Source organism: Chlamydotis macqueenii, chromosome 1 (genome assembly GCF_036417535.1).
Source record: "Chlamydotis macqueenii isolate bChlMac1 chromosome 1, bChlMac1.mat, whole genome shotgun sequence".
Classification (NCBI taxonomy): domain Eukaryota; kingdom Metazoa; phylum Chordata; class Aves; order Otidiformes; family Otididae; genus Chlamydotis; species Chlamydotis macqueenii.
The window spans coordinates 214395712-214535157 of NC_141556.1; the positions used below are offsets into that span (position 1 = coordinate 214395712).

General features: G+C 51.4%; 5 protein-coding genes across 13 annotated transcripts; 3 read left to right on the forward strand and 2 right to left on the reverse strand.

The window, feature by feature from the left end:
• Nucleotides 1–1016: 1016 nt before the first annotated feature.
• Nucleotides 1017–46062, reverse strand: POLD3 (DNA polymerase delta 3, accessory subunit). 5 transcript variants are annotated; one of them, XM_086739796.1, is made up of 12 exons: nucleotides 45977–46062; nucleotides 27831–27886; nucleotides 25915–26017; nucleotides 23398–23437; nucleotides 21662–21794; nucleotides 18698–18962; nucleotides 17310–17382; nucleotides 15358–15520; nucleotides 13560–13672; nucleotides 7921–8018; nucleotides 7190–7271; nucleotides 1017–2925 (listed from the first exon to the last, which is right to left on the reverse strand). In XM_086739796.1, exons 3-12 carry the CDS (start codon nucleotides 26014–26016, stop codon nucleotides 2720–2722), a joined length of 1275 nt encoding a protein of 424 aa, XP_086595922.1. In that variant the 5' UTR covers nucleotide 26017; nucleotides 27831–27886; nucleotides 45977–46062; the 3' UTR covers nucleotides 1017–2719. The 5 variants fall into 5 exon arrangements, with proteins under 5 accessions (XP_086595922.1, XP_086595921.1, XP_086595920.1 ...); XM_086739795.1 differs by lacking the exon at nucleotides 45977–46062 and adding an exon at nucleotides 29513–29668 and having other exon boundaries at nucleotides 7921–8015; XM_086739794.1 differs by lacking the exon at nucleotides 45977–46062 and adding an exon at nucleotides 29513–29668.
• Nucleotides 45680–48384, forward strand: LIPT2 (lipoyl(octanoyl) transferase 2). The gene is made up of 2 exons (XM_086739800.1): nucleotides 45680–46169; nucleotides 47713–48384. Exons 1-2 carry the CDS (start codon nucleotides 45689–45691, stop codon nucleotides 47943–47945), a joined length of 714 nt encoding a protein of 237 aa, XP_086595926.1. The 5' UTR covers nucleotides 45680–45688; the 3' UTR covers nucleotides 47946–48384.
• KCNE3 (potassium voltage-gated channel subfamily E regulatory subunit 3) lies at nucleotides 47953–51013 on the forward strand. Of its 4 annotated transcripts, none has more exons than XM_086739803.1 (2): nucleotides 47953–48085; nucleotides 50182–51013. In XM_086739803.1, the coding sequence occupies exon 2, from the start codon at nucleotides 50195–50197 to the stop codon at nucleotides 50504–50506; it is 312 nt and encodes a 103-aa protein (XP_086595929.1). In that variant the 5' UTR covers nucleotides 47953–48085; nucleotides 50182–50194; the 3' UTR covers nucleotides 50507–51013. The 4 variants fall into 4 exon arrangements, with proteins under 4 accessions (XP_086595929.1, XP_086595928.1, XP_086595930.1 ...); XM_086739802.1 differs by lacking the exon at nucleotides 47953–48085 and adding an exon at nucleotides 48381–48504; XM_086739804.1 differs by lacking the exon at nucleotides 47953–48085 and adding an exon at nucleotides 48512–49005 and having other exon boundaries at nucleotides 50192–51013.
• Nucleotides 51014–62477: 11464 nt separating this feature from the next.
• PGM2L1 (phosphoglucomutase 2 like 1) lies at nucleotides 62478–99740 on the forward strand. 2 transcript variants are annotated; one of them, XR_015257534.1, is made up of 16 exons: nucleotides 62478–62538; nucleotides 62638–62823; nucleotides 77312–77479; nucleotides 82432–82538; nucleotides 85171–85255; nucleotides 86236–86319; nucleotides 87737–87930; nucleotides 88555–88744; nucleotides 88994–89088; nucleotides 89866–90046; nucleotides 91259–91352; nucleotides 91525–91654; nucleotides 92507–92696; nucleotides 93232–93365; nucleotides 95405–95596; nucleotides 97426–99740. XR_015257534.1 is itself a non-coding variant. In XM_086739805.1 (15 exons), the coding sequence occupies exons 2-15, from the start codon at nucleotides 62713–62715 to the stop codon at nucleotides 95505–95507; spliced, it is 1866 nt and encodes a 621-aa protein (XP_086595931.1). In that variant the 5' UTR covers nucleotides 62478–62538; nucleotides 62638–62712; the 3' UTR covers nucleotides 95508–99740. The 2 variants fall into 2 exon arrangements, 1 of the variants encoding a protein (XP_086595931.1); XM_086739805.1 differs by having other exon boundaries at nucleotides 95405–99740.
• Nucleotides 99741–106535: 6795 nt separating this feature from the next.
• Nucleotides 106536–108542, reverse strand: TPBGL (trophoblast glycoprotein like). The gene has a single exon (XM_086743248.1). The coding sequence runs from the start codon at nucleotides 108540–108542 to the stop codon at nucleotides 107466–107468; it is 1077 nt and encodes a 358-aa protein (XP_086599374.1). The 3' UTR covers nucleotides 106536–107465.
• Between the last annotated feature and the right edge of the window lie 30904 nt (nucleotides 108543–139446).

Below are 139446 nucleotides of genomic sequence, written 5' to 3' on the forward strand. Positions count from 1 at the left end.
TCCCAGTTGCTGGTTCAGAGGAACCTCAGCCAACAGAAGCCCTCTGCGTGAGTTTTGCCCCAGAGCATCTGACGCTGCAACTCCTTCAGCTTCTTTCCCCACCTGGAAAATGAGGATGAAGCTTTCTCCGTCTGAAAAAAAGGCTTTCAGGGAGCCTGAGCAAAGAAACGCTACAAAATGTGCTATTTAGTGGGACATTAAATGAACAAACAACCTCTCCCACCGCCTCGTTGGAGGCATCGCTCTTCTGAGGGAATAAAGGGAGACGCAGGGGGAAGAGGAGAGGAAATCCTTAAAGATTTCTCTATCTCCAGGACGAGGTTTTGGACCCCGAGCACAAAATCCGAGTGCTGAGCCGACCGCGAGGCTCCTGGCTCGGAGCTGCCGCCGCCTCCCGGCCGTTTCGCCCCCCACCAGCCAGCGGGTGCCAAACGGGCGACATCTGCGCCCCGGCAGCAAGAGGGAACCTTCTCCTCACCCAGCAGCTCGGGCACCCAGCCCCGCTCCTCGCTCCCACACAGCGCCTGGGGACACTCCAGCCTCGCCAAGGGGCATCCAGGGACCCGAGGCCCCCCTGGGGCTGGCAGCCCATGAAGAGCAGGAGGAGGGGGAGTATTAGATCATGATTTTTGGAAGTCTGAAGTTCGCCTATGTCCTGCTTCTTCAGACATTAAGTCATTTTCCTGAGGAAGTCGCCTATGACGTTGATCTGGTTACAGAGGGAGCCGGGGTGGAGCAGCGGGCTCCGGTTAGACCACGGCGAGAGGTGAGGTGCAAGAGCGCTGGGACACCGCGTCCTGTCAACATCTGCCACAGAAACGAGCCTCAAGGGGTCCATTCACCACAGATCCCGATCGTTTGAGATGTTCTGACTCACATTTCAGATGCTCTAAGCCCTGGTTTCGATGGAAGAACTCTCTACCCACTTCACCAGGGATATTCTTCCACGCAGCCAAATGCCACAGCAGCCACTGGAGATCGGGATGGAGCATGTCATTTAATGAACAGCGAGGACACAAGAAAAAAAAATCTCTCTTTAGTGGCTTTTGTCACTTAACATTACTTTGCAAAATACACCCCAAATTCTACCAAGAAAAACAGAAACTTTACAGCAGTATTTCTTTCCGGAACAGTTAAATTTTCTCCATAAAAGTCAGAACAAGGTTGTTCACTCTTTCCCCGCGGACCTCTGCTGCCCACGGCACCTGAACGCACCACGAGAGCACGAAACCTTTCTCGGCTTGTGCAGCAGCTCTGCTTTTGGGTGCCTGTGAGCACCGGGCCAGTTCTGCCTTCCCTCGTCTTCCCATTATTTTCCCTCTAAGTCTCCAATTCAGAAAGTCCAGAATTGAAGTTTTTAAGGCTTAGGAGGAGGGTGCGGAGCTGAGGTCACCCCTGAAAACCCCCGACAGCAGCGATGCGTGCCGCTGAACTCGCCCACCTTGTGTCCTAACGCAGGCTCGGGTGCAAATCCAGAGAGGCCGCTGGTTTTAAGCGGACCCTCTCGCATCGGCTGACATCAGTTGCCCACCTGGAAGCCCGCACCCAGCCAAGCTTCAGAAACGCTCAGCGCCCGTCCTCTGGGAAAACCCGGCCTTTGCTATATCCACCTATCCAATTTAGCAGCAGAAAAGCAGAAGGCACCCAAAACGACGACTCGTTTCTGTTTAACGGGACTGCAGTGCTTTATTGGTCTCCAGTCACCGGTTCCCGAGGACCACTCGCTGTGACACGCCTCCTGCGGCGGGCAGAGGACGAGATGTCCTAGAAAACCACTCTCCCGTCGACTGCTTTACGCCTGTGAAAGAAAACTTGAGGCAAACCAAAACCTCCGAAGCCGAGAAGCAGCACGCTGTTCCTCACAGACGAGAACAGGTACGCGACTGGTGTTAGCGGAAACGGCCTCTCATCGCCCTTCCCTTCAACTCGGCGACTTCCAAGGTTAAAGAGACCACTGCTTTCCCAGTGACGGCAAAGCCTCCCCCCATTACACCCAGCCAGTTGCGTGGGAAGCCTCAAAGATGTTTCTGCAAAGACAACGGCACCAGCAGCGGCCCCACCCGAGCAACTTACAGAGGATGTGTCGAAGGAGGAAAAGAGTAAGAGAATTTTATATGCACCGCTTTATCCAAAACAGATTAAGAAAGGCAGAGTAAAAACCATTTACCAGTCTTACGGGGAAAGTTAAGTTCATTTCATTCAGTCGAAGCTGAAGCAGGCGTTCAGTATTTGTGTTTATGCCTGAAGACCTGCTACGTTACAGCTTCTAACCAAGGTGAACGTTTAGATCGATCTACAGAGCTGGGGGTGTAAAAAGAAGGGAAGAAAAAAAAAAAAAATAGGATACCACAACTCGACCGCCAGTTTAGTCCATCTACCACTCATGGAACAGGCCTTCAGCCCTGAACAGGTCAAAGGCCGTGTTAAAAAAATAAAATTTCACGTGAACAGATTAACAGTCTTTGAAGGTTCCTCTAGATTTTGCTTCTAGCTGGCAATTCCCACACTGCTTAGCAAAGACGACTGAAATTATTGCAGTAACAAATAAAACTTTTCTCCGATACAAAATCTAGTCCAGAGGGCTTACTTACACAGTAAGCAAGATATCTTACGTAACTGAAGATGGCACCTTGTTCTCCTCCAACGCAGCAGCTTGCAGAAAGTCACCAAACAGAGCAACGTTCCCAAGCTGCCAAGAGGACCGGGAGAAAGACCCAGTTCACTTCTTCTGGAAGAAGCCCATGATAGAGACCTGTTTGTTGGCTCTGCTGGCAGCAGCTGCCCCTTTCTTCAGGCTCTTCTTTTCCTCCTTTGGTTCCTTCTTCATGGGCAGCGCAGGAGGTTTGTGTACAGCTGGCGGCTTGGACTTGGCAAAGTCATCCTCGCTATCTGTGCAGGATTCACTCTCGTAAACCTTCTCAGTCACTGGTTAAAAGAAAAGAAGAAGAGACCATGACGGGTAAGCCTGTGTATCAAAGAGAAGAGACCTCCCCAGCGCAGCCTTCCCACCACATTTCTGGAAGTGAGCATTTTGGGTTCAAGGAGGACATGTCAGATGCAGGAATTAAGTCCGTTGCTCGAGGTTACGCAGTGGACCCAGATGACTGGACTGGCTTTCCATCCACGGCATCAAACTGCCTCCCTCTCCCTTAAGTGTAAGGCGGCAGGTTAGTGACTCAGGAGCTTTAATGTCGCCCAGCTCTTTCAAAACAGCTTGGTGACACCATACACACGCCTTGAACAGCCCAAGGCTCTCCACTGGGAAGGGCCCTGGAGAGGACAGTTCCCTCTCCAAATCTACGCAAGCATTGTCCTCTTCTAGAAACAAGGGTCAGCTGCGTTGAAGATCTCCACAGCTAAAGCAGTTCTCTGCCTGGGACAAGCCCGCAGCCCTCAGCTCAACCTGCCCAGGCTGACAAGCAGTTACCAGGAAGCGATGAACCTGAACGAGATCGGGATCTGTAGTTTCTCATTAGATGATGGAATATCAATTTTCATAGAATCGTAGAGTGGTTTGGGTGGGAAGGGACCTTGAAAGGCCACCCAGCCCAACCCCCTGCCAGGAGCAGGGACATCTCCAACCACATCAGGTTGCTCAGAGCCCCGGCCAACCTGGCCTGGAATGTTTCCAGGGATGGGGCATCCACCACCTCTCTGGGCACCCTGGGACACTGCTCCACCACCCTCAGTGTAAAACATTTCTTCCTCATGTCCAATCTGAATCCACCTCCATCTATTTTAAAACCATGACCCCCCGTCCTGTCCCAGCAGGCCCTGCTGAAGAGTCTCTCCCCACCTTTCCTGCAGCCCCCTTTGGGCACTGGGAGCCGCTCTCAGCTCTCCCCGGAGCCTCCTCTGCTCCAGGCTGAACAGCCCCAGCTCTCTCAGCCTGGCCTCACAGCAGAGCTGCTCCAGCCCTCTCAGCATCTGCGTGGCCTCCTCTGGACCCTCTCCAGCAGCTCCACGTCCTTCTGCTGTTGGGGGCTCCAGAGCTGGATGGTTGAAAACCACCATTCTGACTTGCCCTGATTTCCACAGGGGCCAAAGCAACCAGATTGTCCTGAAATCCAGACAAAACAATCCCGAGGCAGATCCAGCCTTCCCTCACCAGCACTGCAGACATCAGATGGCCAGGGGAAAAGAAAAGGAAAAAAAAAAAAAAAAAAAGAAGGAAATGTATCGCACCTTGGAGATGAGAGAAGGAGCACAAAACCTTGGGGACAGCTTTTTTCTATACAGGTGGGCAAGCAGGGCAAATATAAAGAAATCTCTTAAAAAAAAAAAAATAAAGCCAAACTCACAAGTGAAATCAAGGCCTGTGACTGAATGGGATTGGCAGCTCACTGCTGTCAGCCTCCGGTGATGGAAAGCTAAGGGATAGAAACCAACGCTCACGGAAATTAAACTGGAGTCAGCTCCGCTGCTGAAAGCCATCGTTAGATCCTGGTAAATGTTGTTGTATCAGCTTTCCCAGCAGTGCTCTGGTATTCTTCTAGTAAGCCATTTTTCTTTAGCAACTGTGTTCTTTCAAACAGATGTCCTAACTTCCCTTCTTCTGGGAAATGGGCTTTCACTTGTATTAATGCATCAAATTAAATAAGGTTCTCTACGTAAGCGGAGACCGGGAAGAGGAACGGTCTGAAATGCTGCGCCGCAGAGCTAGCAGATGCGCAAGCAGGGACCGTAAAGCCAAGCTAACCTCTGCTCACAGGGAACTGGCTTTTCAGGGAGCAGCTTTACCAGACCTCCGGCTCTTCCGGAGCTTTACAGAGTTATCGCTTTGTCATCCCTCTCGGTTATTGTCGGTAACTCCCAAAACGTGCACTTAATCCCCTCCGATTGCAAGATACCACAGCTTAGATCAGCTTTCTTTTACTGAGATCTCAGCTGAACTGTAAAACTCTGTGTTTGCAGAGCTACGGGCGCATAGCTAGTTACTGACGCTCGGCTTGCAGCCAGGCTCACTAAATCACCGTAACTCAAATTATGCGAGCTTCTAACTTAAACCGGTGCTGTAAAAGGAATTTATCTACAACGTGCATGCGTATATTCCAATCTACACGTCCACGTGCATCCTTTCAAGCTTTAGAAAGTGCAAGGTAGAAACGTTTAAACCCCAGTAACTCCCCTCTGCTACAGACGAAGGGCAGGCTCTCGATTAAGTCCCAGCTGATGCACGGTAACTCGTGCTTCACTCCGCGGATCCTTTAATTGCTCCATTTCCCTCAGGGCTAATCCCTAAAGTAGTTCTGCTTTTTGACACCAATTCCTTGCTATTGCAGCTATTGTGAAAGCAATCATTTAAAATCATGGAGAAATATAAAGTAGAGTCTAATCCTAACGTTAGGATTTGATGTCTCTGTAATCTAGTCCTTGTTTAAAAAAAAAAAACCCAAACCAAAACAGCAGGGAGAAGGGAAAAAAGCCCCTGTATTTCGAAAAATAACAAATCACTTACATTAGCCTAAGAGAGCCGCAAGTTATTTAGCCTTCGAATGACCAGGCCTGTGCAGGGCAAGCGTGGGGAAGGGAGAGGAGGAGAGAAACTGGACAACCACCGCCCAGCAAGTTCTGCGCAGCAGACCGGCAGGGTTTTAGTACGGAAAGCAGCATCTCCTCCCTCCCCAGGTCCTCGGGATCCCAGCTCCATCCCTCCCTCCTTCCTAGAGGATCTGTCTCCCAACGGCACAAGAGGGGCTTGCATTTATTTTCCTTTTCGTGAAATGGTGGTGGATACGAACTGCAAAACCAAAGGTTTGGATTTCACAAGAGACTATTAAGCCCCTAGGGAGTGAAGACAAGAGAAACAATGTTTGGAAAAGACTGAACAGAAAGGGAAGAGCGCTCTGCTGGAAGCTGAACCCGGAACAGTCATTACTGCGGGCTCTGGATGCAGACCTTGTTCAACTCAACTCCCCAGCTAATGCTTTTTTTTTTTTTTCCTCCTCTCTTTTCCATTTTCCTTCCAAGTGTTTTAATGGTTCTATCTGGGATGGGAGAGCAAAACACCCCATAACGCAGCTAGCCAAAGCAGTCAAGAATTTTGTGCCAGTCCAATCCTTTGACAAAAATCCAGTATTTGCGACTTCAGTTACTAGCGTAGCCAGTTGCTGAGTGCTAGCTTTAAATTTCGTTCAAGGAGACACACAAAGCTCTCAGGAAACACAAGATACAACCGCACAGACAGGAGCAAACAGACACCAGCTGACTCACGTCCAGGCAGCTCCGAAGCGGGGCCAAGCAAGCCCGTACCTATCTACGCTCACGTGCGACGAGAAACCGTCGCAAAGTCAACGGATCTTCTCCTAGAACTGCCTGAGCTCCCTTGACATCTTCTCAGATCCACCACGCTGGGGTATGTTAAGCATCCCACGCAATTGGGCTGACAACAGCGCTACAAAAGACATTCCAGCCTCCTAAATTTTTCAAAACTTAAAAAAAAAAAAAAAAAAAAAAAAAAAAAAAAAAAGAAGAAGAGAAAAGCATTCTGAAGTCCTGCAGCTCTACTGCAACGTCAGGACACAGAGGAGGAAAAAAAGCACAGTGGCGTTACGCGGCTTTCTCCAGGGGTCATGGGAGGAAGCAGCGTCCAGCCAGGCTGGAATTCAAAGCCCCTGACTCTTGGTACTTCTGCAGGGACTCTTTTCCCTCCTGAAACCAGAGCCATCCTTGTCAGAAACCCTCTCAAGCATTTAATCCCCAACTTATCCCTTGATTATTTGGGATATTTAAAGTTTAAATTAACACAGAATCAAGCTCTGCTGCACAGCTCTGGATTTAACCTCAAAATAAAAAAGAAAACCAAACCTAATAAACAACCAAGCAACTCATCTCAGCCAGAATTTATCCCAAAACCTAGACCTCTCTCTGCATCATCTTTAGAAGCCTGTGTCTTTGGAGAAGAGAGCGAACGAAGGCGATGCTCATGCTAGCAGGCGGGAAGGGAAACTGAAATAAAATCTGTGAGTAATCAAAAAGGAATAAGGACGCAGCGGCAGCTCCAGGACCCCCTACGCAGGCCTTCCCCGAAAGGGCAGCTACCTCCACCTGGGAGCATGAGGTTGAAGCAGAACAAAGTGATTTTTGTGAACCTCTTCCTGAGCCTGAAACAGGCTGGCCTGTAAAAACCTTCAACACATCTTCAATAAAGTTATCGTTCCACCGAGGCGTAGGAGAGAGCTGGTCTTACCCATGCAGCCTTCTTCCTCGTCAATAAACATTTTGGATTTCAGCACACGCTTCCGTTTCCTCTTCCTCCCTCCGGCTGAAACCTGAAGGACAGCGCAGTACTGTGAGAAATCAAGAGTTAAGGCCGCGTGCACGTACACAGGTCACGAAGGCATTGGCCCCAGGAGTGAAATCAAGTCTCTAATGAGGCTGAGCATGATTCGATAACTAATTATGTCCCTTCCCAGGATATCCTAGTCTCATTTTCGCTAATGCTTGTGTGAGAAGGTCACAGTGGGGTTGTCCCATCACATCTCCAGAGAACGAGGAAATAACAAGGTGTGCAAGACACCAGAACTCCTGCTGTGACAAACAGCTGCGCTTTCAGTAAAACCACACGTTTTCTCAGCTCAGAGGTTAACTTCTTGCCAATCATCGTCCCCCTCCTTTACGCAGCAGCTTCCCTGCGATACAAGCTTGGATACCAAGAGTCTCTGGTTTTGTTTCTGGCCCTGCCCCGACTCCCGAGGCCAAGATTCAGAGGGGAGAGCATTCAAATACGAGGCACAATATCAGGAGAAAAGCTAGAGTTTAAATAATAGTCTAAAAATTGAATGAACTAGTGAACGTAATGGATTCTTTCAAGCAGGATGACACAATGGACTCGACAGGCAAACAGGATCTACCCCCCTAGCTGGGCAATCCCCACTGAGTTGGATAAAACCAGAAGTTAATCACTCTAATATGCTTTACCTCTGCGGATGCAGGCTCCAGTTCAGCTTTCAGAGCAGGTACGGGAGGTGGAGACCGGGGTTTCTCTTCCTCGGGTGCGGGAGATGGTGGGACATCTGCTAAGAAGATGAACATCTTGGTAGTACACGGCTCTAACGTCCCCTTGCAGCTCCGATCATTTAATTCGACTCTGAGCAATTGCTCGTAACCTGTACTTAGACCAAGGTTTACAAGCTCTCGCTCGGATTTGTTTAACTGAAGTCCGGACAAATTGTTTGACGCGGCTGGCCTCCAGCCAGACTGCTCATCCCACGCTAAGGTGCTACGCGCTGCGGTTCCCAAAGGAAGGAGAGTGGGATTAGGATGGGAGAAGCGCTTTTGGGATCTTTGGGAAGGCAAAATCAGTTCTGCCAACGAAACTTTAAAAATAGGCGCAGAAACTGGCATCCTTGAGCCATATATTTCACTTGCTCATTAAAAAGAGACTGTAATTTGCTCAGAAATTTAAAGAGTCAGGGTTCAAGACAACATATTCCCAAATTGCTGAACGATCTCAGTTTTTTTTACCTCTCCCCCACTGGTAAAACAATCATTGCTTAACAGGCAGCGCTACACATCCCAAAAAATCCATGCTATTAGCTTGCAGCTATCTTAATCCAAGAATTAAGTGCAATACACTGTTATCCATCCTAATCTTAAGGGACACCCCAACCTTTCATTCGAAAGCCAAACAAAAACCCAAACCACCCCAAAAATCTCATCTGTCATCACCTATGCTCTCCTCCAGGTGCAAGGATGGAGAGAGCGGAATCCTTTCAATGCCAAAATTGACTGAAATGGTCAAGGCCACCTTCACCAGTTTGTAGAGAGCAAAACCAGCTCTGGAGCCTCCACCAGTGTCAAACTTGGCCTTAGTGAGACTAGCAGGGCTTACAGACGTGAGAGAAAGCCAGGGTCACTCTTCTGCGGGGCTGGCAGCGGGACAGAGCCGTGACGGCGAAGAAAAACCAGCGCAGGGCAAGAGGGGAAGGAGCAGCACCTTGCACCGCGCAGCGGGCACCGGGACTAATTTCAACGGCTTTAAGGAATCCTCTCCAAATCCAAGCGAGAAACGCTGCCGCGCAAGTCCTCAAACGCGGGGAGAGCTAGGAACGTGGGGGGAGAAACTCCTCATCTGACCTATTGCTTAATAACGACAACGATGCCGCTGGACGGGAGGACAGAGCGCCTGCTTGGCTTCTCCTCCCGGCTCCGCTGGCCGCAGCGCCGTGTTCATCCTGTCATTGTAACACGAATTCTGGATCTGTAGCTGTCCCAACCGATTAGGTCAGTGTGAAGAGTTATGACTGTGCCAGGCACGCGGCCAACTGACCTTCAGAGGTTAAGAAGGGCTCAAGTGAAACAGTGGTTGGCTGCCAAGGCGAAATAATAAATTACATTCTTCAAACAAGGACTCAGCTGCCTAACTACTGCAGTGAGCGAGGCACAGAAATGCAAACAGAGCGGGATAACATGACGCGGTACTTCACCTTGCTCCGCAGAGCCGGCTCTGGCGGCTGTGCAGAGATAAAAACCAAACAAGGGATCTGCTCTGAGGTGCTAACGGCCGGGCCGGCGAACGAGGAGCTGCGGGGAACTCAAAATTCTCAATATTTATCCTAGGCTCACAGCAACCGCAGGCTGAAGCTGAACTGCACAGCACCGAATCGGCTTCGCACACCGCCCAGGCTCACCGCATCAATTTGAAAATGTTTTGTTTTGTTTTTTAAGAGAGTGCAGGCTAAGAGAGGGCTGAAAACCAGCCTGGTGAAAAATTGCCACCTCGAGCACGGCAGAGCAGAGGCTGCTGAAGGTATTTTTGGCATGTCAGCTCCACTGTTCTTGCCTGGGGGAAATGAGGGCTCTTTTTCAGCCTCCTTTAAACAAGTCCCCCAGCTTCTGGCAGGCAGAAGGCACCTTCTCCCCACGTCAGAGCGTTTCAGACCATCAAGCCGCGTCTCTATTACTTTATTATCCTCCTCCAGCCAACGCAGCCCTCCGACATGTGATAACTCCTGAGTCAACCTCTAGCTGCTGCCCACAGTTTACTCAACAGCAACAGCTGCATGAAATGGATACAAGTTGGGCAATTGGATGTACCAAAGATGTAAATCCTGGCTTTGTTCAGTTTGCTCTGACCCTGCCTGGAAAAAAACCAAAACAAAACTGTGAGAAGCTTCAGTGCTTCTGCTGTGGCTCTCTGAAACCGATAGAGTTTGCAGGTTACAGTGCCACTGAAATCACCCTCCGAAGTGGCTGTAAAACACTTGTCAACACCGCGAAACGCCGCCTGTGTTGGTATAGCTGAAGCTGCCAAAACCTCCTGTCCTCCACGGACGCGCTCGTGTAGTTTATTCTGGCACTGGAAGCAAAACAACCTGCAATGACTAAGGCACCCTCGTACCAATATAACTTTTTACTGAAAAAAAAAAAAATCATTTAAATGGAGAGGATTGTGCCTTATGCCCTCTCTGTATTTCCAACTTGGTACAATGTGCTGACACTCATGTAAGAAGAGCTTATTTTGGGCTAATTTGAGTACATTAAGAGCAGACTAATAGAGAAGAACGCCCTGACACGAGAGGCCACGCAGGGCTTCGCATCAGTCGTACAGACCCGCTTTCAAAACCACAAAACGTGGCTGAGCCTGCCCGCAGAAGGGCAGTGGTTTCACCAGCAGCCACCCAGGTGGAGCCCTGTCTGAACGCCGTTCAGTCGCAGCCACGGCCGCGGACAAGCGGCCGCTTGTATCCACGGCCGCGCCCGCAGGAAGGGTCCGCACCCCCCGCCCGAGGCCGAGCCCCCTCGAGCCGCGGGGAGCAGCCCGCGCGAGCACCCCCTCGTTTGCGTCGAGCGGAGGTCAGCGGCGCGTTAGCCTTTGATACCTGCTCTGGTGGGGCAGCTTTCCCACTTTGCACGTTTAAAACTCACCCCTCGATCACCTGCGGGTGAATTACGCTGGTGTTGGATGAAGCCTGCCCTGTCTGGCGGCGATTTCCAAACGCTGTGCAGCACATGGTGCCTTCCTCCCTGCTCCCACAGGGATGCAGCGTGGAACAATGTCGCTCCGGGCCCCACTTCGCTGATGCCGCCAATTAAAAATTCTGGAGAAACCCATTTCCAACCTTGCCAAGGATAAACGCTCTCAAAGTCCAGCTGCTATTCAATTTTTTCTTTTAAATTATTTGTTTTATCCAACTTACATTCCTATACTTGAATACCGAATGTAGCATTACCAGTTTGGATTCAGCATGAATATTGCAAAGAATTCAAATCTATTTCCCTTCATCCAGTTGAATTTAGCGGAGCAAGCAGCAGAACCAAACCGCTGAACGCAGACTCCTCACAGAATTCATCAGGGTGGTTTAGATAGCCATTAGCTTAGAAGGAAGGAAGAGAAGCTCTCTGGATTCTCATCTTCCCCTTCTGAAAGTGGCGATAGTGCTAAGCTAACCCCAGTAATACACAAATTTGTACACACAAGCTCCAATTTGCCTAAGTTTACAACACAAAGCCGATTCCTGACATAACGGAAAGAACAGAGAGGACTCTGATGCAGGAGGAGCAACAGCAGTGACAAGAAAATTCTCCAAACAGAAAGGCAAACTTCCTGCGTACATCTCCAGTGGGTCAAACTGGCGTAAACCAAAACCAACCCTCCCCACAGCCAAGTGGGTAGGCGGCCTTATTTGTATTGTTTTTAGTGCCCAAAACTACCGAGAACGAGGTCAGCAAGATAACTGAGCCTCCAACCTGACCAGACCTATGGTTTCTGATTGCTAATCCAGTTAATTGACACGTAAGAGCACAATAAAACAAGGGAGGACAACTCAACAGACCTACTGCACGCACTGAGGCGGGAGTGCACGGGCAGGCTCCGGAGCACGCGCTGGAATAAACGAAAACACAAGGTGTTCGGTAAGAGAGCAGAGTTCTAATATCCAAAACCAGGGTGTGCAGCAGGCCAAGCCTGCAGTACTCTCTGTGGAAAGTTCTGCTCAAGTTACGACAGACTTGTGGCACTGCTCTTAGTTTTAGGACACAAAACCAGTTCTAACAGAAGCAGATGAGGAAAGGGGGCTGCGGTCGCCTCAGCCTGCTGCGTGCTCAGGGCGCTGTCGCGAGCACAGGAGGCTGGGGGTCCCCAATTCAGGGCAGCACAAGGAAGACCGACCCAACAAACCTCCACGCTTCAAAGCGCAGCCTCCCCGCGTAGCCCCACCGCGCGCCTGAAACACGGGGCTCGTTTCTGCCTCCTCTCGTTAGCAGAGCGCGGACGAGCCGAGAGATTCCAGCCCAGCGAGAAGCGGCGCTTCAAGTGGCTAAACTGCCTGATTTCAATCTTCTGCGGAGCTAAATAACGCAGCTTGTCCGGAGGCTGAGCGATGAGTACATGGAAAGACCAGATAATAGCTTACAAACATTGAAAGAAATAAATACCAAGAGCGCGGGCCTATTTTTTTTTTTTTTAACGGCCAAACAAGGAGCTGTACACAGGGAATGGGATGAAATTAAGGCTGATCATGAAGAACAGCTTCCTGAGAGATTTATCATCCCGTGGCACAGTCTGAGTAGAAGTGATGGATGCCTGATGACAGAGATCGCTTGAAATTATGCTGGGCAAAAGAGAAACCATGAAAATAGGCCTGAGGTGGCACGGCGACTGCTAAGATACCCAAAAGCATTCGCCTCTCTAACTTGTATTACAGATTCTCTTCTTTCCATGGGTGTTTCTCATGTGCTAGCCACACTAAACAAGCAAACAGCTCCAGTCCTCCTGCTGGAGTCCACCTCCTCGCCAGTACAACGTATTTGCTGTTTCACCTTTTTTACTGGAGCTGTACACCCAGCTGGTGGTTTCAATTATTTGCCCATAACGATCCCCGAATTCTTTTCCCTATCAGCTTGTTGGATGACTGCTCCATTTCGCACATAATCCCTAGCTCAATCCCAATTTATTTTCCAGTTATCTATATTGAACGGCATTTGTCACCTCAATTATCCAAATTCTTTGGAATCTGTTCCTCATTAGAAGCCCAAATCTTGCGACGCTCTGGGCACCGCACTCCTATCGAAGCCAACAGCCACCGAGGAGACGCAGAGTCGCATCGGATATGGCTCAACTGTTTTGCCTCCAGTTTCTCTATTATCTTTTTTTTTTTTTTTTGGAAGTCTTGCTTCCAATGCTGTCTCCCAAATCACTTCTATAAACAGACAGAGTAAAGATACCAAAAATGACCTTGGGAGGGGGGGAGGTCACTTTGCGAGTGTTTACTCACCAAATAAACTGGTTACGACCAGTCTTACAGTTCTGGAAGGCACGCTATCTTTCACAAGAGATTTGAGAACCTCCTTCCCGCACGTCAGCGTGACTGGCAGCACACTTGGTGAGGAGACAGCCAGATCTGAGCTAAGCTAAAACAAAGACTGAATGACTGAGGCATCTCAACTGTATGCCCAAGTGCTTGCAGCCCAAGATAAACAGAGAGCTCAAGCTACAGCCGTTTGCACGGTCTTTAGTCCTCTGAACTATTCCCTCAATCATTGACCAACAGCCTTGGAGAGCAACGTCGTCAAAATCAGGCCCCTGACCCACATGCCTGGCTGTTTGCACATCTTACCTTCCTCGTCACTGCTGTCAGATTGAAGTTGTTTGATTCGCTTCCTCTTTTTCTTCATATTTTCAGAATCTCTTTCTTCCTCGTTATCTGACTTGTCCACCCTCTTCATTTTACTGCCACAAAAAGAAAAGAGGAAACAAATGAGTATGTGTTATCCCTTGTGTGGGCATGAAAGTGTCACACGTGTTTAGACAAGCATGTTCCCGATGGAAGCATCAGGAACAGCCTGGAGAAGAGGAGGCTCCGGGGAGAGCTGAGAGCGGCTCCCAGTGCCCAAAGGGGGCTGCAGGAAAGGTGGGGAGAGACTCTTCAGCAGGGCCTGCTGGGACAGGACGAGGGGTGATGGTTTCAAAATAGAGGGAGGCAGATTCAGATTGGATATTAGGAAAAAATTTTTTACCCTGAGGGTGGTGGAGCAGTGTCCCAGGGTGCCCAGAGAGGCGGTGGATGCCCCATCCCTGGAAACATTCCAGGCCAGGTTGGCCGGGGCTCTGAGCAACCTGATGTGGTCGGAGATGTCCCTGCTCCTGGCAGGGGGGTTGGACTGGGTGGGCTTGGAAGGTCCCTTCCCACCCAAACCATTCCATGATTCTCTAAGTACTGCTAGCAAGGAAATCAAACACCTCCGTACCTCTTAGAAACACGAGCATCACGTACGCTGAACTATACTCACCTATACAACCAGGCATAGGTGCAGGAGCATTTTCAAGCCTCTCATCCTTACCCATGTCCCGTTCTCCAAAACGGAGAGGATTTCTTTAGCCCCTCTGCAGTTCAACAGCTTGCCCAGGCCCTCACCTAGCTTGGCCACTGCCACCTGGCACCAGCGCGTTTCTGATCTGGTCTCTATAGCCAGGCTCCCACACACTCACGTCCCCAACAGCATCGCTCAGAAGCTCCTTTGACAGGCTGCTTGCCACTGACTGACTATGAGGTAGTGTCTCAGAATCCTGGAGCCATTTTTAAAGACTACTGGAAAAATAAAATAGCTTCTTTCTTTTTAATGTTGGCGAGACGCGTCAGACTAACAAGCCTGGAGGCTAAAGGCCCACGTCTCCTCAGAGCTGGTACAGCCCAAGTGGCCTTCCCAACACCACACTGCCAACACGCAGCTTCCAGGCCCTTGGCTTTTTGAACAAGAGCATCAACAAGAAGACCAGTTAGCACTAACTGTGATGGTGGGCTGGGCAGTGCGCTTACCTATTTAGTCAGAAACAGATTGAGACCACCAATTAATTACTCATAGGCCACCAGACTGTAATGATTTTTTGTCTCTGTCAGTTTGGGTTGGATTAAACACAAAGAGCTGAACTTAAAACTTACTTGGAGCCTCAGCCCAAAGTAAACCAGTGGCATTGAAAGCAGCAGCACATTAGCTACGGCAATCAACAAGCAGAACTTTGTGTGCTGGAAGCTGTGTACATATAACCTCGGGAATATACTACCTTCCCTGCAGTACAGGTGCTCCTGCCAGCCCCCACAGATCGCCTGCGGGGTCTACGCTACGTCTGCTCACAGCGTGAGGTTGTCTCGTGGAAAGCCACCCCCTCTCACTGAAGGCTACCTGGACCGCGTCCCTTCCCGTTTGCCACGGCTCAAATGGCCCCGAGGCACCTACAGCACTAAATGGGAAAGAGATATTGGGAAAGAATTCTAAGAGAGATAGTTTTAGCCAGGTTTAATGCAATTTAGTAGCTGGAAACAGGAGGTTAGCCAGCATTGTACGACCAGCCAGCTCCACGCAGGCCATCAACAAGCGGGTTAAGTGATCACAGGGACCCCGAGTGGCGTGGCCCACCTTTTTTTGTCCTTTTGTTGACTTCTAGCAGTCTCTGTTTTCTTCCCAGCTTTCTCTACTATAGTATTAGAGGATGACTCTGGTTCTGCTACAGGAACTGCAGGCTTCACTACTTCTGTCTCCTCCTTCGGTTGCTCAGGCACAGAGTTGGCTTTGAGTTTATCTGTGAATAAACCATTGAAAAGGAATAAACACTGAGCATTCAGCATGAACGACAACTTAAAAAGGGGTCAACTAAACAAAACACTGCGCACCAAGAATACAGAAAACACTACAGACTACAGTCACCAGGGCCACAGGCACCGCAGAAGGGTTGGGAGCCTCTCTTCCAGACAGGTCCCTTGGCGTCACGCCACGTTCGTCTTTAAATTAGAGGGATCAACTGACTATAGAATTTTAATAATGCACAAAAGAGTCCAGAAACAAAAGAATCAGGACTGATGAAGACCAATGAGCTGCGCACAGCCTCCATCCTGCGTAGCGTTAGAGCTCGTGATTAGTATTTTCACTAATCTAGCAGCTTCTTGTCCCACTCCAACCCCAATGCGATCAAGAACCAGCCTCTTCTGGCTACACAGCACCACATACAAGGAGAATTCTGCTTCAAATGTCTTAATCTTCCTGGCGATGGTGAAACCTTTGAAGCCAGGAGAGATGTACAACATGTAGGGAATAAATCTCACTCCTGGCATCACCCTCTCTCTCCTACACACATAATCATTTCCAGTTCTGCTCGGTTTGCTCCTTCCCTGCGGCCACCTCACAAGTTTCCTTGAAGAGCTCCCCGAGAGAGCTCAGCAGAGAAGAGAACCTCAGGAAACTGAGGAAACCCATCCACAAAGCTTTCTCCATCACCACTGGGCTATCTTTACCACACAATTTCAATGTCGTGGGTTTTCAGCCCATGAACTTTGGTCTAGGGCTCTTCCCAGATCTCGAGAATTTACTGGAGCTAATTGCTTAATAGGCTTGTGAGGCTGCGGCTGAAAGCACACTCGGCTCCTCAGTCTCACAAAAACAGGAACTCGGAGACGCCCGACAGGACTGTGCCTTGTGTGCTCAGTGCTGGAACCCTACCCTGCAAACTCTGACAGATCTCTGTTAGAAAGTGAATTTTGCCGTTTACTCTCTCCCAGTACCTCTATTTTGAATCCTCTCGTCCTCGTTATTATAAGGGCATCTTTGAAGAAAGTCCTACAGTCCTTTTCCAACGTCTATTTAAAAGCTTCGGCGTATTTTCTTTAGACTTGGATAATTCCGGGCAGAAGGGACCTCCAGAGGCCACCTACTCCAAACCCCGACTCAAAGGGGAAGGGCACTCCTCGTTTGCAGCCTCCAATGATTAGCTCTTCAGTTTGCAGTAAAGAAATTAACCCTAACTACAGACTCCTCAGCGATTCGTGATGAAAAGCAAGCATCATTAACGCGCCCTGCGTAACAGGTTTTGGCAAACCTTTTCCCAAGAGCTAATCTTCCAGCCAGAAGGACTCACTTTAAATCAGATTTCTTCTGCACTAAAAATCCTTCCTGGGTTAGTCTGCACAAATATGTCATTTTCATTGATCTCCATCCAGCAAGCTTTTTGTCTGAACAATTCCACTTACAACTTTTAATTTTTGCCTGAAGAGCTGCGTACAAAACACATTAACCCCTCTGAGTCCAAAGGAGCAGGAGAATAATACGGAAAACTGTAAGAGGGGATTATAAAGAAAATCCAGCAAGTTTGGTGGGGTGGGAAGGAAGAGTTCTGCTCCTTTTTGTTTATGCCTCCCATCACAGCTGTATAACAAGACACACAATATCACTCTTTTTTTTTTTTTAAATTGCTACTTAGCTAAAAAAAAAAATAAAAGAAGAGAGAGATATTTCCAATTCCCTCAGGATTTTTTTTTTTTAGCTGGTCCCTGACCACAATGCTTTCTGAAAACAGATGTGTGTTATAAAACACTTACTCATGGCAGCTTTTCCAAAGAAGTTGCTTATGATGTTGCTCTTCGCTGGTGGTTTGCTGCTCGCTGCAGACACCTGGAAGCAAACAGAGGAGTAACCACAGGAATTATTCAGGCAATGCAGCCCTCAGAACGCACAGCACTGCTTCTGCACAAGCCAAATAAATCGGTTTAATTTGTTGAGTAGTCGGTATCTTAGATTTCAATCTCTTTTTAGGAGAATTTGAAGACAGTAGGTATTACATGGATGGAAGGATTGACAGTAAGTTACTTGTGACTCCTTAGCTAGGCCTTCAAATCTAATGCGGGTTACATTCCCATCTGATGGCTGACAGTGTTACTGAAATAAGTGGCTGGGGCTTGGGTCCGTTCCCAGTAAAGAACTGTTCTTTTTGCAAACTATCAGTGCCTCAATTCACAGTAACTGACAGAGGAAAGAACATAGATCGGCCAAACCGGGAAGACTTTATCCAGCTACTCTGGCACGTATGCCGTTCTCCTGAGCTGTTTGCAAAAAATATCACTGCTCTATTCCATTAATATAGCCATCACCAAAGTGAAAAATCACACACACACAAAAAAAAACCCACCAAAGAAATTTTGGCCTCCTAATCCCATTTATTTTCATGCAAAAAAATGGGCAACCACACAATAAAGTTCCCAAAACACTCAGGCACGCATATTTCACTAGTTCTAAATTCACTATAAAAAGGAACCAAAATGCACTCAGCTGTTACAAAAAAGCCAAACCATACGCAGGGAATATGACCATTTTAATGCCCATTTACTGGCCACCTTGCTTTAAGAACAATTACACTAATTAAAATCGAAATGTAATCCTATCCTGGAAAAAGCAGCGGTTGAGAAGATAAACAATTTAGTCTCGCACAGGTCAAGCTCCGAAACCTCCTTCGCAGACCAAGTTTAAACACCTTGATACTTTTAAGACTCGGACTTCTCACATTTCACTTATTGCTCAAAACAAATCCTTTTAAGCACAATGGAGCGAGCGAGATCCTCAACTGGTGTATATATTGGAATAACTGAGGACAACGGAACAATTGTCTCAATAATGCAGCTATGCTGGTTTATACTCGCCGAGATTTGGCTCAAGGAGGAACGTCAAAGCGTCAAAGTTACGGGAAATACGCTTTGGGGGATAAATCAAGAGCGTGGCACGGTGTAGTTTTGCCCAGGATGACTAAACAGTTAAATACCGACAAAGCAGTGACGGAGAATTCCCAGTGGACCGCCAGTTTAACACCAGAAGCAGCGGACAAGGGCGCACTACAGCGGTTAAGGTTATTCAGGTCGAGCAAGAGCGAAGCTAGAAGAGCGGTTCGTTAAATCTATTAACCCAGAGGGCTGCCAAAGGCTCTGAGGTAACTTACACCTGGGGCCTCCTTCGCCTCTGCTTTCGTTTCTTTATTTGCGTCCTGGGGTTTGGAAGCCGCTTTGGCTGCAAACATTCCCATGATCCCTTTGGGCTGCTGCGAGGTCTGTTTAGCGGTCGAGGGACCGTGGCCGTTGACCACAGGTGCGGTGGCAGCGTTTGTGTCACTGGGTGTCTGGGAACCAGCCTGCACAGACATCTGCGCTTGAGACACTTCAGCCGACGTCCTGGGGACCGCAGCGGCACAGTGAATGGCGCTGAACCTGTGTGACGGAGTGAAAAATTTAATTAGCCTTGTAACTTCTTATTTTTCACCTCGGTTTCCTCCCTGGGAGCGCCTTGCTTCTCTAGTCTGGTGTTCTCCTGTTATGGGGGAGAGGAAAGAAAAAAAAAAAAAAAAAATAGCAATTTAATTTGTGCATGGGACAAGAAAGAAAGGCTGGCAGAGAACGGAGAGATGGAGACCTCTACTGAAAAGATCAGCTGAACCTGTCAGGAAGAGCCAGAGCACTCAAACGCTACACAAGCTGCTCAGATTTCGTGGGAGCAAAAAGCCCGTCTCCACACCCAGGGTGGAGACGGAGCGCACCGCATTTTATTCCTAAACGGGTGACGCTCTCTAAAGTTTGCAGCATAAATCGTACGGTTGTCTGATGATCTAAAACATTTACAGCTTTCAGACGCTTTGACAGAGTCCACCGCTGCCGCAACAAGCGGCCACAATCGTACCGGCCAGGTAAGTAAATCACAGCTGAAGCTGAACGGCTTCTGGCTCAGAAGATATCCATGAATTCAGACTTCACTATATAAAGTCATTGCCATGTAATCACTGGTAGAGAGAGACACATCTCAGCTTGGAACAGCCCAACGGGATTGTTTGGGTGGAGGGAGACAGGAGAACTAAATGATGTGCTCGCAGCTCCAATACAATTCCCTGACAGGAATAGCAATACCCCAAAATAACCGAACTCTGCTCCCCACTGTGCAAATCACGGGCGAGGCTTTCCAGATTTCCCACAGAACGCCACAAAAGAGCAGAGCCTCACGCCTTCCAGGCCACTGGATTACACAGCATATTTTTATTTGCATAAGCAATAAACCAGTCCTCTGCCAACTAATTTCTGTGCCTCAGCATTAGCGGCTCACATGCACAATCCACTTCTACTCCGATCAGGAACTGAAATGTCTTAGCAAAACACCCATCTCTACAGCATTTCTAGGCTGCAGCAGCAATCTCTTGACATTCAAACCTTTAAAGGAAGGAAAGAAGACTCTGAAATGAAAAAAAAAAAAAAAAATCCTATTTTCTTTTCTACTTCCAATCTGTTTTCAACACGGTCAGCAATGCTCTCTGGGCGGCCTTCGCTCCTGCTCCACACACACCCGTAAGTGGCACCAACAACCCTCCAGGTGACAAATAATGTTTTATCACATTTATCACACCTGTTTTAGCACATCTGAACCTCACACACTCCAGGCGCTTGGGAAGTTCGCTTGCCTTAACGCCGCTGTGCGACTATAGCTTATGGGCTCGATCCAAAATTCACTAAATGATCGCTGAAAAAAAAGAAATAAGCAACATTTGGACTCTGCTCTCGAGCAAGGAGCTGCTTCTGCTTGGAAAGCTGATGTCAGCAACGTGCATTAAATCCAGTTGCTTGTACTGGTACAACACCTAGCCACCTCCAGCGTCTTCACAGCGTAGCAGGTCCCACGCAGACACAGAGGAGCGTAAGGATCCTCGCCCCAGGACCGAGAGATCGATGGACAGAAGGAAGGATAAGAAGCCAGCAGGTTCTGTTTGCTATAAACACGCAACAGTTAAACCTCTGTCTTTTACAGGTACTGCAGGAATTTTTCCCAAAGTGTAAGAGACAACTCACGTAGTCAACAAGGGAGAGGGAATACGGTCAGCCAGAATTTAGTTCAGCCAGGTCACAAAGGAAGAAGTTGAATTTTTCACAGTTTGCTTGGGAAATTCTGCCCCAAAGCCAGGCAGGAATTTAAACACAGGTCTCAAAGCAATTTTTTTCTGAACTGTCTAAACCTTCAAGGCTGAAAGGCAGAACCCTCTAAGACACAAGTATCACCACATGGTAACTGCAGCCAAACCTACGGCACACGTCTTCACCGAAGCAGGGTTTTCCAGCGCTTACCAGGGTACTGACGCTCACATTTGAAACACACAGCTTCTAGGACAGCATTTTCTCAGCCAATCTCGTCAACATTTTGAAGACAACTACGTTTCTACTTTCAAATTCTATACCCTTTCTATGACACAACGTTCAGGCATCCCCCTTCTAAACCAGATTGGTCATGGCGCTGTACGTCCCGGTTACATCAAGCTGAAGCTGTCGTGGTGGAAACAACACGGAAACGAAAAGCCACAGCTGCCAGGCACCGTTCAGGAGGGGAGACAATGACCCCTGGAGACTGAAGTCCCTCTGAATTCTAGGAGAACCTTGCTCTAGTCCAGCCATGAAGGACACTTGTGCTGCTTGGTCCGTTTTGTACGCTTCCCCTAGACCTTGTAGATGGAGAAAGAGTTCCTGTGAGACATCTGCAGAGAGGTGGATGAAAACACAGCCTCACAAAACAGCAGGCAAAGTCACGCCAGCGCTTTGCTGAGCACGTCACTCCTGTTGTCGTAAGTCTGTTTTCATTTACTGTGTGATGGAGAACTGGATAAAAATGGTCGTGATTAAGTGAGGCCTAGAAATGAGAGAAAGGTTTCTAGCCATCAGAGAAGTCTGACCGTTGGAGTAACGGAGCAAGTGAACCAACAAAAAGCTGGAAATAGCTCGGTTTATGAAACAACCGTACAACGTGCTGCCTGGGAACTGGTCTGGCATGGCTTAGAAGACAGCTTTTTTGAGCTTTCTAAAAATCCAGGCATATCTGGTAACCATCTCATCAGTCTCAAATCACACAGCACAAGAACAACCACCAAGAGGCAACTCACTTGCTGCAGTTGTGCAGGTTTGCTTTGACAATATCGTAGTCCGTGTTGTAGAGCGGGCCGCTGTCCTTTAGCAAGGCTTTCTGAATGCTGTAGACATGCACGCTCGCAATCGTGGCTAGTTTGGACTTCATTGCTGGTTGGGGGGAGAAAAAAAGTCCTCTGTTAGCACAGCCTTTACAGCATCAGGTGGCAACTTTAAGTATCAGGCTCTACCAAGGATAGAAAAGGCTGGCAGACCACTTGACAGCAAGGACCTGAATATAAAAAAAAAAAAAAAAATGTGTAATTGCACCTTCTTCCAGCGCTTACTAATTGACAATTCAAGGTAACAGACTCCACAAGCCTGTCAAATATGTTTTCCACTGTACACTCTTAGTTCTTCACAAATGAATTAAGAGCAATCTCTGTGCTTACTTTCAAAATATCTGGTGTTTGGGATCCAGAATACCTACATGACTCCCTAAAGCTAAGGAAGAAAACAGTCAGTGATAACTTCACCCTGTTGGACTTGCTCTCTGCCATTAAGAAGTCAATCAATTAGTGTCACAGTGTCTTCTCCAGTAGTCTCCTGAAATCAATACTTGGTCTCTTCTATGCTATTTAGACTGCTACTCCCTTGAGACAAGGGCTGGTTTTTAGGAATTTTTGGGTCATTGCTTATATTGTTCTTTCCACACAGTCCTGCTCTGAAACAGAGCTTCTAGGCACTGTAAAAATACACCCAGTAATCATTGCTTGGGGCCAGTCCTAGACTCTGCAGCCCTCCTCCCATCACAAACCTCAGCCTCTTCCAAAAGTAAGTCATACCTTTGGCCTGTCTTCTAATACAAAAAAAACCCATGAACAGCCCTTTCCTCCACAGCAAAACAGAACGTTACGCAGCACACAGTTCAACAAACGTGACAGATGGTAGTTGCACCGCTTGACAGGCTAATATCCTGATAAAGACAGCTTGAGCTAGAAATACACTTCAGATTTCAAAAAAGGAAAACAACACAACGTCTTTCAAGCAAAGTTAGATCATCGGTACGGAGAGTTAACGTCACAAATGCCACAGTAGATTGTCAAACGTCAAAGACGTTATTTGAAAGGGATGAAGAGCCCGCAGTTGTGTTTCAACTGCTACGGATCAGATCTCACGAGGAGGACCAGACCTGGAGGAGATGGTAAGACAACTGACAGCACATGGAGAGCAATTTCAGGAAGCAGTGTTATAGCGGTGGGTTTTTTCACCTTTTACTGTGAAAGCAAATACACCAGACAACACTGAGAACTTGCTTGTGGGACATTTAACTAATGTCCACATCACCGAGGGCAAACAAAGACTGCAATCCCATTTAACCAACAACTAGAGTTATCTGCTTCAGCGTCCTTGGGAGCTGGAGCTCACAGGTGTTCTAAAACTGAGACGTTGCTGTACACTCCTCAGCTAGTGCTGCCTTTAAGGAGGAGCTGTCTGTCAGTGGCAGGGAGGTGGAAAAGAATTGCTGACTGAAATGTTCAGCATTAAAAAAATAAAATAAAAAAAACTCAGACCCAAATCACAAGTCTGAAGTTATACAGCTTTTGGCTCAGATATTCAAAATTCTGAGAAAAAGCTGGTACAACAAGTACACACCTGAACCCAGCAGCCTGACTCGGCATTTACGTGCAGATGGCAAGGTCTGAGCTTTATTCACTTCGCTGTTCTTTCAAAGAAAACCGTTAAAACCACATCATTTTCATCATCTGCTTACCTTCGAGTTGATCCTCTCTCACTACTGCAACCTTGTGGCACTGCAAAAAAAAAAAAAAAAAAAAAGAAAAAGATGGCAACCTTAAGATTTGAAAAGATCTGTTGTACATAAAACTGATATTTTTAGTTATCTACTGAATAAGAAGGTCTAGAGATCGTAGGTGCAGCATTATAGCTGCAAAGAACTCTGCCAACCCCTTTGAACAGCCATGAGGCACTGGTTTTTAAAGCTCTGCCTTCCTGCTGTTCTAACAGACCGCTTTACAGATCCCTACAACCCTGAAGAAATGCTCTGCCCTCCGTTCCTGACACTGGGAGACGAGACACAGATGAGAGGAGAGCTAAACAACTGCGCAGCAGAGTGGAGATTGGATTACTGGATTGCCAGTAAACTCTAACGTAGCGATCCGTGGTATGGACACGGCACCAGAGAAGCAAAACACCATGAAAAATAAAGCATTAATTTAAAATGTTTTTGGAAATGTGCTCTACGGCCAGTCTTCAAGGAGTATACCTGCTCCATGACACTGAACAGGCTGCAGTTAATACAGAGAGTGTCCAAACAGCCAGACGGGACAAACCCCAACCATTAATTTTGTGTTTATCTGATACTAGCCATCAAAAGACTAAGAGGCAAGAAAAAAAAAAAAACCCACAGGCAACCTGAAATGGTAAAGAAAGACTGAGAGTCTCAGTCCGTTAGCGAGGCAGACAAGTTTCAAGTAAAGAGCGTGCAGTAGTTAAGAGGCGATGAGAATTATTTGTGCCAGGTTTCTATTTGCACCTCCCTTCAGAGGAGGCGAATCCGCAGCCCTGGGGCTACACCTACTGACAGCAGGCAGTAGCGCAGGGTCACCGGCCAGCACAGGGCTGCATCTGAAGCACTCGCACCCCTTTCCTACCCAAAATTGACTTCCGCCAGGTAATACCCACCAGGCACTCCAGTGCCTGCTTGTCTTCTGGAAATATCTTCCAGACCTGACCTCCTCTCCTGCCTGCTCTGGCCAGCCCTCAGACACTCGGTTCGAGGAGCTTTAAACTCCTCCTGTGCGGCATTCCCAATCCCGGTGGCGTTTCCTCTCTGCCCCTAACAGCTCACTGCACCTGCAGGTCATCTTTCTTAGCTTCGCGGTATTCAAAAACAAGATATTTGAAAAGAAGGGAAAAAAAAAAAAAGTGACCTTTATATGTTTACCTTGGTAGATCTTGTTTTAAAAATAGACAAGCTGCTACGATAGAGTTTAAAAAAAATTAGTTGTATCCTATGGTTTTATTAGTGAGGGGGGACTATGGTGGCAGCTTCTTACTGGTCCCGACTGGGGCTAAACCACGTCACTATGTCAGAATTCACTTGTTTGTTTTAAATACACTACGGCAAATTTTAAAATAACAGAATGTGTTGGAAACCTCTGGTCAGTTCTAGTGAGCCAAGAGATGCTACCTTGTTGCTTCCCAAAGAAATCAGAGGAAAGTCTGTTAAACTCAGGCTATGAATGCGACACTCCCCGTACAGCTTTAAATAATTATATTCCGTTATACAGAATTAATAGAATAAGTTAATGATTGCCTTCCATTTCAGGCAGGTTTGGAGATGTAAAGAGAACATTCTATGCAAGCGAGCCAGTTTATTATTTAGGAAAATATTAAAAAAGGTTTGTTAAGGGTTTTTTTTCCAATCTATAAATAAAAGCCAGGACACCTTGAGATATAAATTCTAAATGCAGACGGAGGATTGTATTGTAGGAAGTATTTGGGTATCTAAGGCTACTAACAGACACCTAGAGGAGCGTCAAAGGCATTCGGTGTCTGGTTATTGAATTCTTCTGAGAACAAAACGAAATGGGCACTCAATTTGCTCATCTTCTTTCAAAAACCCCTGGGGTACTCCTGAAGCTTTAGGTTACATGCTTGAAAAATGTGACAAGCAGCAACGAGAAAAAATAAATGTTAACTACAAGCAGTGATTCCTTGGCTTACTAAGTCAGCGCATTTAAAATACAAAATACTGTTAATAAATTTATGCTTCTCTTGTGTACCAGGATTTAAAAGTTGCTTTATTTAACAAGACAACTTCAACTGTTTATTTATTATTTATTATTACTCTAACCGGATTCCAGGCTCTCCCCAAACACTTCTCTCCACTCCACAGCAGGTCCTGGGAAATGGATTAGCCGATTTCACAAGGGTCCCTCCAGACTATTTTAGAAAATTTGCTGTCCAATATTAGTGACAGGATTGAGAAGTGACCGGTAACAGGATTTAAGTGAATTAATTAAAAACCCTGCTGCGTTATTCAGCACTGTCTTATCAAACCACGACCAGCTGATCTCCCTCCCCACTGCCTGTATGCTGGGACGGATACAGTGCCTTATTTTCTGCACGTAGAGAGGACCTGGCACATTGTGTCTGCTGCTGGAAAAAGGGAGCAAGCTCAGCTTTTGACCAAAAAATTACAAAACAAGATGGGAGACACACGAACAAAGAGCTCACAGACACCTTTGAGAAATAAAACACTCACAACGTGTCCGTTCTGGATGAGGTTTCCTGCTACTAAGTAGGTGACGTGAAGCTGAGCTCCCAAATTCTCCTTTCGCTTCCTCTCTACATAATCATACAGCATCCTGCACAAAAGAAACCAGTGTTAATCACCTAGAAAGGAAAAAGCCTGTCACCACCCCTTCCGTGAAGCTTACGCAGCAAGAGCAAAGCCAGCCTGACGTGGAAACCTTTCACATAAGCACAGTTATTTTACCCAGGATTAAACTAATCTTACTGGGACACCGTTCTCTGCCACTTCGAAGAATCTCAGTCCAACAACTGTATAACCAAAGGTGACACCAGTACAAGCTCTCAAAGCTCTAACAGTTGGTCGCAGACGGTCTCACATCCTCTGGGCAGCTTGTTCCAAAGCCTCCTCTTGAGAAAGCCGTTTCCCTTGTCACAGCCCGGCATTCTGAGACACCTGGGAGAGGGACCGGCGATTTTTGGTACGCGATCACACCGCCAGGGGTACATACACAATCCCAGTTACAGCCACTGACATGGTGATCAGAAACCAGTGATGAGGAGATTGAGCTGAGCCTCAAGCTTTCAGCTCCTGCTTTTACGACGAGCGCCCCACGTAACCGGGCAGTCGCTACTGCACGCTCCACGGGGATGCTATCTGGTAAAAATATTAGAAGATCGTTATTTCTACAGAGACAGACTGCAATTAGCATGCTGCCACAGCCAACCCGGCTCACTAAAATAATTCACTTGTGTTATCAGGCATTCCTCCAGCTTCGAGGAGAGTTTTAAGCATCGAGATGCCACAGGAGTTCTCCATCTCCAGGGTGCTTTCAAGGGTATGAGAAGGCGCCTCCGTTTCTCCTGGGCCATCATCTTCACGGCAAAAAGTTCTCTGGCTCCTTCTGTTTTACTGCATGACCACAACTGTTCCCAGCAGAGCTCTCCAGCCAGGTCTACACCGTCACTGAAGCACACTCAGATTTACACATCATCTAAACTGTTCACACAACGCAGAGGAAAGAGACCAAACAATCTCTTCATCACATTAAGTGCCCCAGTTGATATTCTGTAGTTTGGACAAGACAGGTGAAGCTGGGCTCACTACACTGCAGCCGAGTACCAGCAAACGCCCCTTTAGGTCCAAGCTACAGCCAGAAACAAGGAGAGAAAATAGTTGTGTTATGGGACTTGACATTCCTACAGAGCCTTCAAATCTTACGCTTAACTTTACCTTGCTGTGTAGCAACAGTCCTGGAATCCTTGAGAGCTCATTCTTTGTTTTATAGGATACATAAGAGGTTACGGCAATTTTTATTCTTCAAAATACACAATTTGGAGAAGCAAAATCGTTCTGACAGCACAGCCGGCTTTGCCATCCTTCAAACATTTACCTGTGCCCGTCAAGCCTGGCAAGCAGGGATTTACAACGCGCCACGCAGCAGGGTGATCAGAGCGGACGTGCCGCACACGCGAGCTGCAGTTACCACCAGTGCTGTTCGGCGTTTCCCTGAGGCCGCTCCCAGCGATACCCACGGATACGGATGGCATCCTGAGCTGGGATACGCAGAGAAGCGTGGCTCTGCTTGCAGGACTGGCGCCAAGCTCAGAAAACACATCTGTGTTTCAGGATGAAAGGAGCTGCATACATTTCTGCAGCGATGTAACGCTAAAACAGCTGCTCTGGGCCAAGCATTCAGAGTTGCGATACGACGCAGCACGAGGTGTCCAGCCGAGCGCTGCTCTCCAAAGCACAACTCCCAAAGTCTCCTAACGTAGGAGGGAGTAAGGAGCTGAGTAACATAACCAACTGTACATGCAGGATTTTAAACTCTTTCCCGATAGATAATTTTAATATATTAACCACAAACAGTAATTAACAAGGCTCTGCCACAAAACAAAACGTTTGTGGGATGCACAAATACCTACTGTTTAGCTTGGTTGACGTGGACTCCCAGGGTATAGCTCAGCCATTTGTACGTTACCTGTACAGGGGGAAAAAAGCAAACAAACAAACAACTTTAGTTAGAACACCTCTCTTGACTTGTTAAACTGCCCTCTTTTGCTCGTTTCGCGGGTAAATCAAACTCTCTAGACCCACTCTCCTCCAAGAAACCCACAGCGAAACCTGTTAGAAGTGAGAACGCGCACCCACCTGTGCTTTAAGGAGGAGACTGAACCCAAGAGCCAAACAAACTGCCCTCACAGGTGTGGTTTTGTGAAATGCCGCTGCATGACTACGAACTCTGCAAAACGCCCGCGCTGCTTAGCTTCACAACGGAGAAAACCATTAAACAGCACAATTTTTAATTGTGAGAAGCTCTTCTTGCTCTCCCAAACAACTACTGAGGATTTATTGCGTTTCTGCCACCCTGGGACACGAGGATCTCTGCCTGCATCACAAGTCCGACCGCACCGTGTGTAAATCCCGGGAGAGCACAGCGCTAAACTCAGCCCTGCCACTGACTTGTTGTATTATTTAAACCAAGCACATCTTTTACACCTGTTTCTCCTTTGCCTTTTTAAACTAACCCTCAGGCTAGCGCCTCTCCTCTTTCAAACACAACAATTAAATTACACTTAATTAGTCCAGCAGTTTACTGAAATAAGCCCTAACGACACAGGCAGCTCACGTTAATACCACCGCTTTGACAGACGCGATGCACCCACTTTACTGTGGCACTTTTTAGGCAAAAATCTTCATTTTGAAAGAAAGACAGCCACACACGCCTATAATTTTTCTGAATTGTCCTTAAAAAAAAAAAAAAAAAAAAAAAAAGCAAGGCTTCAAAAGGCTACAGACAATAAGTGCAAACTTTACTTCTAAGCTAAAATAGGGGACTAGACTGCCCCAACCTTTCCTGGGAAAAAACCAGAGTGTTCTACACTTCTGCTGTTTATAATTGAGCTAAAACACTGCTGTCACTACGCTGTTTGGGGGTTTTGTTTTGTTTGTTGTTGTTGTTTTTGAGGAAAACCTGCTCACCTATTAGGGAGCATAAGGAATGTGGGGGGAGCTGCTTTTCCTGCGATATAAACACTGCCGTTACCAATTGTCTTCAGAGGCATTCAATTAATGTAAAGCCAAAGGAGGGAAAAAAAAAACCAAACAACTTGACAAGAAAGGCGTTTCCTCTGCAGCTCGAGAGGAAGCCCAAAAGACCAGTAAAACCCGAGCAACGCGCCCTGAGGGGCCCGGGCGGCTGCAGCTGCCGAGGCCTCCTTTCTTCCGAGGCTGAGCACCCACGCGTGTCCCGCAGGTGGGTGCGATGCGGGGGAGGGGGGGCACTGCCAACGGAAAGCAGCTGGTTTGAGCTGTTTGAACCGAAATTGGGGGGTGGAGGGGGGCTGCAGCGCCTCAGGCGCTGACACGGGCCCAGGCCCCGGCAGTGCACCCCCCCCCCGTCTCTAGCACCCCCAGCGCCAGGTTTGGGGCCCAGACTGAAGGGGTTCCCCCAAACCTGCAGGCTGACCGCCCCCCTCCAACGGCACCCACGCGTGGTGGTGGTGGTGGCGGGGGACGGGGGGAGGCGCTCCCTCCTGAGGGGGTCCCGCAATGGCGGCGGCCTCCCGCACCCCCCCCGCCCCGCAGCCCCGCCGGCGGGACTCACAATGCGGTTCTGGTCGGTGACGAACTCGTCGATGTTCTCCAGGTAGAGCTCGTCCTCCATGGCGGGGCTGGGCGGACAGGCCCGGGTAGGCCGCGGGCGGGGGCCTTCCCGCGCAGCTCAGGGCCGCGGCCGCCAGCTCGCCGCCATGGTAACCGGCCGACGCGACGGCGGCCCCGCGGGGACAAAATGGATCTGCGCGCGTTAGGCGAGGCTCCGCCGCCGCATGGTCCTTGAGCCCGGCCGGCTCCGGTCAGGCCACGCCCTTCCGCTCTGCCCGCCCCGCCCCGCCGCCTCGGGGCGTCCGGTCACGGAGCCGGGGGACCGCGGTGTCCCCTCATGGCCCCACGCTGTCCCCTCATGGCCCCACGGCCCAACATTGTCCCCTCATATGTCCCCACGTTGTCCCTTCACAGGCCCATGTCCCCATATGGTCCCCTCACACATCCCCATGTCATCTCCTCATGGCCCCATGGCCCCACACCGTCCCCTCACAGACCCGTGACCCCACGCCATCCCCTCACAGACCCTTGTCCCCATATGGTCCCCTCACACATCCCCACGTCATCTCCTCATGGCCCCGTGGCCCCACGCCATCCCCTCACAGGCCCGTGACCCCACGCCATCCCCTCACAGACCCATGTCCCCATATGGTCCCCTCACACATCCCCACGTCATCTCCTCATGGCCCCACGGCCCCACGCCGTCCTCTCACAGACCCGTGACCCCACGCCATCCCCTCACAGACCCATGTCCCCGTATGGTCCCCTCACACATCCCCACGTCATCTCCTCATGGCCCCATGGCCCCACGCCATCCCCTCACAGACCCGTGACCCCACGCCATCCCCTCACAGACCCATGTCCCCGTATGGTCCCCTCACACATCCCCACGTCATCTCCTCATGGCCCCATGGCCCCACGCCATCCCCTCACAGACCCGTGACCCCACGCCATCCCCTCACAGACCCATGTCCCCGTATGGTCCCCTCACACATCCCCATGTCATCTCCTCACGGCCCCACGGCCCCACGCCATCCCCTCACAGACCCGTGACCCCACGCCATCCCCTCACAGACCCATGTCCCCGTATGGTCCCCTCACACATCCCCACGTCATCTCCTCACGGCCCCACGCCGTCCCCTCACAGACCCGTGACCCCACGCCATCCCCTCACAGACCCATGTCCCCGTATGGTCCCCTCACACATCCCCATGTCATCTCCTCATGGCCCCATGGCCCCACGCCATCCCCTCACAGACCCGTGACCCCACGCCATCCCCTCACAGACCCATGTCCCCGTATGGTCCCCTCACACATCCCCATGTCATCTCCTCATGGCCCCATGGCCCCACGCCATCCCCTCACAGACCCGTGACCCCACGCCATCCCCTCACAGACCCATGTCCCCATATGGTCCCCTCACACATCCCCACGTCATCTCCTCATGGCCCCATGGCCCCACGCCATCCCCTCACAGACCCATGACCCCACGCCATCCCCTCACAGACCCATGACCCCACGCCATCCCCTCACTGACCCATGTCCCCATGCCATCACCTCACATGTCCCCATGCCGTCCTCGCACGGCCCCGTGGCCCCACACCGTCCCCTCACACATCCCCGCACTGTCCCCTCACGGACCCGTCTCATCCCCTCACACGTCATCACGCCGTCCCCTCACAGACCCATGTCCCTCACGGCCCCGCGGCCTTCCCGCCATCCCGCTCCTCCTCGCCTCCATCGTCCCGGCCGTCGGCTGCCCCGGCGGCCTGTCCCTGGGCAGGACGCAGAGGAGGGCAAACCACCCACTTGCTGAGAATCGCCAATTTTCCCTTTTTCACATTTTCCTTTTTTTTTCCAGCCCTGCCTGATCCTCACGGGAACGGCGGAGGGGAACCAGGCATTGGAATCCTGCCGCTCCCCCCCCCAAATAAACGCTGTCGTCGTTCAAAGGCAGGGTGAGGGATTATTTAAAACCGTTCTTAATCTCAGTTAAACTGTCCCCATATTTCCACTGGTGACCACTTCCAGCACTTCTCACAGCACCTGATAAATATTACTCCATGCTTCCTTTTTTAAGATGAATAGCAAATGCTGGAACACGACATTCCCAGTCTTTAATTCCCAATCCCATCCCATTTTTAATACAACTCCACAGTCAGCTGAGGACTTCGATGATACATCGATATTGTTTTCTAAATACTTCTCCACGGTGAAATTAATCTAAAATCTGACAAAATCGACGAGGTGGTTTTGAGGGTTGGGTTTTTTTTTTCCCTTACCGTGTGGTTGCTGCTGCTGGGAGAGGGATGTCTGGCATCTCCCACCCTCTCCGGACCTCATCAGCCTGAATCCCTCTGCCTCCTGCGCATTTTTTTGGCTTGTTTTAGCTCAATTAATTGCTTTTTTTTTTTTCCATATACCATCTAGTTAGGTTAGCAAAGTGTTGCCTACAAACTGAGCCTGAGATTTAAATGGTCGGGAACGGTCTACAACATACGAAGCCACGCGGAGTCGATTCCATAGACCTCTCCTTTCACGGGGAAAATAAAACTGTCACGGGACCTCTTCACCTGAGACTGCACGCAGATGGCTTCCTTCATTTTAGTGACAGTTAAGGACGAGCAACACAAAAGAAATAAGTTCTTAGCGTCTGGCACCGCCACGGTATCCGTTTCTGCGGGAGAGAACTGATGCGTGTTTCCTCTGCCCTCCGCGTTTTCAGGCGCTGAGCAGTCCTGAGCTGAAAAATGTGCTTTTAGGGCCAGAAGTCAGTTCCTCCGATGAAGAGATCGCCGAAACATCACCTTCATGAACAGACAGGTGTTTTCCTGATGTACAGTTTGTCTCTAGCGGTACTGGCTTCAGGAAATTGGGAGGTCCGCATGTAGTGCCACGGCTTACGGGGCTGAATCACTCCTGAGAAGAATTTCAAACGAAATTTGGGCGTGTGAGATGAACGCGCTCCTATATTAGTCCTGAGAGCTGTAACAGAGGAGAAGCAGAGACAAACTCTGCCGGTTTGCCAGGAAAGATCACAAAATCAGCCTTAACATCTCAAAGGAGTCATCTTCCTCTGGGAAGCCGAGGCTGTGACACCAACTTCAACGTTAGTGATGCTGCAAAATACATGTTTAATTAGCCAGCGCTGAGCGAGAACCTTTCACCGCGTGAAGGCAGAGATTTTCTTTCTCATTTCAAAAGGAGCAGGACAAAGGTCGAGCTCATTACCCACAGATTGCTCTCCGTTACAAAAAGCCAATTTTTTTTTTGTAGATTCTGGGTTATCCTTGTCACTAGTAGGAGATGTCTCCAGCTCTGCCCACAGCTGGAGAAGAGTCATTGTGCCATTTCATCTAGGGAATCAAGTCCTTGGGCAAAAATCATAGGATCATAGAATCACAGAAGGGTTTGGGTGGGAAGGGACCTTCAAAGCCCACCCAGCCCAACCCCCCTGCCAGGAGCAGGGACATCTCCAACCACATCAGGTTGCTCACAGCCCCGGCCAACCTGGCCTGGAATGTTTCCAGGGATGGGGCATCCACCGCCTCTCTGGGCACCCTGGGACAGTGCTCCACCACCCGCAGCGTAAAAAAATGTCTTCCTTCTGTCCAGTCTGAATCTGCCTCCCTCTATTTTGAAACCAAATGTACTCTGCACATTAAAGAAGAGCCGCGTAGCAGACTGGCTCCTTAACTTGCAGAAGGAGCTGAAGAGCAGAACCCACCCTGTCTCCTTTCCCTGGATGGGAACACTTGTAAATGACCTTTCACGGCTAAAATGTGTAATTTTAAAAAAGAAGGAAGAATGGGAACAAGAGAAATAATCTCATTGTAATGCTGAAGAGTACGTGCTTGGGGTTAAACACCCCCTAAACGTACAGTCCCGCTCAAGAAGCAGAGGAGCATTATCCCCATTTCAAAGACGCCGCCGCCGAGACACAGAGAGGTTATGTGATCTGTCCAAGAACCTTTCAATACTCCCAGGTGTAAAGCCCGAGCATCCCGACTCCCAGACTTTTTTCCTCAAAGCGTTATAAAGGATTCTTTCAAAGATGTCTTGTTAGTAACAAAATGTCTTGTACTTGCGGCTGCCCGCAGCCAAAACCAGCAGCACCAGCAGAAACTGAGCCCGAGGACTCGTAATAATGGTTTTTTTCACAAGTGCTTTCCAAAAAAACCGAAAAAGAACGGGCAGAGTCTCTGGAAATTTATATATAGCAGCTGGCAAGCACCTGCCTGAGGAGGAGTTTGAGTGAAAGGAGTTCTGTTGAAGTTTTAATTAATGCCGTATGAGGAGGGGCTTCCTTCAGCAACCGAGTGACGCTGGGGGGGAAACAGGAATGCGGACATCCCAGCGTCACAGCCCAGTTAATTGGATCTGTCCAAAACTCATCCAGGTCCTGGCACCCATCTCCTTTTGGAGCTCATCAGATCTCGTAGAGGCTTCTGAAGATCCACTTTTGCGGCAGAAACGCATCCCAGCTGAGCAGAAGCGGAGGATTTCAGCTACAAAATGAAAGGCAAGGCGACGACCCCTTCCGTAACTGTACAAAACGGAAAAGCTGGAAGACTTAGGATCAAGCACCATGAGAAAAACAGTGGGAATTCTGGAGCCCCCAACATCAGGAGGACGTGGACCAGTTGGAGGGGGTCCAGAGGAGGCCACGCAGATGCTGAGAGGGCTGGAGCAGCTCTGCTGTGAGGCCAGGCTGAGAGAGCTGGGGCTGTTCAGCCTGGAGAAGAGGAGGCTCCGGGGAGAGCTGAGAGCGGCTCCCAGTGCCCAAAGGGGGCTGCAGGAAAGGTGGGGAGAGACTCTTCAGCAGGGCCTGCTGGGACAGGACCAGGGGTCATGGTTTCAAAATAGAGGGAGGCAGATTCAGATTGGATAGTAGGAAGAAATGTTTTACTCTGAGGGTGGTGGAGCACTGTCCCAGGTTGCCCAGAGAGGCGGTGGATGCCCCATCCCTGGAAACATTCCAGGCCAGGTTGGCCGGGGCTCTGAGCAACCTGATGTGGTTGGAGATGTCCCTGCTCCTGGCAGGGGGGTTGGACTGGATGGCCTTGAAGGTCCCTTCCCACCCAAACCTTTCTGTGATTCTGTCATTCTAATTAGACTCACAGAACCATAGCATCTCTTAGCTTAGAAAAGACCTTCAAGATCATCGAGTCCAATCGTAAACCTAACACAATTAATTTGCTTCTAGGCTTGCCAGGGTCAGAATCAGTACAGGGAATTCCATAAACTGCAACAAAAATTGCTGTCACAGGAGACAACTCCATTTGACATGGATGTATATATTTGCATGTCTTAATCATCTTTTCTATGTTCTTTTCTGTTTTTAAATTCTGTTCACAACTTAAAAAATCTTGAGACACTCACAGAGTGAGACGGCAATAATGCCGACAAAGGAGAGGCGTCTAAGAAACTACGGAGATGAGTTTCAGGTGGAAGAAGGACGTACGAGCAGGAACACATCTCCCCTCTGAGAAGCAGCAGAGAACAGCAGCGTGACTGCTGACAGCCGAAACCCCAGAGGTTTAGACACCCAGCGTATGTGGAGACACCTGAATTTAGGTGTCTTAATCATAGAATCACAGACTGGTTTGGGTTGGAAGGGACCTTCCAAGCCCACCCAGCCCAACCCCCCTGCCAGGAGCAGGGACATCTCCAACCACATCAGGTTGCTCAGAGCCCCGGCCAACCTGGCCTGGAATGTTTCCAGGGATGGGGCATCCACCGCCTCCCTGGCCAACCTGGGACAGTGCTCCACCACCCTCAGTGTAAAAATTTTTTTTCCTTAGTCCAGTCTGAATCTGCCTCCCTCTATTTTGAAACCACCACCCCTCGTCCTGTCCCAGCAGGCCCTGCTGAAGAGTCTCTCCCCACCTTTCCTGCAGCCCCCTTTGGGCACTGGGAGCCGCTCTCAGCTCTCCCCGGAGCCTCCTCTTCTCCAGGCTGAACAGCCCCAGCTCTCTCAGCCTGGCCTCACAGCAGAGCTGCTCCAGCCCTCTCAGCATCTGCGTGGCCTCCTCTGGACCCTCTCCAGCAGCTCCACGTCCTTCTGCTGTTGGGGGCTCCAGAGCTGGACGCAGCGCTGCAGGGGGGTCTCACCAGAGCGAAGCAGAGCGGCAGAATCCCCTCCCTGGATCTGGAGCTGGTTCCCAGGCCACTCACATGTTCTGGAGTGCGTCACAATGCCACGTTCCCCCCTGAAGAGAAACGTTGCGTTGTTCATGGTACGAGCAGATAGATTTTCTTTTATACGTTGTACGGTCTTTTGTGCCAAGATTTTTTGTACTTTTGTATTAAGAGTCCTTCTTGAAAAATAAAAATATCCGGAAGGATGTAATCTCTGCTACCACCAAGTACAGCTTATCACGTCTAAACAAGGATGACTGACATGAACGTCTTCAAAAGCATCATGACACATTTCCCATCTCAAGTCACCTCAGTGGCAGGTGTTTGTGACTCCGGGCTATAAACTAAAACCCACATCTCATCCCGAGCATGTTCTCAGGGCCGTTTGCATGGGCAGACTGATGGAATAGTCTCCCCACGGACTCCTGTTCTTGATGTATTTTATTTCACGACAATTAGTGAGCCTCAGCACGGAGCATTTGGCATTTATTCAGCGGTCGGATGGGCACAGAAGGAGCTGTGGCGGAACAGCTCGTTTACCAGCAGCTACGAGGATCTGTTTCCACCAGCAGACAGGCTGTTAAAGAAGATAAACAAGAGAAACCGCTAGGAAATAATGAAAATCCACTGAAGAATGACTACGGGTAAAGCAGGGATGAGAATGAGCAGAAAAGCGTCTCCCCAAATACAGGGCAGCGCACAGCTACAGCATCCCGGGGACAGGGAGGCGAGGAGATGTTGGGAGCAAACTCTTAGATCACGTAGTCACACAACGGCTCGATGTCCAAGTGGAGACCAGTGACGAGTGGCGTTTCTCAGGGGTCCATGTCGGGCGCAGCCCTGTTCAACATCTTTGTCAGGACATGGACAGCAGGACACAGCGCACCCTCAGCAAGTTCACCAATGACACCGAGCTGTGTGGTGCTGTCGATACGCTGGAGGGGAGGGATCCATCCAGAGGGACCTGGACAGGCTGGAGAGGTGGGCCCGTGCCAACCTCACGGGGTTCAACCAGGCCAAGTGCAAGGTCCTGCACGTGGGTGGGGGCAACCCCAGCACAAATCCAGGCTGGGGGGGAACGGATGGAGAGCAGCCCTGAGGAGAAGGACTTGGGGGTGCTGGTGGGTGAGAAGCTCAACACGAGCCGGCAACGTGCGCTCACAGCCCAGAAACCAACGGCACCCTGGGCTGCACCCCCACAGCGTGGGCAGCAGGGCGAGGGAGGGGATTCTGCCCCTCTACCCAGGCTCTGAGCAACCTGATCTGGTTGGAGATGTCCCTGCTCCTGGCAGGGGGGTTGGGCTGGGTGGGCTTTGAAGGTCCCTTCCCACCCAAACCATTCCATGATTCTATGACTGAAGCTACCCCTTGCACTGCAAGCTCTGAGCTCTGGGAACAGGCTGGGTTCCGAAGATGGGTTCTTCAATGTCTCTGTACACATTTCCTTAGCTGCTAGTGAGATTCAGCTTCCAAAAGAAGACTGGTGAGTAGATTTGGGGGCAAAAACCCCATAACAGAGTTAATAAGTGGCAGCAAGAAGCAACAATTCTGAAAAAGCCCCAGTGCAGTGATGGGAAGGGTCACCTACTTAACGGAGCTTGCAAACGGCCAAACAGCAACGACAGCCGACGCAGCCTGCGAGCGCAGTGACCTCGTACGGAGGCGTGGGCACCGCATTTCCAACCTCATCTCTTCTCGTGCAATTCTCTGCCGGAGTCAGCAGGTGACAGCTGGACACCACGCTTGCCTGGCAGCCCTGGAGCTGCACGCCGCCAGCCTGGGCGATGAAGCTCAGCTGGTATTGCTGGGAATAGCGAGAGAGCTACGTTAATCTTCCTCTTCTACAATTTCTTTTTTTTTTTTTTCCCCACCACCCACCTTACTGTCAGCACGAGCGTTTCTGCAGCCATGCTGCGAACTGGGTCAGGAAAACCAACTGAGATTAAACCAGACTTTTTCCTGGACTAATTTTAGTCTTGTTTGAGGCCCTCCAAACCAGCTCGACACCCTGTCGCACGAACACGGCTGCTGAGGAGCAGCGGGACGGCGGCATTGCTGTGCCTGAACGCGCTGCAGGCTCGTGCTAGTTTAAAGCGTCAATGGAGTGGTGGCATGAGGCATTAAATCATAGAACCACAGAATCATTTAGGTTGGGAAAGACCTTTAAGGTCATCGAGTGCAACCATAAACCTAAGAGTGCCAAGGCCACCGCTAAACCGTGCCCCCATCTACACATAATTTAAATATCTCCAGGGATGGTGACTCCACCACTGCCCTGGGCAGCCTGATCCAGCGCTTGACAACCCTTTCGGTGATGAAATTTTCCTCAATATCCAACCTAAACCTCCCCTGACCCAACTTGAGGCCGTTTCCTCTCATCCTATCACAAGTTATTTGGGAGAAGAGACCAACACCCCCTCTCTGCACCCTCCTGTCAGGAGCTGTAGAGAGCGATGAGGTCTCCCCTCAGCCTCCTCTTCTCCAGACTGAACAACCCCAGTTCCCCCAGCCGCTCCTCATCACACTGGTGCTCCAGACCCCTCACCACGTTCGTTGCCCTTCTCTGGACGTGCTCCAGCACCTCAACGTCCTTCTTGTGCGGAGGGGCCCAACTCAGCACACAGCATTAGAGGTGCAGCCTCACTGGTGCCCAGTACAGGGCCACCATCACTGCCCTGCTCCTGCTGGCCACACTGGTCCTGACACAAGCCAGGATGGTGTTGGCCCTCTTGGCCATGGCTCATGTTCAGCCGGCTGGCTGCCAGCACTGCCAGGTCCTTTTCCGCCGGCCAGCTTTCCAGCCGCTCTTCCTATAGCGTTGCATTCATCCCCACTGCACGGCATCCACCGGCACTTCCGAAATCACCCGCTGCAGCGCCTTAAAGAGCTGAGCAAGCTGAAGAATAACCCGTTACAAACCAATACCCTCCCAGTGCCCAAAGGGGGCTGCAGGAAAGGTGGGGAGAGACTCTTCAGCAGGGCCTGCTGGGACAGGACCAGGGGTCATGGTTTCAAAAGAGAGGGAGGCAGATTCAGATTGGATAGTAGGAACAATTTTTAACACTGAGGGTGGTGAGGCACTGTCCCAGGTTGCCCAGAGAGGCGGTGGATGCCCCATCCCTGGAAACATTCCAGGCCAGGTTGGCCGGGGCTGTGAGCAACCTGATGTGGTTGGAGATGTCCCTGCTCCTGGCAGGGGGGTTGGGCTGGGTGGGCTTGCAAGGTCCCTTCCCACCCAAACCACTCTGTGATTCTATGAAATATGAAGAGAGTTGCATGATTCTGGGAGCAACCATGCTCTTGCAGAGCTCCAGCAAGCATGGAGCCCCAAGGAACAGCTGCTGGCCACAGCTGGCACCCAGCGATGCCACCCATCAGTAGCCACGTTTAGCAGGAGCCCACCGCGCTCTGGGCAAAATCACTCGCTCCACGAGAACTCTGGGAGGATACAGATCCTCACTTGAACGCCACAATTTTATTTTTTACCCAGCAGAGGTCGGGGAAGGAAACTGCAGACAGTTAACAAGCGTTAAAATAAACCCGCGCAACGCACACGGCCCCGCAGCACCAGAGCCTTTCCCTCCTGCTCACAGCAATGGCGTTGCTCAGCTGGCATCGTCTTTGTTTTGCTGGGAACAAAATCATCTACATCCTCCCTCTCCCGCTGTCCCGTGCACTTTCTCTCACGCCTTTCTGCTCTTTTCTCCTGCGTTGCGCTGGAGCTCTTCTCGTACTGCGACATTTCGCTCCCGGCTTGACGTTTGCGCGCTGTTCACGGAAGGGGCGTGCAGGTCTTAATACATCACTCAGCATTTTTTTTTTTTAAGTCTCTTTTCATCTTTTGTTTTTTCCTCCTTTACATTTTCTGCTTTGAGCTTTCTGGATGACTTCCTGACCCGGGTGAACGTGCCTGGTAACTATAAAATTACATTTTTTACCTTCAGGGCACGGCATGTGTCTAGGTATTGCGGATTGCCTTGAGGGTAGGAACACGATTATTGAAATTCTTAGCTGAGGATTTCTTTTCTGCTTACGAAAATGCCGTGGGATCCGGTTCTGACCTCGCTCACCACTGCTTTATGCTCTGAGCAGCATGGAAATGAGAGAGGCAGCAGGTCTCTAGTACAGAAAAAAAGAAAGGAAAGGGTAGGAACTTCATCAATGCCTGAAGATTTATGCTTTTGAGTTCAAAAGGCCTTGAAGACACAGCATTGTTTAAATTTTAAAGATCTCTCAATTCAGAATCTAAAAGTATTTAATAAATAAAGGAAGTAATTTTTTATTCAGGTGGTGGGACACTGTCCCAGGTTGCCCAGAGAGGCGGTGGGTGCCCCGTCCCTGGAAACATTCCAGGCCAGGTTGGCCGGGGCTCTGAGCAACCTGATGTGGTTGGAGATGTCCCTGCTCCTTGCAGGGGGGTTGGGCTGGGTGGGCTTTGAAGGTCCCTTCCCACCCAAACCAGTCTGTGATTCTATGATGAGAAGATTGCCCAGACCCTCCAAGCTGGAGCCGGCATGGACCCACAAAAGTCCTGGTGAGGAACAGACAGGAGAAATCAGCATCTCAAGCCAGTAAGACATTGCATCGCCACCTGGAAGGATGCTGTGGAGGGTTCAGGGCTCCTAAGCCCTGCTTTAGCTCAGATTTGGGGAAAATGCAGTGCCTTCTGCCCCATCCCTGTCCCCCACGATGCCAGCCCCGCTCTCCCTCTAGTGACACCCAAAGAGCAAGTATAAACCACAACGTTGCACCTGAAAGTAGCTGAATTCAAACACTGTTCTACATTTTAAAAGAATATTATTGATTTCAACACAACCAGGACAGCAACTGCTGCAATTCTCTGTGTGCCAGTAAAAACGGAGCGGGTCTCCGAGATGTTCCAAAGACAGTCCCTTCCTGCCGCTGCTGCTCGCAGCTCCCGGACGGACACCGACGGGTTCATCCGCTCCTCGTCACGGGAAGGAAAAGCACCGGGTCTGATCCCTGACAGTTGGAATAAATTACCTTTTTTTTCCAGTCTGGTGTCTGAAATAAGACCTTTCGAAAGAGACAGCTGCTTCAAAGCAGAAATAACTTCTCTCGGGAGATTAATCCCTGAAAAACCACTCTGAACTGGCAGGTTTTTGGCAGCAGAAAGAAAAGACAGAAGGAATAACAATTTTTAGCACCCCAACTGTCACTTTCAGAATCATAGAATGGTTTGGGTGGGAAGGGAGCGTTAAAGCCCACCCAGCCCAACCCCCCTGCCAGGAGCAGGGACATCTCCAACCACATCAGGTTGCTCAGAGCCCCGGCCAACCTGGCCTGGAATGTTTCCAGGGATGGGGCATCCACCACCTGGAATTTCTCCCCATCTTTCCTGCAGCCCCCTTTGAGCACTGGGAGCCGCTCTCAGCTCTCCCCGGAGCCTCCTCTTCTCCAGGCTGAGCAGCCCCAGCTCTCTCAGCCTGGCCTCACAGCAGAGCTGCTCCAGCCCTCTCAGCATCTGCGTGGCCTCCTCTGGACCCTCTCCAGCAGCTCCACGTCCTTCCTGTGCTGAGGACTCTGGAGCTGGACGCACTACTCCAGGTAGGTTCTCACCTGGACATGTTGGCAGTGTCCCTTCTGGGGTTGCTGTCCCCAAATACCCGCCAACATCACAGCATGCCAGCCCCCTCCCTAACAGCTCTTCCAGAGGATTTTTCTTAAAAACAATGCTGGGATGAGTGTTTAACCTAACCAGGATGGTTTTGGCAGGTCTGTGATGTCACGCTGGCTGACCAGAGGGGAAGGTGACCTCTAGCAGGGTGACTGGCCAGCAGCAAACGGGAGACGAGAGCATCTTCACCAGGGCCGATGAAGGCCCAATGACACATCTGAGCTTTGCGAGTGGAAACACCAGCTCCTGGCAGCACGGGAAGCTCGCAGGAGCGGAGCTGCCTGCCATGTCGCCTCCAAGATGGGTCAAAAGATGACGACCGCCAAGAGACGTGTAATCAACACAGAAACTCACACCAGCTCTGACCTGTCTCCCCAGGCGCAGCAAGGAGCTTCCTTAACGACTTCCTTAACGCAGCCCGCGGTGCACGCAGCCCGCGGCGCAGCCTCGCACCCGCGTTTCCTTGTTTTTCTTCCCCTTTCTCACAGCCTTGGGAACGTCCTTCTGAGTCAACGAACAAATCAGGGGGGCAGGAGCCTCTGGGTCACATCCACCACGATCCTGCCTGAATGAACCGGAGATCTTAGCCCGAGCGATGCCCTCCCAACACCCTCAGGGAAAGACACCAAGGAAAAATAAATCGATAGCTTAAGGCTTCCCAGCACCACCTCCTCATGCAGGAGATGTCTCCATCACTGGAGGTCTTGGAGACCCAGCGGGATGTCAGTGGGGCTGGCCGGCCAGGATCAAACCTCGCCGGGGCGAGGGTGATGGAGGAGGTAACGGCTGAGCTCCTTCCAGCCCTGCGGAGAAGGGAGGCACGCAGCGATGATCCCAGAAACGCAGCCAGGGATGCTCCGAGGTCTTCGGGACAGGCTTTTTCCTCTGAGCTTGTGTAGGCCATAGCACAGCTGGGCTTGCATCGAATTCCTGCACGCTTCAAATAATTCATGTCGTTAGTACGTGCAAACGGAGCAGCCGTTAGCCCCGTTGCTGCTGTGGCCCTCGAGTATTTTGCTTGGAAAAAAAATCAAAAAAGGGATTTTGCTGACAGGCTTAGGGCTGTGTGGGGAGAGCGTTGCCGTACCCAGAGGCGCGACGGGCAGCCCAGGCTCCTGGCTCTGCCTGTGACTCCGGGACAGCTCCGTCACCTCTCCGTGACATCCCAGCCTTGCCAAAGTCAACAGGAATTTTGTCCCGGACTTCACCGGAGCCAAGGTGTTGCCCTTTGCATCCGTCTGTGGCTCTCTGTGAGCTGTGACAGTCCCTCTTGCCAGGCACCTGTTTCACAGCCACCACCTTTGTCCTCCCCTCCCCTTCCTGCTATTAAGCCCTGACTTGCCTGAGCTCTAAAGCTCCCCGGGGGAGGCTCCCGTGCCAGAAAAAAGGGCTCTGCAATCAAAGGAACTGGTGAGGATTCAAGAGACTTGGCTAACGTTTAAGATACCCAAAGGAAAAGGTACAACAGAACAGCAAATTACTCTATCGTGAAGAAAAAACAAAGACAAATCACTTTAAAAACACTCAGAGCCGGACAGAAGGATAAAACGTGAGCCATCCGCGGCTCCGTTCCACACAAATTTCCTCCCGGCTTCAAAAGCAGGATATTGACGGTAAACAGCCCAGCGACGCAACCAGGCTCATCTCTGTCGTCTTATTTACGAGGATCCCGGACCTCTTACACACAACGCTCCCCGTCTTACGCAGGCAGCGCCACGGCAAGCCAAAAAGGAAGAGCGTTTGGCTTTGATCTCCAGGCAAGAAGTTGATCCTGGATCATAAAAAAAAGGAAATAACTCGACACACACACAATGTTGGTGCAAAAATATGAGTTTCTCCTGCCAAGGGCAGAGACCCGGAGCTGCTCGCCCAAAGCTGGTGGTCGCAGCGATGATCCCGCCCGAAGGAAGCTGGGTGAGCTCAGATACGTGCTGACACGAAGACCTCATGAGGTTTATGGTGGTTTTTTTCCCCATTTTTTTTTTCCCCCAGGCCATCTTAACTTTACAATCCATTGAAACGCTCGCTCCTTTTCATCAAGAACACGAGTCAACAAAGGGAAGCGCCTTCCCTTCCTTGCAAACACCCGCGCAAAGTTAAGGCTCTTGTCAGACGACAGCCGAACGACCTGCGGCAACAAAGGGGAGATTAGCAGCGAGGCGCGTTTGTGACAAAAAACGAGAGTTTATTAACACAGCCGATTACTCTATAAAATCAAAACACGCTTTCTCACGCTCAGTCCGCTCGATAAGTTGGAAGGGCTGCGGGCTGGGAACGGTTCGCTGGGGGTTTAATGGCTGACTCATTAGCGCTGCGACCAGACTTGCGTATTTTTGACGTTTGTCATAAAAAGTGGCGGTGGGAATGTTTCATCGCTTTCAAAGTGGCAGGGTGACTAATCGCAGCGCAGATCAGCCTTTCAGCAGCACAATAACTTTATTTACAGTGCACGACCTTGAGGTGCCACCCCAGAATCCCCATCTTACCCCGTTTTGAGCAGGTCTGCAATTGCCCAGCCCACCTCGCCCCAGCCCCTTCCCCGTGACCTGTCCTCACCCCCCTGCCCATACTCCCCCCGCCACCGCTGTTGTCCCCCCCCTCGCCCCGTCCCCCACACTGGTGCCCTGTGCCCCAGGGTGACGGGGTCCCTACCTCTGCCCCCCGTGCCCCTCCTGCAGGCCTGGGCGCTATCAGCCACCCCCAGGCCCTGTCCTCGTCCCTGTGCCTTATCCCCCCTCCCCAGACCCTGTCCCCTATCTCTAACCTCTGTCCCTGGGCACCATCTCCCTGTCCCCAGCCTCCCACCCCTGTCCCCATCCCCCGTCTTCTATCCCCCACCGCAGGCCCTGTCCCCGGTACCCTGTCTTGGGCCATGTCCCACGTCCTCAGGTCCTGTCCTCCATGTCCCAGCCCCAAACCACCCTCCTCTATCCCCTTGTCCCCTCTCCCCCGTCCTCCATTTCTGTCCCCACCCTCTCTGCCTGTCCCCTATCTTCCATCTCTGTCCCCTCTCCCCTCTCCCCATCCCTGCCCCGTCCCCCATCCTCTGTCCCTATCCTACATGCCTGTCCCCTGTCCTCCATCCCTGTCCCCTCAGCCCTATCCTCCCTTCCCTGTCCCTTGTCCCCATCCCCTGTCCCCATCCTCTGTCCCCATCCCCTATCCCTCCCACCCCTATCCTCATCCTCTGTCCCCATCCTCCGTGCTCACCCCTAACATCCACCTCTGTCCCTTCTGCCCTGTCCCCATCCCCTCTGCCCTGTCCCCTGTCCCCCATTGCTGTCCCATATCCCTCCACCCCTGTCCCGTTCCCATCCCTCTGTCCCTATCCCCTCACATCCTTGTCCCTTGGCCCCATCCTCTGTCTTCATCCCCCATGTCTGGCCCCTATCCTCCATCTCTGTCCCCTCTGCCCTGTCCCCTGTCCCCACCCCTGGCCCTTGTCCCCATCCTCTCTCCCCTTCCCCATTCCCTCTGTCCTGTCCTCCACCCCTGTCCCCTGTCCCCATCCCCTGTCCACTGTTCCTCACCCCTGTCCCCATCCTCTCTCCCCTTCCCCATTCCCACTGCCCTGTCCCCACCCTGTCCCCTGTTCCATATCCCCTCTGCCCTGTCCCCCACCCCTGTCCTCATCCCCTGTCCCCTGTTCCCCATCCCTGTCCCCCATCCCCTCTCCCCTTCCCCGTCCCCACGTCCCTGTCCCTATCCCCTGTGCCCTGTTCCCCACCCCTGTCCCCATACCCCTGTCCCCATCCCCTCTGCCCTGTCCCCTGTCCTCATCCCCTCTGTCCTGTTCCCTACCCCCGTCCCCATCCCCTGTCCCCTGTTCCCCACCCCCTGTCCCCATCCCTGTCCCCTGTCCTCATCCCCTCTGTCCTGTCCCCTGTCCTCATCCCCTCTCTCCTGTCCCCTACCCCCGTCCCCATCCCCTGTCCCCTGTTCCCCACCCCTGTCCCCATCCCTGTCCCCTGTCCTCATCCCCTCTCTCCTGTCCCCTACCCCCGTCCCCATCCCCTGTCCCCTGTCCTCATCCCCTCTGTCCTGTCCCCTGTCCTCATCCCCTCTCTCCTGTCCCCTACCCCCGTCCCCATCCCCTGTCCCCTGTTCCCCACCCCTGTCCCCATCCCTGTCCCCTGTCCTCATCCCCTCTGTCCTGTCCCCTACCCCCGTCCCCACCCCTGTCCCCTGTCCCCTCTCCCCCATCCCCTCCCCCTGTTCCCCGTCCCCCGTCCCCTCTCCCCTTCCTCGTCCCCACCCCCTCTGCCCTGTCCCCCGTCCCCATCCCCTCCTCCCCGTCCCCGTCCGTGCCCCCCCCCTCCCCGCCGCCCCGGCCCGGGATCCCCGCCCCTCCCGCCTCCCGCGGCCTCCCCGCTCCCTCCCCCGCCGCCGCCCGCCGCCATGTCGCGGGGCCCGGTGCGGGTGCTGCGCCTGGGCCCGCGGCCCTACGCCGAGGCGCTGCGGGTGCAGGAGCGCTGCGTGGCGGCGGCGCGGGCGGCCCGGGCCGGTTCCCTCCCCGTTGTCCCCGTTCCCTTTCCCGTTCCCGGGGAGAGCCTGGTGCTGAGCGAACCGGCCCAGCCCGTGTACACCTGGGGCCTGCGGGGCGCCCCGGAGGCCGAGGCGGCGGCGCGGCTGCGGGCGCTGGGCGCGGGGTTGGTGGCGGCGCGGCGGGGCGGGCGGATCACCTACCACGGGCCGGGCCAGCTCCTCGCCTTCCCCGTCCTGGATCTCCGCCGCCGGCGGTTGCCGCTGCGCGGTTACGTGGCGGCGCTGGAAGCGCTGATCCTGGGGCTCTGCCGCCGGCTGGGCCTGCCCGCCGCCCGCGCCCTCCCGCCGCCCTTCACCGGCGTCTGGGTGGGCGACAGCAAGGTCTGCGCCATCGGTGAGCGCGGCGGGGCGGGGGGCAGGCGGAGGGCAGAGGTGGGGGGCGGGACATGGCCGCGTTTCGGGGCCCCGCGGCCCTGCACCGCCGGCGCGGCGGCCCTCGCACCCGGGGCTGGGCGCTCGCAGCCCGGTCCTGAGCCCTGCCCCCTCGTCCCCTGTTCCAGCCTTGCCCCCTTCTCCTGTCCCCAGCCTTGCCCCCGTCCCCTTGTCCCCTTGTCCCCAGCCTTGCCCCCTTCTCCTGTCCCCAGCCTTGCCCCCGTCCCCTTGTCCCCTTGTCCCCAGCCTTGCCCCCTTCTCCTGTCCCCAGCCTTGCCCCCGTCCCCTTGTCCCCAGCCTTGCCCCCTTCTCCTGTCCCCAGCCTTGCCCCCTTCCCCTGTCCCTGTCCCCAGCCTTGCCCCCTTCTGACTCCTCATCCCCAACCTGGTCCCCTTCCCCTGTCCCCTTGTCCCCAGCCTTGCCCCCTTCCCCTGTGCCCCCCAGCCTTGCCCCCTTCTCCTGTCCCCTTGTCCCCAGCCTTGCCCCCTTCTCCTGTCCCCTTGTCCCCAGCCCTGCCCCCTGTCCCCTGTGCCCCCCAGCCTTGCCCCCTTCCCCCCTTGTCCCCAGCCTTGCCCCCTTCCCCTGTCCCTGTCCCCAGCCTTGCCCCCATCCCCTTGTCCCCTTGTCCCCAGCCTTGCCCCCTTCTCCTGTCCCTGTCCCCAGCCTTGCCCCCTTCCCCCCTTGTCCCCAGCCTTGCCCCCTTCCCCTGTGCCCCCCAGCCTTGCCCCCTTCCCCTGTCCCCTTGTCCCCAGCCTTGCCCCCTTCCCCTGTGCCCCCCAACCTTGCCCCCTTCCCCGTCCCTGTCCCCAGCCTTGCCCCCTTCCCCTGTGCCCCCCAACCTTGCCCCCTTCTCCTGTCCCTGTCCCCAGCCTTGCCCCCTTCCCCTGTGCCCCCCAACCTTGCCCCCTTCTCCTGTCCCTGTCCCCAGCCTTGCCCCCTTCCCCTGTGCCCCCCAGCCTTGCCCCCTTCTGACTCCTCATCCCCAACCTGGTCCCCTTCCCCTGTGCCCTTGTCACCAGCCTTGTCCCCTTGCCCTCTTGTCCCAGCCTTGCCCCCTTCTGACCTCTCACCCCCAGCCCTGTCCCCGTGTCTCCTTGTCCCCAGCCCTGCCCCATCTCCTGTCCCTTCATCCCCAGCCTTGCCCCTTTCCCCCGTCCCCATCCCCTGTGCTGTTCTGCCTGCCCTGCACCCCCATCTCCTGCGCCCCTTCCTGGAGCCCTGCACCCCCAGCCGGGCTCTGCAGCCCAAACCCGCTTTGCACCACAGCCCCGCGTCCGAGCCCGCTTGAATCTCCAGCGGTGGGAGGCGCTGGGTGACGTGGGGCCAGGATTGGAGCGAGCCGGATGCGCCGCTCCCCATTTTCCCCAAATCTGGGGAGTCTGCCTGTGGGTTAGGGGTTTTCCCCGGCAGAAGTGGGGAGCACGGCACGCAGGGGAGGGTTTAGAGCGGCCTGAGCAGCGTCCCTGGGGATGGGTGCTGACGGGTGGGTGCTCTGGCCCTCGCAGGGGTGCACTGCGGGAATCACATCACCTCCCACGGGCTGGCGCTGAACTGCTGCACCGACCTCGCCTGGTTCGACCACATCGTTCCCTGCGGGCTGGAGGGGAAAGGCGTCACCTCGCTGAGCCGCGAGCTGGGGCGGCGCGTCGCCGTCGACCACGTCCTCGAACCCTTCCTAGAGTCCTTCCAGGAGGTGTTTGACTGCGCCTTGGTCTTTTCGGCAGACCCCGGGGACTAGGAGAGCCGCGACGCCTCAGCTGGGTGTTTCGGCAAACCCTCGGCGCGGCCGACGGACGGCGTGGCAGCCGCCTGGGGCTTTACTGCGAGACGAGTTCTCCTGCCTTCGCCCGTCGACCACGCGTGAACGGTGGCAGAGAGGTTCGGGCTGTTGCTTAGACACCCAAAATTCCATCAGGGCTGCTCTCCCCAGCCCCGCGGGTCTCCGTCCATCAGCTGAGACCTCCAAGGGTACCACGTCCCCGTCGCTCGCTGGGGAAATGCCCAAACAGGTGCTTTTGTGGGTTTTTTCTGCCTCTCTCCCTCAAAAAAATCCCAAATTTGGGTGAATGCTCACACGCCCTTTGGACGAGAGGAGGAGGGACCGGTTGGTCGAGCATCCTTCCCTCACCGCTGCGGAAACAGAGGCAGATTTTCTATAAAGAGAGTTTGGCTGCTGATCCTTTGCTCGTTTATTTACCCAAAGGCTTACGGAATAACGACCTTTTTCTCACCCTGTGCCTGGAGAAATCCTTGCGTGGCCAAGATCCTCGCCACGGGGGTTTCTCTGCGCAGGGCTGGTGGGTCGCCATGAGCCACCCATGGATTTTGGGTGGGCGGAGGGTGCAGCTGGGAGCGTTGGGGGTGGAAGGGCCCAGGGAGGGGGGCAATGGGGAGGAAAATCCCAATTCATGGAGCCGGCTGAGCTCCGGGATGGAATGGCGAGCGGGGACGGAGGCTCGGTGCCCGGTGTGAGGGCTCGGGGACAGCGGGGACGGACGGAGGAGGGACAGGAAAGCGTGACCGGCAGCGTGTGCCGGGAGGGAAATGCAGGGTCCGGCTCTCCCAGCCCCATAAGGTCTCCGGTATCCGGCCGGAGCGAGCAGGCCGTGGTGGGACCTGCAAGGCTTGGGGACGAGCTGGTGGCCCGTGTGAGGGCTGGGTGGCTTTGGCAGGTGGCTCTGCCCCGGGAAGGGGAGGAGGCTGTGCGGCACTCCCAGCCCGGCATCCCTCGCCGCCGCCCCGCGATGCTCCAGTCCTGGCTCAGCCTGGCAGCGGCGCAGGCAGGGAGGGCACCCCGGGTGAGTGCGACCCCCCCTTCTCATCCCTCCGGTCCCCTCTTCCCCTCTCCCTGGCCCTACGCCCCCCCGTAACACGGGGTCCTCCCATGCTGCACCTCATTTTTGGGTCCCCTCCTGGGATAAACCCAGATCTTGCCCTAAATCCCCCAAATTCAGCCTCCTTCTGCTTAGTGGGGTCTGAGGCCATCCCCGTGGACTCGTGGCTGCTCAGCCCCTTCCTCCTCCTCGCTGCTGGGGTCTCGTCCTGGCAGTTGCACCCTACATTTGGGGTGACGCTTTTTTTGGGGGGGGGGGGGGTCAGCTGCTTGTGCATGGGGTATGCTGCTGGTGCTGCAGGCATGGGGTGCTCGGGAGCTGGGGGGGCACGGGGGGGTGGCTCCGGGGCACTTTTTGGGGCCGGCGTGTCCCGAAGGATGGCACGCGTGGGAGAGGGAACCCGTGTCCCCGTGTCCCTTTCCGTCCGCGCTGGCTCCGAGGCCCCGGCGAGGTGCGAAGGTGCACGAGGACGCAGAGGGCACGCGGGGGGTCCAGGGTGGGCTGGTGGAGGGGCACCGTGCCTTGGGGGTCTGGGACCCACGGGGAGGGAATTCCCTGGGGGGTTTAGGGCAGTGACCCCTCGGTGTGGGTCCACAGGGGTGTGTGGGGAGCTGCGGCACCCTGCCAGGGCTGGGACCGATGGGGAGGAAAGGAGGTCCCCACTCCTGGCAGGGTCAGTCCCAGAGCTGTTATTTAGGATGGGGGACCCCAGACAGCCCCCCCTCAGGGTCCTTTGGGTGCTGGCTCTGCACCCTGCAAGGGTGCAGGACACGGGTGACGCCCACCGTCCCCGCATGTCCCAGGGGAAAAGCAGCCTTTGAACCCAACCATCCCAGCGCCCCGGGACAGCTGTGTCCCCACATTGTCCCCAGCCTCGGGGAGCAGAGGGGGGCAGGCAGCTGCCCCGAACCCCCAGGGGCTTTATCCCCTCCACGGAAGGAGTGAAATTTGGGGAGGGGGTGGCTGCGAATGCAAAGGGTTTGGACATCCCCGCTCCTCCCCTTGCTGCGGGGCAGAGGAGCTGCTTCAAGGACCGTCCTGGGGTCATCGCTGGGTCTGGCAGGACATCCCCGGCATCGTGGCGGGGGCACCGCCGCTGCGGGAGCAGCCCCGGCTGAGCCTCCCTGTCCTTCCCTGCAGCCTGGAGGAGGACATGGAGGAGGACAACCGGACGGAGACCTGGCACCAAAGCATCCAGGCGGTGCTTAATGCCTTAAACCAGACACTGCACGGGGTCGTCCTCTGCCCCACCGACCGCCCCGCCGTCGCCGCCGCCCGCAACGCCACCGCCCGCGCCAGCCGTCCCAGCCGCAACGACAACGCTTACATGTACATCCTCTTCGTCATGACGCTCTTCGCCGCCACGGTGGGGAGCCTCATCCTGGGCTACACTCGCTCCCGCAAGGTGGACAAGCGCAGCGACCCGTACCACGTCTACATCAAGAACAGGGTCTCCATGATCTGAGCCCGGCCCCGACGCCTTCTCCTCCGGGAGACGCTGGGTTTGGGGTCACGTCGCTGCTCTCCATCCCGTTGCCTACGGGATGGGCAGCGCTGCCGGCCAGCTCGGCCCCAAAGCTGCTGGGAAACACCCCCCCCGCCAGCCCCGGTGCCCCCATGGAGGTGCTCAGCCCCGGCGTGAGCGGCGCGGGGACATCCTGGCCGGGTCGTGGCTCCCGTTCGGCAGGAGGTGGCAGGGTGCGACCCATGGGCAGGTCCCGGGCCCACAAACCCACCTTGGCTGAGCCCCAGAGGGATGGGGACGGCAGAGGCAGCTCCCTTCCCACCGTGGCCTTCCAAGGAGGAAAATCCACCGTTTCCCCGCTCAGATGGGCCAGCACTGACCTCCGTGGGCTCCGAGGAGCTTCGTGATGTGGGCTAGCGGGCTTTTCTGGTGCTAAAACCCTGTAATTTTTGAGCCGGGCTGGGCCTTGCTTTTCTGGCGGGGAATTAAAGGAGGTGGTGGTTTCCAGCGGGGGTCACGTTTGCTTCTTCTCCGAGCGAAGTCGGCATCGGGCGTGATCCGTGGGACGCCCCGCTGCCCTGCCCCGGCTGCCGGTGCCCGAGGGATGCTGTGAGGGCTACACACGCTCCCTGCGCGCTGTCGAGGGGACATCAGCGGCAACACCTTGGTGGCATCGCAGCCCCGTCCCAAGGACACGAGATGCTTTCTCCTCACCGCCGGCCGGGGAGCGTTGTCCGAGCAGCGGGCACACTCTGCGACCGTGACCCGAGCCCGAGGCATCCGGCTCCGTGTGTCCCCAAAGGTCTCTCTGGGCTCCGGACGGTGATGCCGGAGTTTTTCCTGCTTCCTTCCTGCTGTCAGCTGTAGCTTTGGCCTTTTGTACCGCAGGGCCCAAATGTGTTTTCCACGGGGCAAGGGCGCAGCGGCGGACGGGAAGGGGATGTTCTCGGGTCCTGCTGGGCTCCTTGGCTTCGGCTCCGCTATTAAACCGGCCGGGTTTGGGACTGGCCCATGGAGTGGCCGGTGTCCAGGACAGTGAACGTCCCTGTCCTTCAAAACAGGCTGTGGGGCAGCGCCGGTGACCCCGTCCCTCGCACGTCTTAACCTGTTAATGATGGCATAATTAATGTCTTTAATTGCAGCGAGATTAGCTGGCCCGTAGGGGCTTTTCTGCCTGCGTTCAAAGGTCAAACGCGATGCCCGAGCCCAAACGGTGACGCCAAACCCTAATCCAAAAAATAATACTGGATGTGAGCGCGCTTGGGGTAGGGCTGGAAACCTTGGCACCCGAGGCACCGGGACGGCAGCGCCTCAGCGCCCAATTCCTGATTTCCCATCCCCTCGGCTCGGGCACAAAACCCAGGGCTCTGGGGCTGAGCCCGCTGTGGGCTCTGAGCCGGGGGCGCGGTGCCGGCGGGGCTTTCCGAGGGCGCGGGGGGCAAACGCCGCCAAGGTCTCCTGGCACCTGGTCCAAGCGGGAAGTAACTCGAGAGGCTTTGCTGTGTTTGTTTTGCAGTGGCAGGGCTGGGAAAGGAAAATAAACCCATTATCTGCAAATAAACTGGGGGAATTGGGCCAGGTGGGGTCAGCCGAGACAGCAACCCTGCGCCGGGCTGGGCTGTGCAAGCACGCACCGTGCTCGGGTTCTCTCCAGCTCCGCGGTGTTTGTCCCGCGCTAATGCCGGCTGCTCTGGCGGGATGAGCCGTGGAGCAGGTCCCCGTGACATGACGGGGGCTGAATGGTGAGCGTGGCGCCCCAAAACCCCCCGGTGATGGGGTCTTCTGGCCCTGCTGGGAGAAGGGGTGGCTGGGGTGGATGTGGTGACCCCATCTTCTGCTGCTGTGACCTGGGGGGACAACCCTGTCACAGGGTGGCGTGTCATAAAAATTGGAAAAAAAAAAAAAAAAGCTGCTTTTCCCTAATCCAGAAGATCCTAAGTGGGAAAAACCCTCCTGCAAGACACAGCTCCTGCGACGATCGTTAAGTCATCCGATTTCTGATTCACCCGCAGCTCCCTCTCTGCGCCCCTGCGGTTAAATTTGGACCAGAGCCTGCAGCAGGGCCGGGGGTGCCCTGGGGCCTCGGGCTGGGTGACAAGGTGCCAGTGCCACCTGGTGGCAGCTGCCTCCGGGTCCTCAAGGCACCGACACCCTGGGATCCCCAGGGCCAGAGCAGCTGGGCTTCTCCCCATGGGACCCACAGCTCCAGACTGGGTGGTGTCCCCATGGGACCTATGGCTCTGGGCTGGTTGGATGTCGCCATGGGACCCCAACAGCAGAAGGACGTGGAGCTGCTGGAGAGGGTCCAGAGGAGGCCACGCAGATGCTGAGAGGGCTGGAGCAGCTCTGCTGTGAGGCCAGGCTGAGAGAGCTGGGGCTGCTCAGCCTGGAGAAGAGGAGGCTCCGGGGAGAGCTGAGAGCGGCTCCCAGTGCCCAAAGGGGGCTGCAGGAAAGGTGGGGAGAGACTCTTCAGCAGGGCCTGCTGGGACAGGACGAGGGGTCATGGTTTCAAAATAGAAGGAGGCAGATTCAGACTGGATATCAGGAAACAATTTTTTACCCTGAGGGTGGTGGAGCAGTGTCCCAGGGTGCCCAGAGAGGCGGTGGATGCCCCATCCCTGGAAACATTCCAGGCCAGGTTGGCCGGGGCTGTGAGCAACCTGATGTGGTTGGAGATGTCCCTGCTCCTGGCAGGGGGTTGGACTGGGTGGGCTTGAAAGGTCCCTTCCAACCCAAACCCTTCTGTGATTCTATGATTCTATGGCTGGTGTTTCCATGGGACCCATGGCTCCGAGCTGGTTGGTATTCCCGTGGGACCCACGGCTCTGGGCTGGCTGGCTGGTGTCCCCTTGGGACGGATGGCTCCAGGCTTGTTGGGTGTCCCTTTGGGACCCACAGCTCTGGGCTTGCTGGTGTCCCCATGGAACCCATGATTCCAGGATGGCTGCTGTCCCCATGGGACCCACAGCTCCAGGCTGGCTGGCATTGCCTTGGGACCCACGGCTCCGAGATGGCTTGACGAGCTCATCCTCAGCAGGGTGTTGTGCTGGGCTGCTGAGGATGCTCAGAGGGGTATGAAACCATGGGGGTACAGTGGGGAGAACGGATCTGGGAGCCTCGCAAAATGCGTTTGCTTCAGCTGCCGGGGGAAGGATTTCAGAACTAGTTCGGTGCTCACCGCGAAGCTCAAGAGATTCCTCGTCAAAGCCGATGGCGCTCTGGCCTCGCTCCCCGTGCCGCAGCCCCAGGAGGAGAAGATTTCTGGGTCCCGCTCACGCTGGTTGCTTTAACAGCAAGGAGACGCGCTTAGGTGTACGGAGGAGAGCAGGGGAAGCGCTGGCCTTGGCTGCATCACTAAATCCAACCGTGCAAATCCTAGCTGACCACATTCAGGGTTTAAGCAATGCAGCTAGAAAAAAAAAAATAGGGCTCACGGGAGGCCAATTTATTTCAGATTTTTTTTCCTTGGCGCCCAGCAATGAATCACAGGTGAGATGGTGTCTGTAGCAGTTTGCCCAGCACTTGGGAAAGGATATCAAAATGTCACGTGCATGGGAAGTTCATGCTGACCTTGGCTCAGCGAAGCAACGGTCGGATTGTCGGAGCAACGGGAATCGCGGAAGCCTGTTCCTGGAACTGCTTTGATGCTGGGTGTTTCGATAAGAAACACACCAGGTGAAACGGTTGCAGCGCAGGGACCGATAGCGATGGCATCGCTGGTTTTGGGAGGTGAATGCACAGCGCGGTGGGACTGAGGCATGGGAAGGTGAGCTCAAGGGGAGCTGCTTCTTGAAGAGAGCCGTCAGCGCTCGGTGGGAACGCTGCGCTGCCACGGGGACGGTGTGCCGGGGAGGAGCGGGCTGCTGGCCGGGGCAGGGCGTGCTGCTCTCCCATGGGGTGTGCTGAGCCAGGCTCCACGCACCAATGCAGGGTTGGCAGGCCGTGGTGGACAGGGGCTGTGATGGGGAAAGTTAATCTTGGGAAACAGTTAAAAAAAAAAAGGCAGGGAAAGGGAAAGTGTTCCCAGTTCATGGCAGGGCAGAGAATCATAGAATCACGGAATGGTTTGGGTGGGAAGGGACCTTCCAAGCCCACCCAGTCCAACCCCCCTGCCAGGAGCAGGGACATCTCCAACCACATCAGGTTGCTCAGAGCCCCGGCCAACCTGGCCTGGGATGTTTCCAGGGATGGGGTATCCATCACCCCTCCGGGCAACCTGGGACAGCGCTCCACCACCCTCAGCTTAAAATTTTTTTGCCTAATATCCAATCTGAATCTGCCTCCCTCTATTTTGAAACCATGACCCCTCGCCCTGTCCCAGCAGGCCCTGCTGAAGAGTCTCTCCCCACCTTTCCTGCAGCCCCCTTTGGGCACTGGGAGCCGCTCTCAGCTCTCCCCGGAGCCTCCTCTTCTCCAGGCTGAACAGCCCCAGCTCTCTCAGCCTGGCCTCACAGCAGAGCTGCTCCAGCCCTCTCAGCATCTGCGTGGCCTCCTCTGGACCCTCTCCAACTGGTCCATGTCCCCTACAACTCAGCGGATGGATGCCAAATGAGTATCCCGTGTGCTGCAGGTGACAGACACTGGACAAGCATCTCCCACGGTGCAGTGATAACTTGCCCAGACCCCTCTCACCCTCCCAGTCAGCCGTTCTTGCTGGTTATGCTCATTGTGCTGGCAATGGAGCAGATTTGGCTTGTAGGTTTGGTGCACAGATGCCACTGGGTGATGTTTCTTTGCTAATTGGGTCAGATTAAGCCCTGTGGCACAGCTCACAGCATCCTCCAGAAACACGATTGGTTTAAGCAGTGAACTCAGCAATTCATTATCGCCCATCTTCCTCTGGAGGGAGCGCAGAGGTGACGTCCTCCTGCGAGGTAACTCAGTCAGCCCTGCTCAGACATGTGGCTGGCCATTGCCTGTGCTACCTTAAAAGGATTTTCTGGGAGGTGACAAGGTCATTATTATGGGAACGGGGCTGCTCCTGGGCACATAAGCTCTTCCCTGACATCAAAAACCCTCCGCATCCAAAACACATCAATTTCTTCTAAATAGATCGGTTCCTCTCACCAAAGAAGCAAGGCCTGTCCTACAGCCTGCCGTGCTGATGGGGCTGCAGCGTCACGGCGGGAGCAATACACTTGTTCAGAGGGATGAGAGAAACAAAAGTGACTTATACCAAAGAATCTGACCCATTTGGAAGCTCAGCAGGAATCGCCATGCAGGGTCGGTCGCTTGAAGTTTTCCATCATCCTGCTGCATCGGATGTCCGTCCGTCCGAGCCGCCTCCCTCACACCGGGCTGGTATCTGATGCTTTAGATAAAGATGTGGGAAACCAAATTAATTATGTGCAGGCACGAAAAACATCTATTCTATTCTGCCCCTCTCCATTTTCTGCCTGTCTGCAAGGCCGGGTTTGCACGCTGCTAGCAGCGTGGGATCCATCTCTGCGGTGGCAGAGGAAGCACCGGTTCCCGACGGCTCTTTTCCAGGGGATGCTCAGCACCAAACCCACCTCTGGCATCTCCCTCTTCCCTAAAACAGCTCAGATGTTCGCTGCTGCAGCGTTTTTCACTCCCAGCCCTTCGCCGAGCAGCGCTGGGCGCAGCTCCCGCTCCTGTCTAACCCAGATAAGTCACTTCATGAGCTTTTTTTTAAAGTGCATGATGAAAAAACACAGTGTTCAGGGGAGTTTAGCTTTCTGAGCCTCTGTGCAGAGCACCATCTCCCTTCCCTGGTGTCCGGTACCGCGGTGGCCTGCACGTGTGATGGCCACCGTGCTGCCAAATTGGCACTGAGAGCTGCCAGATGAATTAGCGGAGGAGCCCTCAGCAGGCAGAGTCAGGATTTGGGGGCTACGCTGGACCCCCTCTACATGAGATCTGGCACTCAGGGGTAAGACACGGCCCTGGCTCCCGTTGGACTGCGGCTGTTCCAGCCACACAGGTCTGTCTGTCTGTCTGTCTCCCCTTTTTCCGCTCCTTATTTTTCATTTTCTTTCCCCTGTTCTCATCCAGGTGAGGGGAAAGGGAGGCGGTAAGCTATAACAATGTTATCAAAAGTCTGGTGCTAAAACTAACTGGTGGGACTGGGCAATTGTGGGGCAGTGCAGTTCAGCTTGACTGCCTATGGGTACCTAAAAACCTGCATTATACGGTAAGAAAAAGCAGCATTTCTTAATAAAGATCAAGGCATCGTTATTTTTACCGACAATCAGGAAATCCCAGACACCCAGGATCTCAGCTACTCCCCCTGCAGAAAGTTTTTGGTACAAATTTACACAGCTTTCCCTGTACTTTGGGATTAAGGGGATAAATTGGGGCGAAAAGCCTGATCCGTGCTCCTTTCTTGTTCTCTCACCGGAGGCAACGGGCCCGCCACGTCTCTCCTCTGCAGATGGATGCGGCCGGTGGAGAACTGCTCAGCAGAGCACGCGCGTGGGCTATTAATACCTACAGGGGAGGATTAAAAATAACCAGGTCTGTGTTCGGTTTCTGGTTTGTAAAGGACAGGATTGATATACGAGGGGACCGACGACCAAAGCCAAGCCTAAGCGAGCTGGAGGTGCCAAAAAGGCGAAACAGCAGCCCTGGATTGAGCCCGTGCCCCGAGCCAAGGGCGAACACGGAGAGCTGGATCGGTGCTGGGGACCAGGGATGCTCACCGCCGGTTTCTCGCACCCACGCCTGGCACACTAACCCACTGCGCTACTCAGCCTCTGTAAATACCGCCGCCTCGGCGTGATTAAGCCTGAGATTAAGTGCTTAGTCACCGGAGCCTATAAAATGTTTTTTTTTGTCAGCTAGGACCCCAAGATTGGGGTGGGAAGAGGTGATGAGCCCAAGTTCCTCTGCTTGTTGGCTCGGGGCTGCTGCCTCGGACACGCGCCCGCAGGCAGAATTGGACTTGCGGCGCGTTTGTGGCTCCAAGCTGCCCGCTACCAAAGATCTCGCCGGCTGCGTTTGCCGGCTGCGGCGCGGCCCGTGAACCGGAGAGCTGAGACTGCAGCAGCGGCGAGCAGAGATGCTGCCTGCCCTCTCTTTGGGCTGAGAGCGGAGGTTTATCCAGCGGCTCTGGGCTGCGCGTTACATGCTGCTTGCAAAGCGTGGGTGTTTAGGATGCTCCGCTCCTGAGGAAGGCAAGGAGTGTGTTGTGAGTGCCGGAGGGTGCAGGATGAGGCCTCCCCAGGGCTGACACTGTGAAGCGCCAAACCAAGGACAGCTGGAAAGCTGTTTCCTAACCTCAGCGGTCCCTGCTGCGTCCTTCCCACCTGCCAGCCCGCTCCCCTTCTTTGTGCTCTGCCTGTGCTTCTTCAGGACAAAGCACTTCGGCTGCTTTGACCCCAGATCGGATTAAAAACGGCAGTCAGGCCCAAAAATGCACCCGTCCCTCCCCGTGCGGCGTGCAATCAACTGGCAGGGATGTCAATGCTGCCTGCGTTTAGAGTTGCGCTGCCTTTCTGGCAGTACCCTACCCTGAGAGAGGGAAAGGAAAGGACGGAGTTGCTGCTATTACCAGGAGGCACAGGAGAACAGGCCGCGCAGGATACACAAATAACAACCCAAAAGATGCGCCGCAGAGCGACACTGCCTGCGGGGAGTCTCCGCAGCGAGCTGCAGGGACGCGCTGGGTTCCTCCTGTGTGCCCCCCGCTCCCTGCAGAAACCAGGGGCAGAAAACCAACCTGGAATACCGCGGGAGCCCTGGGCCGTTGGCAGGCGATCTGGAACAAACCGTGTGCGGTAAAATTGCCATGGAAACACTGTACCGGCTGCGCTCGGCCCCGAGGCTCTGCGGCGCAGGGCTGCGCAGAGCTGTGCCGTCGACAGAGCTAATCCGGTTTGTTGCGGGTGAGGATTTGGTCTGCGGCACCGGATCGCCGAGGATGCTAACGTGACCGTACAGACGGGTTTTATTTCTGGTATTCGGTGACATCGCGGTGCGCTTAGCTGTTCTTCTGTGGAAAAAAAAACATCAAACACGTTGGTAAGAAGCAAATACGTGCATCGCTGTTGGGGGGTACGACAGTGAGACGCTGCAAACCCCACCCTGCCAGGAGGACGGATACATTTACCCACGCAAAGGAGAACGGATTCGCTCTTTACCCCTGCATTGCGTGACTGCAAACCCCAAACAGGAGCTATGTGTGGTTCACAAGTCTCCATTAACTTCCATGATTTTGTTTAGAAGAAAACTCATTTTGGGGGCACAGACAGTGATCTGCCATTCCGTAGTTGCGATTATGCTACACGGGGGAACTCTGGGTTTGGTAACGGCGGCACAGAGAGCAGGGCCTTTCCCTGAAAGCACCAGCAACGCAGTCCCACGCACGCGTACGTGGATGCGCCGGCTCTTTTTGGCTAGGGAGAAGTCATTCCCCCCAGCTGAGCCCTGCCACGGTCCCCGCTGGCTCGGGCAGCTCCCGGCACGTGAGCTGGCGGCTGCCAGCAGCCTGTCAGCCCTTCTCCTCCCAGCCTGGCTCGTATTTACTGCTGGCAATGCGGCCTCTCCCGTGGTTTTTAGCCCCTAGACGGTTTGCTGCTGCCCAGTTTGGTCTGAGCACGCTGAGCCTCAATTAGGCAAAACGATACAGGAGGGGGAAAACTTAAAAATGTTGGCTTTCCTTCCCTTGCAGATTAATTTCCTATTTTCTGGCTTTCCTCCACAGCCAGAAGGACTGCAAATTTCATCGTTAGTAACAGAAGAAAATAGGGATTTCTGCTGGCAGCATGCACGGGCGGTGAGTGCGGGGAGACTCTGCAATCATCCCAAGTCCCCACGAGTCCCGTGATGTGCCGAGCCCCAGCGCAGCGCGGTCCAGAGTCGTGGCGGCTTCTCTGTGCCGTGCTCTCTGTGACAGCACGGAAGCAGATGGGATGCAGTTTAACTTTCCTGTAGCAACATAATCAGCTTTAAAAACTCCTCCTGTGGCTGATTAACCCTCAAATACATTGGATTTAGTTGTCACCTCCCGTGAGGTCAGTGTTTTCTCCAGGCCAACACAACAAATCTCCATCTAAGCTGTATCATCTCTTATCTTTTTCTATGATTGCCCTGCTCTGGAGCTGCTCGGGCTGCCTGCCATCTGCCAGAGGCACCGTCGTGCCTCAGAGCTAGCTAACCAAAATCCTCTCACGGGGAAATATTTGGAAGCCAGATCATCACTCTCTGACTTTGGATGCGTTGGCAAGATCCTGAGAAGTTTCCAACCCTCCAAGCCGCGGTTATTCTTGGTAAAGAAATAACAGGTGGAGATTTTTATCTTCTGTGAGGCTGGTTTATCTGTTCTTCAGGGAAATAATCACGGAGGAGCACTGACATCTGAGAGAATGAGAATTCTCCTACCTAGATATCTGAAGAAAAAATCCTGCTTTTAATCACGGCTACGTAGCTGAGTGCTGAACGCAGCTTGTGGGCACCGTCCTCTGTGAAGCCACTCAGTGAGGTCCAAGGTTTCACCTGCCTGCTCTGACGGCAAAAAAATCACCATTCAGAATAACTTAAAGCTTTCATTAAGCATATAGGAATAATAATTTTTTAAAAAGGTAAGAATTGAAGTATTTGGAGTCTGAAGATTAATTGTAACAACATCTCTTACTGCCTTTCCAAATCACTACAGGGTTTTGGAAGAAACACTCCTGTTTGGCAGGCTTTGGAGAGGGATTTAACACAGCCGTTGTCCTTTTTGGGGATGAAAACAAAGGTTTTATGGGCTGGAGCTCCTGTTACGCTAGGCTCTGGCCTTCTTTCCGTGACAACAAAACACAAAGGAGGAGAAAAGAGCAGCAAAGGTATGAAAAGCAGGTGCTGCGCCTCACGCTGACTGTCAGGTGCAAATTCATTCCCCCAAATCCATCCGGAGATGGAGTATCCCACACACTCGCTGTTTGAGTCATCTGCTATGCCCGATTTCCTCACTCTGTGTCCTGGTTTTGGCAGGGATGGAGTTAATTTTTCCTCTCAGTAGCTGGTATGTTTTGGATTTCGTCTGTGAAGAATGTTGATAAACACCCTGATGATACCAGTTGTTGTGAATGAGACCAAGGACACCGTCCTGCTTTCCAAGTCTCGCTAATTTGCAGATGCAGGAAGCTGGGAGAAAGACAGACAGAATAATTGATCCAAACTGGCCAAAGAGAGTATTCCATGCCATAAACGTCATGCTCAGTATATAAGTGGGGGCAGGCGAGGGTGGGTATCTGCCTTCCTGGCATCCATCCTTCCTGCTCGTTTTGCTGGCATCGTTCCCCCTACCTTGCTGGCTCCCTTTTGCTCCTTTGCTTGCTGCTCGGGTTTGTTTCCGTGATCGCTGCTCGGGACGGGCTGTATCGGTCATTGGGACATCGGGTGGTGAGAAAACACATATTGTTCACTTTGTACATTTTTAATATCCTTATATTCTGTTATTATTGTAGTTTTCCCTTTTATTTTAGTAAATTGTCTTCATCTCAACCCACGAGTTCTCCTTCCTTCCCAATTCTCTCCCCCATCCCCCTGGGGAGGGGGAGGGTGAGCGAGAAACTGTGTGGTGATTCGGGCTAAACCATCACACTCTGTCAGTGTCTGGACTCCTCTTCTGTACCAGGAACAACCTTAGGAGAGTCCTTCAGTGACAACAGAGGACTTATGCTGACTTCCTTCCTTCTTATCTCCTGCTGCCTTCTATCAGTAATTCACTGTAACAGACCAATCTAAAGGTCCATCTCCCCCCAGCCGAGCCAGACCTCTGCAACGGAGGATTTGTTTGGAAGAGGTCCCTTCAGGACACTGACTGGAGAGATTTGAAGGCAAGAGACGTTAAATTGAGACTCCTAAGCTTTCATAGATGGGTCGCTCCCTTCTATATTTAGTTTTCAACAAGATGCTTTGCTGTGCTGCTTCCGTGCAGCCTCCCCACGCCTTTGTCGTCCCCGAATTGCGTCTTCCTCTCCCTTTGGTCTCTCTTTCCACCTCCCCCAGGAGCCTGTGCTGCTCCCAACCCCGCCGGTGCGTCCCCCGGGCAGCAGTCCCACCACGCTCCACCCATCTTCCCGAAGCCTCGCATTCCTCTGCAGTGCCTGCTGTCACCATGGCAACCTCGCTGAGGATGCGCAGCGGGGTGAGGATGCTCGAGGATGCTCGGCGGGATGAGGATGCTCGGGGGGATGAGGATGCTCGGCGGGATGAGGATGCTCGGGGGGATGTGGCCACCGCTGCGGCCTTCTGCTCGGGGACAGACAATTCAATTAGAACTGAAGCGAACAGGGAAGGGAAGGCCGGGGTTATGATCTTCCTCCTAACGGCAACTTAATGGCTGCTGAGGCCGGTCTGCAAAGGCCTCCGCGCGGCGGGCTGCTCCCCCGGGGTAGCCCCGTTTCCATTATCCCACGGGAGGGCACGGACCATGCGCTCAGCAGCGGGAAGGCCGCCTCGGAGGCTGGAGAAGGGGCACAGCTAGAGAGGTTTTTAGCTTTTTCCTCATGCAGATCACCCAGGAGCGCCTGTTTAGCAGGGTGGTAAGAAATATAATGATTCTTTTTTTTCGCCTCAAGAAAAAGAAGGGAGCTTCCACCCCCTCTCTGCCTCCACCCTCAGGCCTCCTGAAGGCCAAGCCCTACGTGACACTGAGCCGCCCACGGGGCCGGTGCCAGCACCCCCACGGGGAGCCCGGAGCCGCGGGCAGGACGGAGCCCTCCGAGGCGACAGACATGGCTACCGGCGAGGGGATGCGGCGGGAAAAGCGGGACCTCCGCTGCCCCCCTCAGCCCACCCCGAGGCCAAGCTGCCGCGCCGCCAAGCCTGCCGGGAGTTGTAGTTTCTCCCCGCCCGCCCCTCCCTACATTATACAGCCCGCGAGCGGCGCTCGGACTACACTTCCCATCATGCCTTGCGGCGCGCCAGGCGGGATTGGCAGAGCGGCGGCGTGGGGGCGGGGCCTCGGTTGTTGTGCCGCGGCGGCGGTGGGCGGTGCTCGGGTGGGGGCGGGGGGCCGGGCGTGAGCGCTCCGAGCGTTGCCGGTGGAGGCGGCCGGTCGCCGTTAGCAGCGTTGAGCGGAGGTAAATAACGGCCGCCGCGGGGATCCCCGGGCTCCCCTTGTCGCCTCCCCCGTGCGCTGGGGCACCGGTCCGCTTCCTCTCGGTCTTCCCCTCCCTCAGGTGATGCGCGTCGCGGAGTGAAGCCGCTGCCATCGTCATCTTCATCTTCCTCCCCCCCCGCCCCAAACAGCGATCATGGGCGAGCGCGGAGCCCCCGGGGACGTGAACTCGAACGTGCTGGTCGCCCGCAGCACCGGCGACGCGCAGCTGGACAAGGCGGTGTGGCAGTGGCTCAGCTGGGACAAGGTGGGTGTGTGGCCGGGAACACCCCCCCCCCCAAAAAAAAAACCCAAAAACAACGCGGTGAGGCCTTCCCCTCCCTCCCGGTTTTGTCATCGTGCCCATCGCGTTTGTCTCCTTCCCATCCAGCCCAGTGCTGAGGGCGGTGTTCATTCCCTTCTCCCACCCCAGGGCCCCCTGCGTTCCCTCTGCAGGGCCCGTTCCCCTCAGGTGGGGGTCGGCCTTCCTTCAAAAAAATAAAAAAAACCAACCCGTTATTTTGGTCTCGCCAGGCTGTGACCGAGGCGTTCTCAGCCGGGGAGAGGGGACAGGTGAGGCGTGCGGCCGTTCCTGGCGAAGGGACGGTGCGATGTCATCTCGCTGGCGGCACCTGCTTCATCTCGCTCCCGCTTCTTCGTTAAGGCACAGCCGCGCGTCCTGAGAAACCAGCTTGAAGGAAAGGATTCCTTCCTGGCTTCAAATGCAGTTAGAGCGGAGTGGCAGCGGTTTGTTTTTCGTAGCTTCCTGGATTGAAGACCCTCCCCAGGCCAGAAACAGGCTCCCGAGGTCTCGGTTTTGGCGTTCTGCTTCCTCCCTTTCGGCTCCAGCGAGGTGTCGGGAGCACTGCAGGCTTGCTTTGTTTTGATTAAACCCTCCAAAGCAAATTTGGGGCCATAATAACATGGTGGTGGAGGTTATTTTGCTTAACTCATTGTTGACGGGGTGACTTTTCTTTTTTTTTTTTTTCAGCTGCTTTGTCCAAACGTCACAGTCTGTGTGTTAAAAAATATCTTGGAGATGGAGGAGGGTAAACTACCAGTGGTTTAGGTTTCTGTCTGTGGCTTCTTTTTTTTTTTTTCCCTTTTTACTTTAACGAGAGTGATTGCCAATGTGTTTCTGCTGTTTCCTCTCTAGTTTCAGCCCATCAGGATGAAAGCGAGGAGGGCTACAAGTAAATTCTACATGACAGCCCTTAGATGAGCTCTCTGCTACTTGGAAATGCGCTCTCTTCTTTCGTTTTAGCAGAAATTAACACTTGCCATCTGCACATTCTGCGCTCAGAGCTGCTGTTGTGAACATATCTGGCAATAGTGGCGTGGGGGAGGGAAGGAAAGGAAAAGGGAAGGAACATTCCTGATAATACGCTCGATAACTCGGTATTATCAGGAATATTTTTTTTCCTTATTTGCAGCCTGTTGGTTGGTTTTAGGGCTTTTTTTTTTGAATGCCTCTTTAATTTTTGTGATTTTTTTTTTTTTTAAAGGTGTGTTTCGAGAGGAAAGGGACTTGGTAATTAGAGACCAATAACCTGCTGCTGTCATTCAGCTTGCAATGTTTTTTTCTTATTAAGATTTTAAATTGAAATTTTGAGGATAAAAATGGGAAAATAAAGTCTGGGAATCTCAACATTTAAAAAGTGTGAGTTCTCCTACTTCATACATGTTTAGGATAAAAAAATTAAGATTACTGGGGAAAAACCTTTTGATTAAAACCAGCAATAGTGAAATATTCTGTAGCTCCTTCTAAGGCCAAAATTAACCAATAAAATACAAACTGAAGAGTGAATTTGGTTGTACCAGTTTACCTTTGCCTCCCTAGGTGATAATCGTGACCTTTCCTACAAGGCTGCTTGAACTTGTTACTTGGAGAGATTTCAAAGAGAGTTCCTGTGAATTTTGAGAGCTCGGAATCGCTTGGAGAAGGAGGGCTGCACGGCTGGGGGCACGGGTAGTTCAGAAGCACTGGCGGTTGCTCTGTAGAGGATGTTAAAAAAAAAAAAAATAAAAAAGGTGAGGGTATTGTGGGGTGGGAAGGTGAGGAGAAACCAGCAAGCGTGGCAGGAGGAAGGATTGTTTGTCTCATGCCCTCATGTTTCACCGCAAACCTAGGAAATGAGGTCTCTGTAGGTTTGCTGCTTATCAAACGACTTGGCAAGGAGCTGTCTCACCCCTTTCCCACCCCCAGCTGCCTTGGCTGCAGGGAATTTTGCTGCCTCTGATCAAGGAAAAAAATCTATGCGCTACATCCACAGCTGTATTTAGCTGCGGGGAGCTTCTGTCCTCTGACTTAATTGAAAATTACTTGCTGTAATTAATTCTTAGAGCTGTTCATCCTTTTTGATGTGGGTATACGTGCTAACCTCTTCTGGAACCGTAACTGGTGATGGGCTGGAGCGTGGGCGGGTGGGGGGAACCTGACCATGCCATGATCCTGCTGCTTCCCTCCTCTCTCAGCATCTCCATAAATGCTTCTGGCAACCGACTTAAAGGAAGCTCGTTAACTAATCTCCCTCCTTTGCCATTCTGTCTCCTTAATTGCTGCGTGTTTACTTTTTACTTTGAGACAGGCTTGGAGGCACAAGGGGCCCACCTCTTGTTCGGTCCTCGTTGGTAAACTATGCGAACAATTAGTCATTGTTCTGTGTTTTCTGCCTTTAATTCCGCTTCATCCACTCTCTAACTTTCCTCTTGGGCTTCCACGTCTGCCTCGAGTGTAGGAAGCTGTGTCAGAGCCGCTGCCTCCAAGAAAACCACTTCTCTTTAGAGCAAACGTTAAAACTTTGGACCTTGGTTGCAGTAATGACTTTATGTGCTTGTCTTAGGTCGCTTTACAGAGCCTCAAGAATGTTCTGCACGCAGAGCCGCACGAACGTGAGGCGTGCGCAGATGGGTAGCCGAGCATTTGTTGTACGTAGCAGCAGAGGAGGTTGCGGTAGGTCTGAGATAACAAATGCCCTCCTGCTTTCCCTCGCTAAGTCCTCACACTGTAAAAATGACACTTAAGCCCAAGCTGTTGGCTGCTGGTTTATTAATTAGCGCTGTAGGCTCGCTGACCCATGTTCCCCGGGCACGCTCAGCGTAGCCCAGCTTTTCCCATCCTCAGTAAAGATACGGAGGAGCGTTTGTACGCAAACCGTTCCCGGGCTGTGGTTGAGGTGGGGTGTACCTTGGAGGAGGGGATGTTTTGTGGTTGTTACAAAGGCACTGTTAGAACGTCACGTGGGGGGGAAAAAATTGAATTAATTCTCCAGGAGCTGCATGCGCAGGCCTCTTTCGTTGTACCCTCGTTTTATTTTTATTCATGGACTCGCTGTCAGTGCACAAAAGTAGCACAGATAGCTTCCTACTTCCTAACAAGGTGGCTTGGTTGGTTTTATTTTATTTTATTTTTTTTTTTTTGGGGTGCCCTTGAGTGTTCTTTGAATCTTTGTGGCTTTTAAGGTGTGTTTCAAGAGCAAATGGACTTGGTAATTAGAGACCAATACCCTGCTCCTGTCATTCAACCTGCAATATTTTTTCTTATAAAGACTTCTAAGTGAATTTTTAAGGAAAAAAAAAAAACAAACAAGGGAAAATAAAAATCTAGGAGTTGGCCACAAAGGAGAAGAGGAGAAATTCTTCGAAATTACCTGTATGCATTGCAAGCTCTAACAGTAAAACATGGAAGATAAAATTGGGAATTATTGAAATTACTTGGTTTGGGTAGACTGGGGCACAAAACCCATCTTAGTACAACCGAGGGTATTAAGAGCGCGCAAACAGCTCGGTGAATTGGGGGAAGCTCTGAAACAGCTCAAGTGCTGTGCTTTAGTGTCAGTTCTAAGACACTGAACAATATGAAGTCCATCAGGATATTCTTGAAGCTTATACTTCCTGGCATTACTCTCTGCCTGGATAAATAACTTACATTGTCTGTGTTGGTGTCGCCGTTCTCTTAACTTCCAGCTCTCAGAAATAAGGTTTGAGCGTTAAGCCTTGCTTTGTATAATTTGGAACCTGCCTGCGTTAGCTGCTTTTGAGCTCATAAATCTGAGTATTCTGCATGACGTAGGATTTTTTTGGTGGGTTTTTAACTGCTGGTCTACACCTATTTGGGTGGTCTAACGGTTTGAAAATGTTCTGAGAGATGGATGAGTTTTATTCCGCATCAGATGGCAACGAGAGAAGTGCAGGAAGAAGGTAGCGTCGCCCTTCCGTGTGGCTGTGCTTCCCCCTCCCCACCTGCTGCAGCAATATTCCTGCAGTTCGGGAACCCAGGGTGGTGAGGGGGAAGGGAGTGGGTTTGGTATTGATCGGAGCTGCTGCAGCTGCACAAATGTTTTTCCCGACGGAAGAAAGGGGCCAGCACGTTGGTGGGAGCGGTCTGGGAAGGTGAGAACTGCCTCCTCCAGCAGCAGGGAGCTAGAAAGCATGGGTACAACAGGCTGCAATCCAGATTTTTTAAAGAAGACATGCAGAAATGAGTGTAAAAAATCAGTTACATAAGGTTTTCTGTTTCTGGTTTTATATCGGGCCAATATCAGAGGTGGCTTGTCTGCTGGCCTGTGCAGCTGACTCCTGGGGAGCCCTGCAGCACCCAGCCCTGGTGCTTTCCACCCGCCCGGGCTCCTCTGTGCAGATTTATCCATAGGTACACTTTATATTTATATATGTGTGCGTGTCACATATCTATATGCACACACACATTAAAAAAATACATAAATAAACAAGGACAGCAAGGAGCAACCCAAAAAGTTTACCAAAAAAAGACACCACCAACTGGAAGAACCAGACAATGGGTTCATGAATCTGAAATTTTATTTTGAGGAACTTAACCTCCCTCCCACCCACCTTAAGTATGTGATCCTGCTTGGGTGTTCTCTGGCTGCTGGTAGGGCTGTGGTGGGGTTCAGAGATGGTGGGTGGTGGGGACATGACTTTGTCCGCGGCTGTGGGGAGCTCCTAGCTACCTGTAGGACAATGACGGGGCGTGGAGGTGGTGGAATACAGAGGTGGTGGGTGCTGTGGTGCTCCCTCTGTCCATGGCTGTGGGGAGCATCCAGTTGCCCGTACGGAGATGGAGGGTGGTAGGAAACGGAGGTGGTGCTGTGATGCTCCTTTTCTCCATGACTGTGATGGGCTTCCAGTTGCCTCTAGGTCTGTAGTGGGGTGCAGAGATGGAGGGTGATGCAGAAATCCCTTTGTCCTCAGCTATAGGGAGCTTCTGGCTGCTTGTAGGTCCGTGATGGAGTATGGAAAAGGTGAGTGGTGTGGAGATCCCTTTGTTCTTGGCTCTGGGGAGCTTCCAGTAGCATGTAGAACCATAATGAGGTGTGAAGATGGAGGATGGTGCGGAGATCCCTTTGTCTGCGGCTCTGGGGGGCTTCCAGCTGCCTGTCAGCCCATGATGGGGTAGGGAGAAAGTGGATGGTGTGGAGATACCTTTGTCCTTGGCTGTGGGGCGCTTCCAGCTGCATGTAGGTCCGTGTGGGGTATGGAAATGGCTGATGGTGGGCTTCTCCCTTTGTCCATGACTGTGATGGGCTTCTAGCTGCCTCTAGGACCATAATGGGGTGTGGAGGTGGAGGAACGGTGCAGAAATCCTTTTGTCTTTAGTTGTAGGGAGATTCCAGCTGCCTGTAGGACCACTACGGGGTATACTGGTGATTGATGGTGCAGTGCTGTCTTTGTCCTTGTCTGTGGGGAGCTTCCAGCTGTCTGTAGGACCATGATGGAGCACGGAGAAGGTGAGTGGTGTGGAGATACCTTTGTCCTCGGCTGTGGGGAGCTTCCAGCTGCACGTTGGACCATAATGGGTTGTGGAGGTGGAGGGTGGTGTGGAAATCCCTTTGTTCTCAGCTATGGAGAACTTTCAGCTGCCTGTAGGACCGTGATGGTGCATGGAGGTGGTGGGCTATGTATTGGTGGTGCAGCGCTGCTTTTGTCCTTGGCTGTGGGGAGCTTCCAGCTGTCTGTAGGACCATGACAGGGTTTGGAGATGGTGGATGATGCAAGGATCCCAGTGTTCTTGCCTTCTCTGATGTGGCCGTGACATCACCAGGGCTGGTGGATCACTGTGACGTGGACCATTCAAGCAAGAAGAAACAAATATTCATAAAATAATAATAATAGCTGATAATGCTGGGGAGGGAAGCTAAGTAGCTGTAGTAGCAATTTAAAGAACAGCAGCTCAGCAAAGGTTGAAATACAATTAAAAGCAGCAGGTCCTACCTACTGCCCAGTTTTAAAGACTTGTGCTGCTGAGATTTTTGGGTTTGAAGGCTAAATTCTGGAAGAAAAATGTTTGTCAAGTTGACTGTAGGTAATATGTCACTAATTTAAGATTAAAGACGTGTCCAGTGCCAAACCCTCCATCCACGAGTTGCTGACGGCACTGAGAACATCTCGGTGTGAACTGCAGGACCCGCGTCTTTCTCTCCCTGACGTGAACTGGAGATTTTGCCGGGGACTGTCCTGTGTCACACGCTTCAGTTAGACGCTGGGACAAAATACATAAATTAGCTTCCATCTCCTTGGTTTGCTGCGGATGTATTACATCTGCTTTAACTGACGGGAGCAGGAGAAATGGGCACACAATGAATCGCAGGAGTGTCCCTCAGAACACCAGGAGACACTTTCTGATGGTGAGGGTGGCTGAGCACTGGCACCAGTTGCTCAGGGAGGTTGTGGAGTCTTCATCCTTGGAGATACTTGGTGGCTGTCTGGACATGGTCCTGGACAACTGGCTGTCAGTGTCCCTGCTTGAGCAGTTGGTTTGAAAAGATGACCTTTGGAGGTCCCATTCTTTGGAAAAAAAAAAACAACACCCCCCCCCCCCCCCCCCCCCCGCAAAAAAAGTGCTTAGACTTGTTAGTATAGACTGTACAAATCTTCCCCAAAAACAGAAGTAGTGAAATGACTGCCAACAGAAAGATGGTCTCTTGTTTACCAGACGCAATCTTACTGTGACCCTCAGGAAGAGCAGAGAACCAAGCGAAATCTCGGGTTGTTGAACCACGCGGTGATGTGACCTGCTTTGCCTGTGACTTTTTCCTGTTTCGTACGCTGAGCCACAGAATTAAATTAAAGGACTTGGAGCTCTACTTCCATTTGCTCCTCTTGCCACTAGCGTTTGGTCTTGTGTTGTCCGTTTTGGTCGTGGAGCAAAACTATTCCACGGTTCACTCCAGACAGGCAGAATGGGTAGGTGACTGGACTGCGGTTACCCAGCTGGTTTTCACATAGAAATATAGGTACGGCTACTGACTAGAAAACAAAACATTTCTTGCTTAACAGGAGGAAGCAAAAACCCTGCCATTTCTGAGAGAAATTGTAGATGAGAACTTGATGCAAGTGGCGCCGCTGGCCTTAAATTGTGTGTGTGAGGCGATGAGCTGTGCCACGGACAGTGCTCCGTTTCCCTTCGTTGGGAGATCCTACAGATAGGTGCTGTGGTGTGCCTGGATCTTAGGGACTGACCCTGCTTGCGTTTGAAAACTTAAATCAATTGCTGATTAAAAACCAAAGGCTGGCTGAGCTTGGGACACTTAATTCGTGGCTGTCAAATTTGCTGAGTTCTAAGCAAATTGGAGAGCTTTTTTTTTTTTTTTTTTTTTTTTTTTCCCCCCTTCTTCCAGGCTACATATGCAAAGAGTCTCTGCCAAACAAAAAAAAAATGATTGCTATGAGAGTTGTAAACTGCCACTTATTTTGACAGGATACTAGCTTTGAAACCTAACTCTGGCAGTAAGTACAAATTACTAACATGGTTGGGAGTGGAAGAGCCAGTAGGAAATACTCAGCTACAGCCCTTGTACTTGAATTCTCCACTTATTTCAGACTGTGTATCCTGAAGAGCTACAAAAAAATGCAGTTCTGTCTCAGTAGACAGCTCTGCGGTACGTGGAAAACTGAAGATGAAGAAGTGTAACACTGAAGATAATGTGGTTTTTTTTTTCTTTTTTTTCTTGTTTAACAAAGCCTCAAGCCTTTCTTAAACGTGTCGATGTTACGGAGTCTCGACTGCTACGCTGGGGTGCTGCAGGGTACGACCCCGCAGTTCTGTCCTACATCTGATTCTAGCGGTAAATTTGTATAGGTGGCTGTTTAATCCATACCTCACGTCCCCAGCAGGCTCCTCTCCTTCCCTCTGCGTAAAAGCCGTTGTAACCACTTTAAAATTCAGCTCCGCGGGACCACTAATACAGGTTATATAAAGTTTCTGACTGAGAACTGAAGTCGGAAACAACACAGGAAACTTGCAAAAAAACATTTTAGGAGGAAGTAGTCCTAGCTTTCTAGAGATGGCGTGTATATATATTAGTGTAATAATAGTACAGGAAAAAATAATGCAGAACTTTTTGTTTTTTTTTTTAATTTTATTTTCTGATGCTCACGTAAGTGCAGAATTACGTTCAGACTCTTACCCACGTTGCAGCCTGTCTGTCTCTGTCTCAAATGTTTCTTGTTTCCACTTCTTTGTGACAGCGAATCTGGAGTACTGAAGGGCAGGTTCTGGTAGTCTCATTTTCTTTCCTCCCGGCTCGTTTGTAATGTAAAACCCGGCTGTCCGTGAGAATGAGAGGGCTCCCTGGATGTGCTTGGTAGAGCCTGCTTGAAATGGGATCGGGAAACGCTGCCTGACCTCTGGGTGCTCTTCGCTTCCCACGGATCGAATGGCGAGCCTCGAAGCTATTTAAAAATTAAGAGCGCTTCACGAATTGACATCTTAAAATGGTGGATTAACGTCTCTGAGGGCGCTCACATCGCGTTTGTAGGTGCTGCCGGATTGGGAGGCAGACAGCTGAGGGCAGAGCTGCTGTTCAGGGGGAAGTAGAGAGGGCGTGGACCAGCGGAGACACGAAGTGAAATTCGGTGAGGACAGGCTGCACTTGGGAAGGAGGAACCCTCCTGACAGCGGACGAGGTCGACAGCGTCCTGGGCCATTATCTCCCTTCACTCAGCACTTGTTAGCCTGCATCCAGGTACCCCATCTGGTTTTGGGCCCCCCAGTACGAGATCGATAGGGACAAACTGGTGCAAGTTCAACAGAGGGGCTCCAGGATGGCTGCAGCACTCGCCCTGTGAGGTCAGACTGAGGGAACTGGTGCTGTTTCTCTTATTTATCCTTTCACTTCTGGACTTGGGGGAGAGCCACGGTCAGAAACCCAGCTCCAGCCCAGTCACAGGCCAGGGGCCTCTCTTTCCTTCCCCGTCCCTTTTCTGGCCTCAACAGTGTCCGTTCAGGTAGCGTGAGCCTCTCCTTCCCGGGCCCCCCTGGCCGCTGTCACCTTATCTGCCGTCTCCTGGCACGCTGCGGGCAGCGGCCGGGACCCCTTCCCCGTCTGGAGCTGCAGGAACAGCGTCTGTTGCCTCTTGATTGCTGCCTTGTCCTGCCTCCTGACCCGTGTATGTACGTGTGTGCGCGTGCAGCCGCAAGGCGTGGGGCCCCGTGGCGTGGTCGCTGCCCGTCAGATGCGTGGAAAGCGGTTTGGGTGGCAGCTGGGGTCTCTCCGTGCCTGTAGGATGTGGGTCTGTGGGTGGCTCTGCCTCCCTCCGTGGTGCTGCCCTCTTCCCCGCTCCCTTTGCCTTTGGGAGCTTGGTTCCTGTGGGCCTGAAGGACTGCTCCCTGCCAGATGCGTTTTCTGAAAACCAGCAGCAGCGTTGGGCTCAGAGGGTTTGAAGGCCCCATCTCTCCGTTCTTTGGGGAGAATCAGCGCTGCTTCTGCTGGACGTCCTGCGCAGCGCTGAGCTCAGGCCTGTCACAGCAGGCAGACCCCGCCAAAGCCACTGATATGGACTCAACTTCTTCCTTTTCCGCTTTCCCGAACCACTCCCTAGTGTGGGACAGGAACCACAGCCTAACTACTGGGAGGGTGGTGGAGCACTGTCCCAGGTTTCCCAGAGAGGTGGTGGATGCCCCATCCCTGGAAACATTCCAGGCCAGGTTGGCCGGGGCTCTGAGCAACCTGATGTGGTTGGAGATGCTGGGAGACCCTAGGAAAGACCACGAGTCTCGGTGGGGTGAGGCTGCAGGCACTGAGCTCGCCGCAGCACCTCTGTCCTCACCTCCCACCCTCTGCCCCTCCAACAGCGATGCTGCGCTTGCTGGCACGGCGGCTGGGGTCCCTGCCCGCGTTCCCCGAGCTGCTCCACTGTCCGTCAGTGCTTCAGCTGCTCTTCTAGAGTCTTGTTGGCCGGCACTGCAGAGATTTGGCATTTTTGATGGGTACTGAAAGAAATGCTGCTTTCCTATTGCTGACATCCACGTACTGCTTGACTTCTGAAGAAGCTCTAAATTCTGTGGGCTTTTCAAATCGCTAAATCCATGAGAGGAATTTGAATTGCTTCGTTAGAGCCGTTAGGGACGCACAGATACCTTAGAGCGTCGCTTTTATTGAGGAGTGACTATTTTTACACCATACAGCCTAGGTTAAGACGGGAAGCTTTAGGCCATCTTGTGTTGTGGTTTGTTGGTTTTGTTTTTTTTTTTTTTTTTAAAGGATATTGAAAATCATGTTCAAACACTGTACTTGATAATCTCTAAGGAACTTCTCTTTGGCTTACGCTGGGCGGAATTAATGGAGTTAACTGACGAGCTAATCCAGGCAACGGCTAAGAGCAGGCACTCCAGGTTTCCAACTCTGTGTTTCTGAGGTAGTTGGGTTTGGTGCTGACTTCACGCTGCTGCCTTGCTTGGCTTCAGAAGCGTCAGAAATTCTTTTCTAAGCAGTGATCTGTTATTTTTGAATACATCAGCTACTTAAAGCTGCTAGTAAGTTTCTAATCAGCATCATATAATTGCATCCATAGGCGGGATGGATGGTATTTCCGTGGAATTTAGTCAAGCTGTGCAGCATCCCGTCCTATTTCTGATCTGATGCGCCCTGCTAGTGCCTCTTGCTTCACAGGACAGGGAGGTTCGCGTTGATGGAGAGAGTGACTGTAAAGCAAAACCGCAAAAAACCTGGTTTTTGAGACTTTGCAGTCGGGTTAAACTTCAGCAGTGGAAGCTATCGTCATCTTTTAGGCCAGCCTGACTGCGGTGCTTTTGAAATTCTCAGTTTAGTACGGTAAATGGTGTTCATACCCAAGGAGTATGTTGCAAGGAGCTAAACTGGCTTTGAAGCTCCGACTCGGAGGAAAAATGAAAAGCGGGAAACAATGAGAAGCGGCGAGGAACGTGCCACAGGCAGCTGTGGTGACAGCTGTCTTGAGGTCGGTCTTCTAAAGCTATTGAATGCGTAACCCAGCGCGCGAGACGATCACCACCACATCTGAATTTGTATCAGTTCTCGTAAAACTTTCTTTCTCTTGCCCCTGGAGTTTCAGGTCATCTGTGGAAAGCTTGGAGATTTTTTTTTTTCTTTAGCTTGTAACTTTTTTTTTTCTTTCCTCCTTTCTTCTTTTCTGATTGCAGGAAATTTTAGCTGGGTGCGACCTGAGCCAATTAAAATGTTATTTGGATGCTGGTTTGGCTGACTCATTTTTATTCCCTACGAAATAAGTAAGGTAGCTTCAGTCAAAAATGTGCGTTAATCTAATTGTAAAATAAATATTTGGGGTGTTGCTTCAGGAAAGTCGTGCCTCAGTTTTGCAAAGCTCCAGACCGTAAACTGTGTAAGGTACTGCACGTTATTCTGTTCTTGTAGGCAAACAATCCTAAAAATCTGTTGAAGATGCTGTGTAATTTAATAACCTGATTTTAAACAGAACTATGGTAGTGTGAAATGAGGTTTTCACGTGCTCTTGCCTCAGACTCTTTGCAGATCAGTCATTTGTTTTCTGGTTGACTGCCTATGAACAGCTGAAAGTGATGCTTTCGCTTCTGGGATTTAATATTTGTGGTGCCCATTGTTTTTGTTTGATTTCTAGGCCTGTGTTTAGCTGTGTTGGGAGTAACGGCTGGCTCTGGTTGCAGAGCCATCTGAGAGCCTGAACAACAATGGCTTGCCTTTTTATTTCAAGGCAGAAAGGAATTAAAATGTATTTTAAATTCACACGCCTCACCCTGCGAGTGTTCAATATCCGTTATGAAGCAGTGGGAATAATTTCAGATTTTGAACAAGCTTTATTGAATATTTTTTCCCTGGTGAAGATTATCGCAGCTCCTATCATTGTGCTTTTCCCAGAGTTTTCCAAATCCTCCTGAGGAGCCTCCCTCTGTGCAGAGCATGTGTCCTGGTGCTCCAGCGGCTGCCTTGGGACTGGCTGACCTCTACTTTAAATGTCAGGGCTGCTTCACTCTTGCCTTTCGGATTCCGTTTGCCTTTTTTTAACCCTTCCTTAGGACCCTGCTTGAAGCAACACCTTTTTCGAGGCACTTGAGCAGCCTGAGTCTTTTTTTTTTTTTTTTTTTTTTTTACAGCTGTGTCGATTGCCTCCTGCACCCTGCGTGGTGTCGGCAAACCCGGCTGGGTCGCGCTGCGTTTGTAGGAGCTGTGAAGCGCCTTGTCTAAATTGGATGTCAGCAGAAGGGCTGAGTTTTCTGATGACCAAATGAATTTATAAAGCCTTCAAAATCCCTGCGTTGTAACATACGGGTACTTACTCATCCACTTCTTTCAAAACGGCGTCCTACGGGTGAATCGCTCCCCGTTGGTAAATGGTGTAAGCGGTCAGACATCCATGTTCTTCTACGTTATAGAAGAGTCAGTGTATCCTCTTCTACATGAGTCCCCAGCATCAGGAGGACGTGGAGCTGCTGGAGAGGGTCCAGAGGAGGCCACGCAGATGCTGAGAGGGCTGGAGCAGCTCTGCTGTGAGGCCAGGCTGAGAGAGCTGGGGCTGTTCAGCCTGGAGAAGAGGAGGCTCCGGGGAGAGCTGAGAGCGGCTCCCAGTGCCCAAAGGGGGCTGCAGGAAAGATGGGGAGAAATTCCAGGTGGTGGGTGCCCCATCCCTGGAAACATTCCAGGCCAGGTTGGCCGGGGCTCTGAGCAACCTGATGTGGTTGCAGAAGTCCCTGCTTCTGGCAGGGGGTTGGGCTGGGTGGGCTTTGAAGGTCCCTTCCCACCCAAACCATTTTGTATTCTTCTCTATCACTGTTTTTTTTTTTTTTTGTCAAGCTGGACTTGCCTTCTCTCTCAGTTCCCCCCAGCTCTGCCCAGACACGTCCGGGATAGCGTGATTGGTATTACCATCACCATCTAATTCTAATCACTGTAGGTAATTAATACTGAAGTTTCCCTATATTGTCCCATTATTTTCTAGCTTTAACATTTAGTTGTGGGTGCAGAATAACTGAGGAACAAATTGTGTGTACGTGCGTTTTGTGCCCTTGGAAGTTTAACTTTGACAGTAATGGAAGTGTGGGAAGTACTGAACGAGCAGAGGCAGACTTCAGCAATCAGCATGCCTTCCCCGCGCTGCTGCGTTACGTACTGGGCGCTGCATGGGACCGACTTTAAAACATCGATGGGATTGTGGCGTTTCCTGCGTTACGGTGAATACTCAGATTCAGCCTTTCGGAGATGTGTGTGATCACTCCCTCAGCTGGACGGGGAACGGTAGGAAATGTATTTTCTAGGTGTGGGAATGACAAAAGCTGACGTTCTTTGGTAAATGCAGTGACTCTGTTTGAAATGCGGTGGGTTTCAGATCGGAAGAATGGCTCCCTGCTGTTCTATTTGGCCAGACTTTTCCTTGTCAGGTGCCCATTCATTTTAGTCGTGGGTTTTACATGGCAAAGGCGTGGATGAGAAGATTTTTAGAAGATGTCGTGTGTAAACAAAGTGTAGGTGAAGTGATGTAACAGTCTGCTAACCGTGGTGCCAGAAAGGGAGAATGTCTCTGGCTCTTTGATGTGAATAAGACTGTCGGTATGTGATTTTTTTTTTTAATTTTTTTTAATTTTTTTTTAAAATTTTTTCCTTTGGAAAGATGAATCCAGTGACTTATTTGGAGAATTCTTTGTTTAGTGGCTGTATCGCGTACTGTGCGTAAAATGCATTCCTTCTCAACTTTAAAGTAATTGGGGAAATTTGTTTTTAATTCTCTGGGTTTTATTGACAAGATCCCCAATACCCCTGTAAGGACAGTTAAAAACCTAAGTTTGGAGAGCAGTGAAAGTGGCTGTTAAAATGATGCACGTGATACTTTCAGGAGCAGAAGGTTGGTTGTTTTTTTGTTTTTTTTTTTTTCTTCCCCCAACACAATCTTATCAAATGTACACACTGAGCAGGGACAGTGTCAAAAATGGCTGTAATTCCCTGTCAGAGAGAAATACTCGTATTTTTTTGAGAGTTTGGTAGGTAGGAGCTTTGACTCTCGTGCACCCACCTCACTAACGATTCATGCAACTTGACAAGGCAAGCTTTATTTTTGGTTTTACGATGTCAGCTTTGTTTTGCTGTGCTGGTTTACAGAGCTTTCCTGCGGGTGGGGAGGAAGGAAGTACTGCTTTGAAGTGAGGATTTTTGTCTGTCTTTCAGCAGCAGAGATTGAGAATTAATTGAGAATGTTACCTGCCTTGGAAAAACCTGTTCTAAAATCTGTGCTCCTCACCTACAGACTTCACGTAGCCGGAAGGTGTATTGGTGATCAGGCGAATGCATCAGCGTATCAATATCAGTATCTTTTATAAATAGGGATGATACAGAAAAGAGAATATGCTAGAAATAAGAGTTACAATGAAGACTAGCTGCTGCAGACAGGTGTTGTATAGGACAGGAAGAACTTGGAGTTATTTCAAACCAGTGAGCGTGTAGTTCAGATCCTGATTTCGAGAACTGAATGGAGACCTTCATCTTCTTTTGCAGAATGAAAAAACAAAACAGCAGATTGAAAACTTGTTACAGAACGGAAAGCATGAAGAGTTACGGAATCGTCTGTGCTGCCGGCTGACCTTTGGGACCGCCGGGCTCCGCTCCGCCATGGGAGCGGGCTTTTGCTACATTAACGATCTTACGGTGATCCAGTCCACGCAGGTGAGCTGGGCGGTTGTGTGGGAGAGCACTGAACGGTTTCACGGTAAATGGTTGGGTCGTACAGTGTACCGCATTGGTTTATCTCGGGTGGTACTCCTGTTAAACTGTCGCTCCTGACTTCCATAGTCATTCTTGCGTGTGCTTTGTTAAGGTAAATAGTAAGCAAAAAGCAGCTGGATTCTTAATCTTCAAAACATAGCTTTCTCTCACCCGGTGAAGGTAGTGGGAGGCAAGGAAAGAGAAGCGTTGAATCCTCTTCAAAATGAACAGCATGAGTCACAAAATGGATGTTCTGTATTTCCTTTCCTTGTGAGCATATAAAATACAGATGGTTTGGACCGTGTATATGAAATATACTTAAACATCTTATCTGTTCCCACCTTTAATCTTCACTATTGAATGACTGTTGAAAAGATGAGTATTTGTAACCATTGTACTTGGGTACAATGGGGGACTTGGAACATCCATAAAAAGTTTTTGTTATGACAGACCTACTAAATCTCACCTGCTTTGTCAGGTACTTTTTTATAAATGGAGCTTCAGCTGTATGATAAAAGCTGTTTTATTACATGATTTACAGAAGGTTGATAACATTTCTTATTCCATACTCTCTACATTTTAAGAGAGTTGTCTCTTTGCAGGTTAATGCTCAAGTCCCTCAGCAGGCACGATTGAAATAATTCATTTTCTTTTGGCTCCAGATGAAGTGGTGTGCTTAAAACATGCAACAGCTGAGGGTTTACTAAGCTGTTTGACATACTGCTAATGCCTGACTTGTACAATTAAAGCCCAAACTTTTGCAGCGAAACCAAATTCCGATAGCTGTTTATACAGGCTTTGAAAAGAATAGCAGTAACATGTTGGAGCTTATTGGTAGGATTTGAAGTCCAGCTTTATATATATATTTTTTTTCTCTTCAGTTTTGTCTTGGGTTTAACAAAGTTTTCCTTAGGTTTCTAACCTCTAAACTGGACACATCTTGCTAGTGATGGAATTTTTAATAGTGAAGATGCTTTAAACGAGTCCACTTTTCTTTGAAGCAGAGTAAGCATCTTGATAACGCAGAGAAGTTAATAATAATCACTTTGCTTCTTGGCCTCTGCAGTCTGTGGAATTTGGAGCTGCTCATGCTCCCAGCGCCTGAACGTTGTGTTTCCAGCCCTGTGAAAGCGTGGCTGAGCTCGGAGCGGCTGACTGATAACGCGTTCTTGGCAGAAAGTGAAAAGTTTCGTTTTGGTCAGCAGGGAGTGTGTTTGCAAGTTCAGTTTCAGGGACATGACCGGTTTCTGAAAGTAACAAACTGGGTTGTATTCATTTGCTCCCTCTGTGGGGCTTCTATTTTTAGTTGTTTATTAAAGCCATATATCAAGTTAGAGAAAACAGTCTCTGGGAAGTGGATTAAACCTTGTTTCTGAAGTCAACTGCATCAGATTGAATCTCTTTGTTTAAGTGCTCTTGTTTCAGAAGCTAAGGATATTAACAGTTTTGCTGAACCTAATCTGAAAATGGGCAGCCCTGTCTCATGATATTTGTCTTTACCTGCTGCAGGAATACGTGACCATCCAAAAAAAAACCAGACTTCAGTGTAATTAAAATATTTCCTTCAGCTAAAATAAGCCTTAGTTTAGTCACATGGGTAAGCGCATGCTGCGTTCTTCATTTCCATGGTTATATCGATATAATGAAAGCTCAGATCCAGAAAGGTACAGAATACCCAGAAGTTGCTTTTCACTCTCCTGAAGATTGTAGGGATGCATAAAACCAGTGCCTAAAAGGGGCTGCAGGAAAGATGGGGAGAGGCTCTTCAGCAGGGCCTGGTGTGACAGGACGAGGGGTGATGGTTTTAAGATAGAGGGAGATAGATTTAGATTAGATATTAGGAAAACATTTTGTACCTTGAGGGTGGTAGGACACTGTCCCAGGCTGCCCAGAGAGGCGGTGGATGCCCCATCCCTGGAAACATTCCAGGCCAGGTTGGCTGGGGCTGTGAGCAACCTGATGTGGTTGGAGATGTCCCTGCTCCCCCCAGGGGGGTTGGACTGGGTGGGCTTGGAAGGTCCCTTCCCACCCAAACCATTCTGTGATTCTATAATTCTAATTATTGTGTCTGTCCTGCTGAACCAATTGCTTTTATTAATAGGTAAGTAACCCATCACCAGCTTCCACAATGATGGAACCAGTCATCTTTCCGTCCCATTCTTGTTACCATCACTTTCCCCTCACTTCTCCTTTGGAATAGATCGTAAGAGACTGGACATGCAAGAGGATTATTTAAACATGGCTGAAGAAGCAGACTAGGCCAGTCTGTGAGTTTTGTCTAGGGAAGTCACTTGAACTGTGCAGTGGTATGAATATTTGTAATACTTCAGTGCACCGAAGGGGAACTTTGTTTTAGATCCACTGAGGTGGTTGCACATTTGTATGCTGACACTTGCTAACAAGTTATTAATTATCGCCAAGTATGTAATGGCAAGATGTTGACTTGGGTATCTTCAATTTAGAAGCAGTAGCTATCCCAGGAGAAGTTAGATGGGGACACTATCCCAACGTGAGTCTTGTAAGAAGGAAATAGAAGTTCTTCAAATTGAGAAACTTATTAAAGAAAGAACTTATTAAGAGGTGTTGGAGGTACCGGTTGCCCCTCTGAGAAAGGGAGAATGACACCTGGAAGAAGATGGGTGTGAACTTGAGTAGATCACTCAGGTAGTGGAGAAACTCTGCATTCGCTTTCTCTCATTGTCATTTTAAATTTATTTTTATTTTCTGCAGCTTCAGCAGAGGTATTTAGATAATAAACAGGTCCTGTGGGGCTGGACTCACTTCAGCTGTTGGATCTTTGGCTGAGCTGAAGGCATTTTGTTCTTGCACAACATATTGTATTATGTCTTAATTTTAAGCAAAATTCCTCCGTGGCAGAAAGTAAAGACTTTGCTATTTTTATGCATTAAAAAAATCTTTGATCCCTGTCAAACAATGAAGCTGGTTCAAGAGTTTGTCCCAGGAAAAAATCTCACCTCACCCTTGTCATTTGGCTTGCAGCGGCACAGAATGCTCTGGCAGAAATAGCTGGGATGAGGTGTAGGGGAGAAAGTACAGGAGATCCAGTCTACTAAAAAGATCAGCATAGGCACTTTGCGACAAAAATCAATCAGTTCTGTGTTTGCGGAATGAGGGAACGGAAAGCTGGGAGACGTACAAGGGTGCAGGCATTGGAGGCTCCCAGAGCCAAACCAGCTGTGACGGTTATCACTGGAGGTAAGGGGCGAGGAAAAAATTTGATGTGCAGCATCCTGGAGGTGCCAGGGTTGCCAGGAGGTTCAAGAGGTGCCTCTGCTGTCGAGGGAGAGCTCCTGGGATGTAGGCGTGAGACAGAAATCATGCGTAACACCTCTGCATTTGTCTTTTCTCTGCAGTTTCTTGGTGTTTGAGGAGCTAGCTCAGATAAAAGTCTGCAGTGTCCTCTGATGTCAAGACACCGCTAGCCTGACTAAGGGATCTGTTGATAAGAAATCTGTTGCTCATCTCTTTACGTGGTACTCAATCTTTTGTAGTCAAACTTGAACAAGTTTTTCGTATTTCCTCTGTCTCGTATCTCTTCTACAACTGTGAATGCAAGTTCTTGAAGTTGTCAGGGCAGTGTGAACGTGTTTGTGTATCAACACTTTTCCGTTCAGTGTGAAGGTGGCTTCAGCTGGTGACCGTGCCATGGCACAGCTTCCAGTTCCATCAAGTCAAAGATTTTTTTTTTTAAATTTATTCCAAAGTTTCTCTCTCTCTGTGAATCCCTCTATAGAAACACTACATCTGCAGCTGAAATGGCTCTCCAAAGGGGTGCCAGTATCCACCTGGTAATGCTCTGAAGTCCATTCTTCGGCAGAAAGCGCAAAAACAGTTTAAAAAAAATTCAGCTCAACCGAATTTCACGAGTAGGAATCGGACTAGCTTTCCAGTTGAGAAATTGCTTACTGGTGACACAGAGTCAGTTCCAGATAAGGACACAGCAAAGAACTGTACTTAATACTGGGGGGAAAAAAATCTGTTTAATTCCAGTACAACCTGTACCCTCTGAGAGGTAGCTTTTATAGACAGGCTTGGCCAAGGTAAGCTCTGTGATGGATCTCCAGAGAGATTCTAACTGGGAAATGAATGGATGTGAAGGCCACGGGGAAGGTGAAGCTGGAACACCATGTGCTGCACTATTTCCAAGAGCACCCATCTCCTGTTTTGAAAAGAAGGGGCGGCTGGCTGAGAGGCCGTTTGTTTTTTCTCCTGTGAATTTTTACAGCACGTATTTCTGCTCACCCCCTTTAAAAATGTACTGTCTTCATCTACTCCCTTTCTGCATCCTGCACAAGGGTCTTCTCTGCTGTCTTGCCGTTGGAAATGTTCTGCCCTGATGTGTAGAAGACAGCTTGTACTTGTGCTGTTGTGTCTGCACAGTGTGGAAATGGAGAACTTTAATCTGTGGGTGAGGATGGAGCATCCTTTTAATGCACATTTAGAACTAAGGCTTTGGAAGCAGGGCTGAAAAGGTGCCGTGGATAAAGACCAGCACTAGACTTACATGATCTGAGTGGATGGACTTCCAAAAAATGGATTTTTCTCAATTGGGTCTTCAAGAAGATGGTTTGAATACATAAAAGCACAGTATGGATTGAAAACAAGTGTTTGGTGCTTGAGGATTTTGCTGGCTCAAGCTTTCTGTTCATGCTGATTGGTCACTTATTGTTGTACAGCTTTTATTTCCCATGATTGTTTCTCTCTTTTTATTTCTTTCCGTGAACATTTTGGGGAAAAATAAATATGCTGCTTTTGTGAATATCATTATGGATGTTTCGCTGAGCTCTGTTTCACCTGCTGACATATACAACCTGTGTGAAAGATCATTTCTGTTTGTGTGTGCTGCTAATTCTTTTTTTTTCTTTTCCTTCTTTTTTTTTTTTTCTTCCCAGGGGATCTACAAGTACCTCGAGAGGTGTTTTTCAGACTTTAAGCAGAGAGGCTTTGTTGTTGGATATGACACACGAGGTCAGGTGACCAGCAACTGCAGCAGTAAGAAGTATGAGTATTGATTACATTTGCAAGACTAGACATTGAAATTGTGGCTTGAAATGCGTTCCATTCTATCAGAATACTTTTGTCACGAACTGCACGCGCTTTCCCCTCCCTTAGCCTGTTTAAATAGTAATGACGAGAGGCATGGACTAAAGCCTTTGTAGTTCCCGTTGCCAGCAAACGTGGAACGTAAGGCTGGTCACTTCTGCAAAGAATTTGCAGTCTAAATGCACAAGAATATTAGGCAGACGTTAAGAAGTTGATGTAACTGGAGAGAAATCTGAATGTGAAGGTAAATTCAGAATACCGACATCTAGTAGAAATCACAAAATATTAGTGCACTTTTTTTAACACTGTCATTCTTATGCATTACGCATCTGATTTAAGTCTGGGGGGGAAGAATTCTACGTGCAGCCTGCTGTCACCCAGTATTTTGATACCATTATGTGGTCCACGCTCTCAGTGTATTTCCACACTGGGAATAGCTCACCTGGAATGCTTAAAACATAGACTTCCAGTGATGCCAAATTGTGGTTTTTGCAGGGAAAGAGGAGAGGGGGTCTCTAAAATAATTACTTTCTGGATTCCATGAGGAATCCTAATCCCTTGTCATTTGGGGAGCAAAACATAAGTTGTAATGGCGTGCTTTACAACGAAACCGACCCTGTCGCTGATTATTCTTTAGTTAATTAGTAGTTAATGTCATTGTTATAGTTAACTGTTGCAACTAATGTAGGAATTTTTAAAGTATTTTTGTCAACATTTGATGCTGTAGGGATGTAAAAGTTCTTGGAATAATAGAGCACAGAATCTAGTGGCTCTTCTTCCAGGCAACAAGCAGGACCCGAGGAAATGGCCACAAGTTGTACCAGAGGAGGTTTAGATTGGACTTGAGGAAAAACTTTTTCTCTCAAAGAGTGGTAAGGCACTGGAACGGCCTGCCCAGGGAGGTGGTGGAGTCTCCGTCCCTGGCAGTGTTCAAGAGGCGGCTTGATGAGAAGCTACAGGATATGGTTTAGTAGCTGTGGCAGCAATGGTAGTGGGAAGACGGTTGGACTAGATGATCTTATAGGTCCCATCCAACCATGTGATTCTATGATTCTATGATTTCTGAGAGCTTCTCCATTCCCCTGAAGTCTGCCTCTCCACACCTTCCTGTCTGGTCTTCAGATGCGTGTGGTGTGTTATCTGCCAGGCTTTGGCATCAGGATTTTAAACTCCTCTGTTACTTTCAAGGCTGTTACCCAAATTTTCTGGGTTATGCACAGCTTAAAAATGTGCAAATGTAAGAAAAACATTCCTTTTAAGCCGCGTAAAGCTTGGAATTTGGACTTGATGGCAGCACAGTCATCATGAGGGCGGTGGAGCACTGGCCCAGGCTGCCCAGAGAGGCGGTGGATGCCCCATCCCTGGAAACATTCCAGGCCAGGTTGGCCGGGGCTCTGAGCAACCTGATGTGGTTGGAGATGTCCCTGCTCCTGGCAGGGGGGTTGGGCTGGGTGGGCTTGGAAGGTCCGTTCCCACCCAAACCCTTCTGTGATTCTATATTTCATGTGTCAAAGGGGCAAATCGGTTCTCAGCTACGTGTTTCTCTTGCCCCCTTGGACTGATGCATAGCTATAATAGCACTAAAATCAAGTTGAACCTCCCCAAAAGAGTGTTTTCAGTTGGGTCAGCGTGCTTGTCCAGCACTTTGAGAGCAGGAGCGTCCTTTTGCATCAGTTCCCGTGCCGAGGGAGATGGCACACCGTCCGGCTGTATCCTGTAATTAAGCTGACGTAAACCAGTATGATGCACAAGCAAAATTTCAGTAGCTTCAACTATAAGCTGAGCTCTCAAACTCTTAAGTGGTTTCAGGTACGTTTGATAAGTGTTGTAGTGAAATTCTGAGGAGCTGGAGCTTAGACTGACAGTACGCTCATCGTGGGAGATAAGGAAGCAAGTATTAATGCTTATCCGTAAAAATGAGCAAAGCAGACTGACACTATTTCATCTCTCATCTGTTTTGACTCCCCATTAACTGCTGAGCTGTGTGTGGCTCACTCGAAAAGAACAGCTTCATATCAAACAGTTACCTGGAAAAGAATGAGTTCCCCCGCTGCTTGAGAGGAAAAATTTATAATAAAGGCCAGGTTTAACAACACAGGTGCTGTTACTATTTCTAAACTTTCTGGAAGAAGAGCGTGCTGGTTGGACCAAGTATATTTTAGGAAAAGGTCAGCTTCACGGATATTGTCTGAAGCTGCTGAGCAAGGCTGGCAGACAAGCTGAACCCTTTTCCAAACCTGCTGTTGCAGACATCTGGCACTGTAAACTTTCTGGGAGATTGATTCTGTCCTTGAGTGAAGGACGAGTGTCACACCAGCAGGTTCTGTATCTTTTTGAGATCACTGGGTTATTTACGTGGTTGGCTGAAGTGCCTTGTGCTTTTCAAGCCCCAAATAAAAGCCCTGTCTTGGATTCTGTAACCTGGAAACTGTATTACGTTCGCTGTGTAAACTGTAGGGTACTAATTCTTACTGTAAGAAAAAATAAATTAAGAAACAAGTGAAATGAAGGTTACGGCAGTGCCGTGGAGTTGTTGGATTGTCGCGGGGAGCTGCGTTGACTGAATGCTTCCTTTCTCTCGTCGGTAGGCTGGCCAAGCTCACGGCGGCGGTCCTGCTGGCTAAAGACGTGCCCGTGTACTTCTTCTCCACCTATGTCCCCACGCCGTTTGTGGTGAGTCATCTTCTCTCCTGTGCTGTGGAACCATGCAGTTAGAGGAGTACTGGAAAGCTTACTAAAAATGTAAACTAGCAATTTTCTTCTCAAATTCTGTTATTTAAAGAGAAAAATAGGGGCAGCTTGGTACACTTGGATCTTCAAGCAGGCTGTGACAAGGATGGCCCTGGATTTTTCTGTACAGAAAAATTCACATTTCACTCTATTCCCCTGACACAGAAGCTCAGCTACAGCAGTCCAGGTTTGCTCTGTTGGTTACAGGTGAAGCATTCTACTCTTCCATTTATGACACTCTTCTGAGTGTCATAAGGGTCAAAAATGATACTTACGTGTAGGTAAATATATACACACATATAGGGGCTGTATGTTTTTGGACATAAGACTTAACACTGCCTAGAATGGAAGAAATGAAAGATTGCTTCTACTTTTGATATCTCACAAACCAGAGCTTTCTGGTTTTAGTCACAGAAGCTTTTCCTTGCAGGGTTTTAAACCCTTATTTTCTATTCTGCAAGCTTTTCTAGCGTGCTGTGTATGCTGCAGGCCTTGTTTCAAGGGGAGGGCTGAAAGGAGTGGATGCTCTTCACCTGGAAATACCTGCAGCATTTTTTTTTTTTTTTTTTTTTCAACAAGCCTCTTGGTGAATTCCTTCGTTGTGTTTCAACTTGCTTTTTCTTTCTCAAATACTGGTGTAATCTGAGCGTAGACTTTCTTTAGCTGGTCAGGTAACAATTCTGTTTAGGTAGTTGGGAAATAGAATAGTGTTCCTATGCAACAGAGGTGAAGCAACTTTCTATTGCTAGCTACAGGAAGCAGAATGGTGAGCATTGAAGTACACAACTTTCAAATAAACTGGTGAAACATTAAGAGCCGCTTCTCTTGTAGCATCCTTCTGCATAACTGTCCTAATAATACGATGTTCCTGTGTCAGCTGCAGAACTCTTGGGTAAATAGTCATTTCTGCCTTTCCTTTGTAGCCCTATGCCGTTCAGCAGCTCAAAGCCGTGGCTGGTGTGATGATCACAGCATCCCACAACCGGAAGGAGGACAACGGATACAAGGTAAGGCTTGAGCTTGAAATTCATCCAGTACCACCTGCGTGCCTTTGGCGTTCAGCTGTGTCCGGAGCGTGCGTGTGTGTACGTTAGAAGAAGTGATTTCAAGTAATTAATCCTTCTGTAACCTGAATTACACATGCCGTCTTCTGCAACTAGAACTTAAGACCACACTGCTTGTGTGTCTTGACCACAAGTCTTGTGACATTCTGTAGAGTCTAGTCAGCAGCTGAAGAAATGCTGAAGCAATTTATTATGTGTTCACTTCTTAGACTTAAGAATGAGTTTAAAACTAAGCTAAAACTTAGATGAATTTCATTTTGGAAGCTTGGAACAGTATAACCATCTATGATAGCAAATGCAGTATTATAACACAGCATTTCCTTTGTAGACTTGACAGGAATCTGAACTAAACCCTAAACTTGGACTAAACTTAGTGTTCTAGAAGCTTAGTAGCAGGTCAGTGACTAATGGCAATGATAGGAAAGCCGTCTCTGCACAGAGATAGCTCTCTGAGGTGATGGTACTACACTCGTCCTCTGTGAACAAGTTGTAAAGTATTTCTTCAGCCTTTACTTCTGCTTAGCTCTGGCGATGAATAAGAAAACAAGCCACTTCGGTTCTCCAGGTGCTTCATTTATCAAGAAGCTATTATGTTTGTGGCTTCCGATACAAAGCAGTTCAACTTTTGTCAGAATATTTTCTAGTCTTTCACAAGAATTGTTTTATCTTTCACTGTTTCCCCTGTGAATTCAGCAGCTTTTGAAGGTTTCTGATAATTCTAACCAAACTTTACAGGCCCATAGTTTTGAAGATACTGAGTATCTGTGGGTTTCATGAAAGCCAGCAGGCAAGAAAAAAGAGAGAAAGAGTAAAAGGCTGCCCTGTGTACTCGGCCATACTGCTGGAAGCAAACTGTGGGAAAACTGGCATCTAAATAATTACCTAACAAAGAGTTTTTATAGTTCAGGGTTTTATAGTGTTTCCAGCTGAAAGATTATAGCTGTGCAGTGACGGAAAAACATGTACCTTGGCACACTGCTTATCTATTTTTGCTGTGATTTGTTGTGCTTCTTTCTCAAAAGGAATGCCAGACCGTGTTTTTCTTCTGTTGCAGTTTGCACAACACCCTCAGATGTAAGAGCCGAGTTTCGGTTGCTCACATCCCGATGATTTCAGTTGTAATAGTTGAACACCAGCTTTCTTGGAAATAGGTTGTGTTGCCAAGTAGCTATCGTTACATAACTAAAATCAGAACTATATGATGCCAAATTATTTCTGGGAATCGAACCAGTCTGGTGCTCACCTTTTCTGTGTGACTTCAAGAAGCAGGAAGTATGCAGAATCATATCGCTAAAAGGATTTATGAAGTCGATAACCTTTGTAAATAAACTGTATCTTGTTTTCCTTAAACTTATACCAGGTCTATTGGGAAAATGGAGCGCAGATCACCTCTCCTCACGATAAGGAAATTATAAAATGTATAGAAGAGTGTGTTGAACCGTGGAATGGCTCTTGGAATGAGAATCTGGTAGACACCAGTCCCCTTAGACAGGATCCTCTGAAGAAAATCTGTGACTGTTACATGGAGGACCTGAAAAAGATCTGTTATCATAGGTATTGTATAAACCAAAGTGTACTAAAATTATGGGTTTTGAGCAAGCTCTGGGTTCACTTCTCTGATGTGTCCTTAAATTATGCAGTCAGGATCACTGGGACTAAACCATGCTTCTTGACAGTGAAGCAGCCTGCCTTTGGACACTAGGCTAAGGAAGGCACCCTGATGTGAACCATTTTATGCAAATGAATATGCTCAAAGAGCTCAGAATAAAATGCAGAAATTCAGAGTAAAGGGGAGATGTACGTGCATGGAACAGAGGTGAGAAGATTGAGTTTAAAGGTGAGATGGGGCAGAAGACCAGGATGAAAGGAGGAGGTTGAATAATGTGGGTAGAGTAAAATCTTCAGGGTGGTGGATGAGCTCGAGTTTGATGCAGAAATTAACAGTTCATTCTTGGGAGACTTTCAGCTGATTCAGCAGAAGGTAAATATCTAATTTTCCAGGAGAAGAAGCTTTAAACCAGCAATTTCTAGTGAGATTCCAAATGAGCGTTTCTCACTCATTCCTCCTTTGAAATTAATGCAGAGATCAGCAGAATAGTACAAAGTGTAATTCTTCCTACATGAAAGTAGTCCTGTTGAATAACTAAAATCTCACTGAAATTCTTTTTTCCTTCTCAGGGAGCTAAACATACAAACAAATTTAAAGTTTGTTCATACCTCGTTTCATGGAGTTGGACACGACTACGTGCAGTTGGCTTTCAAAGCATTTGGCTTTCAGCCCCCCATTCCAGTACCTGAACAAAAAGATCCAGATCCAGACTTCTCTACTGTCAAATGCCCAAATCCTGAAGAAGGAGAATCTGTGCTGGTATTTTTGTTTTTATTTCATCAGGTTTCGATGAGCTTTCCTCTGTTTGAACGTGATACTGTGTTAAAAACCAAATTGGGGAAGAGATCAGGGAGTACCTGCCTTTCAGCTGTGTTAGTACAGTGGGCAATCCATGTGAGATTTTCTTTCACTGCGTGTTTTATGTAATTAAGGAGGAAGATTATGGGTTTATTTGCTCTTGTGATTATTTTCTTTTTATTTATTTCCCTCTCCCTCTTCTCCTACCAGGCTTTGTCACTGAGGCTTGCAGAGAAAGAAAACGCTAAAGTAGTAGTGGCTACTGATCCAGACGCAGATAGACTGGCAGTGGCAGAACAGCAGAAGTGAGTGATGGGACCTTTTATTTTCTCTCTTTCTGCAGAAGAGGTAGTGAAAATTGCAGAATGCCCCCAAATGGCAGAGAGACACACACCTTCAGCCCACTTTTTCCTGTTGTGTTTTAGATACTTCGGTATTTTTCTCACTAGCTTCATCTTTAGCTCTACCTGAAATAATGTATTTTAAGTAAAATCAGTTAATAACTTTGAAAAAAAATTAAATACTTGCCAGTCTTACGGTAACTTAAGTGAAAAGTTGAGTGGTTACTAAAGACAGTAAAATCTTGTTGATATTGTTTTTCCACTTCTATTAGGCAATCAAATTCTGCCTTGGGACAGTTAGCTGTTACGGGCTTTTTTTGTCTGAGGTTTTTTTTTTCCTCTTGGCTTCTTCATATTGAATAGAAACTATTTTTCTTCCACTAACAGGGCAAAATTCTGATCGCGGTGTAAGTAACTGTCTGTAATGCGCGGTTGCACAGGCGTTGCCTGACTGCAGTGTATAGACTGGTAGACTTCTGTTTGATAGATTAAAACCACCTGAACTGTTTTAAAGCTGGCAGTAAGGATACTCAGTTGGTATCTTTGCTTGCTAACAGATTGCACTGGGCTCGTAAATCCCTGAGACGTGGTAAATGTGGAGTGCCGTTAGTACGGTGGCTGTGTATAGAGCAGCTTGTCAGTAGTGCGCTCCGATTCCTGTGACCGCAGAAAACGTCTCCCCCTGAGCGGATGCTCCTGGGAATCCTGAAAGAGCTCTTGTGCTTTCTGTCCCGCCTGCAGCGGCCGCTGGAAGGTGTTCACTGGCAACGAGCTGGCGGCTTTGTTCGGGTGGTGGATGTTTTCTTGCTGGAAGGAAAGCTGCTCCCAGGATGCTGATGTGAAGAATGTTTACATGCTCGCCACCACAGTCTCCTCGAAGATTTTGAGGGCAATTGCACTTAAAGAGGGGTTTCACTTTGAGGTAAGTATGGTTTTCATGATGTTGTCTTGGCAGAGTACAATCTAATTGCCACATTCTCCATCTAGCCCCTCAACTTACAACTTTACAAAATGAAGAGTAGACAGATAATTTCTTCTTTTTTTGGCTGGGAATTTTTATACATCCCAATTTTAGTTCCTGCGTTCAAATTAAATACTTGCTCTGATTTCTGAGACTGTTGGATGTTAGCTGTAAGAGATACAAGTGCTCCAAAGCTTAGCCTAAACATACAAAGATCGAAGGCTTAATACATGTTTTAATTAAATTCGTATGTAGTAGGACAAGAGTATTTTGCCAAACAATAAGGAATCAAAAATGAAAATTGAAAGTTTTTCGCCATTTTGAGTGACTGTCTAGAGATGCTTAATCAGGTTGAATATCACTGCCTTCTACTGAATTTCGTTGTCTCACTAAGTACAATTCAATACAATACAATACAATACAAATGTTCATTTTTTTTTTTTCTGGAAAAGGGACACATTTGTCTGAAAAAAAAAAAAAGCTAGGAATTTACAGAACTCCTTGGTCTCCTCAAAAAGCTTCCCCTCTTTGTACCTTCTCTCCAAGAAGGACCGTTTCTAAGCTTTGGACTGCTTTTGCATGATTTGAAGAACACAGGCAGTTACATTTCTCTTAACCTTTCCTTTTGAATAACTTTGTACTGTTGTCTCATCTGCTAAGCGCCACGGAAGATCTTACCTGATCCTGGAGAGAACCACAGCCTCTCAGGCTTACCCCTTGATTTGATGTTCAGGTCCTAGTTGAGTATTCGGGAGTGAAATGCTATCCACTGCCTTTTTGCTTTGGATTCATAATCTGTACCGGAGATACGACTTGTTTAATGTTTCTCTTTACTGTTCTTATTCTGCTGGTCAATTAATTAGATTTAAATTCAGGAAAATTATTTCAACAAAATAAGAAAAATGTCCTTAAACTTTATTTTGGCTCTGCAGCAATCATTGTCATTGACCCTAAAATTCAGAATGTGTGCTCTTTTCTCTTCCTTTCTTTTTTTGTTTTGTTTTAGTCTGAGGCCCCCTTTTTTTTTTTTCCTTCTAAACTTCCAAGTCAAGCACACAAGTTTCCCCTTTGAAGAAGCAACCTGGAAGAGAAAGGAGCAGTGGCTAAACTTTCTTCTTTGACTTGAAACTGAATAGAAAATGTGTATTGAATGCACTTTTTTTTCTGTTTCAGGAAACACTCCCAGGTTTTAAATGGATTGGAAGTAGAGTAAAAGACCTTCTAGATAATGGAAAAGAAGTTCTCTTTGCATTTGAAGAGTCTATTGGTATGTATATTAATATCGCTTTAAATTGTTGAGAACTTTGTTCTTGCAGTTACTCGTATTATGCTCTCATTGTCTTGCTGACAATCATAATAAATGGTGTATGAATATTTATGATCCAGTCAGATAACTGATTCTGAACCTTATTTTTCCCCGATCAATTTTTGATTTTTAGGCTTCATGTGTGGCACATCAGTGCTGGATAAAGACGGCGTCAGCGCGGCTGTGGTCACAGCTGAAATGGCAGCCTACTTGGAGAGCAAGAACCTGACTCTGGCACAGAAACTCGTTGAGATATACGAAACGTAAGTTATATTTTTCATTAGTATGTTCTACTTGACTGTTTTGCAGCTGAGAATAAGCTAGCAAATATTTTTAATGCGTCCTTTGGATGTTTTCTCACTGTAAGTTGTTTTTTTTCTGATGCTATGATGGACTTCAGTTTTCAATGTTACAGCTACCACATGAATATCACATTTAAAAGATTTATCCCATCTTTTGATATATCTATGTCTTAGTTGTCTCTTTAAACACTTCATATTTTCACTGAACCACGGTCTGGGGGTTGTCAGCAGATGATGTGCTGCTCTTGCAGAAATTTGTAACAGAACAGAAGTTCAAGGAACGCCCTGTGTTCAGTAGCTGTGGACACAATTCACAGCAATAAAATGAGCAATAAAATGAACTTTCAATGTGCAAACATGGTTGCTGCACCTAGTGAGTGCTTGCTTTGGATCTAATTTGGGACAGTAGTTTTAACTGGGATGAAATAATCAGTCACCTTCCTCAAAGGCTGTTGAAATAATCTCTTGTTGTGGCTGCTCACGTGGTTATGGCAGACAATTTTTGGTGCCGTGGGAATGATTCTGTGTATTAATTTCGTGAGGGCTACCAAGGCTGCGCTTAGCCAAATGGTTGCCTTTTATTCCTTTAGATCTGAAACCTTTACTTGAATTTAAAAATAGCTTAAGATGATCTCAGTAATGCAGTGAAATCTGCTCCGGAGTCCAGACATTTGCCTATGAATATCGATTTCCACAGCTGTGAGAACTGCGTTCTTTTTCTGTTGTTGCTTTGCCAAACAAGGGCTTTCTTTAGGTACCAAATCTGCAGAAAACAACTGAATCTTGTCACTGAAAACATTAATCTGCTTGCAGGTATGGATATCACATATCAAAGACTTCCTATTTCTTGTGCTACAATCCTCCTACCATCAAAAGGATATTTGAGAAGCTTCGGAACTTTGATGGCCCTCAGTCTTACCCAAGCTCTTGCGGTATTTACAATATATTGCACGTACGAGATATTACCACTGGCTACGACAGCAGCCAGCCGAATAAAACATCGGTGAGTTCTGAAGGATTTTTGCAGGAGAAGTTTTGTTTTGGAAGAGACTGAAAGTTAAATCCACCCACAATTATGCAGAAAGATGTGCTATGTCAAACTGTAATTACCATCATCTGTTAAGCGTGCTTAACGACATTTACTGGGGAGAAAAGCGCTTAAATGTGAAATGGCTTGGCTGTTGTGTTGACTGGTTTGATACAACAATGGTTGAACTTGATTAGTTGAAAGTGAGCTTGATGCTCCTGCAGCTCTTAAGCTGCCTAACAGGCTTCCAGGTGTTGGAATTCCAAAGGAAGTAAGACGCGGTCTCGTTATCCTGAAATACGGAGTCTGATCTAGGTGATTAGCCTGTCTGTTAGGCTGGAATGACTTGGTATATGTGGTGCAGCAGATCTCAGCGTGTTTATTTAGCTTTGTATGCATTGAATGTCGTATTTAAAAAAAACAAAAGCAAAACCAAACCACCCCAGAATCAAAACCTCCCACATTTCTCTTAGTTGAGGTGTTCTGTAATAAAGTGTTGTTGATTACGTAGGTGCTGCCGGTAAGCAAAAACAGCCAGATGATCACTTTTACGTTTCAAAATGGCTGTGTTGCCACCCTTCGGACAAGCGGAACGGAACCAAAGATCAAGTACTACGCGGAGATGTGCGCGCTGCCCGGACAGAGGTCAGTAGCCGGTCCGCGTGCGTGTTGCAAGGTGCCTTTGGGCTGAAGGGTTGGTGCTTGGGCGTCTGTCCCCCTGCATGGAGAGGGGCTGCTCTGCTGCCTCCTCAGAGCCCTCAGCTGACTGTTCCACCGCGTTAAACTGGCCAGTGATGCACATTCCTGCTTATCAGAGACCCCCTCTGTGGTGGATAGGACAAAGAATTGAATTTTCAGTATCTACTACTGTAGGAGACTTATTTTATTAACACAATTCCTCATTTTAGAATTAAGAAGTGATGAAGTTCTGCTGCTGCTGGCAAGTATGCTTAAACCCAAGTGAATTCCTGTTGCATTTGGGAACCTGCTGTGTTTCTCTGCGCTACTGGATAGTAATTAGAGGTCTCTCCCCTTCTGACAGCCACCTGGATTCAACTTCTTCCAGTTTAATTAAAAAGGAAAAAAAAATAGAGAGTATGTTTACACCATTGAAATCAGGAGTGTGAACAAGGAGCCTAGATTCTCAGTCTAGCTAACAGAGAGAAGCAGGCTCTTAAACGGGATTCCTAAGCTCAATTGTGTGAGTACCCCTCCTTTGAGACTCATCCCTGCATCCCTGTGGAGCAGAGAATGGAAAATAGCGTGGAGGGGCCTCTGATTCGGAAACTATTTCTAATTATTGGCAGGAATTCAAGGTGAGCACATTTTTATCACTGAATGTTTTGGCGTAGGCAGTTGGTGGATAGTGAGTGACCGTGGAACAAGAGCAGGTCAGAGGAGTGGTAGGAGTTCTACACCCCAGTTTTCTGAACGGCAGCTCTTACCAGCAGCTGGTGTTTATTTGGTCAGAGAGCTTTCTGATTGTCTGGTGTACGAATGCCCTTTTATGTGGGTATGGAAATCCTCACTTCAGTTGGAACGTGCTTCCGTAAACCTGGGAGTGGGCAAGGCAGCATTTGGTGTAAATGCTGAGGAGAAGGTAAGATACAGCTGCGGGAAACAGCTGCACCAGCAAGGAAGAAATACATGCTAGAAATACTGCCCTTAGCCTCATCTTAACACGAACGAGGGCTGGACGAGTGAAAATAGTGGGGAGAGACGCAAACTACCTGAGGATGCTTTGACACTTCGTTGGGGCTTTGCTGTTGTTCCTTCTGGTAAGTGGGAAAAACACATCGACCTTTAATTTTACAAATACCTGTGGTTAATGACAATTCTTATCTGGAGCGTGGCATGGAAAAGCTTTGGAGCTTCCGTGGTTCAAGGCACCTCAAAAGGTACTCCTCTCCTTGAAAGCTTTGCACATATTTCTCTGAGTTGCTGCTTCTTGCAGCATTTTTGGATGTTTTCTTTGAAAAGAATTGGTGACCTGAGGGACAACGATACATTGCCGGTTCCACAAATGAACAAAGCACATGTAAATAAGCCTGTTTTGCCTGTTCTCTGTGAAAAACAGGCTGAGTTCCTCTCCCTGCTGTTGAGATTTTGGGGTTGGGAGAGGGATTATGCATTTTTAGAGGAGTGTAGCAGTGCATTAGTGTCTGTGCATGTTGTGTTTTTATTCAAGTGAATGTCCAAGCACTGAAGTAGGGAAAGGATCGGTTTATTACGGTGTCCTCCTGTGAGCCGTGACACACTGCCTCGTTACTCAGTCCCCCTTAATTGCAAAATACAATCAGATGCCCTAGATGGGCATCCGGACGCTGTGTAGAGAAGAATATAGGAGATCTTCCTCTTCTATTATTAGCTTGTTCTTTCTTTTTAATCCATTTACAGTCTGTACCTGACCAGTCTTGCCTTGGTTTTGCAGTCACTGGTTCTTGCTAGCCCAGAGCCCTCTAGTGGCAATATTTTTTTCTGTAATTTAATTAAATTAATTTAAATTAATACTGCAGTAGTCCCTGCTGAAAAGCAGCTTGTTAAAGCGTGCAGGTAGGAGTCTTTAGACGTTGTCGCTGGTAGGAAACATAACAGAGCTAATCCGTCACCATCACTTTTTTTTTTTTTTTAAATAGATGCTTGGCCTTTATCAAACCTCTGACATGATATTGTTCTCTTTCTAGTGACAGAACCCTGCTGGAAGAAGAACTTCAGAAGCTTATTGAAGCTTTGATTGAGAATTTTCTTGAACCTGATAAGAACGGACTGATCTGGCGCTCCGCTTAGATCTCCTGAAACTGGCTTTCGAAGAAGCGACCGCCTGCACCGCGTCGTGTGAAGCAAAGGAACCAAGAACAGAACTCAGTTTAATACGTGTGCGTGTGTGTGTTAAACGAACAGCTGCGTTTTTATTCTGCAAAGAAGCAGCATTCTTTTGTCAGGCTTTTCACCAAAGTCTGGGCTAGAAAATTCGGATGAGGAGAGAAAAGGACGGAATTTATTATTGCCGTTTCCCGTCCTTCTGACCAAAAGACTGATTAACCCACACCAATGCAAATGAACTGCCTTGGTGGGTTTCAGACAGCTGATCTTAGCTGAAAAATCCTGTCCTAAACTGATTTCAGGTACCCAAAACCTTGTGTGTGAAAAGGCTTTAAAATGGGGTAGTCGTTGTTCCAAACTGACAAAAAAGCCTGCTTCTTCATAGCTGTTGTGTGAGTGTCGGTATCGCTGTTACAGGTCTTAATTTCCAAAAATGTTGCAGTAGAGTTCAGTGCTTAGCCTTTCTTGTTCCGGCGAGTTGTTCAATATGACATTTTTCAGCTCCTGAAGTATCCTTCTGTCGTTAAAGGTGCTCTTGGTGCGTTGTATCTTGCCTGTGTGTATCTTAAAATATTTACTTGACGGTGAGACAATAGTGGCAACGCGTGCGGTTCCGCGCGCAGGCTGGGCTTTGAATTACATCGTGCCCTTCCGAGGCTTCCGAAGGGGTAACAACTTGTTCCTTCCATAAATTGCCCGTTCCAGCTACCGTAGGCTTTGTAACCATTTTTTTGTCCCACGTTTCTGAAGGGTCTTACACTTTTATTCTTAAATAAAGGTTGTAGAAATTCAGTAACTTAAGGTGAAAATTCCAGTTAGTGACTTTTTTTTTTTTGCTTTTGATGGCTTGAATTCGTACTGTCTGTGTATAAAAGACAGGAAGGAAGCGGAGGTGAGACACTGACATCCTTGGTTTGGTTTTTTTGTTTGTTTTGTGTTTTTTTTTTTTTTATCACATCTTGTAAACTAATTGCTTAGAGTAGCAGTTTGCAAATATTATTATCTTTTAGGGCGAATTTTTAACGACTTCCCATTATCTGTTTTCTACCTTTGCTTGAGCAGAAATTAATACTGCTAATGACTTTTTGAGAAATTCTCCCGTAGATATCTAGGATTTCAGAAAATAGAAGCCGTGTTTTGGCACGGAAGAGCTGTGGAAGATACTTTAAATGAAATAACAGTTCAAGAAAAGCGGCCTGTTGGTTAGCTGGGAGTAACACTTGTTAGTGTGTGCTGCTAAATTCCTAATACAAGCCTTCAGAATACAGTCAGTGATTTCTGGGCATCGCCCCGCTATCATTTTGCAGTAATTGGATAAAAGAAAGATACAAAACCGAAGACATCACCTCTGTGTTAAAGATTGTGAGAAGAACCTAAGATGCCCTTAAGCTAAAGCCGTTGTTTTGCCACTATTGTTAAATCTCTAAATTTCTCCTCCGTCTCGTTCCACCCTACAGCGTGGTGCCACGGGATTGCGCCCAGCAGTTTTGCGCGCGTTGCGTCTCGATGGCTTTCAGGAGCGCCAGGGTTCCGCGTGCGCGCGGGTGTCGGGTATTTTTGCGCTGACAGAAGCTTTGCACTATAACCGTGGAGAAGTGTTTTGCTGGATATGAATGTAAATTCCTGTCTGCCGCCGATATTTATTTATTTTTTTGTTTTAAGAGAAAATATTTCCAAGTTGTTCTGCCATTGAGTGAAATGTATTTAATGCCAAAAAACTTTTTTTTTTTTTCTTGATTGTACCTTTGACTGATGTGATGGGGAAAAAGGGCGAAAACATTTCTGCTGAGAGCGTACTTGTGTCGTTGTACAGCGCTGGGTAGGTCCCAGAAGGTGTGAAGGTTTTTCTGACTGCTGCTTTGTCTTCGGTTTTCACTACAAGGTGCAGATCTGCATCCCCGACTGCGCTGAATTTAAAGGAGGTCTTGCTGTTTGCTCCCTTGGCGGCGGGTTGAAGCCTTGGGCGGTTTGGATTTTGTTTTTAAATAGCATACGAGTAGCTCAGAAGAGAAGAAGTGACTTGGGACATAATTTTGAACAAAGGTAAACACTGTAAAAAGCGTAGTGATTTGGCCAGCTGTGTATATACTGTAGCGGTTAGCGGTTACGTCGTGTGAGTTGTGTTTGTGCTCCTACGAAGAGCAGGAATCCGCCATTTCCCAGAGAAATCTGCTTTGTGTCAGTGGGCAAGCGTTACAAATGCAGTATAGAAGCAAATTGTGATTCTGTTTTCAAATCAGCATTCTTAGAAGTTGGTCACTGTTCGTAGTCTAAATATCTTTAAGTGAAAAACCCAACCGCGGGGAGCTCGGTTCCCGGGATTCTTCTTGTCGACAGGCCTGAGCAGTAAGTTGTAGACGTAGTGCTTTTGGGGTGACGGCGACAGGCACAACGTGTTGAATGTATTTCAAGGGTGTAATGACTCTTGCTGGTTTTAAACTGCTGCTACCGTTGTTTTCCTACTGTGTTTGAGCTGTTTGACGTATTTATGCTGTTCCGTTTGGGGAACTCTTCCTCCGATTCCTCCCTCGGACCGCGCTTCCCTCACCTCTGTTACTGTGAAGGACCGACCGTAGGTCTCTTACTCGTTGCCCTGTAATTTCGTTATATATTGAGTTTGTTGGGCTTGCGCACAACCTTCTTTGAGCTGTCAGCTTTTCTTGACTTCTTTTCAGATAAGAACAAAGACTTTTCAGGAAGCAGAAAAGAGAACAAAGTGTGCTGTGGATGTTCTTTACCAGGCGCTTCCGGTTAAAATAGACCTTTTCCAGAGGTTGGTCTACAGCAAGTTGGTTTAAACTGTAACCACGCAGCCAATTATTTGGTTTTAGCGTTTGATAAAATGAGGAGGGCTTGGGTTTTGTCTTTTCCCTTTTTGGTGTGATCGGCTTCGTCTCCGTCTCACTCCAGGTTGTGTTTCCGTGGGCCTGGGATAGGACTTCTGTAGGTACAGGAGACTTGCCAGGCGGGGTTAAACGCCTGCGATACGGAGCTGGTAGCCTCCTTTTTTAATTCTGGTTGCGATACAGCGTCCGGTCTGTGGTTTAAAGAGCATGGAGTGCTATTCCTGTCTCTCCTCCCGCACCTCTCAAGGGTGCTTCCTGCCACGCCACGAGCGAATCGTAAACTCCTGCGTGGAAGAGGAGGAGGCAGCGTGTTTAACACGGGAACCTTCCAGCACGGCTCTAGCCCGAAGCAGCCCAGGCCCTGCTTTGTGTTTGCCGTTGGCGCGGTGTCCTGCGCAGGTGGTGAGCCGCTTCTGCTTCGCCCGCCCTTCCCCTCGCTCGCAGCCCCGGCGGGACACGGCTCGGAGGACCCGGGCTGCAGGAGAAATGCCGTCTTGCCTGAGTAGTAGGTCTCCTAAATTCCTTCGTTTTAAATACCCAGCACTTCCTTTGAAGGAGGGGAAATGCTTATTTGTGTCAACCAGAGACTAAATGTAAGAGTTAAAACTCTGTGTTCTGTTTCAGACGTTGAGGTGTTCCAGCGTGCAGTACGCACCGCCCGGGGCTCTTGCCTGCCTCGGGCAATTCTTGACTGATCCCAGGCTCTCGCCGGTTCTTCCCTTGGAGCCTACCTGCATGTTGAGATTTATGGTGTTTCTCCCTGGTTCAGCGCTTTGTGTCCGCTCTTGAGCTTCTGAAACATTAGGGATTTTCCGTTTCTGGTTTATTAAAGGGAGCGTGTTTGCGTGGAACTGTCGGAGCGGTGAGGGAGAAGCCACCAGGTAAAATGAGGGCTTCTGTCTGGAGCAGGGTGGAACCTGTGCTCTGCTTTAGCAAGCACTTGGATGTTCTCTTTAATTTAAAAACCATTACTGTCACCATCTTGTCTTCCTCCCCCCTCTTTTTGCCCTCTTCTCTCCCCGGGTAAGAGGGAGGGGTGGCTCTTGGCGTGGTGACGCCTGGGCGATCGGAGTCCGTGGTGATTCCCAGGACGTTCTCCATCCTCCCCTGCTCAGGAGTAGCTCTGTAGGAGGTGATGGAAGTATCTGAAGTTGCATCGTTCTCCTTGTCTGGAATCCTGGGGAGTTGTGGCTCTGCGCTCTTGTTGACCCGGTGTCTGTTCTGTAAAACTGGGGCGTATTTCGAACACAGAGTGAGGATTTGCACTTTTCTGAAGTATTTCTGTGTATTGCCATGTGGATTTAGCTGAACGAACTGTTAAAATAATAAAGTGTTCTCTTCGTAGTAGCAATCCTTCGTGTTTCTTTGGTCTTCTTTAGTCAAACACTACTGAACCCAAAATGGAGCTGGCAGATGACTGTTCCAGACTTGGTGGGGGAGGAATATCCACCGTGTCCCACTCGAGTAACGAAAGCCCCAGGAACAACAGCGTTTCCTGAAGAAGCTGTTCAGAACCTCGTCCTTCTGCTGATGCTAGATGAGATCCGTCATCGACTGTGACGCCGTTTCCAAAGGGGCTCGGCACTGGCGGTGTCCCAGGGCAGAGCGCCGAGGGCTGACGGGCTCGTTGTGACCCGAAGTCACTGCTGGTGCCACCACAGAGTGCATGGGAAGAGAGCTGGGACGTTTGGGGCCATAGGACAGGCGAGCACAGGGCAGAATCACAAAATGGTTTGGGTGGGAAGGGACCGTCCAAGCCCACCCAGCCCAACCCCCCTGCCAGGAGCAGGGGCATCTCCAACCACATCAGGTCCCTCAGAGCCCCGGCCAACCTGGCCTGGAATGTTTCCAGGGATGGGGCACCCACCACCGCTCTGGGCAACCTGGGACAGTGCTCCACCACCCTCACAGCAAAGAATTTCGTCCTTATATCTCCTCTAAATCCACCCTCTTCCAGTTTAAAGCCATTACCCCTCGTCCTATGATGATATGCCCTTGTCAAAAGCCCCTCCCCAGGTTTGTAGGTGTTTTGAGGGTGAAGTTCCTTCAGAAAAACCAACAGCCTAGATGGGAGCAGCTGAGGGGAGCGACAGGGACTGGGTTTGAGCCCATGGCAGGGAAAAGGGAACTGGGGGAGAGGAGCGGCTGCCCTTGCAGGTGAGTTGGGGCGGGCACTGCAGGTGCTGGTGGGTCCAAAATAAAGGTTTTGGCTCCAATATAGAGAGTCCCACCAGGAAAGATGATGATGAGGGAGAGGGACCATCCTCTTACTAGGGATCCCCCTCTGCTCGGGATTTTGCGGGGTTCCCATGCTCCCTGTTAAACTCTGAGACAAGAGCTGATTTCACCCCGACTTGGCTTTGGTATTTTGGGGCTACTTTAAAGCATCATCAAGGTTGAGATGAGATGGTTCCTGGGGGCACAGCAGCGTGTCCAGGAGGGTTCCTGCATCCCTTCAGTGATGGCTGCAGGCTTCATCCTGGGAAGATCTGCAGGGGAATTGTCATTTTTGGTTTTATTTTTTGTGTGGATGTTTTTTTTTTTGTTTTTTTGTTTCTCCTCCTTGCCAAGGCTGAGGAGCACCCTCCCCACACTCCATCTCAGAGCCCATCTCCTCCCAGCTCACCAGAATGAGCTCCAAATTTACCCCCCGTGCTGCGCCGACAGCGCGACAGATGGAGAGACTTAACCGTACCCCGAAGCCTTCGGAGCGGTCGGCAAACGAGAAACGAGTCGTTGGGTGCGGAGATGGAGGGGTTTGTTTGGGCTGGGGGCGAGGGGAGCTGCGGCGTCGCCCACGGACACGGCAGGACAGGGACCGGGGTGGGACAGGACCCCATCAGATCAGGGATGGCTGAGATGTTCAGCGGGTTCCACCGCTCTGTAATTGCAGGAACCGGCACTGGATGTCACCGTGAGCCCGTGCCGAGGGGCAGGGCCCCGGTGGGCGCTGCTCCCGGCCTCCTGCGCCCCTCTGCGAGCTCTGGGGGCAACCAAGGGGACGAAGCATCGCGTGGAGGTCCCGGGGTCCATCGCGTGGAGGTTGGGGTCCATCCCACGGGGACATTGGGCTGGGCGCGGCCACGGTCGCTGGAGGCTGGTGAGTCCAGTCAGCTAGTGGTGCCTGGTGTCGCGTCCAGGCCTTGTCAATTTAAATGTTAATTTAGTAATGAAATTAATTACCACCGTGCCAAGCCCAGCCCGTGTGGGCCCCATCCCTTGGGCGCAGCTCTCCGAGGGCTCGTGGGACATCTCTGGAGCCGGTGTCTCGCGGTTTTGTCCTGCTGGTTGGGTCCATCTCGCCATGGGAGGACACGGCAGGTCCCCGGTGGGGCAGCAAGAAGCGATGAGGGTTGCTTCCTCCCGTCACGTTATGGGGGAAAGCCAACGAGCGATGCCTGGAGCACCCAAAGTCCCTCCAAAGGGCTTGGAGTTGGAGAGGGGCCAGAAGCCACCAAAACCCCATCCCTGGGGTCAAGGGGAGGCCCTCAAGGGTGCTGCTCCACAAAAGGGAAACTGAGGCACAGAGTGAGAGAGAAACAGCACCCGAAAGACCAGCGGCATGGCCAAATTCAGCCCGTGTCCCCTGAGCACCAGCCCTGGTCCATGGGTGGTGGACCTTGCTCGTGGGACACCAGCCAGCGGGACACAAGGTCCTCGGCAGAGGGCCGGCAGCGATGCTGATCCCTCGGTGCCACCGCCGTGCCAGGCGCGGGCAGCTCCCGCTCCTGCCGAGCCGAGAGGGACAGGGCAGGAGGTCAACCCCCTGGGACCGTTGCTGCCACCTTGGGTCCCCCTCAGCCTTCAGGGTGCTTATCCCAACGGCACAGCGTCACCCAGTGACCGCTGCAGTGTAGGGACGTCCCCTCGTTCTGCAAGGGACGGGGAGCTGGGCAGGACCCAGCTGAGCTCCTGGGCTGCTCGTGGTCCCCAGCTCTGCTCCTCTCCCAAGCCAGCTGGCTGCACGTGGTGTACGGAAACCCACCTCTGAGGCTGCCAGTTTGGGCCATCCCAAAGGGAAGGGCTGCCCTGCTGCTCTGGAAACCTGTCCCATGGGGATGGAAAGGGGCTGAGGGCTCTGCAGAGCAGCATCTCCATGGGTTTGGGGGCTCAGGGGTCCATCCTGCCCATGCAGAGCAGCATCTCCATGGGTTTGGGGCTCAGGGGTCCATCCTACTCATGTAGAGCAGCATCTCCATGGGGTTGGGGGCTCAGGGGTCCATCCTACTCATGTAGAGCAGTATCTCCATGGGTTTAGGGGCTCAAGGGTCGATTGTGCCCATGCAGAGCAGCATCTCCATGGGTTTGGGGCTCAGGGGTCCATCCTACTCATGCAGAGCAGCATCTCCATGGGTTTAGGAGCTCAGGGGCCCATCCTACTCATGCAGAGCAGCATCTCCATGGGGTTGGGGTGCAGGTTCCCCACTTACACATTCCAGAGATGACTTGGGTTCCTCTTTGTGAAGAACATGGACACCTCCCCCAAAAGGGCATCACAGAAAGGTCCTTCTGAGGGACTTGGAAGAGGAAGGTTTGTGCAAATTGTGCCACGACGGGGAAGGAACGGGGCTGTGAGCGGCTGTGACGTGGTGGCACTGCCAAGGGCTGGGACCAGTCACACGTGTGAAACCAGAGGAGGGGGAAGGACGGAAGAGAGGGATCTGGTTTTGTCTCCATCGGAGCCGAAGATGTGTCCTCCGAGGCTGAGGAGCCTGAACAATTAGAAGCGACGGAGATCGTCTAAAAATAGGTGTTTGTAAATGTCAGGCTGGCGGGCGCACGGGAACGTGCCGGGAGGACGGGGCGGCTCTGCGGCCCTGCGCCCCTGCGTCCTTCTGCAGGGCGAGGGACGGGCGCTGGGGCTGCTCCCCTGGCTCTCCGAGAGACCCCAAACCCCCAGAACCGGTGGGCATGGATCTTCCAGGGCGTCGGTGGGTTTGGGGGGTCAGGGGTCCGTCCTGCCCTTGCAGAGCAGCATCTCCGCAGGATCCCAGCCCCGCGAGCTGGGCGAGGCGGTGGTGAAACCACCTCGGCCCTGCGCCGGTGCCCGCTCTCCGAGCAAACGACGGGATCCTGGTGGCACGGGGCCACCCAGCAGACGTGGTCCCTCCACCTCCTCCGCCCCTGCCCGCTTTCTCCCCCATCCCCAGAATCCCACCCGCCCCCACCGTGCCCAAAACCGTGCCCAGACAGCTGGGGAAGCAGCCTGGTTTGGAAAAAATAATCCAGATCGGGGCAGATTAGTGAAAAACACGTCCTCCTCCATCTGCCCGGGCTGCGCGGTGCCAGCTCCCCGCAGGGCTGCCCGGAGCCGGGCTTGGGTGCAAACCCACCCCGAGGCGCGCGAGGTGACCCCACGGTGGGGACCCGCGTGGCAGGGAGGGCAGGAGGGCCGTGGGGCTACAGCTTGTGCCCCACGGTGCTGCCACCCCCAGGCCCCTCCCTGCCGCCTGAGGGCTCATCGCTGTGCTGAGCGGGTCAGTGCTCAGCCGCAACCCCCATCGCTGTGCTGAGCGGGTCAGTGCTCAGCCACACCCCCCCCCCCCCCCCCCCGCGTTATCCCAACCCGGCCAATTGGAAGCGCTCACAGGTAAACGGCTGGGATCCCATTTAATTCTGATTTTGGCCACCTCCGAGCCGAAGGAAGGACGAACAGAGCAGGGACGGTCCCGGGCTGGGGTGCCCCAAGGCTGCCCAGAGTTTTAAGCGAACCCTGCTGAGATTCGAAAGCCGTTTCTCTGTTTTTTCTGCCCAGCCCTCCCCTTCTCTCACAAACTCGTCCGTGCCTCGGTTTCCCCAGAGGGTAACAGCTCCCGCTTGCTCTTCCTAAAGGAAAAAAATGGAAAGCAAATTTATTTATTTTTTTTTTCCTCCCTCTGTAGGTTTGGGTTAATCCCTGCTGCTGGAGGAGGAGGATGAGGATGAAGGAGCCTGGCGTGAAGCTGCTCGGGGATAATTAATTGTTATTAATTCTGTGTGGTTTTGGAAGGGGGAGGCAGCCGGTGGCTGATTTCTTCCCTGCCCATGCGCCGGGGTGTTATTTCCACGTGATGATCAAGCAGCAATTGCCATTTTTTGCCCTTTTCTGTGCTGAACGAGACCACGCTCGGTGTCTCTCCTCAGGCTGTGGGTGCCATGGAGCAACTTCCACAAAACTCCAACAAAAAAATTCCCGAAACACAGCCAGGACTCCCTGCTCCAGCGGGATGAGCATCAAAAACTCATCAGGACGGGTGCAGGGGGAGGGTGGGTCCCCGAATCCGGCTGCACCCGCAGCCGCCTCCTCCTCGGCTGCATCCCACTGCTCGCCTCTCGGCCGGATCGGCCTGAGAAAATGGTCTATAAATAGTCATTTGTGGTTTTTTTCCCGTTTTTTGGAAACAAACCACTGCAGCAGGCTCTGAGCATCCTTCCCTTGGCTGGTATCAGGTGCTGGTGTAGATCCCGGATTTCATTCGGCTCCAGGAGCCGTGGGGGGAATTTTCCACCCCGAAGCCTCGGGAGGTTCGCATCCCCCTCGCCGCGCCCTAGGAACGGGACCGCGGCGGCGGCCGGGTTTCTCTAAACACGTTTTACATCTCGGCTTGGCCACCAGCCTTGGTTTTGCTAATCCAGGGGTTCCCTAATCCTCCGGATTTGTCACGCGCGGGGAATAATATCCACGTTAACAAGCCACAGGAATTGCGCTCCCACCCAGCCACCCACGCCGCCTCCGCCGGGGCTTGGCCTCCCCGCGGGGGTTCGGCGCCTGCGCCCCAAGGTCTCGGTGCACCCAGCGAGGTCGGGGAGCGCGGTGCCGAAAGGAAGAGCGTCCTCATCCCCGGCGACCGAAAACCACCACGTCGTTCTCCGGGAAAGCCGGAGCAACCAGTTGCCCGCGCCGGCCACTCGCTTGGGCAAAGCGTTTGGCCACTTTTCCGTCTGCTCCGAGGCCATTTCCTTCCCGTTATCCATCGCCAGGCATCGGCGGCCGCTGCCAGGCGGATGCACGGGGTGCTCTGCCAGATGTGGCTGCCAGATGTGAAATCCACCCTTTCGCCTTTTCTCCTGCTCTGGGGATGTGTTTGGGCTTCATGGGGATGGGAAAGGGAGGGAGGAGGTGGGAAAGCAGATGAGGGCGAGGAGCAGGCTGAGGTTTCTCCCTCATTATCCACAAGCTCCTAGGATGGGGAGAAAACCTCAGGAAAAGGGTCCTGGAAATCCTGGAAACGTAAGAAATTTCTGGTGGAGCAACTCATCTCCCGTGAGTCGAGTTGTGGGGGTCTCTGGGGCATCCCCACTCTGCAGGACCAGCCCGGAGCGCCCAGGAAATTAATTTTTGACTCCCGGTGCCGTATCCCGACTGAAATACAGCCCGGACGCACGGCTCTGCACCGGCTCCCCTTTCCCAGCTTGCCCAGCTCGCTGCTGGGCCGGCGAGAGGAGAAAATGTAACGGGGAAATGCGATGGGAGAAAAAGCGAAGGGGTAAAAGGCAAAGGACCCTGCACAGGGACCGTGAATCCCACAAACCCCTTATTTACAACCCCCCTACGCCAGGAACCTGCTGCTCCCCGCATCAAGGATCCCAAAGCGCCGGCGCCGGCCCCGCGGCAGCCAGGATGCAGCCCCCGTCCTCACCCCTGCCCAGCTCGCCCGTATCAGCCTCCCCGGGACGGAGGAAGGCAAACAGGGATGTATCCGGATGCGACACATCCATTTTTGGCCCGGCACCGAAAATTTGGCTTTTTAAGATGCCTCATTGCAAAAGCCACGGCTTTGTTTTTGGGAAATGCTGCGAGTGGCAGCCCCGAGCCGCCTCTCCCCGCATCCGTGGACGCTTGGCGCTCCGCTGTCTCGTGAATTTGGTACCCGAGCGCCCGGGAGACAAAAACTGCATTGGAAACCCGTTATCGGAATAATTTTCCCCAGCCCGAGTTCTGCGCCAGGAGCTGTGCAAAGCCTCTCTTCATCCCTGGCCACCAAAACCGGCCCACGCAAAGAAGTTTCTGAGCACAGGCAAAACTACAGAGGAGCCCACAGCTGCCTTCCCCCGGCAAAGCACCGGCCACGGCATCGCCTCGGCCGAGGGGGATGTTCGGAAATCGCTGCGAGGAGCTTTACAGAAAACAGACGGCGGAGCGGATGCGGCTTTCAATATATTTGCTCTAGGATACGGTAACAGGCGCGGTTCGAAAGCAAACACGGGCGGGCGAACCGGGTCGAGAGCTTTCGCTTCGCTCGTCCGAAACGCCGAAGCGCCGGGGCAGCCCGGTGGAGGGTGAGTTTTGGAGTCGGAAAAGGGCTGCCCCCCCCGCCTGCCCCGGGGACCATGCGCGCAGCTGGCGAGGCGTTTCCTACGCGGCCGCGTCGTTTCGTGCCCGGGAAGAGCTGGATGCGTTATCAAATCGAACCGAACGAGTGAACGCGCTGGGGAAAGCACGTCGCTTCTCGGCGGGGAGCGGCGGGACGATGCGTGTTCCTCTGTGTTCGGAACAAAAAAAAAAGAAAAAAAAAAAAGAAATGAAGTTAAGTTTTGCATCTGTCAAATAGAAATCTAATAGGAAAGAGAGCTGTACATGGTCAAAGTCCAGGCTCCAGGAGCTGCCAGGAGGAGAGTTTCAGGGATCGCCCGCTGCTTCCCGGGATGTGCCAAGCAGAGACTCCGGCGCACGCGGTGCAGAGCCCGGCTGGCAGCGGAGCGTCCTGCGGTCCACCGAAGAAACCCGGTGTGGGAAGCAGCTCATAATCCTCCCGGGAGCACCGGGGATGTGCGTGCCGGCATCCCGCGAGGCCAATCCGGATCCGCTTCTCCCCAGCCCGCGGGTGCTGGGATGAGGGGAACGAATCCAGCCTGGTCCCATGTGGGAATCAGCGCTACGGGGTTGAGCCGGTCTGGAGCCTTCCCAGGAGGGTGCACCCCACTCTGACGCACCCCATCACCCGGCCCCGGGGCCGGCTAGTCCTCAGAAACTAATTTTCGGCAAAGGGACTGGAATGGGGCGAGGCGGACGCCGGGAGCGGAGGCGTCGAGGGGCGGCATGGCGGGCGGATGCCGGGGATGCCGGAGGGGCGAGGGTGGGACGCCGAGGGTGCCGTCAGAGGCCAGGGGTGCTGATGGCGCTGGTGTGGCGGGGGTCGGCGTCCTGCTCGTAGCGGTAGTGGTAGCCCTCCATCTGGTCGCGGCAAGCCTCGCGGAGGTTGTGGAGCCAACGCTTGATGCCGCGGCGGTTCAGGTAGAGCACCATGAGGAAGACGATGCCGATGAGGGCCAACACGATGCCGAAGAAGACGTAAGAGGCCGTCTCCAACCGGCCGGGCTCGGCGGCCGCGCAAGCCAGCCCCTCGGGCCGCAGGCGCAGGAGGGCAGTCCCGCGGAGGGGCGAGGGTCCGGCGCAGCGCAGGCTGCGGGCGTCGGGCACGCGGGTGGTGGCCCCGCGCAGCCAAGCCAGGAAGGGGCGCAGGGCGCAGTCACAACTCAAGGGGTTGGCCCCCAACATCAACCGCAGCCCCCGCAACCCCGGCGCTTCCAGCACCCGCAGCTCGGCGGCCGCCAACCGCTGCAGGGAGTTGTTCCGCAGGTCCAGCTCCTCCAAGCCGGCGGGCAGCAGGGCGGCCGGCAGCGCCCGCAAGGCGTTGCCCTCCAGCTCCAGGCGCCGCAAGCTGAGGTTGCGCAAGGCCAAGGCCAGCTGCTCCTCCAAGGGGGCGGCCAGCAGCGCTTGGTTCAGCTGCAGCGTACGCAGCAGCGGCGCCCCGGCGAACGCGCCGGCGGCCACCGAGAGCAGGGGGTTGTGGCTCAGGTCGAGGGTGCGTAGGGCGGGCAGCCCTTGCAGAGCCATGTCCTCGACGGTTTGGATGTTGTCGTGGTGCAAGCGGAGCAGGCGGAGGTCCGGCAGCGGGCGGGCGGCGAAGGCGGCGCGGTGTAGCACGCTCAGGTTGCTGCCGGTGACGCTGAGGTTGCGTACGGTGACCGGTAACTCCTTCGGCAGCTCCTCCAACCTTTCGTACCGACACTGCACCAACTCCGGGGTGACCACGCAGTAGCAGGCGGACGGGCAGCCCCCGGGGGGGGCGGCGGCGGCGGCGGGGGGGGTCACGGCCAAGGGCAGCAGAGCCAGCCCCAACCAGGGCAACCAGAGCCCCCCGCCCCTTGCCCGCTCTTGCCTGCGGGCCATGCTCGCTGCCCGGGCATGCAGGGGGAAAAAGGGGGAGTGGTGGGGGGAGTCGATTGGGGGGGTAGGTGATGGAGGGGGGGAGTGGGTGAATGGGGGAGTGGGTGACAGAGGGATCAAGAGGAAGATGAGGAGCGGATGGGGGGGACGAAAAGAATGGGGGGGTGGGTGATGAAGGGATGATGAAGAAGAAGAGGAATGGATGGAGGTGACGGAGAGGTGGGTGCTGAAGGGATGAAGAGGAAGATAAGGAGCGGATGGGGGGGTGATGGAGGGGTGAAGGGGGGGAGGAAAAGTATGGGGGAGGTGATGAAGGGACGAAGAGGAAGACGAGGAGCAGATGGAGGGGGTGATGGAGCGGTGAAGGGGGGGAGCGGATGAATGGGGGGGTGGGTTATGGAGGGGAGGGTGATGGAGGGACGAAAGGGGTGGGGGGGGGACCGGACCTGCCTCCCTTCAGCCCCCCCCCGGGGCTGAGCTGCCTCCGGCTCGGTGCCCGCACAGGGCGGCTCTGCGGGGAGCGCCGGCCGCGCCGCTGCCCAAATCGGGCTGGAAGGGGCGGAGGGGGGAGGAGGAGGAGGAGGAGGAGGAGGAGGGGAAGGAGGAGGAGGAGGAAGGGCTGGGGCTGGCTGGAGCTGCGGGCTGGGCGGAGGAGAGCGGCGGGCGGGGAGCTGCCGTCGGGGTGGGGGGGGGTGGGGGGTCGGCTTGGCACGGCTTGGTACAGCTTGGTTCGGTTTGATACAGCTTAAGCATGGCTTGATACGGCTTGGTATGGCTTGGCACAGTTTAGCATGGCTTAGTATGGCTTGGCATGGCTTGGTACGACTTGGTATGGATTGATATGGATTGGTACGGCTTGGCATGGCTTGGTAAAGCTTGTTACGGCATGGCACGGCTTGGCATGGCTTAGTATGGCTTGATACCACTTGGCATGGCTTGATACCGCTTGGCATGGCTTGATATGGCTTGGCACGGCTTGGCACGGCTTGGCACGGCTTAGCACAGATTGGCATGGCTTGGTTCAGCTCGACTGAGGGGGCTCAAGGGGGCCTGACACAGTCCCTTTCGAGCCCAAAGAGGATTTGGGAGTGCCCCAACCCTCTTCCAGCCCAGAGAGAGGTTTAGGGGATGTCATGGTCCCTATCAAGCCCGGGGAAGATTTGGGGGGTGTCCCGTTCCCCTTCCAGCCCTAGGGAGGGGATGGGGGCTGTCAAGGTCCCTTTCCAGCCCGGGTGGGATTTGGGGCTCATCCCCTCTTCAGCCCAGGGAGGATTTGGGGGCTGTCCCCGTCCCCTTCCAGCCCTGCTCCCCATTTCCCGTCCCGCCCCACGAGCAGGACACCCCGCAGCGTCCCTGAGCGTCGCGGCCCGCAGAGAGGCGAGGGCGGGCTTCTCACCACCGCCTCCAAGTTTTCGCCGCGTTTGCCGGGGGTCGCATGGAATAAACCCGGTCCTGGGCACGCTTTTCTCTTGGATCTTGATTTTTCTCCTCCTCCCCGCCCTCATCTCTCATCCTGCCCTTTTTCTCGAAAATTTTCCTCTCCCTCCCCCCACCTTGGGATTCCCTCCCCTTGTTCTCTCCTGACTTTTTACAAGGACCAGGTAAATTTTGGATGCTGGTGCGACCGGGCGGCTTGAGCTGCTCCCAGAAATTGGGCAAACCCTGTATCTAACGTGAGAGTGTTTTAACAGCGGCCGGAGAACTCAGGGGAGCTTGCGGGAGGGGCAGGGGGGAGAAGAATAGATTTGGGAATACGTCAAATCATTGCGCGCGTGGGGCAGCGTCCACTCTCTGCGGAGAGCCGGATGGGTCACACGGAGCCAGCACTGCAGCGCTCGCGGATGGAGCCCATCTCCCCCAAAATAGCACTTGGGGGCCCATTTATCGCCTTTCATGGCGATATTTAACGAATCGATAGCTCTTTGGAAAAAAAAGGCAGCTCGTGGGCCAAATCTGCCACTTCTCGTGGAGGTTCCTGGTTCCTGGCAAGCTCTCACCTGCTGGGCTGCAAAAATCCCGGCACCTTTTAGTCCTTCTCCTCCTCCGGAGAGGGAACGTCTGCCATAAAAACCGTGGCTAGGCCGGGCGCCTTCGCTTCCTCTCCAAAAGCCATAAAACACGGTCGGCGAGTGACGTTAGAGGTTACGGGAGAGCGGATGGCTCTCTGCAGCTGAAAGGCAGCTCAACCCGTTGACTTTGAAGGGTGGAGATGCTCCAAGGTTGGGAGGGGACGCGTGCTCCGGTGCCGTACCGTGGCAGGTGACTTTGGGGACATGGAGACTCTTGCCTGGTGGGACCTCTGCGGCCTCCTTGCCTGCTGCAAACATCCTGGACTTCTCCAGGGGTGGCTGGCGTAGGACCTGGGGGGAACAATGAAGTCCCAGCATGGGAGCTGGGTGCCACTGGCAAAGCTGGGAACCATTGAGGAGCCGGGGTTGGGGCCGTGCTGGGGTCTGCGACCTCTTTCCTGAAGGTCAGAGCCCTAAACTGAGCCCCCAGGCACTCGATGGAGCAGAAGGACACCCCCACCTTACTCCATCCTCCAAAGGATGGGCTCCCCTCTGGATTCATGGTCTCCCCTTGCCATCCATCCTGTTGGTCCTGCGTGTTTGTCTTCTCTCTGTCACCACCCCTGTGTCCTTGCTGGGTGGCCCTGGATCAGTTTTCCACCCCATTTACCAGTCTACGCTCTGGGCGCCAGCATCTTGGCATTGGCCACCATGTGGATGCTCTTCATTCCCAGTTGTTAATGGTCACACTGGATACCAGAGCCCCTCAAACACGCGCTCCCCTTCAAGACCCTATGTTGGATTTGGTTTTGGGTCCTCCTATGCCATCTCCCCCAGACCATAATTCTGCATTTGAAGCAGCGCTGAAGACTTCTTGCCATTGAAGGCGAGGAGATCTGCGTGGCCCCAGCACCAGGAGCCCATCGCCATGTTGCGGGACGTGATTGGGTTGGGCTGATGGGATTTGTTCCTACAGATCAATACAGAGCGCTGCTCATCACCTCGTTATCTTCTGGAGGCTTCCAAAGAGAATTGATTACCTGCGCTGTGTCTTCAGCGACCGGCGCAAAGCCACCCGCCCTGCAATATTGCTTTTCCTTCCCCTCCTTTGGTGACAACCTGAGTTATTTTGGGGTTTTCGGCACAGGGATGTGCAAGCGTGGCTTTGGGTCAGAGCTGAAGCCTTTTGGGCTTCCCAGCTCCTCTCCCACCATGTCCCACCTTGGTTTTTTTGTTGTTTTTTTTTTTTTTGCCACTGGTGCTGCTCTTGTTGGCCAGTTGCAGATGATTTTTGATTGAAGGCTGGAAGACAAAGGCAATAAATACTTTAACTGGTTCCTGCTTGCAGTAAGGGCATCGCACCTTCCCCCTCCATCCCTCCTCGTTTCCTGCTGCTGCAAAATGAGGCCGAAGGCTCTCCTCCTCCTCCCTGGGGTCTTGAGATCTGTAATCATCTATGGTTTGTTTCGGGTTTTTTTCATTTTCCCTGTGGTTTGCAGTTGGCATGAAAGCCATGCCTTCAAGTCTAAGGCAACCCATGGTCCCAGCGTTTCCCAGCCTGCGTTTCCACACCGGGGAAGCACTGGGGCTGGCGGAGCAGGAGACCACGGGTGGTGCAGAAACGCTTTTTGATGCTCGCCAGCCTTAAATTGCCAATTAACAGCATTAAAACCATGACCCTTTGTCTCCCCTGCCACACAGGCATGGTTAAAAGGGAAGATCTGAACACATAATAGATTTTTTTTTTTTTTTCTAAAAATTCATTTTCCGGCCTCTGCACTTCGCCCGGGCGCATTTTCAAGCCTTGCTCCGCGAGCGCAAAGGCTGAATTGCGTTTGCGGGGGGATGCTCTTGCACAGCCTCGTCCCACCCTGGGCATCGGCCGCGGGGAAGAGCCGAGGTGCCGGGTTGCGATATCGTGGTGAGACGTGTCGGGAAGGAGCAGAACAGAGCTCGTCTTCTCCTTCTGTCTCCCTTTTTGGGGGCAGCATGAGGGCAGCCCTTTCACTGCTCGGAAATCCTATAATGCGTAAATCGCGGCGTTTGAACCCAGCTATTAACCTCTGCTCAGCAAACGCCAACAGCGGCCGAGCGCGGCATGCCTTTGAAATTCACGCCTGCGACACTGGAACGGCTCATTTCTCTGCAGGAGGATCCTTGGAAAAATTGCTGGGAAACGAGGAATATTTTATTCTGACATTTTCCACGTGAAGCCATGGGAAACGACGCTTCTTTAAAAAAAAGAAAATCCTCCCACCTGCATTTGCAAGGGGTTTGGCACTGAAGTGTGAGGTCCTGTTTCAGGTTTTACTTCGTCCCATTTGATTTCTCTCCCCCTTCTTGGGATTACAAAAGGTTTTGTAAAAATTTGCTTTTAGCCCAAAGTGGGACAGTCCCCAGGATGCCGGAGGAGGAGAGAAGCAGCCCCAGATTTTGTGTCTTGCTCCAGGGACGGTGCAAAGAAGTGATGAGTGCTGGGGGTGGAGGTCGGGCTGGGTGTCCCCGGTCCCACAGCCAAGCTGTTTCCCCACGACCTGGCAGAAACCGCCTCCCCCCATCCCATTTGTTCCGCACGAGCAGATAAGAAATGGGAAATCAAAGGCAGGCCAGGACGGGCAGACAAAACAAGGTGGGGACAGCATGTCCCTGTGGGCTGCGGCTGCGGCCACGAGCTCGTTCCCGGGATCGGCAGTCCCACCGCCGGCCAGGCGATTCACATCACCCCTTTTTCTTGCTCCACAGCTCCCGCATCCATACATCCCGGGTGGTAGCACCCAGATCCCGTTCGCCACCTGCTTAGAGGATGGCGAGGGTCATTTTGGTAGCTCGGCCACCCTCCATCCCACAGGAACCCAGCCAGCCGTGCTTCTGCTCATGGATTCATCGGCATCCAGAGAGCCGGGTGGAATTGGATCCGCTGAGCTAATTGGTGCGTATTTTAAGATGGTATCAGAGATCTTGCATTTTAACGTTATGAACTTGCAAACGCAGCTGTGGTGGGCAGATGGGCTGGGGCTGGTCGTGGTGATCATGGTATGAGTTGGGTTGCGGTGGTGGTTCCTGCTGGAGCCACAGAGAGAAGAGGCACGGGATAAGTGAAGGCAACGAATCAGGACCCTCAGGACACAGGACCTGGAGTCTTCAGGGTGCGTTTTCACCCCAAATAAATGAAACCCCGCAGTGCTGGATTGCGATGGGCAGTCCCCAAGTTGAGAACAAGGGTGCAGTTGATGGGCGTCAAGGAGCTGGTGCTTTGGGTGTCCACACCCAGGCTTGGTTTTGCTGTGCATCCAAGACCCAACAGATGCACAGAGGAAATGCTACACCAGCCCAACAAGGGAAAAAAAAATCACCCATGGAAAAACTACAAGACACAGGAGGGGAGAGACGGCCCCTCCAGCTTGTCAGGGCTCGGGTACAAAGGCAATGGTTCGGCAGAGCCCGCGTTGCGTTTAACCGCTCTATTTATACCGCGGTATCTGAAGGAGAGGGGACCTTTTCCCCCAAATGCCTACAAAGCGCCGTGCATGCTAGTGATGTTCTATAAATACGTTAGCAATAAATAATGAATAACCTGGATGGGCATTAAAGTGTAAACAGGAGGTGAAGGGCTCTCTCCCATTACCGGTCCCCCGAGACCTGAGCGCAACCCTCTCTCCGACTCCTGCTTGACGCCATGCCAACTGCAGAGTCACAGCAGCGACAATATCATAGATCAGTGGCTCCATAGTTAAGAAAAACAAGCCAAAAATAGTCCGGAGGGCACAGGCTTCCGATGATGTGCTGGATTTGCTTGCATCAGCGTTTTTGCCTGCGGTGCTCCTCTGCCTGCGCGGGCTGACCCTCCCGAGGAGTCAGCGTCCTCTCCGTCCCCGTAAAGCTTGGGAGCCCCCTGATTTGGAAGGTTTTATCCCCCTTCCATGTAGGAGAATTGGGGGGGCTGTGCCAGCTAGACATGGTCCTCAAAAGTCATTGCTCTGTGACTCAAGGTGGCCACATCCTTGGCATGGGGGGGAGTCATCCCCATCACCATGGGGTTGAATGGGACCATTCCCTGTCTCTGGAACAGGTTGCCCAGAGAGGCGGTGGATGCCCCATCCCTGGAAACATTCCAGGCCAGGTTGGCCGGGGCTCTGAGCAACCTGATATGGTTGGAGATGTCCCTGCTCCTTGGGTGGGCTTTGAAGGTCCTTTCCAACCCAAACCATTCTATGGTTCTATGATTCCCAAAGATGATCCCAAGGGGCGGCACGGACACCCACCCGAGGGCAGAGAGAAATGGAGATTAAACGAATTTACAGGTGTGACATTTGGGGAGGGGACACTTGTGCTACCGATGCTGTGGGATAACCACGGGCTGGGGCTGACCAGAGGTGTTCAGTCTGCGTTTGCACATCAGTGGGTCCCGTGCCGCTTCGAAAGGGTCCTCCGAACCCCGAATAAAAGCAAACCCAGCTGGGATGCTGCGTGCAAGAATTTGCAGCAGAGACCCACCTCCATCCTTCACCAGTTCCTCCTCTCCTGTGTGGCCAAGCGATGCTTGCTTAATTATCAGCCCGGCACTTTCTGGCTGCTGCGGGACGGGTAATGAAGCAAAAAGCTTTTATCGCCTCTCTCCTCATCGCAGAACCCACCCCTGGAGCCCTTTTGGCCGGTTTATCTCTCCGTATCGCTTCAGAGAACTGCTATTTCACGCTTTTCAGGGTGTCTAATCCATTCCCAGAGTTGAACGAATGGGTTGGAAACCATGCGAACGACGTGGTCTGCTGGCGGAGGGCGGTGGGGCTCGCGGCTCTGGGCTGAGCTTTACGCCCAGGCGATGGCTGACGCGAAGCTGCTTGGAGCATCCCAAAATTATCCAGTCAAGCGGAAGGCGAGGGAGTGATACAATTAGAGAGCAAGCAGCTGACGGGCCGCCGCGCGCTCCCTCGGCGGCTCCGACGTGTGCTTCCCCCGGATATTTTTCATCGCCAGCCGGCTGGGCTCCTGCTACTACACCAAGTGAACAAAAAGCTATAAATTTTCCTGAGCCTGGGACTTGGGAGGGGAGGGGGAGGGCACAATTAGTCATGTCAGAGCTGTCAATTAATAACGGAGACATGACGAATCACACACTCACCTGCGATAGTGTATGGCACCTGGAGAATATTTAATTAAAGCGCGGCACTGCGGCTCCCGGGCGCCCTGAGCGTGGAGCTGTGAAGTCCTGGTTTCGACGTCCGATGGCAGAGCTGAACTCAGAGCTTCTCCGGGCAGGACTGAGGGACGGGCATCCCTGGGGACAGGGCTGTCACCTGGGGACATCGCTATGGGGACACTGACTAGGTGCATCCTGCTCCTGGGGGGTTCCTTCTCCATCCTTGCAGGATGGAGGATGGTGTGGAAGAGGCTGATCCTGGCCCCCAGGAAGCTGTGATGATGATGATGGTGATGATGGCGATGATGGTGGTGATGGTGGTGATAATGATGATGATGGTGGTGGTGGTGGTGGTGGTGGTGATGATGGTGATGATGATGGTGGTGATGATGACGGTAGTGCTGCTGATGGTGGTGGTGGTGATGATGATGGTGATGATGATGATGATGGTGGTGGTGGTGGTGGTGGTGATGATGATGGTGATGATGGTGATGATGATGATGATGATGGTGGTGGTGGTGGTGGTGATGATGACGGTAGTGCTGATGATGGTGGTGGTGGTGATGATGATGGTGACGATGATGGTGATGATGATGGTGACGATGATGGTGATGATGGTGATGATGGTGATGATGATGGTGGTGATAATGATGGTAGTGCTGATGATGGTGGTGGTGGTGATGATGATGATGATGATGGTGATGATGGTGATGGACCTCTCCACCTGGGGTCGTGGAATTAGACCTTGGAGCTGCAAGCACAGATGGGCTGGAGGCTGTTGCAAATCCTTTTCCTTCTTGCTATGGGAAATTCAAAAAATAACCATGGAGGATAAGAACTGGGGGGACATGGGAGGATCCTGCAGCTTCACCTCCCTCGTTTCTGCCTGTGCTGCATCTGCTGGGTCACAGAGCTGAGTTTTAGCGTGAGCCGAGGATGAAGGTGTTGCGTCGTCCTAGCTGGGCTTCCTTTGGGTTGCTGGGTGGTGGCTGCCCAAATTCTGTGGCCCTGGAATCTACAGACCTGCAAAAACATTTCTGCACCTACCGCACACTGTGTCCCACAGCAGGGATGGGGAAGTTGGGTCCTGCCAGGATCTGCCCCAGGGGGAGGCCAGGTCCAGAGGTCCTTAAGGGGGGGCCCATGGAAAAGGCTCCAGGGGTTCCTTCCACCCTGCAAGCTGTTGGCTAGTCCCAAACTGGGGCGCACTGAGCTGGCGAGGTCTCTGCACCCTGCCTCCTCAGGCTGTTTCTGTCTTCCAGCTGCTGAAACGCTGTGGTTGGGTGTGGTTTTGCATTATTCAAGTGCCATAAGTGGTGTCCCAAGTCTAAAGGAGAAAAAACAGCAACGTAAAATGTACTCAGCGGCCATGGCTATGCCAGGACTTCCTTTTGCAGAAGGTGACTGGAGGTGACCCTCTCAGGTGACAGTCCTGCTCTGGATGGGGACCAGGCAAACGTGGCCTCCTTGGAGACAAGGAGAACTGAACGTAAGACCTCTTGCATGACCCTCCGTGCAGAGGACAACATGAGACCCATGCGTCCCGTAGTCCCCAGAGACCCTTAGTGATAGCTCAGGCTTTGTTCCTCATCTCCCACGGGCGATAGGATTTTCACGGTATTTGGGACTACCCTGAATTTGGGAGGAGCAATGAGTGTAGCATCCAGCGGCTCACCTGCGATGAACCCAGGCTCAGCAGACGGGGTTTACGGCGAATTCTTCCTAAGGGAGATTTGATGACGGTTTCTGAGCAAGGAGTGACAAGAGAGCTAATTGCCGTGTTTGAAAACTCCTGCCTCCTGCCTGCAGAAGGGATGCTCGGGGAAAAAACACAGGCCAGCGATCAGCAGGGTTATAAATAACATGCCGCGGGGACCTTCCACCTTCCCTTCTGTGGCACGGTCATAAATAGTTTGCTGTGGGAAGCACCGGTGCATTAGTGAGAGCTGTAAAACATCAAGGGCTTTGGCTTGGCGCTGCTGACTGAAACCCCGGCAAAAACCTGGGGAGAAAAATGAATCCCGTTCTCCTTTATGAACCACGCTGATCTGCCGGCTTAAAATGCATTCTGAGAGACTCAGAAACAAAAGCCCAGCAAGGACAGACCCGTCCCTGAGCTTCACCCAGGATAACTTGTTCAAATGAAGGTGATGCAGTGCGTGAAGCCACCCCAGGTGTTGTCCCATCTCATGAGGTGGCACTGGGAGGGACCTGCCGGTGATGCTGTGGCCTCGGACGCTCTGTCCTTGGCTGCACTGTGAGGAAGAGGAGGGTTCCGAAGGGCAACAGGGTGGTTTTTGTGGATGCTGTTGGGGAGCGACAGGTGCGACGCGCATGTGGAAATAGGAGGCGTTGGACTTGCGTGGTTGTGGGTAGGACTCAGCCCAGCAATGCCAGCTCTTTCAGGGGGATAAATGCTGCCCTGACGGGTGGCTGGGGGCCTAGGTCGGTCACCAAGGGGCTGCAGCACAGCTCTGGGTGGGTACGGGATGGACAATCTGCCCTGACACCCCGCATGCAAGGACCTCGTGGAGTCATGCTTAGTGCAGCCAGCACCAGCCAGAGGTGCAGTGAACTTGGTCTGCAAGATGTGAGTGGCAGGGCTGGGGCCATGCACCATCCATGCTTGGAGAAATTTTCCTGCCGCTCCCCATCCACGGTGATGTCTCCAAGCCTCTTCCAAGTCTTCCCCTGACCTTCTCACACTGTCCCTGGCCAACATCTTTGTCCTTCAGCCCCAGATCTTTGCTCTTTAGCCCCAAATCCTTGTTCTTCGGCCCAAATTGCACCAAGAGACCCCATTTGAACACAGGTGTTCAAAGAACCTGTAGATGGGGCACTTCAGGACGTGGTTTAGTGGACATGGTGGTGTTAGGTTGATGGTTGGACTTGATCTTGGAAGTATTTTCCAACCTTAAAGGTTCTATGATTCTATGATTTTTGAGGTCTTGAGGAGAGCGTGGTGGCAGTCATCAGGCTGGAGAGCCCTGGTTGGTCTCCTGATCCCTTGAGAGCTGTCACCCGTGCCCGTGTATAGCAAAAAACGGTGCAGTAGGAGGTGTTGTTGGACAGAGGGCTCCCAGCCAGGTGGTGAAGGTGTTTGCAGGGAGGGATTTGCTGTCGAAAGCAGCAGCGTGACTCAGCAGAGCCAGCAACCTCATATTTCCCACGGGAGCCTCTCCAGCACCATGAATCAAAGTCAGGGACAGCCCACAAGGCAACCACCCTCCAAAGCTTCCCAAGCCTGGGCTGGGGCAGAGCCCTGGCTCCTCTCCCTCTGCTGCTCCTCATGCCTTGCACCCAATCTGGGTGGGCTTTCCTCTGCCACCGGAGAGACCTGTGCCACCACGGGCAGGGCAGCAGAGGTGGTGCCTGAGCAAAAACAAAGATGTGATAACATCTGGTAAATGACCCTTCTGTTATTGCTGGTTTATTGTTGTCTAACGGTTGACGTATAAAACCCCCAGAAGCTTCGTCAAGGTTGCGAGGAAACCTTCTGGGAACCAAAGCAAGGGCTGCTCTGAAACTGCTGTGCGGGAGGGGGAGCATGGAGTGCCCCCAACTTTTGACTTCTCAAAGACATTTTCTGCGTCACCTCCCCGGGGGACCTCTCTGCTGACGACATGGGAGCTGAGGGAGATGTTATCTCCCCAGGATCCCTACACCAGGGAGGGCAGATACCTCTCAGCAGCCCTCAAATAGCTTTTACGCTGGGCTTAGAATAGAGGGTTTTTTAAAAAAAAAAACAACAAACCAACTCGTTACATGGAGAAGATTTTAGTGATGAGCAAGCCTGATGTGATCACGTCCAGAGTTATTATTAACTTCAGAGCTGCTAGCATTGCTCAAGTCTGGTGACGCACCGAGGCTGTGGGACCAGCTGGCCTGGGAGCAGAGCCAGGTCCTGTTGCTGGTAGCCGTCTTCACCTGCAGGATGCTGCACGTGTGGAAGGGGAGCAGGGAAGGCCACCTGTGTGCTGGCCTGTGGGGACACATGGTTGTCCCTAGTGTCTTGTTCTGGGCAGGGGGAATTATTTAGTCTTTGGCCAAGCTGCTCCTCTCCCAGCCACGATCACCCCTCCAGGCTGAAAGATGCTGCTTGCCATCTTCTCCTTAGGCTGGTGTGAGGAGGAACATTGAAACAGCTACTTCTGCAAAAGGAATCTGTCCGTCCTCTTTGCCCAGGGTTGTCCCATCCATCCACTCTCCAGAGGTCTTCCTCCAGGTACCATCAGGGTGTAGGGTCCTGCTCAATGCAACCATTTGCATCATCTCTGTTGAGGAAACATCTCCCTCCTCTCCATCACCGACCCATGCTGGTCCTTGACCTCTCTCCAGAGCGACTCACCCACACCTTGCCATGGTCTGCCACTATCCCCAGTGCTGGAAAGAACCACTTATTCCTGAAGACTCCCAGGACATGGTCCCTGGAGGCAGCCCCCTGTAGAGAGCTGGTGGGTTGTTTGCAGCTGGCAGAAGTGATGGTCCAGCCGTGGTGGTGGTTGTTTGCTGGTCTGAAGCCTGCAAAAGATTAGAAGAAAACAGATGGCTCCTAATTGGCAGCGCCAGCTTACTTCCTGCTCTCCAGATAAACCATTAAATTAAGGCTTAAATCAAACTTCGTACAAGTTAGGAGGCTGCTTGTAATTATTTAGAAATCTAGACAGACTTAAAGGCCTGGATTAAGGCTCTGTTTACTGTAAAGGATGAAAAACACATGCTCTTCCCTGTAAGGCTGAGCAGCCAGGGGTTGAAGAGCTGGAGATGGGACTCACAAACTCCTCAGCCTCCGATGCCCAGGGTTTTTGGGGGAAGAGTAAGAGGTCATGGACTTTGGCCAGGCTTTGACGTGGTGGTAGACCTGTGGGGTCACCTGTGATGAGTCTACTGAGGACCACGCTGCTCACGACGGGACGTGCCAACGCAAGCAGGAGACACTCGAGACCCGTAGGGAGCAAGAGCTCGGTGATGGCCAGGGAGTGTTTCAGGGCTGACCGGAGACGTGGGATGTGTTCAACTGAAACCGACTTCCATCATATGCAACTCAATTAAGATAAACAAAAATAAATGAGCTAGCCGTCAGCTGAAGCTGCTTAAAAGGGAACGATGTCTCTGGAGCGCCCGTGAGCATCCCCCGCCGCAGCAGTATCCGTTTGTGACGGGTCCGAGGATGCAAAAGTGCATAAACCCTTGTGTTTGGGAAAATCTGTCACCCGTGTCACCTGTGTCCCCTTGCCAAGGCAGGGACATTTCTACCGAGCCATTTCCACGGTGCATGAAGGACCCTTCCTGGCCTGACTTCCAGTGCATTTATACTTCAGAAAGCCCAGGGGAAGCAAGCACATGCCTAAAGGATTTTCCCAGGCTTTGTGGGACTGCTTGAAGCTTCAGACGTTGACGGATCAGACCTTCAGTTCCTGACCTGCATGCATTTGTAGATGCACAGAGCGTTTGGAGCTATTTATTCATGGAATCATAGAATGGTTTGGGTGGAAAGGGACCTTCAAAGGCCACCCAGTCCAAGCCCCCTGCCAGGAGCAGGGACATCTCCAACCACATCAGGTTGCTCACAGCCCCGGCCAACCTGGCCTGGAATGTTTCCAGGGATGGGACATCCACCGCCTCTCTGGGCAACCTGGGCCAGGAGTGTGGCTCCTTTTTCCCTTCCAGGCAACGTCTCGCTGAAAAACACTGATCCCCTCCAAAAGTCCCCAGGAGGTGTGGGATTTGTTGTTTGTCCTAGAAAAAAACAGCTTGCCTGCAACTCTGACCAAGTCATGTGTGAAACTTCTCCCTTTCTCAGCCCATCCAAGTGGAGAAAATGCCCTCAGTTCCACCCTAAAACCACTGAGTAACCCCTATCTTTTCCTTAAATTTTATTTGGGTGCCAACATTTGACCTCTGTAGGAACTTTCTTGGCTTGTTGCTGCTATGAGCAAAGCACAAAACTCCAGAAACCTGAAAAGAGGGGGAACACCTGGAGAACGTGGAGACTCGTGAAGGATGAGGACCCATCCTTGAGGTATCAGGGCAACCAGCTCACCCATCACCTCATTAAGGCGATGCTTTTTAAGAACTGGGCCCAAAATCATGTCCAGGGTCACACTGGGAGTCTGTGGCCCAGTCTTTTATCCGACGTCAAGGTCTCGTGTGCTGATAAAGCACGGGAGCCGTTGAGCGCAGCAAGTTACGGGAAATAAACTCTACCCCTTCCCTACTCCAAGTTTTTGCGGCTTGTGGTTAAATGCTGAGATTAACTGGAGGGTTTTGCAAATGTGAAAGCTTTATTTCGGGGGAAAAAGTGGTTTACTTGAGTACTGGCATGAAACGTTAACCTCGATTGTCACATGCTTGCCTACATCTCTTGTCCCACTGCGTTAAAAAAGCCACAGATGCTGTGGTTTGTGCCCCACAGCCCCCTCATCCCTCCGGCCGTGCAGTATTAGCCGCCTCTCCTCACACGTGCTTTGCTCTCTGTAATGCCCGTTAATAAACTTTCCCTTAACCCCAGATGCTTCACAGGCAGAGGGGGAAACGCAGCGGGCAGAGAAACGGGGCCGGAGCCTCACGCGCGGCTGAGGTCAGCGCGGTGGCTGGGGGGGAGATGCATCCCATGGCTGCTTTTCCTTTCACCCTAGCTGGGTTTAGCGGAGGGTGAAACCTCATCTAAATCCGTAACGCTGCGTGGTGTGGGGAGGAGAGAGGTTGGGGTGGGCGGTGATCCCGCACCACCCCCAGGAGACGTTTCCCACGGGAGGTGGCCACCCAAGCCCGTGGCATCTCGCATCCCACCGCTGCGCCGTCCTTCCTCCCTCGTGAACTTCCTCCCAGGGCAGCTTTGCCGAGCCCTGTTTACTTGGCATCCCCGGCTGACAGCTTGCTGCAGCGCTAATCACCGCTGCGCAATGGCAATTAGATTTGTTGTTCGTGTGCACGGTACAAGCAGACAGATTTACCGTCCTCTGCGGCTTCGCATGCAGACACTGCCGCTCTGTTCAATCTTCGTTAGCAGCGCCGTGTGCTGCACGGGGTGGGGAAAGAGGAGCAATTACACCAAAATTTAAAGGTGTTTTCCCAGGGTTTTCTTGCAAAGGGTCATCTTGGGGTCCCCTCCTCTGCAGCATCCGTCAGCCCAGGAGGAGGTGGAGAGCTCAGATGGGAATCACGGGAGTGCTGGCCCAGACCCCAGGAGCTGATTTATTATTTACAGGGTCATATGGTGAAAATAGGAACAAAATAATAAGTGATGCTGAAGTGTCACCTTGGTGCCTATCCATGATGGCAGCAACGTATAGACGTGGCATTTCAGGACATGGTTTAGTGGGCATGGAGGTGTTGGGTTAACGGTCGGACTTGATGATCTTGGAGGTCTCTGCCAACCTTAAAGAGTCTATAATTAGAATCATAGAATCATAGAATCATAGAATCATAGAATCATAGAATCACGGAATGGTTTGGGTTGGAAGGGACCTTCAAAGCCCAAACCCCTGCAAGGAGCAGGGACATCTCCAACCACATCAGGTTGCTCAGAGCCTCATCCAACCTGGCGTTGAACATTTCCAGGGATGGGGCATCAGTTCTCTGATTCTATCAATGCTTTTCCTGTGGGATCTTAAATCAAGGCGCTACTTGTTTTTGATGGGCTCTTGAGGATTTTGCAGATTGACGTGCCCAGGATAGCGGTGTCCACACTGTCGTGCATCCGAACCCTGAGAAATCCTCCCTGGTTCCTGCAACACTGGAATAGAAAACTGATTGCAGAAAGGGATTCTTGCCCGCTGCATGGTTTCAGACTTTCTCTTGAATGTGAGTTTCATTTCTCAACTTTTTTTCCCCCGTATCGTAGAGGTTGAAGGGAGAGAAAGAGTATGACCCTCTTGATGGCCATCCCTCTGGAGAAAGAGGCTGGGAGGAGAAAACAAAGCATCTACCATGGCACTTAGGATGAAAAACAAATTGTTAATGTCAGATGTGGAGAAATTGAAAATAATGATGGTGCCTTCCCTTGGAGAGAGGATCAGGGCATTGCCCGTGGAGAGGGAAGGGAGATGTACTCGTGTCCTAAAGACCATGTCTCCCTCAGGGGCTGGCACCCTGGCACAGAGCAGAGGTTTATTTTGGCCGTAAGGAATTGCTCTGCGGCCTGTGCCACGCCTTGAGACCCCTTTTCCAGTCCCTCCAGCCACTTCTAATCTTAGCACAGGCTGAGCTGAAAAACAAAAAAAAAACCAGAAGGTTTTGATGGAAGCAACTTTAAAATCTCATGAATAACCCATACAGGGACCGAGAAGTATGAACCTCTCAGCGTGAACAATGACTACTGGTGATTAAACCTTTTTTTAGAGCAAATGGCTCCCAACAGGGCAAGTGCCACACCACGTGCCCTGCCTCCTCCGAGGTGATGTCTGAGCCTCCGAGAGCCACGGCGAGCCGGCTGAGCATCCTTCGATGGAGGTGGGAGGGAAAGACGTTGCAAGCCCCATGCAGCAGTCTGTCATCAGCAGCTGTGGCACCTCCAAGGAGAGCGACTGACTGAACGCTGCGATGCTGTGGCCCTTCCTGCCAACCCCAGCCCATGTTGACTTCCCCAAAAATCAGTTTAAGGGTGAAAGAAAGGTTATGCAGGAGACAGAACTACAGAATAGTTTGGGTTGGAAGGGAGCTTCAAAGGCCACCCAGCCCAACCCCCCTGCCAGGAGCAGGGACATCTCCAACCACATCAGGTTGCTCAGAGCCCCGGCCAACCTGGCCTGGAATGTTTCCAGGGATGGGGCATCCACCGCCTCTCTGGGCAACCTGGGACAGTGCTCCACCACCCTCACTGTAAAAATTTTTTTTCCTTAGTCCAGTCTGAATCTGCCTCCCTCTATTTTAAAACCATCACCCCTCATCCTGTCCCAGCAGGCCCTGCTGAAGAGTCTCTCCCCACCTTTCCTGCAGCCCCCTTTGGGCACTGGGAGCCGCTCTCAGCTCTCCCCGGAGCCTCCTCTTCTCCAGGCTGAACAGCCCCAGCTCTCTCAGCCTGGCCTCACAGCAGAGCTGCTCCAGCCCTCTCAGCATCTGCGTGGCCTCCTCTGGACCCTCTCCAGCAGCTCCATGTCCTTCTGCTGTTGGGGGCTCCAGAGCTGGACGCAGCGCTGCAGGGGGGTCTCCCCAGAGCGGAGCAGAGGGGCAGAATCCCCTCCCTCGCCCTGCTGCCCACACTGCTGGGGATGCAGCCCAGGGTGCCGTTGGCTTTCTCGTCCATCTCCAGGATCTCCATTCCACATGTCCTCCAGCCATGGGCTCTGCACCCCTGCCATGTGCTGGGCATGGTGAATAGAGAGAAGGACGTGAGCTGCCATGCACTAAGGAGCCTGGGAAGGAAATCGGGCAGGATGTAGCGAGAGGGTGACAAAACCACCAGGAGACAGCGAGGGGACACTGGACACTATCTGGGCAACTTCTTCTAGGTGGGCCCTGCTTGATCAGGGGGGCTGGACAACTGGAGGTCCCTGCGAACCTCAACCTGTTTGTGACTCTGTGATGCTGGGACCATCAAAGGATGCTCTAGCTGCTGATAGTCACTGTCCCAAGAACTGAATGTCTCTGAAGGACTCTTAAGCACGTGGTGTCCCTCTGAGCTGAGCAAGTTCTTCACCCAGACCCAGGACTTTGTGTGTGTTATAGGAGGAGTACGTATATATTACAGCAGAGCCCCCTGGCTATGAGACAGACTCAACAGCCCTTGCAGAGGGCAGGGTAAGAACAAAGATGGGTGGTATTGCTCCAAAATGGGTTGCACTGGGACTGACATGATGGTGGCCACGGTGGTACATTGGTGGGCCAGGACACAGTGTGCTCTGCTGCTGGCCTTGCTTCAAGAAGGGAGTGATCCGTCCCATGCAGTTGGGGTTCCCTGGGAGTACCTCACCCCAGCCCACCCTTGCTTCATTTCTGAGGTCTCCTTGACCTACAGAGGATTGGGGCAGGCTGACCAGAGCTTGCCCTGCTCCACTTGACGTGGAGGAGTTGATGCTCCCGTGTTTCACGAGGCTTGGGGTCTCGGCAGTGTTGTTTCCCTCTTTCTTATCTCCACCATTTGTTATTTCTTCTCTCCTTTGTGTTGACCCCTAGGTCTTATCTGCAAACCGAGGGAGTTCAAGACAGTTCCTTAAAAGGAAATTTTCCTAAACCAGTGAGTTCTCAATACCACAAGCAAATAAAAACCACAGAAAATCCACGTAATACACTGCTATGAAACATTTGCGTTTAATCCTTGTATGGAAACTGCAGAAAAGTGACAAGTAAATGTAAGAAGAAGGAAAAGATGCTTCAAATTAATAGAAAAGATTATTGCAAAGAGGCCTGGCAAGGAGTTATCCTTGCTAGGAGGTAAAATCTGGGTACCTGCTGGTGGGAGCCTCTGCCCAAACTTGGGTTCAGAGCTGCAGGAAGGCTGAATCCTCCTTCCTCTTAATCTCTATTACAATCATCTTAATCCTTACAGGGCAACCAGTACACCCCACCTGCATCTAAGCAGCCTGTTTCCCACGCTGACCCATGGATGCTCTACTAGATGGCAAGAATTTATCTATTTCCGCACGTTGCCCAAGAGAGGCGGTGGTACCCCACGCACGGGTTCTGTAGCCCTGGCGATTTCCCAGCAATCTAGAAAAGCATTGCTTGTGCCAAACGGCGCATTCGTGCTTCACCTCCGAGTGAAAAATTCGGTCCTGCCATGCAGTAAATTCAGCAAAGCATTCACAATTCATGCGCAGTTCCTGGCCGTGCCTTTTGGATAGGCTGCCACGGACTGATTGATAACAGGAATTTTGCTAACTGCTTTAAGGAGCAAATTAAGGAACCAGTTAAAATATATCTGTGCTTCGGGCACTGAAAAACAGCCTCGATGAGTAAGCTTTAAGGTCGTCTTAGTCTGGATGAGCCTTTCAGCTGTAGGACCTCCTTCTTCATCCATCCCTTGTCAGCCCCACTGAAAGTGAACAACACCCATGGGCACACACGAAGGCAGACTCGGGGTTCAATTCTTGCTCCCACGGGAGGTGTCTAAATTCAAACTCAGCTTATGTAGGTCTACACTGGCAGGCAGACAAAAAACCAAGCTCAACCTAAGGTTGGAACTTACCCACTTAATCCCCCTGTATCTTGCAAACCTATGCTTAGTGGGTGTTCAGCTGGAGTTGAGGAGCTCCAGGAGGAGATGAGGCTGGTCAGCAATGCTCATCCAGGACTGAAGGTTTTCTTCGTGCAGTCTGGATGAATCACAGAATCTTTAAGGTTGGAAGAGACCTCCAAGATCAAGTCCAACCCAACACCACAATATCCACCAAACCATGTCCCTAACTGCCACTTCTACACATTCTTTGAACACCTCCAGGGATGGTGACTCCACCACTTCCCTGGGCAGCCTGATCCAGTGCTTGACCCTTCTTCCAGTAAAGAAATTTTTCCTAATATCCAACCTAAACCTCCTCTGCTGCTCCTTGAGGCCATTTCCTCTCGTCCTAATGGAGATGGCATGGCAGGGCAGAGCGGGCTGCAGTCCTGCAGATATCTCACACACAGCTTTTCCTGATCCTGGTGCAGATGTTTTGGGGCTGTTTGCCACCAGGCTCATGTGGAACATGAGGAAGGGCACTACAGTGCAAACTAGCAGGGACGTGGCAAAGGAGAGATTGACACAAAGGAATGATGAAAGGGACTCAAACCCTATCGCTTTTTTTTTAAGGGATGGATGTGAAAGCTGGAGGTGCACCATAGCTAATGGTTACAGCCATAGCTAAACACCTTGGAAAGCAAATATTCCAAGGAAAGATTGCCTGATGCATGGAATAACAAATACCGGTATCAACATTCACTAGAGAGCTCGCGATCACTTCTTCCTTGTCATCCAGGAAAGGGAGTCAGGCAGATCATCTGATATAAATGTAGAGGCTTAACAAACAAGATCCCTACGGAAAATACCTCTGGGAGATGGACGGCACTTCGCACAGAGCAGATAGGCAAAAGGCTGGACAGGAATGGAGACGTCCTGTTTGCATCCCAGCAGGTTGCATGGGAAGGGCTTGGGCACAGATGACTTTGCCAGCCCAATCTCATAAGATCCAGCTCACAAACCCTCCGCTCAGGAGGCTCTTGGGGTCTTTGCCGTCAAAGTCTGTAACTAACTGGGCCTCATTGCCTCTGCTTGCACTCACATAGAATCACGGAATGGTTTGGGTTGGAAGGGACCTTCAAAGCCCACCCAGCCCAACCCCCCTGCCAGGAGCAGGGACATCTCCAACCACATCAGGTTGCTCAGAGCCCCGGCCAACCTGGCCTGGAATGTTTCCAGGGATGGGGCATCCACCGCCTCTCTGGGAAACCTGGGACACTGTTCCACCACCCTCAGCATAAAAAAAAATTTCCTACTATCCAATCTGAATCTTCCTCCCTCTATTTTGAAACCATGACCCCTCGTCCTGTCCCAGCAGGCCCTGCTGAAGAGTCTCTCCCCACCTTTCCTGCAGCCCCCTTTGGGCACTGGGAGCCGCTCTCAGCTCTCCCTGGAGCCTCCTCTTCTCCAGGCTGAACAGCCCCAGCTCTCTCAGCCTGGCCTCACAGCAGAGCTGCTCCAGCCCTCTCAGCATCTGCGTGGCCTCCTCTGGACTTCACTCCAACTGGTCCACATCTTCCTGTTGAACACTGCACTTTAAAATTAAACAGCATTGATCTGCACTGTGAAGTCCTTGGAAGGGGAAAGTGATTTTGGGTTGACTGAAGCAATGGCTGGTCTACTGCTTGGCCAACTGCATCTCATAAACATGAAAGACCAGCTCCCCTGTTGAGTGCGTGCAACGCCAACGTAAATGCTTTTGAGCAGGAACCAAGAAGCGCTCACTGCAGGGTGTTTATATATTCTGAAGACTTTGCTGCTATTCTCGTTTCGTTTTGAGAATGGCCACGTCCAGCTGGGTGGTAACACCAAGAGGAGTTGTGTAACCCCCTCCCTGCAGGAAAAGCAGGCAGAGGTTGTTTAAAGAACAAAAAAGCGCTGAAAAGCCTGGTAGGACTGCAGAGTGTGCACAGAAAAGGGCTCTAAGAGCCCATTGAAAGTCAAGTGCCATTAAGGTATGAATAAGCAAATAAGGGGGGAAAAAAAAGGCCTCGTGTTATGAAGAGGGATGAGAGAGAAGGGAGCAATTCACTGTAGGGAAGGAAAATGCCACATCATTCTGATGGCTCCATCCACAGCCGGAGGGATTGATCCGTATGTATGCTGGGAAAGATGCCACCGTCCCCAGTGACGTCTCCTCAGTGCTTTCCCAGTGACAAACCCCTCTCCTGAGCTGTCGGGGTGACTGGGCGCAAACTGACCAGGTCCAAAACACCTCCCTGCGCGTGACGGGGTGAACAGACCCCTCTGCGGAAAGGACGTCCCAGCACAGGGTCAGTGGTGATGTGCTGGCCCATTTGCCTCTGCCTGGGTTTCCTGCTTGACTTCAAGCTCCGTTTCTTTGTTCCTATAGACTTCTGCTAAAACCCCAGCCGAGCCTGGCTGGGACATCGGGGATGGAGGGCTCCCAGGAGATGCTTGACTGTGCAGGATTCTCTTCACAGATGCAAAGCTCTGCCCAGTATTTTTCTGATGTGACACATCCAGTCACATCATATCTCACCTTCTAAGAGACACAGAGAACAGCCCATCTGGTTTCCTCCTGTAGACGCAGCCGATCTGTGCATCTCCACGTCCCCGTGGCTGGTGGCCACGTCTTTCCCTTTCCCTGTCGTATTTCATTGCACACTGTCACATCCAGCCTGAGATGCAGAAAAACTCCAAGACAGAGATTATTAATTTTTTTTTGTTTACATGGTGCACTGTTTTTCCAGCCCTGACTGGCCTCTGAGATCTACGGATAAGATTTTAACAATAGAGAGTTGCAAAATAATAAAGATAATCCAGATGGGCTGGTTTCCATCTCCCTCCCCGGCCCTCCTGTGAGTCCGTGGGAAGTAGAAGACTCCTTTAATTTGTTCCCAATGTCCTCCAGCTTCCCTGCTTCTCAGTTTTCGCTCCTGTCCAGCACATGTCTTGTATGAGGTGGTACCCAGCTGTATCAGGTGTGTTTTGTGAGAGGACAGCTGCCAAATAAGCAACCTTCAGCTCTAATCTGGGAGCAGCTGGGAATTCCAGAATCCTGGAATGGTTTGGGTTGGAAGGGACCTTTCAAGGCCACCCAGTCCAACCCCCCTGCAAGGAGCAGGGACATCTCCAACCACATCAGGTTGCTCACAGCCCTGGCCAACCTGGCCTGGAATGTTTCCATGGATGGCACAGTCAAGAGCAGGAGCAATGAGGCCATCTCCTAACTGGGATTAGACAACAGGTTCCTCTTGATTTCATCTGAGGGGTCCATGAGATCCCTTGCACCAGCCAAAAGGCCAAAAGCCTTCAAAGCCGTGAATGAGGGCGTCGATCTGCAGGTTGGAGACCTGCCTTAGCAAAAAGAAACCCAACCCTTTTGATGCAGAATTGCCTTTGGATTCATGCATGAGCAGACATAGACTGCAGCTTTAGTCCTGACTCCTCCATTACCTTGGAGCAAAACTGTCGGCACGTTGCAGTGACCGAAGGGTTCAGTCGCTGAGCTCTAGAGGTAGGACTTGAAACAAATATTCAGACACTTTAAGGGAGGGTAATTGGAGATAAAGCACTGCCTGGAGACTCCAGAGACACGATTCAATTTCCAGCTCCGTCAGTGGGGCTCGGCATGATCAGAACCATGGATCTTTTCCAGACTCACTTCCCAAACTGTAAAATGGGGATAATTCTGCTCTTTTAGTTCTTGGCTGTCTTATGTAGACTGGAAGCTCTTTGGGGTTGGCATCACAACAAAGTCCATTCATCGTGTTTCCTTATAGGATGAGCACAAGGAGAGCACAGCTGCATTCAGGTGACACCTAAGCATCACCTCCATGCTAAGGTTCCCGTATAAATGTACAGCATTACGAATTTCATGGCTGTGGTCCTTCTCTTCCCATCTTTTTCCTGAATTATTCCCATCCATCCCATCCCTGCTTTGCGCCGGCCATTTTCCCGGTGATTGCTGTTCTTTAAGAGGAGTCTGTCAGACTCTGAAAAGAGATGATGACGGTAAGGGGGACATTCGGGTACTGAGGGAGAGGTGATGCTGATGGGTGTCGGGGGAGGAGAGCCAGAAGCGCCAGCGGGTGATGGATGGCTGCGACGCGAGGGGCACGACTGGATGTGCCTCCTCCCCCGGAGCCCGGGTCACGTAAGGGAGAGGTAACGAAGGGGAAGGAGCAGCAGACAAATGGATTGAAAGGATTTATAGCTCCTGCAGAAGAACGGGGGCAAAGATCTTCGGGGTCATGAGGGATGATTGCCTTTGGCTTTGCAGCTGGTGGTGCAGGAAGGTGACCCAGCTGCCAGGCACTGCAGAGTTAAACAACTTCCCTTGCTTTCTGGCTGCTGACACAGAAATATGATTTATTTGGGGGAAAGCCGTATTTTTATAGCCTCAATGTGATGGCGTGACATTCTGGACCTTCAGTATTCCCCTGGCAAAGCGCTGGTTGAATGCCATTGCTGGAAAAGTCTAACGACCTCTCTGGAAATCAAGGGGCAGCAGCGTTCACTCGGAGGAGGATTTTAAGACCTTCATCCGTGCAGCAAAAGACCAAATTCAGACCCGTACATATTGAAAAGCAAATGTCCCACGTCCCAGCCAGTGCTCCCGTGCCACCGGCCGAACGTGGCGATCCCCCGAAGGCTGGCTGGTGAACAGGAGAGGAGCGCGGTCATGGTCCGTTGCTGTACAGACGATGCAGTGCAGCAAGAAACAGCTGGTAAGAATGTTTTAATGTAAAAAAAAAAAAAAAAAAAAAAAGGAGAATAAAATTGATAAATGCCCGGTGTGCATGCACAGGGATACGGAGCATGCCTCAGGTGCTAGAAAGGTTATTCGCAAGCAGCCACGAGTTGTTAAGTGAATTTTCCTACATTATCTGTCAGGAGCTCACTGCGGCTTCTTCATCTTTGCTCATGACATCGGATTATTGACAAATTATTTTTTGCTCTGTTGATGGCTTCTGAGCTGTCAGAGCTTTCCTTGCACACGATGGGAAATGCAAAGCGCAAAGATGTTTTCAGTGACCCCTGGTTCCTCCCTGGTTGATTGACAGCCAGCGGACACAGCAGGGACAGTCACATAGCAGAAGGGATTGCTGATGACGGGCCTGAGTGAAGAGCACGGCGATTTTTTTCAGTACAGGTTTCCTCCTGAGACAGATGTGTTAGGGACTGTTTAGGGATATTGTGCAGGATGCAGAGATTTAACTACTTAACAGCAGAACAAAGTGAGGGTTTTCTTTGTACTAAGAGCTTAGGTGGTAGTATCTAGGCAGGGATTCTCTCCTGGGGACATCCTATGGCACTGCTGCTCAGGTATACACCCCAGAGTATCCTTCTCTCTGCGGCTGGCCATAGAAAAAAGGTTTTCATGGTTTAGAGGGACCACAGAAGCCAGTCTGCCTATTTCAACTACTTAAAACCACTTGTGCGTCCAGTCCCCAAATAAGTTCTTGCAGGGCTTCATCCTCTCCCCCTAAGCCACCATTTCTGCTTGGAGCTCCTCACCCTTCTGTGCAAGTAGGTAGAGGTGGTGCACGGATGCTGCCTGCATCCTTCACCATGAGTTGTCCTGTTTTTTTGGGAAGGAATGAGTTACATTCACCGAAGCAGAGCTTGCACCTCTTCGTGGGAGTCTTGAAGCTCTCATCCCCTTGGTTCTGCTCTTCTCAAGTCCGCGGCCATCATTAATCACACCCTGACCAGCTGCTGGAGGGTTTGTTTTAAATCTCCCCAGACGACTCTGCGGAGAGTTCATTAAACACGAGCACTTGCCATCCTGAGAGGGAATTAAATGGGAGTTAGCACGTCTTAATGAGGAACTTAAATGCTGGGTAATAGAAATAACAACTGAGCACTGCGGATTTCGACAGGCAAATGGGAGACAGGGGACTCATTGTGAAGTGCCCGGCGATCTTACCTCTTGCTGGCAGCTGCCCTGATGGAAACGGTCCCAGAAGTGGGGATGATGGGGTGATGGTGCTCCTAAAGAGCTGCACCATGGTGGCCCTTCTGGCAGAGGAACGTCCCTGGGATCCCATGTCCACAGGCCATTTACTGCAGAGCGGGGCGTGATAGGCAGTCAGGTGGAAGGGTTGAGCATATTGCTAATGAAAAAGATGGGGATGGAGGAAGACGGGTAAAGAGAAAGATAAAGGAGGTAGCCATAGATGGGAAGCTGGAGAAATCAAAGGACATGCTGAGGTCATGGAGAGGAGCAACGGATGGCCACAGAAACAGCGTTGTCCCCTCAGAGGGCCATTAATACTTGATGTACTTTGATGTTACTTCGCTCTTATATTTAATCCAAAGTCAATAAAGCTTAGCGAGGAAGATGCTGGGCTTTGGAGGGGCTGTTGGTACGGCTCAGACAGCTAAAGGAGGAACTGGAGGTACATCCCTCAAAACAAGTTCGGCACCTTGGTCATCAGCCTCAAGCGGCAACTCTCTGCTAGCTGATTGGCCCAGCTAATTAGCTAATTGGCTTTGCATGTTGTAAAGGGGTGCCTTGAAGTCCAAGTCTCCTCCAGGGAGGGTTTTCCCACAAGCCCCCTCCCTCTCGATGGGACCCCAGCCAAAGAAGCTCAAGTCTGGGGATGATCAGCCCTTCCTTTTGCTTTGCAGAAGTGGCACAGTCACGTGAGAGGGCTGTTGCTCTTGGTTTATCAGAAAGGTGACATTAAAAAAAGCAATGAAAAGAAGCTTTAAAATGGTAATGTCTTATTTTTCTGATGTCTACATATCTGGGAGCTGATAAATATTTGCATTTCCCTGGATAAAAGCCAGTGGTTTAGAACTGTAATATGAAGTGGGTCTGCTTCGTGGTGGAGTATAGAACTCGATAAATTCTAATCAGCTGCTCAGGAACAGACATGGGGGAGTGGGGAATTGATAGATAAAGCATCAGCTATTAAAAGAAACACGGTACAGCTTCTCCTGGCTGGATAAATCAAGGAGCCCTTTATATTCACGTTCACGTGTAACTAAGGAAGGCAAATTGATGAGGACTTGAGTTGTACTCTCACGTCGGATTAAACTTTGATTTATGGCCTGGGAGATTACATTTAAATGTACCTGCTGTGGAAAATTCTTGCCTCCATTTTTAGCCATGCTTCTTCCCTACCGGCTAGGAGGATAGTCAAGAAAAAAACCCACAACTTTTCTAGCAAAGTCAAAGAGCCAAACACATATTTCAGCTAGACACACCAGGGCTAAACTCTGCTCTCCATTAAGTCCATGGGACTCCACAAAGATCATTTTGGAAGCAGCACTGCTCAGATCAGAAGAGCTTAAAGAGGCATCTGGCCACTTTTCTCCTCTGATCCAAAGCTGGTCCATTCGGTGCTGCCACCTCCCCTTTACTCTTGGGGTCTGATACATGAGGATTCACATGGCTGAGGGAAATCTCGGTGATGATGGAAACACCAGAGGCCTTTTCTCACCTGCGTGTTGACCCATCTGTGATGGAGCTGCCTGCAGTTTTCATTTCTCAAGTGGACCGGGTCTATTCACCTCTGTCAGGCCTTGCACTGGTGCCACCGATGGCCTGGGGCTCTCTGCACTGCATCGCTGTAGGCCTCCAAGGACGCTCTTCAGCATCCAGCCTGACCTCAACGTGCTGTGGATGCCCGTGATGCCGCTTGCTGCTTTGTGTAGCTAGGAACTAAGAGACATGAAAAGAAGCTGCTGGAAAAGCTCCTTCTTGTCAAGAAGGGAGTTGGCAGTGACTAAGGGAATAATTTCTTGGTGCACCTCACTTGGCTTTGTCAAGGTCCATGCCCTCAGCTTTGTCCAACTTTTGGTGGCTGGAGAGATGAACAACAAGGTTCAGTATGAGACTTGGGGGGTGAAGTCCAGGTGCCAGCTGCAGGAATGACCAGAAAGAGCTTTCCAGAGAGGAGGTGAAGGAAGGAATATTACCAAAGTGATAAGTCAAGAAGGACAAAGCTAGACAAGGTGACGGTTGTGTTGGTCCATCTGCTCCGGCGTGTTGGGGCCAAGATCGAGTGCTGACCTTGCTCCCTTGGGAGCTGCAGTGATGAGCTGGAGCTGGGAGTCATCCCCTCTTCCCTGGTCTGAGGTGCCAATTCCCAAAACTGACACCTTGCAATGAACAAAATGTTCATTGTGATCCCCAATCAGAGGATAACCAGGAGGCAGCTGGGTGAGAGATAAAGAGATTTTTCAGATGGTCATTTCAGATGTGGTTGTATGCAGCTACTAATGCGCTGGGCCAGGCTGAGGGCTTCTATCCCTATGGGGAAGGGTCAGGATTTGGGGTGGCTGCTTGTAATCATTGAAAATAAAGTAAATACAGGCCCAACGCTTGCCATAGACCTGTTCCTGGTTCTGTTTCTCATTTCATTTCAAGGTTTAATTTATGACCCCCTACCTGGTGGCAAAGAAGCTGCTGGGCTCCTGGGGCAGCCTGGAGCCTTGACGTGACCTTGGGCGCTCCTGGGGACATTGGGCCATAAATTTTGGAGGCAAACAAAGGCACAGACAGGAATTGGCAGCATATCCTGCCACCACCTGCCTGGCCTGAAAACTGAAGGAATAATTCTTGCTGACTTGTAATTTGCGGCTTTTGAGTCTCACACTCTCAGGCTTTCCTCTGAAAGCAGGAGGGCTGGAGAGAATAATAGTTTTGGCGTGGTGACTGCCCTTCTCACATAATCCCCTGACTCCCAGAGCGCCGCTTTAAGCCAAAACTATGGAATTTTTGGTGACGCAGCCTGTGCCAGTCCAGGTGTGTGGTCTCATGCTCCTGCACAGAAGTGGTTTGGGTTGGTCCAGGAGGCACACGGAGAGTGGGGGATTGATGTCCCTTCCGTCTGGTCCCCCTACATCAATGAGGGTGGTGAGGCACTGTCCCAGATTGCCCAGAGAGGCGGTGGGTGCCCCATCCCTGGAAACATTCCAGGCCAGGTTGGCCGGGGCTCTGAGCAACCTGATGTGGTTGGAGATGTCCCTGCTCCTTGCAGGGGGGTTGGGCTGGGTGGGCTTTGAAGGTCCCTTCCCACCTAACCATTCCATGATTCTGTGATTCTAAAAGAGTGTGTGTGTTATAGAGGACGTAGTGGTAATAAATCCATAGTCTGCATTGTCTTTATGAGCAGGGAGGGTGCCCAAAGCATGTAGCTCCCCAAAACACTGGTGTTCAAGCTCCTGACAGTCGCAGCAGCAGTTTCCACGCAGAGGAAACCTCAATCAGCTCCTGGGCTGCCCAGACCTGGGGCTGTGCCATCCCGCTGCCTGCAGATGCTCAAGCGCCCTGGGATAAAGCCTTGGCACTGCCCAAGTCCACCCTAAGCTTGGGCAAGGGGACGAGGTAAACATCACCCACGTGGTGTCATTTAGCGCCGGTGATGGGAACCACATCACCCACCCCCTCTGTCCTCTTCTGTGGGGGAAACTGGTCTCGGATGGGTCAAACCAGCCCTGCGACGGCAGCATTGCCTGGGAAATTACACCCACAGCACTAGCCCGGCTTGGAAATTAGGAGCATTTTGGGGAGGAAGCTGCTTGGCTGTTGACGGAGAGCTCTCATTTCCACCTCCGTCAGTGTGCAAATAGCTATTTGCAATGGGAACGGGCTCAGCGAGGGACATTAACCACCCGCTTCCTCCCCCCGCCTATTTCTTCCGACGCCTGTAACCGATCCTTCAAGGCACCTGCTGCATACCAAATGCATTTTCTTGCTGGTTTCCAGGTCAAGGCTTGCTGCAGTATCAGAAAGTTTTGCCTTTGCTCAGGGAAGACAAGAAGAGATCAGGTTTTTTTTGTCTTTGAACCAGGACCTTTAAATTATTTTATATGTCAGGGCAGGAAAGGAGCACTGAGTGCTTGGCCAGAGCTCGAGGGATGACTCTGCTTCTAGATTTGAATAAAATTTTTGAAAGTGGGAGAGAAAACACCACTGCTGTGCCCTGGGCCCTGGAATACAGCACCGTACTTTATCCGAGGCAGTTTCCTGGGCCACGTGAGATGAAGGCAGACTGGAGCAGCTGGGGATGCTGCAGGGCACGTGTCGGTTCACCCCACTCACGGTGGCTGCAAACAGTGAAGAGCTCAGTATTGCCTAAAAATAAGTTGCTCAGTTGCCTGTTAAAAAACCCCAGAACAGCCTCAGGTGATCTACAGCCCCATCCAGCCTCAGGGAGAGAAAAGATCTCACAAGCTTCTCAGGAGATGATAGAAACCAGAAGGCAGTTTCCACCCAGCTCCTATGAACTTGGTTTGCTCTTCCCTCTGGATGCCTTCTCCAAGGGAAACCCGTAGTGGTCCCCTTTGATGGCTGGGGCTGCGATGTGCTGTGAACAGTCAGGTGCCATCTCCAGCCCAGGTCACTGAGCACCACCATCTCCTGGGAACCTGGCAGGGACCCCAGTGGAAATATCACAGCATCACTCAATAACCGAGGGCAAGGAAGGACCAGCTGGTTCATGTTGCTCAGGACCTTGTCCTGCCCAGCTTTTAATATCTCCAGGGATGGAGCGTCAACAGGCTTGGACTGCTTGGATGCCAGTTTCTCCAGGTCGCCCAGAGCATCCTTCTCTGTCCCATCCTGTCCCCAGAATATGTTTTCCTGGGAACATCTGGGAGATGCAGCTCCCTTTCTGGTTTTGTGTTTTGTTTTGTTTGGTTTTTTTTTAAGTGTCATCGTTGGTTTTTGTTAAATTTGAATCATTGTTGTCTGTAGACCTGCTGTCTGGAAGCAGAGCTATCAGCGGACAACACTTCTGCTGAGGGGCACAGCAGAGCTCAGCGCTCCACCAGCACCAGAGCTGAGAGCAAAACCCTAATTCCCTTGTTCCCCATGTCTTTTTAACCATGAGATCACTTTTCCTTGAAAAAAAGTCCAAAAACATAAGATGCACTGTTTACTCCATCAATAAATGGGGTAGAAAGAGGGGTTCCTGGAACAACCTGGTCTCTCTTTACTAGTCACTCAAGGAGGGGCAGGGATGTCTCCAAATTTAGGGACACAGCAGAGGGATGGGTTAAGGATCTACTCTGGCTTTAGTAGGTCTGTACCATTTTGGGTCAGTTTTCTGGAAATATCGCTCTCCTCATTCCCTCTCTTAGAGAGCTGAGCAGAGAGTACAACCTACCTTGCAAAACCTCCTCAACTTCAATTTTACCAAAAAAAAAAAAAGGATTATTTTCATCCTGAAACTTCTTCACACCCTGAATAGAATATTCACTTAAAAGCTTGGCGAAGGAGGAGAGTTCAGCTTTCAGCCTCATTAGCTAACGAAGCTTCCCACAGCTCTGCTGTTGCTCACCAGCCACGGCTGCCCACCACGAGGTGACCCTGGGTGAACTGTCCTCCGGCCAAAGAGGTGCCTGTAGATATCACGACCTGTGCCCATCAACCACCTTGGAGACACATGGCAGCTCAGCTTGCAGAGCCCCTCAACCACGTTGCCACCAAAGATGTTTCTGATGGACAAGATCCTGTCGGTCCCCGAGGAGCTTTGTGTTGTGCTGAACGGCTTTCACGTGTAGCATGGAAACAGAAGTGAGGTGTTTTTTTCGTTGCAGGCTGAGGTGACCCAAACTGAGTCACTTCCGTCTGCTGAATCACCGTTTTGGGTCAGTTTGACATTTGTCAGCAATATTTGCTATGAGGACGTCATTGATGAGGAGCTTGGTGCTCCTCTTTGCCCCCTCTTGCAGACCAGGATGGGTGCCCGGCTGGTCTGCAGTGAGTTCCATGTGATGATGTGGCGTGCTCTGGAAAACAAAGAAATCCCAGAAAATGTATGAATTACTTGAGTTTCTGCTCCTGTGACTCGCTGGAGCAGTCAGATTGTTTTCATTCGGGACAAAATAGGCAAAAATCAGACTTTCTGGTATTGCTTAATAATTTGCCCTTGTACTCCTGCTCCTTGGGGAGTTTCTCTATTTTGACATTTCCATTAGGGTTGAAGGTGGGTGTCGGAATTTCCCGAGGGATGGAAACTCTCGATTTCCCTCAGGCCAGCCCAAATCATAAATCTGCAACCAATTAAACCTCCCACTCATCCCTACTCCACAAACTGAGGCCTCTTGGAAGTTCATGGCCCCAGTGGAGATGAAGCTCCTCCACTCTTCCCACAGCAAACGCAGAAGCTGTTACTCCCAGGTGACCCATTTTCCTGTCTTTTGGCGATATTTTTCCAGACATTTACCTGGTCTAATTGTACTGCTTCTCGTTTCTAGCCCATGACAGCTCTGGTTTGTCTTTGCAAGGTTGCCAGGGGGTTATTCACGCGTATTTTTTCTTGCAAATATCAGTTATTTCAGTCACAGGCAGGCCCTTGTAATCATTATTCTTGCAAGGACCCGAAGCTTTTCGCCTGGTTTGTTTATTTTTTCAAATGTCAGAGGAAAATCAGTAGAGTTTGCAAACACAGAAAGGGAAAGTGTGGTACAAAGGTCCCATCCTGATGTTAAAGCTTGCAGGAAATTTAGAGACTTACAGGTTCAGAGGAAGGGCTATGGGTGAGGAGAGGACAAGAGAGGGGAGAAACGGTGGTAGTATCTGTTAGAGACATGGAGAAACTTTCCTGCAACAGGATACAGCGCGGATAATTGCTAGGTCTGCCAGTAAATCCCCTGGCACTTTGAGAAGGATCTCTG

What these genes read in the sequence shown, in the direction of transcription:
- PGM2L1 (XM_086739805.1), top strand. Translation starts at nt 62,713, where the DNA reads ATGGGCGAGCGCGGAGCCCCCGGGGACGTGAACTCGAACGTGCTGGTC. An exon ending in AGGAGGACAACGGATACAAG is followed by an intron (nt 86,320 to 87,736) that starts GTAAGGCTTGAG and finishes AACTTATACCAG; the next exon opens with GTCTATTGGGAAAATGGAGC. An exon ending in TGCATTTGAAGAGTCTATTG is followed by an intron (nt 91,353 to 91,524) that starts GTATGTATATTA and finishes TTTGATTTTTAG; the next exon opens with GCTTCATGTGTGGCACATCA.
- TPBGL (XM_086743248.1), bottom strand. Translation starts at nt 108,542, where the DNA reads ATGGCCCGCAGGCAAGAGCGGGCAAGGGGCGGGGGGCTCTGGTTGCCC.
- LIPT2 (XM_086739800.1), top strand. Translation starts at nt 45,689, where the DNA reads ATGTCGCGGGGCCCGGTGCGGGTGCTGCGCCTGGGCCCGCGGCCCTAC. An exon ending in CAGCAAGGTCTGCGCCATCG is followed by an intron (nt 46,170 to 47,712) that starts GTGAGCGCGGCG and finishes TGGCCCTCGCAG; the next exon opens with GGGTGCACTGCGGGAATCAC.
- POLD3 (XM_086739794.1), bottom strand. Translation starts at nt 29,572, where the DNA reads ATGGAGGACGAGCTCTACCTGGAGAACATCGACGAGTTCGTCACCGAC. An exon ending in CACGTCAACCAAGCTAAACA is followed by an intron (nt 26,018 to 27,830) that starts GTAGGTATTTGT and finishes TCTTTTGTGCAG; the next exon opens with GATGCTGTATGATTATGTAG. An exon ending in AGGCGAAGGAGGCCCCAGGT is followed by an intron (nt 17,383 to 18,697) that starts GTAAGTTACCTC and finishes GTTTGCTTCCAG; the next exon opens with GTGTCTGCAGCGAGCAGCAA.
- KCNE3 (XM_086739804.1), top strand. Translation starts at nt 48,526, where the DNA reads ATGGATTTTGGGTGGGCGGAGGGTGCAGCTGGGAGCGTTGGGGGTGGA. An exon ending in AGGCAGGGAGGGCACCCCGG is followed by an intron (nt 49,006 to 50,191) that starts GTGAGTGCGACC and finishes AGCCTGGAGGAG; the next exon opens with GACATGGAGGAGGACAACCG.